This window comes from Trifolium pratense, linkage group LG2 (assembly GCF_020283565.1).
Source record: "Trifolium pratense cultivar HEN17-A07 linkage group LG2, ARS_RC_1.1, whole genome shotgun sequence".
Lineage (NCBI taxonomy): Eukaryota > Viridiplantae > Streptophyta > Magnoliopsida > Fabales > Fabaceae > Trifolium > Trifolium pratense.
This window is the reverse complement of record NC_060060.1, coordinates 24,157,972-24,282,246: the sequence shown is the minus strand read 5'-3', so window position 1 is coordinate 24,282,246 and position 124,275 is coordinate 24,157,972. Positions and strand designations below refer to the sequence as shown.

Sequence of the window (124,275 nt, the reverse complement as noted above, 5' to 3'; positions counted from 1 at the left end):
AGCCTATCTCCCCGTTTGAAACTTTAGATAGTTTATTTTAAGATCCGGGGAGCCTATCTCCCCGTTTGAAACTTCGGATAGTTTGTTTAGGTGACGGGGAGCATATCTCCCCGTTTTAAACCTTAGATAGTTTTACTTCGTGACGGGGAGTTTATCCCCCTCCTTTTTAACTTAGAAAATTTTGCATGAAAGTTGCTGTTTAAACTTCATGCCGGGGAGCTTACCTCCCCGTTTTTACCTTAGAAATTTTGCATGAAATTTGTTGTTTTAAATTTCATGCCGGGGAGCTTATCTCCCCGTCTTTCACCTGGGCTACCCTCCTCGGTTCAATTTTAAATGCCATTTGAAAAGGGCTTTGGTCGGGGACAGCGTCCTCGTCCTATCCTGCGCCCTTTCACTTGAATTGCGGTGAAAGGGTGGATTTGATCATCGAATTCACTTTGTTTTTGCTGCATTTCAGGTTGTAAAAATGTCAGAAGCCGAGGAGGTCGTGGAGACGCATGTTGTGGAGAAGCATGCTCTGGTTGACTGTATAACCGATCCTGCATTGGATTGGGTTGCTCCTGAGCCCCGGGGAATAGCCTCGACGCTCAACTCCCGGGATCCAAGAGTGTTCCTGACTGTCGAGCAGGAGAGGGGGGACGGGCACCAAAATTGGTCGACCCGTATACCCGGGGAGGATGAACGGGTGTGCTCGTCCTTTGGTGGACTTGACTTCGCAATGTACGAGTTTGTTTTTAAAGAGATGGGGCTCAGGTTGCCGTTCAGCTCCTTTGCGGCCAGCGTGCTTAAAGCGTTGCAGGTGGCTCCGTCGCAGCTGCATCCAAATTCTTGGTCGTTCATCATGGGGTTCGAGCACCTCTGCTCGTATAGGGATGTTCGTCCCACTCTTCCCCTTTTCTTCAGAATATTTAAAATCCAACGTAAGCCGACGAGGGATGCCGGGCAAGAACCTCGCCAGAATTGGGTTTCTCTAAAGCATCACGAGGATGTTAAACTTTTCAAGATGTTCGTGGACTCCATCAAAGACTTCAAAGGGAGGTACTTTGTGGTCCGTCCGGAATCGGAATCTGCCCGGGAGAGTTTGTTAGAATGGGCAGAAGATAGGGACGAGCAGGGTGTTGCTCGGAAGGATGACAACGGGCAACCTATACTCCGAGCAGTCCCTAAGTTCCCATTAAGTTGGTCGTATGACCATTTTCAAAAGGAACCAAAGGAGTATACTTCCGGGGACGCGGATTTGTCTCCCGAGGAGATGGCTGCTTTTGAGGATTTAAAGGCGTTTGTGGCCGGTTTTACTCCGGGCATCTGGACGACTCGTAGGGGAGTCATAATAAGAGACGAGCATGGGAAGGCGAAGGTGTCTCCCCGCTTTATAAATACTAGAACCCTCCTTAAGTGTAAGAATGCCGGGGAGGTTAGGCTGTGCTTGGGTATTGCTTCTTTTCTATTTTTAACTTAGAAAAATTTTTCGCTTTTGTATGCATTCTTCGTTTTTATTAACCTGCTCGTTGTTTATTTGCAGACGAAATGGAGAGCATTGCTGAGCGCATGTTGAAGGCCAAGCAAGATGAAAGGGCGAGCAAGGCTGCTCGGGGAAAGAAGAAGGTTGTTGCTAGAGCTTCCCAGGAAGTGAGGCCGGGGACCCCTTCCGTGCAGGTTATTGGGTCCTCGGGTGTTGGTACGGGCACCCCTACCTCAGCTCCCCGGCCTCCTCCAGCGAAGAGGACAAGAGAAGAAGATCCCCCGGTTCAGGATGCGGGCATGGGAGGATGCAGCAAGTTTCCGGTTCCTCGGTGCTTTACCGTGGACAGATTTTTTGAGAAGTATCCCCCGGAGGTCTTTGAAACTGAAAGGGCTGCCATTCTTAACCAGGAACCAGAGGCCCGTAGGGAGCAGCATGCTCGAGACATGGCTGCTATGGTGCGGATGGTCTCGAGCTCCCTTGTCCTCGGTGACGAGCGGGAGTCTTTAGTCGAGCAGCTGAACACTGCCGAGGCCCGGCACGAGCGGTCCAAAAGTCGGATCAACCAACTCAAAATTGTTGTGGAAGATCTCCGGGAGAAGCAAAAACATTGGGGTGACCAGCTGGACGAGCACCGTAAAAGGGGAGAGGATTTGGATGCTGCTCGGGCTGAAATTGAAAGGCTTAATGCTGCCATGGCGCCGGGCGAGAACGAGCACAAGGCTGCCGAGGGGTTGACCACCCGAGCAGACTTGGTCAAGGTGATTGCTCAGCTGTCTCATGATTTTGTAGAGGGCACTGAGTACGCCTTTGAGAATGCCGTGCAGCAAATCAAGTGCCTCAATCCTGACGTGGAGCTGGTGACCCGGGGAATGCATGTGAACGGGCAGGTCAAGGATGGCCAAATTGTTATCCCGGCTGGCCTGGCCGACTCTGATGAAGAGGGGGAAGATGCTGAGGGGGTGTTCGAGGAGGGTCATGAAGACGAGCAGGATGATGTGACTGAGCAGGAAGATAGGTGCGAGGAGTAGATGTCCCCGGCCTTTCTAATGTAATTTATTTTTGTCTCTTTGATTTTTGGGGCCTTTGAGCCATGGTTTGTAATTTTGGAACAAGTGGGCTTTTGTCCCCGTTTGATATTTATGACAATTCCGGGCAGGTGCCCGTTTTATTTATCTATGCTTGTTTATAACTGCTCGTCCATATCTGCTCGCATGTATGTTGCCTCCTTTTTTAACTTAGAAAATTTTACAAAATTTCGTTGTTTAAAATTTCAACCGGGGAGCCTCCCCGTCCAAATAACTTAGAAATTTTTTACTTGAAATTTTGTTTAAAAATTTCAACCGGGGAGCTTGGTCCCAATTTTTAATTTAATAATAATTAGGGCCGGGGAACTAGTCCCCTTTTCAACTTAATGAACATTCAAGCCAGGGGGTTGGTCCCCTTTTCTCAATTTAATGAAAATTAGTTGTTTAAACTTTGAGCTGGGGAGCTTATCTCCCCAGTATTAAGGTGCTCGTCTGGAATTCGAGCAGGTTGGTGTGCTAAGTTTTGCCTGTTTATTTATGCCTGTTTTGTACAATTGTTATTCTTTTTGCATGTATGAATGCTGTGCTCGTTGTTATTTTGCTGGGGAGGTTTCCCCTGCTTGACTTTGAGCATGTTCTATTGAGGGTAGTCTCCTCTGATTTGACTTAAACAGTTTAGGGAACTGTATAAGCACTTAGAGTTGTTTCTAAGTTACGCGAATACAGGCACGCTAGTGTACCCTTTTTCGCAACCTGAACTTCCCATCGCGAGCTGGGTGCTAGGTCGTGGCACTGGTGCGAAGAGCTCGTTTCAAGAGTTATCCTCGTCTAGCAGAAGTTCTATTTCCCTTAGGTGAATTAGTTCTCCTGCCATGGTTTTAGATGAGCACGTGTGCCATGGTGCCCTCCGTTGTTTAAGGTGCTCGACTCGTTGTGTTATGAAGTGCGAGCAGCCTTTTTTGGCGTGGCAATAACTTAGCTGTAATATTGTTTCAATTTTTGAGCATTCCAAGGTCGAGGAAGTTTCTTTCCTCGAAGGTCCTCGAGATAGTATGCACCATTTTCTGTTTTGCTAATGACGCGATATGGTCCTTCCCAATTTGGGGCAAGTTTGCCATCCTGGGAGTCTGCGTTGCGTCTTAGGACGAGGCTGCCCACCTCAAATTCTCTTTTGATGACTTTGGTGTCATGCCGGGCAGCTATTTTTTGTTTCAAGGTGGCTTCCTTTAATGAAGCTCCCGTTCGAATTTCTTCGACGAGGTCCAGCTCCTCTCGAAGTGCTTCGTCATTCTGCTCCTCGTCTAGAGGTTGCTCAGTCCGACGAGATGGTTCCCCAATCTCTACGGGGATGACTGCCTCCGTTCCGTATACCATTCGGAAGGGGGTTTCTCCAGTTGTGGAGTGTGGAGTTGTTCGATAGGCCCAAAGTACGTTGTCAAGTTCTTCGACCCATTTCTTTTTGTTTTGATCGAGCCTTCTTCGTAGTCCTCTCAGGATTACTCTGTTGGCTGCCTCAGCCTGCCCATTAGTTTGGGGGTGCTCAACTGAGGTGAAGTGCTGCTTGGTGCCCAGGGCAACGAGAAATGCTTGAAACTCTTTGTCTGTAAATTGCGTTCCGTTGTCTGTGACTACCACCTGTGGTATTCCGAATCTTGCTAGCACGTTTCTTTTGAAGAAGCGCAGGACTCTGAACGACGTTATGTCGGAGAGGGGTTCGGCTTCAACCCACTTTGTGAAGTAGTCTACCGCTACTATTAAGTAACGGTTTTGGTAAAGTCCTTTGGTGAAAGGACCAAGTAGGTCCATGCCCCACCAGGCGAAGGGCCAGGGGGAAGACAAAGATTTTAGCTCTCGAGGGGGAGCTAAGTGCATGTCCCCATGCCTTTGGCATTTGTCGCATTTTTTCACATGGTCTTTGGCGTCCTGTTGCATGGTTGGCCAATAGTACCCTGCTCTTAGAGCTTTCCTGGCAAGTGATCTACCTCCCAGGTGCTGGGCATTGATGCCCTCGTGAACTTCGCGTAGGATGTAATCTGCTGTGTCCTCGTCCGCACATTTTAGGAGGGGAATGGAGAATCCTCTCCTGTATAATTTTCCATCTAGTATGACATAAGAGCAGGCTCTTCGTCTGATTACAGCTGCTTGTTTCTGGTCGTCCGGGAGAGTTCCGTGCTTGAGGAAATTGTATACTGGAGTCATCCAGCAGTTCTTGTCGCCTATGACGTTTATGTCCATGCCCTTGGTTGGTTTTTCTATGCTTGGACGAGGGAGTATCTCTTGGATGACGGATTTGTTTCCGCCTTTCCTTTTTGTGCTTGCAAGTTTGGACAGGATATCTGCCCTTTTGTTGTGTTCGCGGGGAACATGTAGTATTTCAACAGAGTTGAACTTAGTGATTTTTTCCTTTACTAGCAGCAGGTATTCAGAGAGGTTATCATTCTTGGTTTGATATTCTCCTAGCACCTGTGAGGCTACCAACTGTGAATCTGTATAGATTTTTACCTCCTTGGCTTCCAAGTCCTCGGCCAAACGTAGTCCGGCGAGGAATGCTTCGTATTCTGCTTGATTGTTCGAAGTTGGGAAAGATAGTGCTAAGGATACCTCGATTAGCAAGCCATTCTCATTTTCAAGAATGATGCCCGCACCTGCTCCTGTAGCGCTAGATGCTCCATCCACAAAGATTGTCCACTTATCTGCTCCGTCCACTGTTGGAAAGGAGCTGGTCATCTCTGCGACGAAGTCAGCTAGGACTTGGGCTTTTAAAGCTTTTCTGCTCTCGTAACGAATGTCGAATTCAGAGAGTTCGAGGGACCATTTGAGCATCCTGCCCGCCATATCTGGTCGGCCAAGCAGGGACTTGATTGGCTGGTCTGTTCGGACCACAATAGTATGAGCCAAGAAATAGTGTCTGAGTCTCCTTGCAGCATAAACTAATGCAAGGGCTATCTTTTCAATTTGTTGGTATCTTAGTTCAGGGCCTTGTAAGGCTTTGCTAGTAAAGTATACCGGTTTCTGCCCTTCGTTTGTTTCACGAATAAGGGCTGCACTTACCGCCTCTGAAGCGACGGAAAGGTACAAGTATAGTATCTCCTCGTCACTTGGTCGTGAGAGGACTGGTGGCTCTGACAAAGCCTTTTTTAGATGCTGGAGAGCTTGCTCGCATTCATCTGTCCATTCGAAGACTGCTTCTTTCTTTAGCAGTTTGAAAAAGGGAAGTGCGTGCTGTGCTGATTTGGATACAAACCTGGAAAGCGATGTTAGCATTCCATTGAGGGTTTGTATGGACTTCTTATCATTTGGAGTGGGGAGCTCGGCGAAAGCTCTGCACTTGTCGGGATTGGCTTCGATTCCTCGTTCGGTTAGGTAAAACCCCAGGAATTTACCTGCTCGGACCCCGAAGGTGCACTTTTCTGGATTGAACCTCATGTTGTATTTTCTGGCCTGCTCGAACACCTTTCGAAGGTGCACTACATGGTCTAGTTCCTCGGGGGACTTGACGATCATGTCGTCCATGTAGACTTCAAGCATGTCTCCTATTTGTGTTTGGAAGACTTTGTTCATCATCCTCTGATACGTAGCTCCTGCGTTTTTGAGACCGAAGGGCATTACGTTGTAGTAATAGTTGCCCGACTCAGTCATGAAGGCTGTTTTTGTTCTATCTGCTACGGCCATTGGAATTTGGTTATAACCTGAATAAGCATCCATGAAAGACAATAATTTAAAGCCAGAAGAATTATCAACTAGTCTATCTATGCTAGGTAAAGGATAAGAGTCTTTAGGGCAAGCCCTGTTAAGATCGGTATAGTCGCAACACATCCTCCATTTTCCATTAGATTTTTTCACTAATACAACATTGGACAGCCAGGTTGTATACCTGGCCTCCGAGATAAAATTTGCCTCTAGGAGGTCTTTTACACATTTTTCTGCAGCCTCCGATTTCTCGGGGGACTGCCTACGCCTACGCTGAACTACAGGAAGTACAGTGGGGTCGATGGTCAGCTGGTGACATGCGACGTTGGGGTCCAGGCCAGGCATTTCAGAAGCGTGCCATGCAAACAGATCTGCGTTTTCTTTCAGGCAGGCCTCCAGTTGCTTCCTTGCCAGCTCGGGGAGCCCAGTCCCAATCTTGATTGCCCTGCTCGGGTCTTCACCGAAGGGCATGAGCTCGAACTCTCCATCCGGCACTGGGCGACGGTGTTCCTGACTTGCCTCGTCGTCCTCTTTCTTGTCCTTTCGGAGCTTCTTTTCGTCCTTGTTCTCTTGCTTGGAGAACCTGCTGTCCAGGTCAATAGAGCTAATCTCTGGCAATGGTAGAGAAGCTGCTGCCTTGGATTTTTTTGATTCGGGGAGCTGCCCGATGTACTCGTTTCCTTTTGAGGAGGCATTGAAGACTCTTCTGGCCGCTTCAATATCTCCGTGCAAAGTTGCCACTTGCCCCTTATGAGTGTAGTACTTCATTTTGAGATGAGCAGTGGAGGGGACGGCCATTAGGTCTGCAATGGCTGGCCGGCCCAATATGCATTGATAAAGAGATGGGCAATCCACCACCAAGAACTTGACTTTGATTGTTTTTGCTGTTTCTTCGGAGCCTACGGTGACGAGCAGGTCCACGTAGCCCCAAGGTTTTGTTGTTGCCCCATTGAACCCAGAGAGATCGGATCCGAAATAGGGAGTAAGGTATGTTTCATCCAATTGCAGAGTGTTAAAAAGCTGAGAATACATGATGTCGCAAGAGCTGCCCTGGTCGACCAGTACCCTTCTGACGTCCATGTTGGCCATGTCTACTCTAATGAGCAGGGGTATCTGGGAATTAGCTGCTCCTCCGGGCAGTTCTTCCATATAGAAAGATATGGGCTTTGACTGCCCTTTTGGTTTGTCTATACTTGCACTTCTGTTGGAGGAGCCATCTAATAGCTCTTCGAATTTCCTTTTGATTGATCCCACAGTCTGCTTGTCGAACCCACCACCGGAGATCACCATTGCTTGGGCGAGAGTGTCCCATTTGTTTAATGTAGGGGCAATGTAGGTGTCATCCAGATGGTCTGGGATGAGGAAATCTTCTGGTCGGGAGATAGCCAGGGCAACTGGCTTGTGCCCTGAGCTCTCTGGTGCAGCTTCCTCTGAATTGCTGGTTTCAACAGCATCTGTCCGGGGAGCACGGTCCCGCTTCACGTATTGCTTAATCTGTCCGTTCCTTATCAGAATCTCAATAGCATCCTTCAACTGGACACAGTCATCAGTGTAGTGGCCATAACCTTTATGGTACTTGCAGAACCTGGTCTTATCCTGGCCTGGCTTGGCAGGTTGTTGTCTTGGGAATTTAATCCCTGCCTTGCTAAACTCTGCTGAATTAACTTCCTTCCAAATTTCATCCCTTGTCCTGTTAAGGGGAGTGTAATTGCTAAAAGTGCTGGGGGGTCCTCGGGTTTCCCTAGGCCTTTCGCCTCTTCCTGGTCTTTCACTTCTTGGTCTTCCTCCTCCTCTACTGGACTGCTCAGCGTTAGAACGAGGGGCAGGTTGATTGTTTCCTGCTCGTCCGTAACGGGCAGCGTCTGCAGCTTGCTGCTCTTCGTACTGGATGTATGCCTGGGACTTGAGGAGAAGGTCACTGAATGTGCGTGGTTTTTCGATTCCCACGGCTTTTGCGAAATCGCTGTTTGGTCTGAGGCCCCTCTGGAGCAAGTATTTCTTCATATCATCTGTTGTCTCAACCTGGACGGCCTCCCTGTTGAACCTTTCTATAAAGCTGCGAAGAGGTTCATTTTCTGCCTGGAAGATGGCGTCCAGGACTGCCTCGGTCTTCGGCTGCTTGCGGGAAGCAGTGAAGTGTCTACGGAACTGGTCGGATAGGTCCATCCAGGATACTATGGAACGAGGGGGTAGGCTGTGGTACCAAGCCATTCCTCCTTTTCTGAGAGTAGTTGGAAAAATCCTGCACCTGATTGCTCCGCTAACCCTTAAGAAGTTAAGGGTAGCGTTAACTGAAGCAATGTGCTCGTCTGGGTCTGTCAGTCCATCGTATACAGGGAGAGCAGGTGGTCGCTCGAATCCCTTTGGCACAGGAGCCTGGAGAATATCATGAGATAGGGGGCAGCGAGGATCCTCCTCGTCACTCTCATGGGAGTTTAGGGGAGGTGAGTCCTCACGGTCCGGAGTTGGACTTCTGGAGAATTGATTGCGGCTTACAGGTTGCGCTTGCTTGGTCATCAAACTAAGTCCTTGAGGAGAATGACGACGGGGTGGTGTTCGGTCCACCGTTTTTCCTTTCTTTGAAACAGGGGAAGATACACCCTCGCGGGGAGGGGAGACGTGGTCTCTTTTCTTGTTTGGCTGCTCAATCCGCTCAAGTGCAGGTCGTCGTTGTTTGACAACCTCTTGACGAGGAGGGGATTGAGAGACAGGAGTCCTCCTCGGGGGAGAATTGTTCCTTGAAAATCGTTGGTTTCTCTCCAAGCGATCAAGTCTGGTGTTCTGCTCGTCCAAGCGGCGATTCTGGCCTTGGAGAGCCTCAGTGGTTTGCTTCAAAGCAGCTATGAGCGAAGCAAGCTCAGCGTTGGTAACTGATGCAGCGGACAAATCTGTCTCTGCTGACTTACCCTGCTCGGACTGGGGGCGCTTCCCAGCCTGCTTCTCCGTCAGGACGCCCAGGTCGCCGTCCTCCGAAGTCCAGGAAACTTCCTGCCCGTCTCTTGGGTCAGACTCGGGGAGGGCCTGGTGGTCTGGTACGAGAGCAGGAGACAGGCGGGGAGAAACGGGAGGAGCAGCGTCCTCGATGTCATTGTTAAAATGAGTTGAACTGGCCATGACAGAAGTGTGAATGATTGGTTTTGTTCTTTGTTTACTTGGTCGGCAATAAAGAAGGGGAGAACTCAGATCCCCACAGTCGGCGCCACTGATCTTAACTGTTGATCAGAACAGGTAGAAGGCCAGCTGGAAGTCCGTTGAGCAGGTGGTAGGCAGCAATCCGAGCAGATGGTCCACGGAGGGGGGGGTTGTACCTGCAGGTGCTCCGATGCCAAAGTCAGACAAGGAATATAGAGAGCAAAGAGGTACTTAGAGAGAAGTTAGATAGAGAGAGTAATTGTAATAATGAATAGTGTCTACCTTGCTCTCCCAAGAGGGAGAGTATTTATAGCCCCCAGCTCTGGGCCAAAGGTCCTCTTAGTGGGCTGGACTAGCCAAGGCCCATTAAGAGGGACTGCCAAGATATCACCCTTAGATGGTGGGTAGAGTAGTAATTTTACCCTATCTTGGTGGAGAGGTTGTGCCATGCTGACATGGAGGTGATTGGGCAAGCCATGTGGACTTTGTGAGGGTCTAGGTGGACTAGCATTAGTCTAGTCCAGAACAGTCTCTTAAAGAAAAAAAGTTTGAATAGGTCCCTTAAAAAAAAAATTCGAATAGGTCCCTTAAAGACATTTTCGTGAATCAGTTTGGTCCCTAAAAAAAGGTCTGAATAGGATCAAACTGATTAACGGATTGTTCTCAAAAAGACTAAAAAGAATTTTATCATCTCTAAATCTAAATTACTCAATTTTATCATCTAGTATAAAAGAATTTTGAAAGAGTCAAATGTAACAAATATTTTCATAAGGGGAATAGTTGTATCATGTATGGTATGGACTAACATTGCCTCATAAAGTTATGAACCATTTTGATGATTTACTCCTTAGTGAATGTACTACCCTTTGAGTTGCATCCATCAATGAAAGGGTAAAATGGGATTCACCAAAGTGATTGTCTTTTTTGTAGTTTCCAAACTGTCTTTGACATTAATACCATCTATTTTATGGTCCTTGACACACTGCCAAAAACTTTTCCTTTTACTTTGAAAAAGCAATAAGAAGTCAAATTAAGTGAAAAAGACCAAACAAACCCTCCATTCTGTTTATTGGAACTTACATTTATTTATGCTTATGGGGATTTGGATTTCATCAATGAATTTGGGTTAGATTTTGTCTTTCTTTAGCAGTATTTTCAGTTCACTATGCTCTAAAACAACATCATCATCCCTTTGTTATGTCACTATAGTTGCAGGCTTTAATCAATTTTTACACATTCAATTTCTTCCACCTTGTCATCAAGGAACTGCTCTTGTTGCGTCATCAATGCTCTGATTTTTCCAAATCTCTGTTCCCCTGCAAAAAAATTAAAATAAACATTTTAAAAAATGAAATCACGTTTTAATTTAAATTTTAAATTCTAAGGCTGTGTTTGGAAAAACACGTATGGTTTGTTTGGCAAGCCAAAATAGTTGGCTTTTAGCTTTTGTATTATAGCTTATAAGCTAAAAGATCTGTTTGATAACGGTCTTTTTCAGAAAGAGCTTTTAGCTTATTTTACTGACTTATCGCTTCTTTTTCAGAAGCTATTTCAAGTAGTTTATGAGCTTATAGTATAGCTTCTATCCTTATTATTTTAACTAAAATCCACATTTACCCTTTATAATTTATTATCATTAGAATTTAAAATAAAATAAATAAATATATGTTTTAACGCTGCTTTTTTTAAAATCTCATGTATATAGTATGTTTTAAGTTTTAACGTTGCCTTATTATTTATTTTTGAATATGAAGGCTAAAACATTATTATTTTTTTTATCAATTTATAGGTACGTACCTTACTATAACTTTTTTTGAAACAACGTACCTTACTATAATTAACCATAATATTATACTGTGAATACATTTGTTATTTTTTTAAATAAAGTATATCAACCGAAATGAAAATAAATTTTTTTAAAAAATTATGCATATAAAAATTACTTTAATAATATTTGAAAGATATATTTATTGAATTAATAAACTTAAAATATAAGTATCTCTTTTATTTGACACAAAAATTATAAGTATCTTGAATAGTATTAATTTGATAAAATCATTTATTGAATTAAAGATGTCCTTTTATATCATTTTATATTTATCAATCGGTTGAACCGCTAATTTTACCAAACACTTCAATCAACTTATCAGCTAGAAGCTATCAGCCATCAGTCATCAGCCATAAGCTATCAGCTACCTTATCAGCCATAAACTATTTTTGCCAAACAGAGCCATAATGGAAAAACACATAAGCTTGCATAGTTTATAAATTTATTTATTAAAAAAGACCTACTTGATAACAGTTTTTCAAAAAGAACTTATAGGCTTTGTTTGGTAAAAAATAGCGGATAACTGATAAGTTATCTTATAGCGGATGAACTTATAAGCTAGCTTTTAGCTTATAGCGAATAAGCTAGATTGAATTGGTAGTGTTTGGTAAAATTAACGGTTGAGCTAGCTTATAAGTATGAAATGAGATAAAAAAAATATAGGTTTAATTAATATTTAATTTTTTCAAGTAAGATGATAGGGGTAAAATTGGAAGAAAATATGATAAGCTATAAGCTCATAAGCTACTTGAAATAACATTTGAAAAATAAGCTATAAGCTAGTAAAATAAGCTATAAGCTCTTTTTTTAAAATTGTTACCAAACAGAGCTTATAGCTTATAAGCTCAATATTTGGTCTTACCAAACGGAGCCATAGTTTATTTTACTATGAGCTTATAGTGAATAGCTTATAAGCTAGCTTTTACCTTATAGCGAATAAGCTAGCTGATTGAATTTGTAGTGTTTAGTAAAATTATCGGTTGAACTACCTTATAAGTATTAAATAACATAAAAAAAATATGTTTAATTAATATTTTATTTAATTTTTTTAAAGTAAGATGATTGGGGTAATATTGGAAGAAAAAATGATAAGTTATTAGCTCATAAGCTACTTGAAATAGCGTTTGAAAAATAAGCTATAAACTAGTATCTATAAGCTCTTTTTTTAAAATTGTTACGAAACAGAGCTTTAGCTTATAAGCTATAAGGCTAGCTTATCAACTTTCTGCTATTTTTTACCAAATAGAGACATAATAGTTTATTATTCAAACACTATTTCAAGTAGCTTATGAACTTATAACTTATAGCTTATCATTTTTCTTCCAATTTTACCCTTGTCATCTTACTTTAAAAAATTAAATATTAATAAACATACTTTTTTTTATGTCAGCTATTTATTATTTTTTACCAAATATAGTCTAACACTAGTATAGACTACCTTCAAAGTGGTCTATCATAAATCAATATTTAATAATCTATTAGTAATATATTAAAATCAAAATACCACCAAAGTTACTAATTTATCCTTATTACTTTTAACCACATTGCAAGTTTTATATCCTTCTTTGTAATTTCATTAACAAAAATATAAATATTAAAAAATATAGCAAAATTATATGCTTAATAATATGAACAAAACAGATTATAGATAGAAACAAAATAGAACAATCTATACATAAAAATAGAAATAAAAATAATAATAAAAAAAATTATAGAAAATTTAGTTAATAAAAAAATTATAGAAAAAATAAGAAGAAACCGCATTAAAATAAAAATATCTATATCTATTCTATACTATATATAAAGAGAATACATGATTTTTGGTGTGGATTTTTCATAATACCAACAATACCCTTGAATTTTTTTTAATGGCAACAAAAATCTTTTATTAACAAACTCACCAAAATATAAGACACATTTTTTTTTTAGTAGCAAAAATCTTTTATTAACAAACTCATCATAATATAAGTCATATATTTTTTTTATTGGACATAAAGCTAGACACAGACACGCGTCTGCCTGGCCTGCTAGTAGAAATTGTCTCAAAAAAAAAAATAATAAAAAAATTTTATAAATAAAAGAAACATAAACAATATTTTTTATAAAAAAAGAAAAGAAAAGAAACATAAAGAATTTTTTTTTTTTTTATAAATGAAACATAAACAATATTACTACAAAGTTTACTAGTAACCATTAATAATAATATAATGAAGTTAATTACTATCAAACTTTTTAAATTACACTAAATATTCATAATAAAATTTCTAATTTTTTATTAAGAATATACACGGACGAGACTATTATTTGTCACTGAAACATAAAAAATTGAATAAATAAGTTTACAAGAAATAATTAACATAATAATTCTATTTATATTTTAACAATATTATATAACAAATTTTTAAATATTTAATTTTAAATAAATTTTCTATATTAATATAGTTTTTTTTTTTAAAAAAAAAAAGAGGAGTACCAAACAACTACTACCTCAAAATATATATAACCATGAAAGACAAGAGATATACAAAAAAAAGAGGAGGACTAGACCAAAAACCTCCTTACATGTGGACAAACCTAAAATAAGGTTTACACGATCTATTGCCAATAAATAAAAGAAGAAATTAGAGGGGGAAGCTCATTCCAAAAAGTAAAGTTATTCAAGTCTAAACCAATGGTAGCCGATCTATCTGCGCATTGGTTTCCCTCCTTATAAACATGAGACACCACAAAATTCATATTTCTAGTGATTCTAGTACAATTCAACCATATATTGCTTAACTCCCAAGGCACTAAAGAAGCATTAGTGAAAGCTTGAACAACAAGAGTAATCTGACTCTAGCCAAAGATTGGTCAATTCCTATTATGAGCTAATTCAATGGCTCTCGTAGCTCCACATAATTCAGCCATGTTGAAAGCAGACTTCAGGCTAGTATTTTCAGCAAAACCACCTAAAAAATCAGCATTGTGATTTCTAAAACTGTCAGCACAAGAAGAAGTGAGATTATTTTCAGCTCCATCTGTGTTGCACTTAACTCAATGTTCCAAAGGAGGATGCCATATCACTTCTTTAATAACTGGAGGCAGTGAAGGATGAATGAATGTCAATTGACCCATGCGAATGCGTGAGTCTTTAAACTAGTTATTAAAAATTTTAACGACGATATACTTAAATTGTTTCAAAGTATAAATTAATGGTTATCTTAATTTTATAATTGAGATAATGACTTAATTGATATTGGTAGAATGAAAACAACGGAAAATAAGAATGTACCGTAACTTTTATTAAAATGAAGTAAATTATGACACTGTTTTAATCGTAGAGACGATGAGAGTCGTAATTTACTTTTAAATAATATTATCGACAATTATTAGAATTTTTAATAATTTTAGACGCTAGTTCACAATGGTTTTTCTTATTTTTTTTGTGAATGGCAAAATATATAGATATATATTAATAAAGAAGAAAAGGACAATTCAGTACACTAGTTCACGATGAACTATTCATAAAGATGATCTACCGTAGCATTAATCACCATTTTTCAAACATAAAAGTTGTTGATGGACTAAGAAAATGACGAGGTTGAATCCTCTCATTCCATCCTTCACTTTCTTTCAAACAAAACAAGTGTATGAGAGGGAGAAAATCAAATAAAAGTTTTGGCTAACAAAGATCACATGATAAAGGAGAAAAAACTAACATAACATTGTAATACTAATGACTAACATTGTTTATAAAAAAAAAAATAGTAATTAATTTATTGAAATTTAAAATAGATGAATTTTTATCCACCATACAATTCTTAAAAAAAAAAAAAAAAAATCGAGAGTCACTTCAGGTAGCACTTTGGAAAGCAAATTTATTCTCAATCGATTTAACTCCTTCCTAATCTAATCCAGATAGGTGTACATAGGGTTGCTCGCGGTTCGGTTTGGATCGGTTTTGAGGCAAAAAGTAATCCGATCCAAAAATAAATTTATTTGCAGTCTGGTTCGGTTTTGCATGACAAATAAAAAATATCCGATCTAATCCGATCCAATTTTATGCGGTTTAATTTGGATCGATTTTTGGATATCCAAATTATAAATTGTAAATTTTTTTATTAAATATTAATATTATAAAAACACTACTATAAAACAATACTTTGACTTTTTTGACGAAATAAATATTAAGTTTGATATAAAATATAACATATTAAAAATTAATATTTTACAACCAAAATTATCAATTATATTTGAAGCATATCAAAAAGTAAAAAATAGATTAAATTAAACTGACAAATAGTATTAATAAAATTTAAATGAATAAAAAATATATTAACGCAATACATATATATACTAATAAAAAGATAGACAAGTATTAAAATAGATGTATGCGGTTTGCTTCGGTTTGGATCGGTTGTGAAAATCAATCCGAAATCTGATCCGATCCAGCGATTTTCACAAAAGGACATTCAAACACATCCAAAAATATTCGATTTTTTCAGTTTTCGATTTTTTTGGATCGGTTTGCAATTTTTATTTGGATTGGTTTGGATTTGAGCATCCCTAGATGTACATGCATATTTTCTTAATGGCTGCTTATTAAAACTGAGGAAAAAACAAAGAAACTATTTTATGCTCATCACTTATTCCTAGCTAGTTTTCCTTTATATTATTAATTCTATCTTTAATCCTAACTTTTGCCTCATCTTTTGTTTACATGATTTTTGTGTGGTGGGATGAGAAAGGTTGATTCATGCACTTAGGAAGGTTTGTGTCTCTTTAGATAAACATAAGTTGAATGTGATGATGGGACAAAGTGGAGAGCCTTAAAATATGTTTTGTTTTGATTGCATATAGTAACTCCACTAATCATATTTGGCTTTAATACTGTTTACTCTATCTTTTTGCCGTATATTTTGTTATGCGTAGAATTCGTCATATAATTTGGCTGGCGACGACATAGAATATTTGGTGTACGCGTAATAACATTATTTTTAGAGGAGACTGTGTCAATATATCATTTTTAGTGGAGCAAATTGTTTATTTTTCTTGGTTTTGGTTTATAGGCCGAACAGGGAACAATGTTAATTTAGTTTTTTCTGAATGGCGTAATAATCCTTTAGATTGTTTTCAACGCATCTAAAGTGATCTATTATGAATTGTAAGGGTTGAGTATCCCTTGTACTCCTTATAATTCATTTTTTGCTTATCAAAAAAAAAAAACCTAAAAATTTGAGTGTTTTAGACGAAGTAATAAAATGGTGTTTTTGTATTTGCAAATTCAATTTCAATTGTTATTAAATTTTTCTAAGTAGCTTATCAATTTGTTTTATTATAGTTTTATAGTTATATCAATAAGTATTTTTGGTTTTGTTTTCTGTTTTATTTTTTATTCTATTTTTCCTATGGGTAAGATTTAGCCCCCACTTTATATAGTGTATATATATATATATATATGTGTGTGTGTGAGTAAATAGGCATAAGATTAGTGCTACTAGATGTTCTTATGATGTCCAATAGTCATTTTGATGTCTTAAAACTCTTAATTTACCTAAAAAATTAAAAATACTAATAAAATAATTATTAACTAAGTAATTACGCTCAAGTGGTTAATGAGTCATCCTAGGACGAATCGTTTGGAAGAAACCGAGTTGAATTTCTGATGGAAACAATTCTTAATTAGACTTTACTAACCTTACGATCAAACTATGAATTTTTAGGACCTCTTCCTCTAGATATCAGAGAATTAATATATTATAAGAAAAAATTATTCGGTGCCCTAAAAAAGAGGGCCATGGGCGATCACCCATTCCACCCACTCTATTTATTATTGAACTCAAAGTGTACTTTCAAATTGGATCATTTCCTTCACAAATTAGCCGCATCTATCTCATTTTTTATTCCTCTCTCATTCACAAATTCTCAAGTTGGATTCCTCTCTCATTCACAAATTTCATTCTCATTCTTGATTTGTTTATTATTTTTTATCGATGATAGAGGTTTAAAATAAAATTAAGAGAGATAGAGAGAAATGAAATACTCAATTTGACCTTAATTATAAATAAATGTCACTTTTTTTATACATTAAATATCTAATGTATTTAATCTAAAAAACAGACTAAATATATTTAGTTATTCAATGTATTACATTTGTGACCCAAAATTTCTAACAATACAACTATTGATCACAAGTTTGAATTCAGGTAAAGAGAATACAACCACATTAAACATTTTGAAGCACGTATATCTATAGTTTTATTCTATAGACTATAGATAATATATCTACCCATGAACCAAACCCTTACCTACATTTCATTTTTTAAAGCGTCATACTAAACAGTATCCCCAGACATTTGTTAAACATATTAAAAAATGAAAATTAATGATAGAAAAATGATTTTTTACATTTTTAAGGTATTAAATTCACAAGTTTTTAAGATAAAATTTTCTTATATCCCTAACCAGTGCCACAGAAATACTATTTAGCATTTTCCTTAATTTATTTTCTAAATCACCGCAAAGTAAGAGTAGTAGTATGGCATTACTCTAAAACTGATTTTCTATATATACGCTGACTTCATTTACTTGCTGAACTGTGTCAGTCATTACTTCATTTACTACTCAATCTGCTGTACATTCGAGGAATATGGATATAAGATATGGTTGTATGAAAGGTGAAATCATTATTGACATTACAGAACAACATTAATTTTAAAACTTTAATTAATTGCTAGTATTGTACTCGTGACTTGCCTGCCATGAAAGATACATACTGCATGAAGAATCCCAACCTTTTCAGCATTTTGTGCTGCTAGTTATTGCTAATTCCCATAATCACCATACCACATACAAGAAAGAATCTCCTTCCTAGTTTCCAAGTTTAAACTACTCTATCAACTCGGAGTATATGAACTTTTTTATGATAGCCAAGTTGATACGAGTAGAAAGCTAAAACTATTCTGTTGAAAAGATAAAAGAAAGCATAAAAAGCACATAAATAAATAAATATTAATTAAATTAAAGAAAATAAAATAAAATATTTCAATTCATTTTGAGTGTCTTGCATAGTGGTTCAAGAGACACTATATATAGGCTAATACTAAAAGATAATAACTAATTAAATGGGCATAAGGCCAAAAAATCCCAACTATAGAAGATTGTTCCTGATGACTTATGGTCATTACATGTTATTCTAGGTGAATTCAAGGTAAAAATAGGGAATAATGTAAGATTTTAGCTCTAAACTAGTGAGGAATTACATCAAGTTTGAGATATCTTGTTTCCAAGAAAGTGAAGAGATTGAAGGTTTTTAGGCAAAATGAACATGTGGCGCGCATGCAAGGTGTGGCGTGCCACGCAATGGAGAAGATTTCTGGGTATTTTATTCTGACGATGGCATGTCACGCCAGGTATGAATGTGTGGCGCGTAATGTAGGAGGAAAGAAGGCCTCTCAAGTCTGTTAATGGCGTGTTAAGCAGGGGTTTTGGTGGCGTGACGCTTACAGATATAAAGTTGGTGCTTGGCGTGTGGTGCGGAGTGCATGGCGTGTGGCGCAGGCTCAGATACAGAAATTGGCTTATAAAAGGCAAACTCGAAGACTGTTAGGAGGTTTCGAAATTTTGAAGAAGATTGCTATTCTGAAGCTCTATTCAAGATCCAAACACAAGATTAGGGATGACTGGAAAACCCAAACCCGTGAGACCCACCCGAACTCAAACCCAAGTCAACGAGCGAAACCCGAGTTAACTAGGTTGGAGTTCGAGTGACACCCGAAACCCGAACACCTACCCGAATATATATTAAATAATTACCTATATTTTGCATTTTCAATTGGCAGACCTTGTTTTGCTTTAATTCTCGTCAATCACAATATATTTTGCTTAAATTTACAATATATATTTTTGCTAACTGATTGACAATGTTTAAATTCCCTTGTTTTTGCTTAAATTTACAATATGTTTTGCTAACTGATTGGCTTGACAGACCTTGTTTTGCTTAAATTTGCAAAGTAGTACAAAATGTGTTGCGGGTTTGGGTGGAAAAATCCGAACCCAATGGGTGTGGATTTTGTTTTGTCACCTGAACAACATTTGAATTTGGGTGGTGATTTCGAGTGTGGGTTTGAGTAGCGTAAAACTCACACCCATGGCCACCCATTTTGATCCCTACACAAGATTGAAGTGAAGATTCATCAAGATCTTCATTATAGATAAATCCTTTCCAAATTCTTTGTGTAATTTTCATCTCTAGTATGGGTAACTAAACCTTCTATGGATTGGATCTTCTAGGTGAATTCAATTACTCTACGGCTTTGTAGTTTTGGCTTGTTTGTGAATGAATTGTGAAATGAGTCTTAATCAATTGTTCCTTGTTATTAATGTTTTGCATATTATGGCTAGTTATGTGTTGAATTAAATTGTTAATTTTACTATGAAGATAGTAATTGATGGTGGATTCAGGAACAATTGGACAATTGATAATTGGTTTAGAGATTTAGGATTATTAATTGTGATACCAAGGATTAAAGTTTTAAAAACCTCAATTAATCACAAATTAGCTTAAGAGATTAGAGATTTATGATTAAGAGAGGATTGTGATCCAAGAGATTGGACACAATCATTTGATTAATCCTATCTTAAGATGAGTGAAATGATTCATTGACATACAAAAATTACTAAGCATAGTGTGATTGAAGGGTCCGAAGGAGTTCCAATCCAAATTTCTCCAATTGGAACAAAATCTTATATTCACCTTTAGTTTGAATTTTAGTGGAAGCACTTTGATATGCAAAATCCCCCCTTATTTTACTTGTACACCTAAGTCATGATTCAATTATTTGTTGTGATTCGAAAACAATCCTCATGTTCGATATTCTTACTACTTGACGATAACTAGTATACTTGCTAGAAATTCATCAGTTTCCATCAAGAATCGAATTCATGTTCTCCTGAACGATTCATTAAGGGGAACTCATTAACCACTTGAGCTCAATGTCTTGGTTAATGTTATTTTAAATTTTTTCAATGTAGCATTAGTTGATTTTTTTTTTCCTTTCTCTCTTACTATTCTTTTTTTTTCACTCTCTTACTATTCTATAATAACTTAATTAATTAATATTATGTGTTTACTATTAAGTCATTATTATTTTTTTTTGTTACATTAAGTTATTATTATTATTATTATTATTATTATTTTCATTTATAATGCACTAATAATTAAGTAAAATCATAATTTGTTTTCATTAACTTATCATTGTTATTTTTTTATGGTTATTTAATATGAGTGAAATGAACAATTAATTATAATAATTAATGTGAAACAAATGGAGTTTTTTTTTTTTTTTTTATCCTTTTCAAAACAGCCAGCCATGATAGGCCCCTCAAGCTGAATTATAAGGTGATTCTCATATTCTATTTCACTGTTATAATTATAAAATATTCTTGGAATGAAATAGCTAAAATCATAAACCAAACAGTTTTCTATTATTGTAGAGCAAACATAAAATACTATGCATGGTAAGACATTTGATGAGATTTAAAATGTCATGATGTGTATTTTTAGATAAGAACAAAGTATTTGCAGATTGACAACAAAGTGATTGAGAGCTCAATTTTGTTTTTACTTATCACCCTCTTGTTCATTGCTCATGACATGTTTGAATTCATTGCAAATAATTTTGCTTTGAAAAGGAGTCTTTGGGAACCATAAACCCACCTTGTATTTTTTGTCGGATAAGGGATTACAAAGAGGGCCAATTGTACAAAAATCGATGTCAATAATTGATGGTAAAATATGTAGTGGTTGTCATAACTTCACTTGCATGCATTTTTTAGTGCTCTTTAGGTGTTGCAGATTAGTAATAAAAAATGGTTCTTTTTTTGGTACAGGGAGGGAATAAAAAGAAGAAGAAAAAACAAAAACTATCTAGTAAATAAAGTCACAACTAGCATCGGATAGTAAGAGGAGACTCATTCCAACAGGCGGGGTGGTTATAGGAGAAAAACTTCAAGGTTGCGACTTGCGAGCACCAAAGTTTAGCTAGATAATCTGTACAAACATTTCTTTCTCTAAGGATATGAACAACTTGAACCCTCCAATCTTTAGCGAGTATATCCTAATTTTATGGATGATAGATGCATAGTGGTGTCATGCATTAACGGGTTCAGCTAGTAACTTAATAACTGTCTTAAAATTCGAATAGCACCAAGACTCCTTAATATCCAACCCCCAAACCAAAATTAAACCATGCTATACTGCCGATAATTCTGCACGAAGGATGTTCGAAAATACGTGACAGTTCAGAAAAAGATTTCAGGCAAAAAATGTGTCAATTATCAATTGAGTATGATTTTTGGTTCTGACTTATTACATTCACAATTAAATAAACTCAAGATGTAGAAGCAAATTAAAGAGTGAAAAGCAAAAGATAACTTACTTGACTCCTACATGTAGTTCTCCATCTAAGAAAGAATGGCCACAATGTTGGAACTATTTCTCTATTTTCACAGGCAGGCATACAATACAATGCAATATACAAACATCTTTTGTGTTCCATTGCTCTTGAGATATGAATGTTCAATCACATACAATTAAGAGCAAAAACAAAAAACTTGATTATCGAATACATTGTGTCTCAGCATTAAGCTGAAGATATAAGGGGACTGGAAAGACTGTTGGTGTTTGATGAGTATTGAATTGGAACCAAAGCAGGATCTTTGTAAACATCTACCAAATTGTTGTAAAACTCGGTCATTGTAGGATCATTTTGGTTTTCCCTGTCCTTTTTTATCAAAGTCTGAAAAACAAACAAGAATCAAAATTAGATCTAACAGATCAATATCAAATGGAAAATGCTACAACTCTATGATTTTCAGAGAGAAGAGAATTGTTTCATTTTATTTTATGTTATAGGGGTTTGATATTGGGAAAATATTTGAGCCTTGTTTGAATAAAAGCAGCTTAATTAAGCGCTTATAGCATAAGTGCTTGTATATATGTCAATCTGTTTTCATATAAGCTATAAGTTGTTTTCATAAGCTATGAATCTGATGGAGAGCTTATAGAAATAAGCTGAAAATGGCTTATGAACATGTCATAAGCTGTTTCATAAGCTCTGCCAAACAGTCTCACAAGTGTAAGTTCAAATAAGTCAATCGAAACAAACTGCTGAACATTTAGGTTATAGTTGCTTTCTTGATTTGAAATGTACCTCTGCAGAGTATCCAACAAATATCGGTAGGAATCTTTTGCGGCAGTACTCATTAAATAAAAGCGTGAGGATTGGTAGAGGAACCGTCATGCTAGATGCTAGGGAGAGTTTTTTCAATGCAAAAAATCCCACCGCAATGATGTGCATGAGTACTAGAGAAAATATCATTGAATTGTGCACAGTAGGCCAAAATTTTCCTGCAGTTTCATACCTTGGTGCATATACATTCATAAACTGCATAATACATAGGCAGAGTATCAGTGAAACTCATATAGACAGAAGTTCGTGGATAAAATTACTATATATGGTACTTCATTATAGTTTGGAATTTCCTCAAGGCAATCAAAATTTATTACTTTTTACACTTTATCCTCGTCGCACAAGCACAACCAATGGTTGTTGAAAAATATTTCATTTACGCAAAATTTAAATCAAATTTCTGATCTTAGACATCTCTCATTTATCTTCAATCAAATCCATTCAATTTCTGAGTGAAAGTAATGTCTTCTATCTTGTGTTATCACTCAACTATCCAAAAGTATACATCAATATTATTAATTTTAAACTGTATACTCCAACATTTCACTATATAGCATGAATTGACAAAGCATGAGAAAGAAGCTTGACCATTATTTTAGTGCTTAATATTGTAGTTCAAGGTTGTCCTTTTGATCAGATGACAACCAAATTTATTTTTCAAATTTTCAGTCGACTGGGTTCATAATAAATGTTATCAAATTTCTTCACTCATTCTGGATAGATATAAGTTACTCAACTCTACAAAATTACTTCGTAAGGTGAGATGCCTCCCCACTTATAAACACATTTTCAGGTCATATTTCATCCAATATGGAAATCTCAACACACAGCCATGTCATGCCTAGGCCTAAACATTTGGAGCATGACCCAAGTAGCCCAAAAGCTGGTGGCCCAACGGATCTTGAATAGGCTCTCTGAGAGCTGCTCTCATACTATTTTAAATTTTAAATTTGACTTAACTCAACCCTACAAAACCAACTTGTAAGGTCAGGGATGTCTCTCACTTATAAGTATATTTTCAAGCCATATTTCACCAACTGAGACTCTGAACAGTAATTAAGAAGGATCTCCATTCACTCTAAGACAGACCACATTGTTGGGTTTTTGCCAAATCATCATGCAGGTCTACCCAAGAATATCAACTACACAAAATACCAACCCACACTAAAATTTAGCTATTAGGAGTACACGGATAAATGATTGTAATACCAACACCCATCTTCACCTAGATCCCTTTTTATTGAAGCATGGATGATATTCCCACTTTATTTGGAGACTAAATTTATTGAAGCATGGATGATATTCCCACTTTACTTGGAGACTAAATTTTTAATTAATTATAAAGAACAAATGCAACAACGATAGAATTCATATATTTGGCCATAGAAGCATTCACACCGTATTAAGAAATAATTTAACCCAAAAGCTTAAACCAATAGGTGGAGGCTCAGAAAATATTGTACAACTTGAACACTTTCTATATTGGAGATATGGTTTTAAGGATTTCCAACATATTTCTCCCTTATTTTTATTGGCAGAAGAAGGGTACAAACTCAACATTGGCATAAAATAAGCTCATCAAAATCAGAGACCCTTCAAGAAATAGATAGATATTAAAAAACCTCAAATAAATGCTTACCTGGTTTTTGTAAATGATGTATGCCAGACAAAAGTAGGCCAAGACGAACGGTAAAATTAGTGGAGCTAGGAAGAAATATGTAATACCAAGAAGTCCAAAGAAAAGGACCCTTGGAATATCCTTGTGGTATGGCATATATGGAAGTTCAAATTCATCATCCGGACTTTTGAATAGCCTTGTTATCAAATTCAAAATATAAGGAAATATACGAAACAGTTCTGATGACACACTTGTCCATCCTGACGTTACAACATAAGTAATAAAGAATGATGCCTACAATCAAACAAAATTTAATTGCATAAAAAAGACAGAAATGAGAAAATACTATTATTATGAATTGGCGTTTAGATTTTTCAAATCCTATCTTACCTCTACTAAATTCTAATGTATTCATCAAAAGAATATTGTTTACATTGTTAGAATATTCAGATTAATTTGTTGTTGGAGAGAAACATTGTGTCTAACCTGTGCGGGAACCACAATTGCCAACTTTCCAGGAATGACCTTAGGATTAAGGATGACAGACGTCATAGAAAGAATTGACCCAGAAAATGCAGTCGCAAAAAAAACATTCCATACTGTGAACCACAACACTTTAGTAGTTGCACTCATTTCTATATCACTATGTGAGATGTATCCTTGAATAGTGGACAGGAACTCCATGGCAGGTGGCACCAGTTGCAGAAACAACTGAAGAATTAGACTGGGAAGATATCCGGTAATTATCTGACTGACAAATTTTCTGTAAGCATATTCACAAAAGGGTCAGAGATTTTGCATTGACAACTTGAAAAACAGAACAACAAGCCAAAGCTATCATGTGAACAATGTTAGGTAACACCAAAATGATAGTTAGAACGAATTTCACTACCTAGATTGACATGTTCATTTGCTCTATGCTTAATAGGGTGCATTTTTTTCCTTCTAAATAATAAAGAATTGGATAACACAAAACTATTAACAATAGTGATTGGAAAGAAATAAACAAACGATGAAGCACATGACATCAAAGAATTTGGCTCCTCCAAAGTGAGCAAAGTGTAAAGTAAGAAAATCAACTGTTATTTCAACAGATTCATGATTTGTTTTGATGTAATTATAATATATGCCTTTCATTTGTCAATCAATGGTTGAGAATACTCACTTTACACTTCTAAAGTGAGTTGCTCACTTTAGAGGACGTGGATCCCATGACAAAGGTCTTAAAATTTGTTACACTATAAACAATGAGTCAAATATTTGTTTGAAGAAAAACATCCAAAAGTCTAAAATATCCCACACTTTTTTTCCTCTCCTTATAGCCCGATCCCTGCGATCTCATCTCGTACTCCTCTTCTCTTCACTAAATCAATTTCTCTCCTTCAACCCTCCTCCTACAATATGCACTTTCATTTCTTTCCCTCAAAACTACTAATGCTGTGCATCACCAAATAGAAGACAGGATAAAAAACTATGTTGTAATTCAATTATTATTTGTACTGTATTATTCCCCAATGTGCATCAATTATTACTTATTGGAACTAACTGATATTCGAATTTCCATAATGTACTACACATGTAATCATTGAAATATAAAACCTACGATCACCAACTTGTCTCCTAATCAATGATTGACCTAATTCTCATGCAACTCTAAATGTTTTTCTTTTTGTGCATAAGATCCCAATCAAGATCATGAGACCATGAATGGAGGGGAGAGAAGAGAGGCAAGATATGAGTTATGAATTAACAAATAAGAAACAAATAAATCAAGTTAACTTACATGGTTAGAATACTTGTCAAGAAGGGAAACAAAGTTTTCAATTGACTCAAGTTGGTAAGCCCTTGTACGAATACTACCGGTACAAGGAACGAAATAGTGAAAACAGTAGACACAAGCAAAATCACCAACTTAGAAATCCATCTTCGTATGAACGATTCCGAGAAGAAAGGCCAGTAAACATCACGAGGTTCTGGAGCCAACTCAGTAGTCCACTGTGTTGGATTGACTGATTGCTGCAAATGGAAAGCAGCTGCAGCAGCAAAACGAGTCCTGAAGAATACAAATGCAGCTCGAGCCTACTTGTATATTAGTAGCATGCACTTTATGCCAAGACATGAAAAATTCAAATAGTTAAAAGGAAGCTGGTATACTAATTTTAAAATTTTCTTTTAAAATTCAAAGATTACCACATACTTCTCCTGTCAATGAAGCCTCTGACTGTCTCAATCTTACATTCTCCTCAATTTCCTCTAACATCTTTTCGTAGCGCTCTATGTGATTAGTTTTTCGGCCAAAAAGTCGAGAAATGGCTCCATTCTTAATCTTTTGCTTATTGGGATCCGGTTGTAATTGTGCAACCCTTTTATACATATTGTTCGCATCATTCTAGAATGAGGAAATTAAAAGATAGGAAATGAGCTGCATAATTCTTCAAATTAAAACAGAAATAGTATACTAAAGCACTTAAATTTGATCAACATCTCACCCACCGTATACATATCATTGAAAAGATGATTGAACGAACACAGATGTCAAAATTACTATGTGTGTTGCTTGAGTAGTGGGTACTAGATAGACTTTGATTATTAGAATTGTCTCAAGGAATTTTCATTTAGGAACAAAATTTTCTCATGAAATAGCCCAATCACATTTCATACCCTCTTCAACAGTGATCCGTAATCACACCTTAACAACACAATGATGTTTTCCTTGTTTGGATAATCACCTTAATTAAGCGTTTATCACATAACTGGCTATGTAAAAGCTATTTCTATAACAAAAAAGTTAAACTGTTATCATAAGTTATCCTAGAGAGCTTATGGAAATAAGCTAAAAACAGCTTATGGATATTCATAAGTTGCTTCCATAAGCTCTCCCAAACAGTCTCTCTCTCTCAAGTGATTATGTCAGTATATAAATTCAAGTAGGATAATCCAAATGGAACCTAAATATCAAAATTCAAAAGTGATTCAAAAGGAAACAAAAAATAGTAACATTAGGTGGAAAGCAAATAGGTAGATTGTTTTACAACAATTCAGATTAAGAGAAAGACTGATGCAGAAAATACAAGCACCAATCAAGCTGAATTTTGAGAGACCAAACGACTTCAATATTCTTGTATATATCTATGATTATCACAGGGCTGATTGGAATAATCTATCATAAATCCAAATAGAATGTGATTATTTAGAGTTTCTGCTTACTAGGATTAGGAAGTTGTCAATTAATAGTAATTTTTTTATAAACTCAACTTAGGGGTACCTCAGTAATTCCATATTTCCTGGTCATGATTGGAAATCAGGCATGAATTATGTTATTTATGTGTAATGGAATGAGTTAAATGTACAATCTGGTTTTCTCAAATGTGTAAACAACTTCACAAATCCATCCTATCTCACAAATTCTTCCTTTCATCAACCATTCTTAATAAGGTGTTATGCAATAAAAGTAAGGTTTCCAAGAAAAAGTAAAATATAGAGGAGAAAATTGTTTATCAGGAAATGAAATTAAAATTCAACATAATCCTTACCAGGAGACTTCGGATTTTGCTTGTACGACGAACAACCACATGTGACAAATAATCAGAAGGATAAAGCTCTTTAAAGAAGCTGTCAACACTGTCACTAATGCTGCTAGAAGAAGTGGGAATGCTGTTAACTAAAATGGTGAAGTGATGAGGCTGGGGTTTGGCTGAATAAAAGTAAGAAATTCTTCTAGAAGATACATGTTTATATTCCTGAAGATTGAAATAATATTGAGAAATGAGTAAGTTGTTCAATGTTAGTTTATTGCATGAGCTATATCTAATATATTTCAATTAATAAAGAAACTTGAGAAGAACTGTATATACTAGAACTGTGTCTAAATATAGGAGACTGTCGACTAAATCACAGGAATTAAGATAATTGGTAGTGGTATTAAGTTTGTTAACAACTGATATTGTTTTACTAGTTTACTCTTCAGGAGAGAGATGTAACATCATAGTAGTTATTACAAGATGTACAAGACAAAAATGTAACATAATTCGGGGTATGTTGGTAAAGAAATAATTAATAAAAATGTGAAAGGAATCCTATAAAAAGGAACAAGGAAAAATCTCAAAAAGGTCTTATTCTTAGGGACTTACATAAAAAAGGAGTACGCATATGAATCCAGTGACAACATATACAGCACAGAAGTGTACCCATAACCTGAAAAGTAAACAATAAAGGATAACAATCTCGTAAAGATTTTGATCCCATAATGAGCCAACAACAAAAGATAAATGTTGAATTGAGAATCTCTTATGATTAAAGCAAGTTCCCTAAGCACAGTTCAATTTAAAACAAATAAAATCTTGAGGTAGTATTACCATTTAGAGCCACTGTTTACATTTGATATAGTGAACACATCCAATGAGTTACTGGTAAAGTTAGCAACATCAAAATCTTCTAGCTGATTTCCCCAGCAATTGACTGGAAGAAGCACAAAGATTCCTATAACCCCAGCAAAAGTAAATATTCTCACGCTGCATCCAAAAGTATATAATTTATAAGAACTCAATCTAAACAAGATAAGCTTAAACGAAGTTACCCCTTTTTATGTTTTAAAAGGAGTCCATATTGAAAGGGACTGTGCACACAATTACAAAAACCATGAGAGTCATGGTTGTATGGTTGTAAATTGCAGTTGCGGTTACGCTATAAAAACTTCAATACTGCGAGAAAAGGCGGCTGATCCAACCGCAATTGTGGCTGTCTTGCCGTTGCAGAAACATCTAAAACATTTATATTGTGGCCACAATTGTGGTTTCATACTGCAATTTAGAACTGATATATCCTAATGAAAGTTATAGTACCTGAAGGTTATGATACGCATAAAGACAACACCATCTAACCCTGATAATGAGTACAGCTCCTCCTCGGAAAGTCTCCAGGCTTTAGCAACCCAACCTGCTGAAGGTATAAGTCTTTCTAAATTGAAATGACTTCTCCTCTTAGAAGTTCCTTTAACCAACAAGCGAGGAACATAAACTTCATAATTGCTTGGTTGTTTCCTCAATATAGAATACAGTGTGATGAATAACACACACAACGCTGTGTTGATCCCAACAGATGTCAAAAGAGCTGACACAATCATGTTTCCAAGGAAATCTCAGAAACACCGAAAAGCAAGACTCGGAGCTACTGCAACAAAACAAAACAAGCAGTGGAGAAAAACATAATCAAATATTCTTCAAATTTGAGTTGATCATCATGCGTGCAAAAAACACAATTGATGTCCATTATCTACTTATCACAAGATGAATATTCCATAACCTAGTAAGATCTACAAAGCACTACCACAGACACAAACCACAACATTGATAATAATTTGAAAAAAAAAAATGGAATAATTTAATGTAGCAAAATTTCAAACCGAAGTGTCGATGCTACATAGTTCAAGATATCATTCAACCAATGTTTTATAAACCAATGGATAAAATAAAATTTTCTAACAGCAAGAAGAAAAGTTCTTAAAATCAATCAACTACTCAAGAGATTATTCGACAATAAATTAAGTTATTTTATTATATAATTGTAGGTTGACTTTCCTGCTATGTGTGTTTGGTTTAGCAGTGACAAAAATTGATTTTGTAAATTTATTCCGACTAAAATTGAGTTGAAGGTAAAGTGATTTATGTTTGAACACATTCATACAAAAGTGAATTCAACAATAAATTTGAGTATAAAAATCAATTCTAGAATCCAAATATCCAATTTGTAGCTTTAAGTTAGAATCAATTCTACTTGAGAACATTCAAACATGTAAAAAACAGTTCTAAACCTCTAAAATCAATTTCGACTCCTCCAAAAGTGGATCCAATCATCAAAATATACTTCTAGTTTCAAGTTAGTATCAATTTTACACCTAATTTCAATTCTAGTCCATTCAAAATTGAAACTAAACATATATTTAGTGAAATATGCAACTAACCAATTTAAGTGGAAAAAGTGTTGAAATAGATGTTAACAAGTGCAATACAAGTGAAATGAAAAACCTAGATTGAGAAACTTACAAAATATAGAAAATTTTCCACAGTATGATTGTTTGTTGCGCTAACCAACTAACTAACTAACTAACTCAAATGGCAAAGTTGAGTAGAAAGTAAGAAGGCACAGAAGAAGCTGAAAAGTATTGAAAGATAATCGCTTAATGAATGAATGAATGAACAGAGATTACCCGTTTTCTTTCTTACGTGTGTCTGTGTGTATGGAGTAGTAGCTCTGACGAGAAAGGAAAGTATATGTATATGAGTCCATGTGAAATAACTGAATCAGAATCTCCCATTCTTCAAGTCTTTTTCTAATTTATCAAGTCCAAAACAAAAAGTCTTTTTTCTAATTTATATTTTTTATTCTTATTAATTAATATATGTAATTCTTTTATTACTCGCTCCACTCTTAAATATAAGGAAAAGTCAAAATATATTTGGCTCAAATTTAAACTAAAAATATTTTGACTTTTGCTTATATTTAAGACGGAAGGTAGTATTTTTTTAGTGGCATTGTAGATGTGTCCTTAATTAGATAATTATATTGGTTTTGTCAACAAAAAAAAAAAAATTAATTAGCCAAATTACATTTGTTGTTTCTTTATTTCATTTCAACTAACATTTAAGTATTTTATTTTTTTAATTACATTTTATCATTTCTCCTCATATATGAATTTTAAGTTTTAAATTTATAATTTTATTTTCTATGTGTTCTTAATGATAAATATATGTTATGCCGCAAAATAATAATAATATATATTAGGATCTGGATTTGATGTGGTAGAAAAAACATACAGTTATACGATGTAATCGATCTCAATCATTAATTTTATATAAGACAGTTTAAATTACACGTACACGAAATAGTTCTAGTCATTGATTAAAATTGGACGGTTAATATTGTATGTGTGTTAACGCAATTACAACATGAAATATGTTTTCTATATGTTATTTATTTTAAGGCTACCGCATGCTCAAGGCAAGGATCGAATCAACGACCTTCATTAAATTATAAGAGACTTGTGTCATCTCATCTAAGTGCTCTTGAGATATTTTCTATAGTATCTCACAAAAGAAACAACTATAAGTTTCAAATATGTTATAAAAAAAAAATAGACAGATTTAAAATTCTAATAAAAAAGTAAGATTTTTATATTGAAAACAACATCATAATACATTACGAATTTTACTTTTACTATTTTTACTTCTTAAAATTCTAGTTTAGCATATTTTTTTTTTGTGTACAAAGTCAGCATTTTCTTTATATATTTTACTAAAAATAAACATAAGAAAAAGTTAAGCGTATGAGCTAATTAAGTTCGATAGAGATGGAGGTTTTATTTTTGTGTGTGACTGACAGGTGATAGCTTGCGATTGGTGATAAACTTATTTAAGTTTTGAATATCATGTCGGTAAGTTTAATTGATTTATTATTGGCATCTTTATTAAAGAAAAAAAAATTGTTTTTGTTATGAATAATATGTAATGAATGTCCATTATTGTGTAGGTTTTCTTGTCCCCTAATTGTGTCCTATAAATAGGACCTCTTTGTTACAATGTAATACACACATTGAATAGAACAATACAATAGTCTATTCTCTCTTCTCTTTCTCTCCTTCATCTATTCTTCCATATTATTGTTCATGCTTAGAAATTGTTCATAACACGTTATCAGCACGATAGTCTCTCCCCTTTCAAGAAAGGTATATCAACAAAGGGAAGTGACAATTTTATTTTATGCATGATTTTTTTATTCTATTCTTTCGGATAATTTTTTGTCTTCTTGTTTTTTTTTATATTGATTCACAAACCTTCGATCCAGAAGTATCGTAGTGAAATTTTTGAATTATGAATCCTGAAGATTCATAGTATGATGAAATTTTAAAATATGAATCCTGAAGATTCATAAGCATACGCTTCTAAAAATACCGTAAAATATCTTTTAAAATATGAATCCTGAAGATTCATAAGCATACGCTTCTAAAAGTACCGTAAAATATCTTTTAAAATATGAATCCTGAAGATTCATAGATATAAGTAAAATGAACATCAATCCCTGAAGGATTGGATAAATAACTGATTTGATCTGTTATATAGTTCTTGAACAATATAAAACCAATTATACTCCACGAATTCTTGAAGAATTCATTATGGATACATCTATGAAGGATTGTAAAATTAGATATATTATAATATAACGAAGAATATGGATTATTCTTATGAGGATTGCATAAAGGATTATTCTTACATTATAACGATATTATATAGTTCCTGAAGAACTTAAAAGAAAAATCAAATTATTTCTTAAGAATTCCAGAAGAATTCAATATACATATGCATCCCTAAAGGATAGTTTTACCAATTTTTATAAAATTTTGGCAATTTACAATTTTCAATGGATTTATTTATTTATTTCTATATTGTACAAAACATAAAAAATGTATATCATATGCCAATTTTGTTATCAATACGTTATATGCCAATTTATTTTTATTTTTTCAATAAGTTACTAATTAATCTTATTCATAACATAGGTTACATTATAATTATTATTAAGTTACTATTTAATTTGCATTATAAATTTTCAGTATGTTACATTACATTAGTATTAATAAAAAATAATTGGAATTAATTTTTTTATTTGACTATGTTTATTATGCTTATCTAAGTATTTGCTTAATTTTATTATTTGATGATAGTATATATCAATGATAAATGAATGAAAAATCATTCCCAGAAGTGAATGAAGTCCAACCCATTGATGTTACTCCATTCCCGGAAGTGAATGTAGCAACACACGATTACCATGGACAAAATTGTGGCCATCGTTGAGGTAATAGTCATGGCCGTGTTAATTTTAAAAGTTCGGCTTCTCGCTAGAATTGAAAGAAAAAAAAGGAAAAGTAGACAAATTAGCAAAACTAATGAAAATATATGTGATATTAGCTAGTTCCCGAAGAACTAATTAAAGAAGAAAAAGGGAAAACCTTAATATTGAAGCATCTTTGAATGATTGCTCAAAGAATAAAATTTTCTTGAAGAAATTATGAAGATTATTATAATCATCATATGAAGATCACTTGTGATATAGTTCTTGAAAAGCTAAAGCTTTAATATTAGCGCATCTTTGATGGATTGCTCAAAGAATATGGATTTTCTTAACCAATATTATGAAAGATTGTAAAATTGTGTTTTTCTCTAGCCATTCTGAATAGAGATTTGTTGTTGAGTTCCTGAAGAACTAATTTTTTTTTACATGATTAAAGTCCATATGATCTATTTGATCTTAGTATAAATTGGACCAAAATTAAAAGAACAATTATGTATGTCTCTTGAATATGCTCCTGAAGTAGCAAACTTACGAAAATAATTTCAAAAATATTTGATTAATCATATTTTAGATTGGTACAATTTCAATAATTATCAATTGAAATGTGAAAGTTTTTACATGATAATTCGACTTTATTTCTCGATGTACAACTTAGTAAGATCTCTATCTATCTATTTTATATTTTACTATGAGGTAGACGATTATTATTCCCTATGAAATATATGCCTAAGAAAAAAGTTACATTTAGCTTTTTATACATTAAACTTTGAATTTATTTTATGGTGATTATGTTTTCTTAAGCTTTGAATACAATTATTTTCTTAATTACTTATAATTATAATTCGGTTACAGTTTGTAAATATAAACTGATTTTAATTATTCCGGTTACATATTTAAATCAATTGATTGATTTTAATTTTAAAATCTTTTAATTGTTACTATATTTTAATTTCTAATTCTACTAAAATCCACATAAATTTTTTTTTGTTATACTTTATTTTTACTCGTTTAATTCTCATACAAATAAATTATTACTATTTTTTATTGTGTTCCACCGAAAAGATTTTTTTTGTAGAAACATATTTGTTTAGCTTGAAAATATTCATAAATACTACTATTAATGAAAAATTAAATTTTATATTTGGTAGTACGAAAATTATTGAAGACTCCAGAAGAGTCAATGCATTGTTATATCGAGAAACAAAGTTGCACTTTGCTAATGTTTTTTATATTTTAAGTCTTAAAGAAATTTGTTACCGAAGGATATTCACATAAATGAATATCATATTGAAACAAGAAACGACGGAGATATTTTATCTCTATATTACGAGACATATTATCAACTTTTATCTCTAGTTTGTGGTGTACATATGATATTAGTGTAACTTAAGCACATGTTTAAGTAAACCAGAAGTTTACAATTTAAATTATATTAAGTTTGTAATTGGCAAGATCGGATGGGTCATCCCGTATCTATTATGATGTGAAATATAAAATAATTTTATATGAATTGAAGGGCCTGAAGTTTCTTCAATCTAATAATTTTTATGTGTTACTAGTTCCCGAAGGAAGTTGATAAATTAAGTAAATGCGCATCTTTTATTTTTTAGAATATATATAAGGTGATATTTGTAAATCAATACACCGATCATGTGGACCGATTAGATTCCTAAAATTTTAATTGATGCATCAACTAAATGGTCACATGTATGTTTGTTATAAACTCACAACCAGATGTTTGTGAGATTATTTTTAAGAGATCGTTTTATATATATTATTCTAGAAAATATTTGATAAATATCATATGTTAATTGAAATTTATACCAAACATCTTGTGAAATATGTTCATACAAACAAAAAATAATGGACCTGAAGATTCATTCTAAGTTATAGTTGGGAACACTCAAACATGTATGTTGAGATATTGAATAGCATCATGCCAACAAATTATTATATACATAAGCTCTCCCCTAATTTATTTGAATTTTAGTTTATAAACCTATTTTCCCATATAAACATTTTTGGATGTGTTGGGTACGTTTCAATTGCTCCAATATAATGCATTTAAATGGGTAGTAAAAGAATATTGGGAAAATAATTTTTATATGAATCTCCAAAGTGAGCCAATAATTGGAGATTTTTTTACAGCTTTATGTGCTGATTATCAATTGGTGAATTAGTTTTCCCAATATTAGGGGGAGATAATAAGCAGCTAAAAATATGAACTAGAAGTTCAATTGAAATGTTTTGAAATAAATTAATAATTGTTATTTTGATCCTCTTAGAAATCAATATGAACCAGAAGTTCAAAAGATAACTCATTTGCAAAGTTTATGAAATCAATCAACAGCTGCTAATGCTCCAATAAAAATGAATGTCCCTGTTGGACAATCTAATATTGCAAATGATTCCTAACCACGCGTGAAGCATGGTAAGAAAATCGGTTCCAAAGATAAAAATCCTCAAATAAGAAAAGGAGCTAAAAACAAAGATGACCCGAGTGAGGATATGAAAATAGTATTTGACATAATTAATTTTCCAGTTCCATAAGAACTTATCAGGTACCTGTAATTTACGAAAATATAGAGATCTCGACAAACTATGTCATGAATGGAATACGATGGAACCGAGATGAAGTCAACGTTGACAATATTTTTGCACATAATAAAGCGCTATATATGTGATAAATGACAATGAGGATCATAAATCAAAGTCTATTAAGGATTATAGACAATGAAATGATTGACTAAATAAGATAGACGCAATTGATACAAAATTAAACTAGCTTTGCAAAGCGAAATGTTTTTGGACCAGTAGTCCATTTCATCTGCAGATGGAGATAAATCGATATGAATAAGTTTTCAAGAGAAAAATAATAAAAACAAAATGTTTAGAGTTTGAATTGTTATTCAAGTATATTGATAAATGTCAATCATTGATTTTCAAGAAGCATATTCACCTGAAGTGAATTCAAAAAATTAATTAAGTTGAGTAGCATCTGAAATACTCAATTCATGTGAAATATGTGTTTTAACGTATTTTACTGGCTCACTTGATAATGATGATCCCTGAAGGATTTAGTTATATTTTACAATGAATTATTTATATCCGAGACTTATATTAATGACAAAATATCATCTAGACTCCCGAAGAGCTTATGAGATATTCTCATTTAAATTTATAATTTAAATAAGATTATATAGCAAAAGTATTAAAACAGTTTGACATTGACAAATCTAATTTGTTGTATACTAAAAATGGTTGCAATGTCATTTGATGTGCCATGCCTCAAGAAAATGATGAACAATTTGAATTGGTCCTGAAGTACCATATCTTAATTCAATTAAGCTCACTAATATATTTGCTATAATTTCGTAGTATTTTATTTTTGCCTATTCATCCAACCCAAATATTGAAGTAAAGCAAAACATAGAATTATTTATACTTTAAAGAAACAACAATATCATCTAATCATGTGAAGATTTTAGCACTACATCAAGCAAGTTGAGAAGATGTTTTTGTTGAGGATTGTAATTCAACACATACAAGAAATTCGTTGTTTTATTACAAAATGATGGTTCCTGCAACAACTCAACATGAAGATAATATCAGACGCAGTGCTAATTTAGAGAAGAGTATAATAAAGAAGATATGACAGAATTTTCTACAGAGTCAACTTTTAGTAAAACTTTGGAGCAGCTAGTACAGAAGATTATTTGATTTTTCATCTCATGTATAATAATTGTCTTTATGAGGGGGAGATATAAATATGTTCTGCACTCTTTTTCCCTTCACCGTGGTTTTGTCCCACTGGGTTTTCCTGGTAAGGTTTTTAATGAGGCAGTTCACACACAAATGATGATGTACTCTTTTTCCTTCACTAGGGTTTTTTTTTTAGAGAAAGAATATCCTTCATGGACATTCAAGGGGGAGTGTTATGAATAATATGTAATGAATGTCCATTATTGTGTAGGTTTTCTTGTCCCCTAATTGTGTCCTATAAATAGGACCTCTTTGTTACAATGTAATACACACATTGAATAGAACAATACAATAGTCTATTCTCTCTTCTCTTTCTCTCCTTCATCTATTCTTCCATATTATTGTTCATGCTTAGAAATTGTTCATAACAGTTTTCAATATTTGTACTCATATTACTTGTTAGCTCCCAGGTCCCAACTATCGGTCAATGACAGTTGCAGCCGTTGCTTCCAACGAATGGCTTGTTTAAATTATTGAAAAATTTTAAGCTTTTTAAATCGTAAGTTTTGTGGATGTGTTGAGGCTTTATCACATTTGTTTTTTTGTTTATGAGGGCTTTTATAGGGTGTGTTGTGCGGGACTAGTTGAGTATTCAAGGTGTTCTTTCCAACAATGCTAATTCTCATGTTCGTATTTTTAGTGGCCTTCAGTTGCGTTTTTTGAAGATCAAAGATAACTGGTTAGCGACAATTTGAATGCTTTGGAAAGCTAGAAATGTTCGAGTTTTTAATCAGAAGGTTTTTTATGCTGATTCTGTGATTCATAATATTAAATTATAGGTGTGGTGGTGGTTTAAAACATGTTTCAAGATTTTTTATTGTTCTTTTTTCATTTCATGTTGGATATGAATCCCTTAATTTGTTTAGGAGCAACATGACATGCTTTTTTAAGGCACCGCCTCTTTTCTTTTTTGGGTGCTCTCGTTGTAATTGAACTTTTGTATAACCTCTTCATTGTGAACGCCTTGTACTAATAGGGAGTATCTTTTATATTAATATATGTGACTCTTTGGTTGATTCAAAAAAAAAAAAATTGTAAGTTTTATCAACATTATATAGACTCGTGTGAGGTCAATTTATTAGAATTTAAAATGTTTTACTTTTTAAATAAATATAATGCTTAAAGAGTACTTCAAAGACACTCTTTGATTGATTCACAAGTGAAATCCACGAAACAGAGCACCTAGTATGCTTAATTCAAAATACTAAAAATCTAATTAAAAATATCATATTAATGATGATCACCGTATTGACCGGAAAAATTCATATGCCAAGGGTCTAAATATCTCACAAAAATTGAGTCATCAATAATGTTTTTACTACCTTATATATAAGCTAATTCAACTACCTTATAGCTTAAAGTTTATAATTTTTTTTTTCATTTTTACCCCATCATTTTATTGGAAAAAAAATTATATATAAGTGAATAACTATTTTTGTTCCTAGTAATTTTCTGACGATCAAATTTAGTCCCCGACAAAAATAAAATCTAAATTAATCTCTAATATTTTCATATTGATGGCAAATTAGTCCCTCTATTTTATCAAATCAGAGACTAGTTTGTCTTTGCTTTAAAAATGTCAGGGACTAAATTGGTCCGACAAAAAACTACAAGGGACTAAAATGTATCTTCACTAATCATATATCCCTTCGGTCATTTTTATATGGAACACTTTGAAATATCACATAAACCAATGAAATTACTTTCTTATTAATAATTCTAAAATTTAATGTTTTATTCCAAAACTAATAACATCTATTTCAAAATTTATGATAAATAATACTCTCTCTAGTAACTATTACAAGTAGAAAATCAATTTTTAATGTCCGTACTTTTGAATTTCTCTTTACGGGCCCAATCTTCAGATTCATGGCGATGACAGCTAGACCCTGACACATGTTACTCATCTCGTGGTGCCTACCACCTTTTGACGTTACAAGATCCAGTTACTTTAGATGCAGTTGCAAATCTTATTTTGCACAAACAGGCTCCCTGAAGGTGTCAATTTGTGCTTGGAGACTCCTACGAGACAAGTTGCCACCGAAAGAAAATTTGGTAACGCGAGACATTATCTCTTCGGAAGCTCATTTTTGCATGTCTGGTTGCGGAGGCATTGAGTTTGAGTCAGCTCAACATCTTTTCTTCACATGTGGTACTTTTGACTCTTTATGATCGCCTGTTCGGCTCTGGGTTGGCTTTATGCCGATGAACCCTCCAAATCGATTTGACCATCTTATTCAGTTCGTTGACGCAACAGGTGGTTGTCGAGCACGACGATCTTTTTTGCAGCTCATATAACTTGTTTGTGTGTGGGTTTTGTGGAATTAGAGAAATCATCTTTTTTCAAGAATTCAGCACAAACGTTATCTCAACCGTTGGACAAAGTCAAAATTTATTCTTTTTGGTGGTTGAAGACGACAAATGTAACCTTAGTTGCAAACTTATACAATTGGTGGTCGAACCCTTTGTTTTGTCTGGGAATCGACTAATGTTGTGTTATGTTGCTCTTCTGATTGATATTTTGTATAACTCTTTGTAATCTCTCTCGAGACACATGTGCCGAAGGCTATGTTTGGATTGGTGGTACAAAATGGAATCGAGCTGAATGAAACATAATGGAATGGAGTGGAACAGAGCGGAATGGAGTAAATATACCATTCCATTGTTTGGATATATTTTATAAATATTCATTCCATTGCATACACCCCAATTTGGAGGGGAAAGAAAATTAGAAGATTGGATGGTATGGGATGGAATGAGTTCCATTGTGTTCCATTCCACTCCATTCATTTTTTGCAAATCCAAACAATGGAACTTAGTTAGTTACTACTTCATTCCATTTCATTCTATCCTTTACCACCAATCCAAACATAGCCGAAAAGTCTTGTTTGTTCAATACTCCCTCTATTCCAAAATGTAAGTCACTTTGAGAAAAATAATTGTACCAAATTATAAGTCACTTTACATTACAAATGAAACATTTAATGCTCTTTTTCCTATTATACCCTTAACTATTTATTTCTTCTTCTTCTTTCAATTCTTCAATTTATTTTTCCTATACAATTAATGAAAAACAATTTTGTAAAGTAACTCATAATTTCTCTTTTCCACACAACATTAATGACATTTCTTAATTTGTATAATATAGTCGAAAAGAAAAAATAAAAAAGGAAAAGTAAAAAATTGACTGGTGACTTGTATACAACCTAACGTAACGCCATCATCAACCGGCAACCGCCAAAGCGACATCATCAAGACTAAAGTCCAAACTCTCCGAACCGCACTCGATCCTTTCCTCCCTCTTTTCTTTCAGATCCCTCAGCTCACACTATCATTCGATCTAATCTAACTTAAGGTAAAATACTAAAATCGAATTAATCAATAAGTTTGTTTCATTGATTTTCAATTATTTTTCTAATTTCATACTTGGTGTTGTTTTCCCCAGAAAGAAAATTAGCAAGATGAGTGAAGTTTTCGAAGGTTACGAGCGTCAATACTGTGAACTCTCTGCTAATCTCGCTCGCAAATGCAGTTCCACTTCTCTTCTTTCTGCTCAAGGTAACTTCCCCTCATTCTTCTCAATCTGATTCGTATTGAATTGTGTAATTGATTTTGTTTATTGCTCTTGCTGCATTGTAATAGGAATTATCATTATTATTGTTGTTTAAATTTTGATGTGCAGAAATTATTTGAATTAGAATTCATTATTTTGTTTTGTTGAATGATTTTGTGATATTGTTATATATGATTTGATCAAGTGTTCTATGTCAACAGTGTTTGATTATTTGAGTTTATTATATTTTACAAGGTTACTAAATTTTGATTTAATTGTAATATTATTATATCAGTAGTATATCTCCAAACTGTGATTTGGGACACTCGTTATGGTTCCTGGTTGTTAATGCACTTAATGTCCAAAATAAGTTTAGATGTTAGCCGGAATTTAGGGGAATCGATTAAGCTTAGTCGAGGTGATGAGATAGCCGAGTGATCTGCTGATGGGTGAAATGCTAAAGAGCGTCGAAGGGGTAATTCTAACTCTTTGGGGCTATGAGATGTGTTATCAGATTATTTTTTAAGCTCATTAGTGGGAACGTCATTAACTTTATGGGTTTTTTAGACACTTTGTGTTGGCGCCTTGTTTTTAGGGAAACAGTTGATGCTGTATTTTACAGCTTGGAGATGAAGTAATGTGCACTCCAAGCAGTGCATAACTTGGCCATGAAGCGGAAAAATAAGAAATGGGGAAGACCACCTTAAAATTTGGTTGTGGCTAGTGGAAATATGTTTGGAAGCTGAATAACCATTAAACAGAGCATGTGCACTGTCAGCTATGTTAGTGGATAGGAATCTTAGTAGGCCGAGGCCAAACTTAGTTTAATTAAAAATACTAGTTGTACAAAATTATCAGACATGCATCAATCAATACAACTCTATTTTTCATTTGCAGTTGACCTTTAGTTAGTTGCAAGTCTTTACTATTTTATCACGGTTTCCTAGTTTATCTAGCTTTGTTCACCTCACTTAACACTCTTAGAGTAGGTAGTTAACGGACTCACAGTTGAGGGACCTAGTTCAGTCCTCAACGCAATCATCTGAAGAAAAGGAAATCACTGTTGATAGAAATTAGTCAACCCCTCAGCTAAATCATCATCAGTGCTTTTTTTTGTTTTTTTTGTTTGAGTTCTCTGGGGAAGCACATGCTGGGAACAGATGTAAGCTATAACACAAAGAGGAAAAGAGTAGGATGAGAGATCTTGTTGGTTGTTACAACTAAATGTGGAAAAAAAGGGGAGGGGGAGAACCACTATTCTCTGCAATTACTGATTTTATGACTGGCTGGAAGAACATGTGACTTTTTAGTCACACTCACAGCAACTTTAACTCATTATCATGGATCCTCTTCTCATAAAAGAAAACAAAACAAAATACTTACACATCATTCTTTTCAAAAGATATTGAGATAGTACCAATTAATCAATTAGCATACCAACCAACCAAATATATCCATGTGCCATATATTTGGCTAACTAACATATTTTGAAGAGTATTGTGTATTTGATAACTTTGGACTTGACTTATGTTTGACTAATGACTGTTGCTCTAATGTGATCTAATGGTCCCTAGTGTTGTTGTTTTGGTCATAATGTTTCTTTTGTTAGCACTGTTTACTCATTGGATATTAAGTCTCAAAACAATTTTCTGTAGAAGCTGGATGATATTTACCGTGCTGGGCCTGGGTGTCAAATATTTTCATGAGCATGCTTCTTTGACTTTGACATGAACATATATTAATATCATTTGCTGTCACAATGAATATTGTTGCTAAATTTTCGCTGCAATCAATACTAATTTCAGAAGAGAAGCTGCAAAAGTTTTCTGAGATCAAAACTGGACTTGATGACGCAGATGTTCTGGTACAGTGTTGAAGTGTTTTCATACATCTTACGTCTTACTTTTATACTTATTATCTTCTATTTGTTTTTAATTTCCCTCTTCTCTCTCTAGATCCGGAAGATGGACCTTGAGGCAAGAAGTCTGCAGCCAAGTGCAAAAGCAATGCTTCTTGCGAAATTGAGGGAATACAAATCTGATCTAAACAACTTGAAAAAAGAATTTAAAAGGTTAACATCTCCCAGTGCTGATCAGGCTGCCCGGGACGATTTGTTAGAGACCGGAAGGGCGGATGCACATTTGGTATATCTGGAACTCTAGAATATATTACTTCATAGCGTATATTTCTTGAAAATAAAAGAGGGAACCTTGTGGCGCTCTTGTTATTGGTTAGAGTCTTACAGAGCTCCAAAGTGGTTTATTCTCTTCTAGTTACGATTATTTCACATTTTTTATTCGTTTGTCAGATATGGTTTATTCTCTTCTATCTCTCCTTAATGGGATCATGAATGAAAGTATTTCCACCTCTTAATCAAATTAACGACCACAAAGGATCTTCAAAACGTAATCTTGTAATTTGACTGAATGTTTCCTTAGTTACTAGGATAGAAACTTGAGTAGAAGTAACTATCATAAATTTGGTAGTTGGTGTAGCTACTGCAATATGGGTGTGAAAAGAATTGAGGCTAGAACTAGAAGTAAACACTTATTTAAAAGAATTAAAGATAGAAACTTGAGTTGAGATTTACGGAGTCATATTTCATAGTAGAGCTTAAATTGGGAATCATCATTCCTAAACATGAGAAGCTTAGGAACTCATAGGAAGAGAAGATAGGAGATGGATACATGATGATTTGGATGAACAAGCTTCTTGCTCCCAGAAGGTTGAGCTTCCAAGAAAGAAATTTGCAGATTATTTCTCTAATTTCACGCCAAAAGTTCTGAGAATCTGTCAGGAACGTCAAGTTATAGGTGAGGTCTGACATTGAGCATAGTCATGCTCTATTCTGGGCATATAAGTTGGACTCTAGGTCTCAAAATAGAGTTTACTCACTTACAAAATCAAGTGTCAACTAAGCTAGACTTGCATAGACCCGTATACTGTAGAATAGTTTGAGGGTTATTGAACGAGTCTGCAAAATTATGGTTATTTCCCCCCTAGATAAGCATAAACTGACAATGGTTCAATGTTATCTTATTTTTAAAAACCTATAATGCAACAACTAAATGATAGGGCTCTACACAGGGCACAAAACATTGATCTTTAAGTTATAGCACTCAACTCAGCATTGTGATCCTATCAGAAAAAGAGGTGAACAATGTTTTATTGAGTCTCAATCCCATCCCATAGTTCCTAGCATAAACAAAGTCATGAATCTGGAAACATGAACAAACCCATCATTGCAAGTTTGCAATGAACCCAATAGGCCAATGAGTTAAATGAATTACTCAACTCGGATGAGCTAAAACCCAGTTCCAAGTTCCAATGAGGGGAACTTAGAGCATCTACAATGGAGATACTCATTTTTGAGTACTTAACTGGACCCCATGTGTACACATCACTTATGTATAATTTTTTAATAATAGTACCTAATAAGAGCAACATTAGTGCAGTGAACTAACAGCCCAATTCCTTATAGTCAACGCAAGTTATAAGAAACTAGCATTATATGTAGTGTGACATGGCAGGTGGGTGCACTAAACCTTTGTGCACATCAACTAATTAAGCAACGGCAACAAACATATTGTAATGCCAAAAAATTATTATTTTATTCAATCAAATCATAGTTAAATAGTCTACTACCAATGGTTGTGTGCCAACGCCAAAGATTACAAACTATGTGGGGTCATGTTTTAGTTCTTTATAAACAACCACCATTAAAGTAAAAATCACTTAAATCAACTATAAATTTTTTAAATCCTACATATCACTTTGGGCCCACAAAAAGTAACTTAGTTTACCCACTTAGTTTACTTCCACTAAAGATGCTCTAAGTACTCAATCTCTCCAACCCAAATCTCTTAAAAAGTTCTAAATGGGTCCCACCAATAACACATTCCACCAATAACTATACATCATTATAAATGGGACCCACAAAAACAAAATAAGTACCACTTCTTATTATAGAACCAGTACCTATTAGGTACTCTTTGTGTTTTGCTCCAATGGGAGTACCTATTAGGTACTAGTACTTAAAAAAATTGTGAACCTCGTTGATTTTGAACTTGTAATGCTCTTTTTGTGTGCTCAGTTTTGAAACTATTTTTTATTTTAACTTTATATAACAGTTTTGAACCTATCTGGTCTAGAGGGTTAACCACATGACTTTAGGAAATTAATTGACCCAATGATCATAATTGAATCTTCTATTTCAGGCATCAAGCACAATTGCGCTCACTTTTGGCCATCTTTACAGTTTACACTTAACACTCTATTCCTGTTATTCTTCTCAAACTGGCTCTCATTTCCTTGAGTTATTCCAATAAACAAATATCTATTAAATTTAGATCACAAAAAATTGAAATGATGTGCGATTCTGTCTGAAATATTATTGAAGCTATGCATGCAAGAGTGTTGAATGAAACGGTTATGTAGCTCCTATGAATCTCACCTATACGAGACAAATGTAGAGAAAATACAACTAAAATGATTATCATTACTTGCAAATATCTGCACAAGAATATCTTGGGTTTTGTTTAGCTTATCCACATATCTTGTATTTTGAACTACAAATTGATTGCACATAGTAATGAAAATATCACAGTTCTAAATGCGTATCCAGTTCTCTGATTGTCCTGTCCCCATATATTTGTTGAATTTTGAAATTTGTATTTTTAAAAATATGATAGCTGTTAAGGAAATTAGTCTAGCTAGTGGATCAAATGCTGTTAATATATTATCTATCATTTGGTTGTGAAGTACGGATAATGTTGCAGGCATCTGCTGATCAGAGAGAACGATTAACTATGTCAGTGGAGAGATTAAATCAGTCAAGTGATAGAATCCGGGAGAGCCACAGAACCGTGCTGGAGACCGAAGAGCTTGGCATCTCAATCATCCAAGATTTACACCAGCAGCGCGAGACTCTCCTGAGCTCCCATAAAAGGGTACTTGATATGTGCATGCTATTTTTTTCAAATGGTGTTTTTTATGTCAACTTTAGATAGCTAGCTCTTCTCCTTCCTTTTACTATGAAAGAATCATGCAATGATCTTCTTAGGATCTGTGTTAAAACAAATCAATCGCTTCAGTTATCCCCTTAGAATAAGTTTGTTAGCCTTCAATTTAACAAATGCAATGTAGAAGCAGTGATGATTGCCGGTTGATGATGATTTTTCTATGCCTTGCAGCTTCATGGGGTAGATAATGCTATTGACAAGAGTAAGAAGGTTTTAACCGCAATGTCACGGAGAATAACAAGAAACAAATGGATCCTTTCATCTGTGATCGGAGCTCTTGTTTTAGCTATAGTTATTATTCTATTTTACAAGCTATCTCATTAGCTAATTAATATTCACAAGGTACAACAGGGTGCAATTCAAGTGATTTTTATATATACTTTGTATGTGCTTGATTGTATATAGGAACCACATATGATGTTTGTCACATCCCTTCAGTTGTTTCTCTTCATGATTGGTGATGTTGTTAATGGTGTCTTGATTTTGATGCTCTATATTATGTTGTCTTTTGAAATGAAAGAATGTTGTTAATTTGATGCAAGTAAATTTGATCATGTGTACTCATTTTATGATATGTTGCTTTTGCTTGCAAGATAGCATTTATGAAAGTGTATGAATTGAGTGAATTTCAAGTTCTTGTGCTAATAATTTCAATTTTCAAGTAAATTTGATTATGTGTAGACTGTATATTATGGACAAGTAATTCGAAATTATGATTAAAGGACATCAAGGGGGGTAATGAATAATGATACAATGTTTGGTTGGTGGAGACTTTGTGAGGGGTGTGGTATTGTGGTATAAGTAAATCAAGTACGAGATGATCACGGAGTTGGGATGATGCCAAAACCAGTTGAGTTACGTTGCGGACGTGAATATATAACACAACGAGTCACGTGTCTTCATTGGTCAACTACCATCAAGATTCAAGACCATAGATGATAGAACAAGGAATCTCACCAAAATCGGTTTTATTTTTCAATTTTTTATTTAAATTTTTCAATTAAAAATCATATTTCACTAAAATCAGAAATATATCTAATCATATTTCACAAATATACTATTTTAATCTTAGAGGCTTTTAGTTTTGGCTTAAGATCCCTTATATTTATTTTAAATTTTTATTTGATCTTTTATATTTAATTTTTTTAAGTTGGTTACTATGTTATTAATGTTATAATAAGTTAGTCCTTTTAGAAAAATTTTCTGTTAAAATTAAGGCTTTGTCTAATATGGACAAGTGAAACAAGTCTTTCGCAATGAATAAATTTGTTTTAATTGTTGGATCAATAAGTCTTACCATTAAATCAACATATCATATATTACATTTCATTTGATCCAATAATAATAATAAAAGCAAATTTTTTCGTGGTGAAACTTGTGCACCATAAATTTAGCGTAAGATTAATATTTGTAACTTTAAAATTTAATATAAAATTTTTACATTTTCATGAACCTTACTTCTAAACTTTTTAAGAAACAACCTTGCAACCCCTTTTCTCCCTTTAACCCTATAATTTTTTCATCTTATTCATCAACCAAAGAGGGATGATTTATGATCAATTTTTGATCCGAAATCATCCCTATATATCGTTTTTTTTAAATAAGTATTTTTCACATAGATTTTGCTTTTCTTTTCCCGTGATTTCGCAATCTTAGTGCGACGTTGTATTGTTCATCGTCTTGATGCGACATTGTTTTTCTTTCCCGTCTCAGTGTGATGATTGTTCAATTCAGGTTGACTAATTAAATTCAATCTAGTGCATATTCAAACGATAATTTTAACATTATCAACATTACAGATCTGAATGCATAAATAATTCGAACACTTTAATTTCGTCATATTTATAGGTATTTTATCATTTTATGCTATTAGAAATAATGTTTGTATGTCCACGTGAACTTAACTCAGTTGGTAGGAACATCAACATTTTATATGCAGGAGTCGGAGTTCAACCCCGAACACTCCACTTATCCATATTTAAAGGTGAAATTTTAAGCGACTAAAGAAATTGATGCTTTCTCTAGAATAAGTGTTGTGAGTTCTTTTACTTTACATATTCACATTTTTCAATCTTTGCAATTAACTTCAACACCATGGATTCTCTTCCTTCAGTATCTCCTTCCATGGTTTTACCTCCAACCAATCCTTTCCGTCGCAATACTCGACGCCTTTCTCTCTTCTCTCGCCATCCTCGTCTTCCTCCAAGACTCTTCTCTGCTCCTCGCTTCCGAACAAGGAGGAGAAAGGATGTCTCGTGCAACGTCGGTAGCGTAGGAGGAACCGCAGGAGAAGATGATGAGGTGGAGAAGGCGCTTCATATGGACGGTACAATTCCTGGAAGCTCCAATGAGTTCCTGAAACGCGTTTCCTCCCGCGCTTATGATATGCGTAGGAATCTCCATCAGTCTTTTGATTCTAGCAGCTATGATGGTATTTGATCCTTCGTTTCTTTTTATTTTCTTGTGATTATTAATTGAACTTGAATTTTTTGTTTGTTTTCACAAGTTGATCCTTATGATTTTAATTTATGGATAAAAGTCAAATTGCTTAGGTTAAGGGTCTGTTTGGATTAGTTTATTTGAGCTTGAAGAGTTTATAGAAACACTTATTATGATATGCTTATGTTATGAAATGTCTGTCCTTCAATTGTTTCTGGCTTATTTTCATAAATTCAAGTGGATAGCTTATGAAATCGGTTTATAGCTTATATAGTTGATAGCTTATGAAAACTGTTTATAGCATATATGTAAACATGTTGATTTTATTTTATCTTTTGTTATTGAAATATATCATACACAAGCACTTATTTTAACTTTTTATCTAAAAAGGGCCTAATTTGATAAATTTTCTCGATAAAATGCGAAAATACTAAAGAAAGAAATGTTCAAAAGATACATCCCTAAAAATAGTTGGTGGTTGTTTTAGTGAAAAAAACATGATCAATTTGACCTATGCCACTTGACCTAAGTAAGTTTTATCCTCGATTTGAATTTAAATTCATTTTTATGATTATCATCATAACCATTATTGTTGGCTGATGCCGTTTGTGCTTTTTGGTTAAAAGAAGATAATTTTGTTAGATGAGAGAAACAAAGATGTGAAATAGTGCATGTAATAAAGAAAGGAAGTGGAATTTGGAAGAGACAATCATCAACTTAGTTAAGCTTGCCAAACTCTTCCCCTGTACGACGAAAATTCCAATTTTTTAGTATCCAGTTACGAGCAACATAAAGAGGCTAAGAAAACTACTTCAATGTTTAAAGAGATCGGCCTCTCAAATGGTTCTTAGTAGCATCAGTGTTTAGCCTCTCGCTCAAGATTGAGGATACCCTCAGTTCACAAAATATGCTTAGAAAAGGCCGAAGCTAAGATTGAGGATACCCTCCTTTCTAACAATAATGTCCAAAACAACTATGCTTTACTTGTCTCTATTGTTTTTGATCTACCCTGACTTCCCAATGTGAATACATCTTCAAGGAGGTGAAGATGTTGTATTTGAATCTCAATCCAATAGCTATATGCATAAACGAAATGACTAACTATAATACATGAACAAACCCTTTGTTGCAAGTGTGTAGTGAACCGAACAGGTCAACAACGTGAGTGAACCCTACTCAGATGAGCTAAAGCCTAGCTCTACTGAGTTGAATCTAGCTCCAACCTGGGGAACCCAGTCCCTCCATCCTCACTCTTTGGTAATTTTAAACCTTGTGATTTGTCAATTTATCCATCAAGTTTGATCTTATTATGCTCTTTATGTGTGCCGAGTTGAGAACCTATCATCTGATTTATGAGTTTGTTTGAGCTGTGCTGCCATGTTTGTGTATTCTGTTCTAGTTTCGCTGGATCAAGTCTGGTATTGTCGTGTGAGTTGGATTGGGTCCAGTCTGGATATGGATCCATCTTAGTTTAAGTTATTATTTCTTACAGGAAATTTAAATTTTGTTATTGTGCTATGCAAACGGTATTTGTTAGAATATATGAAATATTTCAGAATATCTTAGTTTATATCCTTGGATCAATTTATAATCTTGCAGTATCTCCTAGGATTAGTTTCCATATTACTTCCTAATTTTTCTTTTTATTCAGGATTTGGAGTCTTATAACTTGTATCCTTAGAAATAGGGGTTAGTGTTTAGTCTTTTTGTATCAAGTCAGTAATAAGTTTTTAATTTATCAATCACATCAAAGTTAACCTCAATTTCAACCACATTCAATTGTGTTTAGATATATTGTAGTGTTTCGACTTTCGAACATTATCTCTGTATTAAATAAATTGCTATAATCTTACCAGTCGAGTCTACGGAGATTCCACAAGATAACTCTTGAGTTTTGACAACCCTGTTCTCAGAATTTATGTCCACCTTTGCATATATAGTTGTGCCACGTATATAATGAAGTGTTACTGACGAGAGAGAATATATTTTAAACTACCTTGCCGATGTTTGAATTTGATGTTTGAGATCTGTATATGTTAATATCGGTATAGACAGGGAGTGTTTTGTTACTTGTATTAATTGAAGGCTGTCCTTTCGTCAGTTTATTGTTTATTCTTTCTTGTATATTATTTCTAATTTATTGTTTCATGTTTTCCTTTCATTAGTTTTGGATGACAACCCTTGGAGAGAAGCTTCAAAGCCTGTGTATGTACTTACTCAGAAGGAAAACCAATTGTGCACGATGAAAACACGAAGAAATATAAGGTGTGATTCACCTTTTTTCTGTTCTTTTTTCTCAAGTAATATTTGGAATTTTCCGAATCCTGACTTTACTTTTTATGTTACAGCGAAGTTGAAAGAGAGCTTGGTTTATTGTTTTCTAAAGGAAGCAACAGGAGAGCTGCAATAGGAAATCAGTCTAAACAAGCAAAGGGAGGGACAAAATTTCCAATGCAGGTTGAAGATATTAGAGAGGGAGTTCTGGTATGCATCTATTACAAGGCACATAAAATTTTATGGCATAAGTTTTTATGTTTACCCTGTCATTCAAATATTTTATAGTGTGAAATGCATCAGAAAATATCCAAGAACATAATATAGTGACTCCATTTTGTTGTAATATTTTGAGCCATTGACACAATTTAATTACTTACAATTTGACAATGTTGGTGCAGGTTTTTGAAGATGAAAATGAGGCAGCGAAATATTGTGACTTGCTTCAAGGAGGTTGTGAGGGTGTTGCCGAGATAGACGCTTCATCGGTATAAATAACCAAGCAATTATAATTTGCCTCTTATCTCTGTTGTCTAAAAACTTTAAACAACAATGTTTGCATGATGTTTTGCAGATATTTGATCTTTGCAAGAAAATGAGGGCTCTTGCAGTTCTATTCCGCAGAGGCAGGACACCTCCTGTACCTGAAAACCTTAAGCTCAATCTGCGAGCTCGAAAACGGTCCCTTGAAGACCAAGATGATTTGATATGAAATGCAGCTCCCTTGTGATGGGAGAGATGTCACTGCATACTAAATAGTAAATAATTTTAACACCCAAAACAGACAAAAGAACAAAATTGTGTATAATGATAACAAATTCATTCATCAGTATATAAAAAAGAATATAGCATGTATATTGTTGCTCAAGGCACATGTATAATTAACCAATGAAACTTTGAAGCTCCCTATGAAAAGTTTGAGCTTGACGAAATTCATTCATCAGTATATAAAAAAGAATGCTTAGTGATGGTAAAGTTAACAACAACCCAGAACTCTGAATTATATCTTTAAATAAATAACAAATCTTATCCATCTCTCTATTAATACAGTTAATATCACGTCTCCATACTATTTATTTAATCTTCAGTATTCATAATTTTATTATACTCGCCATTTGGTAAAAAAAGAAATAAATCATATTATACCATGATCAAATCTTAGTCGAATTGGAATACCAACAAAAAAAAAAAAAAATCTTTGTCGAATTGAGGAGACCAAAAAAGAGGTAAACATAAAGACCTATATTTTTCATTCACAAGACTGGAACTCAATTTTTTGTTTTGGTATACTCGGTAATTCGGAGTAGATGTGAGGTTATTAAAGTTTGACAAAAAAAATGTTCCCAACAATTTGTTTTAGGGGAGTTCATTAAAAATTTGAGCTTAATGTCTTGGTCGAATAAAACTCATTTTTTTAGAAGAAATATACGGAATTGGATTCTGTGCAGTCAAACTGCATGCAGTCAGGATATTTGAACCGTGCCATCAATATCAGGCGGTCCAAATTTCAAGATAAAATTTTAACTGTTTTAAAATATAAAATTCAAGCTAAACAATTGGAACATCTGATTTTAATCAAACGATCCGGATATGATCGATTGCAGTGCTATCACCTCTCCAAATCCGAAATACACCACTCATTTATTGGATGCATCGATGTTGATTTCAACTTTGTAAACCCAACATGAAGAGAATAAACAATACCCAACATATCATTTTCCATGAAACTATTACTCCATTAAAAATATGTGTATGTTGTAAATAGATTTAAGTTGGTTTTACATGGCTCATAAGAAAATTCAGTTGTATAATTAACTAATAAGAAAAATATTATATGAGTTTCTTTTTCTGAAAAAATGTCTTCAAGTGCCATAGTTGTAACCCTGCTACTGAGAAGCAAATAAAGTATGAAACGAAAATAAACAATAACATTCTATTGTCTGTCATCCAATTGAGCTCTAGCATTTCTGTATTTCTGGAGAAAAAAATGGTAAATTGAAGTAAGATACATATGTACCTGAAGATTGAATTAATAATTATGACAAATAAATTGAATTAAAAATAGCTTACCGTTGAAGAAGATAAGACATCTCCTCCTTAATGGCCAAGGCAGTTTCTTGCATAATTTGTACTTCATATGTCATATACTGTCCGTATAAAATTGATTCATATTAGAATAGATACTTGTAATATATTGTACATGAACATTTTATTCAATTTTTTTAAACATGAATATAGAGCTAAAACAAAACACCAAAGACTAAAACTAAAGATAGTATATTTGCGAGTATAACTTAGTTGATAGAAACTCTAAATTCTCTATTTTTCGCACTTACAATATATGATTTTAGCCACTAGACTATTTGACAAAAAAATATAATATTAGGGTGCCACTAAGCTAAAAATAGTACTCCCTTGTCCCAAAATATAAGGGAAAATTGTTCAAAGAAAGTTGATGTATTTGGTTAAAAATTTGGACTAAATACATCAACTTTTGTTGACCAATTTTCCCTTATGCAATACCCGAAAACAAAAATATATTTTTAGAAGAACTAGAACAAAAAGTGATTTTTTTTTTGTGTCAACCCTCTGATTCCTAGGAAAATTGGGCTTTAGTAATTCGGAGTTCTGCTGCGTGGTAAGTTTGACCAAAAAATTGTTCCACCCAAAAATCCAACTCGAATTCTGCCGAACGATCGTCCTTTGGTGAGACTCATAACCACGTAAGCTCAATGTCTTGGTTATTGGATGATATTTTTACTGGGACTAAAAACTTTTTATTTTTTACTAACAAAATTGAGAAACTTACATCAATGTTGCTTTTCTTTACAATATTAGGGCGACCTTTAGCTGTAACTCCAGTTTTCCAATCAAAATCGACAGAGAATGTTAATTGAGGATCATCATCTGTAAGCATGAAACATACAAGATAATCACCAGTTTGATATGCCGTAAATGCAAATTGCCCTGCTTGAACACGCTCTGCTAAATGATATTTGCCTCCGTCTTCTGCATGTGTAACCTAAAACAACATCAACAACTAAATCATATTTCTACCTTATCTAATATATATGAACAATTTTTTAAATAGATAAATGAAATTACAATAGCTATTCAAAACTCAAACATATGTGGAGGAATCGGAATTCAAACGTCAGTTATTATGACATTGTCCGACCTAATACTTTCATCATTTTTGTCGGTAGAACTTGAGTTTATGAACAAATAAACATTTTATTTTATAAAATGAAATGAAATAATTTTTTTGTTTATCTAGTATATAATTTTTTTTGGTTTTTTTGGTTTTCACAGTATCTGGTCCACTGGATCGCCTAATCTAGTTTGTGAGTCAGTGCTGACATCAAGTACTTCCAGCCTCTTCCGATTGTTGTTGCGGGGATCAAACCATAATCCTCCATATCTAGTATATTTTGCAATATCACCAAATTCTACTGGTATGTAAGTGTATTTAAGGATTAATACATCATATATCATTAAAAAAATATGTGGTGAGGTGAGTAGCTCAACTAATTTGATTTAAGAGTTAAAAATGAGTTAAGGAGTTAAAGGTTTAGGTTCAAGTCCCGGTGAAGGTGAGAAATACTAACATTAAAAACTCATTACAAATTTTGGTCGGTTTCTAAAAACTATAATAAAGCACAAAACCGCTAATTACTAACTTTTTCTGTTTAAATAGAAAGCTACGATAAAACACCAAACAACTTATTATTATAATTTTGAGTTGGGACCTAATCCAACCTTTCAACAAAATTGATTTGTTAGATGAGAATTGCCCCTACTTATAAAAATATAGTGAGGTAACACACCATTTATGTTTAGGACTGACCGACAGAACATTTGAACCTGAGTGGTCCAATAGTGAAAATTTGACAATAGATATGTCCGATAAATCTTAGTGGAGGCTTCAAACATATATTTTTTTTCCTGTTACAATGGAGTTAGAGAGGATCGAATCCAGGACCTTCTGCTAATTACCCAAATCTCTCTTATTAGACCAAACCTAGTGGCTTGCTTCAAACATATATTTATATGTCGAAACAATTACAATTTTATAAGGTTGAATTAGGTTCATCGCAGTTTTAAAAATTGTACATATCAATTTGGTAAAATAAATAATCTCAACAGGAAAAAATCAACGACTAATACATTATTTCTGATGTGCTTATAAAATCAATAGTAGATGTTCTCATCAACTACCTTAATTTCAACAATATGTACCAAAGAAAAATTAGATACAAATATATAAATTAATACCTGAACAGTAATAGTGTGGTTAGGGTGCAAAGGGTGACCCTTATTAGGATTGACAATGGAATAATTGCCATATACCATTGTACTAATCTTTTGTATGTCTTCAAAGAAGCATCTTGCTGATTTACCATGTGACAAATCAAATCTCATGGATTGAACTGAATATGAAAACAATCCCAAAGATAAAAGTAGAAGAAAAAACAAATAGGATTGTTGTGTGTTTAATCCAAACGTATTCATGATTGTTGGTGCAATGAGAAGAAGAAATTGGGGAGGAATTCAAAACACTTAAGTGGAGGGGGGTTACAAATTACTATAATTACCATTAATCTATTTTATTATGTGGTTGTACAAATTTGGTTATTAATTAATTATGTGGTTTTTTTTTGACGAAAATTAATTATTTGGTTGACTTTTATTGGTTCATACTTCTGATTATGATTTTTGTACCTTTTATTACTATAAAGAGATCAAATATGCTTGTATAAAAAAAACAGAGAGATCAAATATGCTAATTCAATGTAAATTAATTTTTGTCGCATCTATTTAGTGAGAATATTTTGCAATTGATGGATGTGACTTTTTTTTTAACTAAATAACATGCGATACAAATTCAAAATCGCTAAAAAAAAAGAAGAATAAATCTGTTAACAAACCCCCACCTACACTGGAGAATCCATCTACCTCAACATGCGTTTTTACTCCCTTTTTTCGTGGATATTATTGAACTCACATTGTAATACTAAATCATTGAGGGTCCGTTTGGTGCACAGGATAAGAGACAGGATAGGATAACTGTATCATATCCTGTCTCAATTCCAGTGTTTGGTGACACAGCAGGATATGATAAGTTAATCCTGAAGCTTATTCTATCCTATTTCTCTAGTTAAAATTCTTATCCTGAATTTGAGTTGGGTTACCAGCAGAATAGGATAAGAAAAAAAATCATTGATTTATATTTTAAAATAAAAAACTGAAAATTAATAAAATAATTTGATGGTAAATTAATAATAAAATAATTAATTTTTAAATATATATATCTATATATATATATATATATGTGATTTTCTCACAAGGTAATTTTGTAATTTATATAATCTAAAAAATCAAAATTCTCCTAAAAAGTCAATATTTTAAAGTAAAATAATTATTAAAAAATTGCAAATTAGGAATATTAATTTAAATTTAATAACAACTTAAATATAATTCTTTTGCAATGGTAATTTTATTATTTATATATGAGATATATCATATATTTATTTAGTTTATCTAACATGTATAATTGAGTTATTTATTTGATCATGATTCATATAAAACACTTAATTTGTTTATTTTCTCGTGATTTGTATTTAAAATTTAAAGTTATTTGATTACTTATTTATATTTTTATTTATAAAATTCAAAGTATTACAATGTAATTTTTAAAAAATAACAATTGTTTTACAAGGGTAATTTTGTCATTTAAATATGTTATGTATCTTATCATATTGGTATGAACAAGTATGTATTAAAAATATGATATAATAGTTATCATGTATGTTATCCTGTGTGCACCAAACACAGGATAGGATAATTGAGGATAACTGTTATCCTGCTGATATCCTATCCTATTGCTATCCTGTTGTATATCCTATCCTGTCACTATCCTATCCTGCGCACCAAACGGACCCTGAGTCTCTTGACCCACGAGTAGAAATTTGGGAAAATGGTAAGATTATGATTGAAGATTAATTCTTGTAATTATTTTTGGAATGGGGGGTTGTTTTCTCCCTATCGTACATAGGGACCGAACTGGTTAAATAAATATCGTGTGTTCTTTCTCCTCCTCCTTTATCTTATTGATTGTTCGTGATTATTATTGTGTTATTTGGTTATTGTTAATTTTGCTACAGGCAGAGACGGAGGCACATAGTCGGGTGTGTGGGCACATGCCTCCACAAATTTTTTAAGATTTTTTTTTATATAGAGAGCATATATATTGTCATGCTAATATATGTTGACACTTTAACCAAAACACAACAATATAAAGTTGTTATGAGAGTCCAAAAAAGTTAAACTCATTAGCACAAATGTTGATTTGATGTTGTTTATACATAGCATATGGTTTTTTGAGAGCTAGAATTAGGGTATTTATTCAACAACCAATGAGAACAAGTCACGTAAATTTTCATGTGGTATCCACAACTAATTTTTAACCAAAATTTTATTTCACATGCATATATGGTTTGTTCTCCTGGTTAATACCTCCAAATTATCAAAGGATAGTGTAGAAAGAAAAAATCATATTTAATGCTACAAATTTAAATTATATATGGTGCCCCTATTGTTCAAAATCTCTGGCTCCGTCACTGACTACAGGTACACATCAACAAATTCACAACAATTGACGTCCACCGTAAGACAAACTGAACAATCTTAATGTGGCCCCCATGGATACCAAGGGACTTTCTTGGGATAATTTCGAGTTGTGAAAAGTGACTATGGAAACAATTTTGATTCAAGTGTGCAGAAGCTTTGATTGATCCTAATGTTTCAAGGCAGGCAGGGTGTTGATCCTAATGTTTCAAAATAAGAAAAAATGGAGGATGAAATTTGTTATCATTTCATTAGGCAAAAGGTAGATTTGGATCATGTGATATGTGAACATATTCATTAGTTACATCAAGCATATATGTGTATCCCCTTCAGTCTGATACAAGTTGCATTATGTGTATCCTAGAAACTGACACAAGTTTATTTTACAAAGCACATAAGAAAATTAAGGTGTACAATTAAACAATAACAAAAAAAAAATTATAAGATTTTATTTTTTTGAAAAAAGCTCTTCAAGTGCCATAGTTGTAACCCTGCTACTGAGAAGCTAACAAAAAATGAGACGAAAATCAACATGAACATTCTATTGTCGATTACCCAGTTGATCTCTAACATTTCTCTATTTCTGAAGAAAAAAAAATTAAAAAAAAAATTAAAATAAGAACCATATATATGAACCTGAAAATTGAATTAGGGGATAGAGAAACAAATGTTTATGTGCTTACCGTTGAAGAAGATAAGACATCTCCTCCTTAATGGCCAAGGCAATTTCATGCATAATTTGTACCTCTTGTACCATTTTCTGTCACATGTTAGAGAAATAGTTCATAAAAATAAAATCGAGAAAGTCTTGGATGGATATAAAATATACATAATTTTTGTACCTCTTATAACAACTCACATGAAAAGAAAAAAAGTAAATTTTTTTTTAAATAATTAAATGATGTATAATTTTATATGTATGCCTAAACAATTTATATTTGGGGTTGAAAAAAATTTGGTCCAACAAGAATTAAGATATAAGGTAGAAAATATCATAACCAAGGCTTATCTAATATGCATATAAGTGAAACAAGTTGATGAATATGTCTCATCATTTGATCTAATGATGAGACCTTTTTTTTATAGCATCCAATAGTGACACTTACCGATTTAATTTGTCTCATTTGTGCATCATAGAATTGCTCATAATAAAATTACAACGCAAAAACAATCCATAAGAGATCCAATAGTCAGCTATTGTGATGGATTCTTCTCTTCAAAAAACAAATTTAATATCGTGTATACTACTAGCCCACATATCGGATATTAAATTGATAAGAACATATATATACTACACTTAATCTTAGCAAAAAGCCGTAATACTATTAAATTTATTATATGTCAAATTTAATTAAATTGGGTTAATGAGTCAATGACAACACACGTCCTTTGAGCACTAAATATGCATAAAAACTTTAAGATATTTTTTTGCATGTCAATTTTAAACTAAAAAAAAAATAGAAAAACTTACATCAACGTGGCTTTTCTTTGCAATATTGGAGCGATCTACGGCTGGCAATCCAGTTCTCCAATCAAAATCAATAGAGAGTGTTACTTGTCGATCTTCAGTTGTATCAATGAAACATATTTGGTAGTCACCACTTTCATATGCCACAAATGCAAATTGCCCTGCTTGAACACGTTCTGCAACATGATATTTGGCCCTACCTCCATGTGTCGACACCTAATTCACATTAACCGTCTCTTATAAAAAATGATCGAAAGTAATATATAAATCAACAAATAACTTCACAAGTTTTTTATTACCATGTTATAGGTATGAAGTTTTCACATCATTTAATGGTGATTATTCATTATTGAAAAAATTTATAAAAGACTCAAATCCCCTTACTACTTAGACCAACTTATTCATCGTACGAGAGTTTTACGAATCCAGTTTATCCAAAATTACAAAACATTTTATATTTCATAAAATGAAATAAATGTTCATTGTGTATATTTCACGTGTAATCACATAAATTAATGCACACAAATTTAGCCGATATCCTACTCGCGATCCACACCGTCGTAAATACTCCTTCCGTTCCAAAATATATGGAAAAATTGGTCAAAGAAAATTGATATATTTAATTAAGAATTTGGACTAAATACATCGACTAAATACAAGAGGGAGGGAGCTTGCCCGCAATCCGAGAGGAATTTTATTTAAAAAAGATAAAAGTCGTACCCCATACTATATAAATGTGTTGTCGAGTGTTTAAATCTATATTTACAAATCATTTTCTTAACGATTTATTTATCTTTTATCTTAAAAGGTAGTAAATTTTCGTACATTTGAACTAAGATCGAACACCAGACCACATGTATGTGGTTCGGACACTTGACCACATCAATTTCGTAAAATAAATAATATCAATTGAAAAGAAAATCAACAATTAGGAACAAAAATAAGATTAGATACAAAATGGTGAATACATCAATACCTGAGCAATAATAGTGTGGTTTGCTGGCAAAGGGTGACCTTCATTTGGATTGACAATGGAGTAATTGCCAACTACCATTGTACTCTTTTTTATGTGTTCGGAGAAGCATCTTCCAGCTAATTTACCTTTACCATATGGTAAATCAAATCTCATAGATTGAACTGAATATGAAAACAGTTCCAAAGATAAAAGTAGAAGAAAAAACAAGTTGAATAGTTGTGTATTTAATCCAAACATGTTTATGATAATTATATTGGTAGTGAAATAACAAGAAGCAAGAAGAATTAGAACACACACGTTACTTATAAGTAAAGGGTGTGGTGATGAGCACAATTACTATTAATCTATCCTACCCGTGTAGCGCGGGTTTTATCTACTACTCCATCCGTTTCAAATAATTTGACTTTTTAGGAAATAAAACAAGAAATTAAGAAATTGTATTTTTGCACTTTATTTTCCTATTATACTCTTATTTTAATTCACCAATATTTTTTTTTTTCACACACTTTCTCTTTTCAATAAATTTAATATGTTATGTATCAATTTTTTTTTTAAAATTATACAAAGAAGATTAGTAAAAAAAAAATACAATAAAAAGATTTAAAGTAAGGAGGGTATAATAGACAAAATATAACATAAATTATCAAAAAGACAAGTAATTTGAAAAAAATAAAATTTTCTAAAAAGTCAAGTAATTTAAAACGGAGGGAGTATCATATATTGATATTAAATGTACTATAATAATTTTAAAATAAAATTAGAGTTCGAGTCTTATTAAACTATTTTGTTAAAAATTATTTTAACATATATTAGGGTTAATTAATTAGGTTTAGTCGCAGATTTTGTTGTTAAACATGTGGTTGGATTTTTTCTTTTGACAGAAAATATGTGGTTGGATTTATTTTTCATATTTTTGTAAATGGACAATATTAGTCGTTAATTAGTTTGTCGTGTTAATATTTAATTTTTTTCTTGTCTACGATTGAACCAAGACCTCCGACACCTTTTAACCATATTGAACCATTCACTCCACGAAAATATGTGGTTGGGTTTAATTGATTCTTATTTTGAATTTTACGTTTGATTGTCTTAAGCTCTATTTATATATGTTAAAAAGAACATAGGAGAGCAGAATGAAACATAATGAAAATGGAGGGGATCAGATTGAAATGGAACATAATATCATTTTCATTGTTTGAGTATTTTATGACGGAATGAAAAAAGTTTTGTTTTTCCACTTCATTGTTTGAAAAGAGAATGAAATGAAGCGAATTATAACTTTTTAATTTATTCATTTTTAACTCTTAATTTAAAAAATTACTATTACTATTATGTAAAATATATTATACTTTATAAAAATACTTAAATTTTTATTGCTTAAAATTTTAACCAAGAATGGAAGCAACAATGACCTGAAATTTTAATTGTACAAAATTAAATCCATTAGATGACATAGAAATAGCATTACGTACACCAACACGAAAAATATAATGGAATAAAATAAAAAATTGGAACCATATTCCCCCTTATATCCATCCGAGGACACCAACAATGAACTGATCAAAATAATAAGAGTTTTGATCATCTTAAATATGTAGTTATGTTCGATTCCTGACTCATGATGCCTTTGTAGAAAATTTGATTGAGAGAAGAAAACCTACATTGTCCACCACACATGTTATTTGATGGAAATTAATCATCGACAACGATGGTGAAAATTTCCTACCAATTTATAATAACCGGAAAAAATAAATTTGTTGAAGGACTGCTCACTTTATTTTATTTTTTTATTTTATAAATAAAATATAGCATATTAAAATGACCGCTCACTTTTGACACTATCAAAGCATTCTATAAAACTTAACATATGGGTCGATGATAAAATAAAACTATACATAGGGCTGGGTAAAAAACCGAGGCTCGTCTGAACCCAATAAAACCCGCCCAAAAATTGGAGATTTGGGCGGTTTATAATGGGCCGCGGGTTAACGGGTTGAAAAATCCGGTTTAGATTGGGTTGGTACGGGTGAGTTCGGGTAGAGGAAACTAGACCGACGGTGGCCGAAACCCGCCCGCATGAGTAAATCAAAACGCCGAATCTAAGTTCTTCTAACGTCTCCTCTTCACCTCAAATCCACGGAGACTAAAACATTTTGAAACCCATAACTTCGTTGAAATCAAAGGTTATATTTTAATTTAATTTATTTGAGATTTTAATTTTTTTCTTACTTTTTATGTCAATTTAGGGTTTTAAAGACTTTCCTTTTGTGTTTGTTTCATAATTATCTCATATCTCGTTGCATATTTTCTAGATCTAAACTCCAAATTTTTGGTTTTTTTAGGTTTTCACCACCAATTTAATTTGGTTCGGGGGTCAGTTCTGGCATCAAGTAGTTTCAGCCCCCTCCCAAATTTTGGGTTTGTTACCGCTTCAAACCGCCTGACAACCCGCATAAACCGCAAACCCGAATCCTTGAAAACTGATGACATGCGTCATTACATGAAAATAAAGACCAATTGCAAGTGTTTTTAGAAGAATTTTGACCTATTTCATGGAGGAACAATGCACTAGTTTGAGAATATTTGCAAAGGAAGAAAGTAGCTGAAGATTGGTAAAAAAAGAGCCAAAGTTTCTGTTTTTCCGCCTGGGGCGAAATTCTTCGTGCCTGGGGCGAAAAGTGTATCAAAAATCTGGCCAAGTTACTGTTTTTCCGCCCGGGGCGAAATTTTCTATGCCTGGGGCGAAATTTCTGTGCCTGGGGCGAAAATCTCATTTATTGGTCTCAGCTATAAAAGGAAGTAGTAGATATGAAATCGGGGATCGAAAATTGACTAGAAAAACATCATTTTGAAGGGAATTGAGAGATCTAGGAGCTTTGGAAGCAATGATTGAAGAGCCACACATCAAGATCAACTTGTAATCATGCTTTCTCTTACTCTTTTGATTGTAATTTCTCTTTTCACTATATATGTGTAACTAAATTTCCATGATTGGTCCTTAGGGGATTCTAATTGTTATTTTTCTTGAAGAATGTGATTATCATATGATATGATCAATGAATTTCGAAGTTAGTTTCTTTGATTATTTCTTGTGTTTAATGCTTTGTATGAATTCACAACTTATATGATGATTTCAATGATTTGTTTACTATGACGATAAAAATGAATCATCGATCTAGGGATAAATAATCAATTAATTTTCACTTAAGACATTTCGGATTGTTAATTGAGATTTTAAGGATTAGGGTTTTTATTCCTCAATTGATCATCGAGTCACCTAAGACATTAAGGATTGATGATCAAGGGAGATGATTATGTTACCAAGACATTGAGCATAATCAATTGAGATTTAATCTAATCATGAAACTACATGGAGTAATTTGTAATCATACATAAAATTACCAAGAAAAATAGTAATTAGATGAACCAATAAGGACCGATCGCTTCTCTTAATTTGAATTCTAAGTCATTTTTAAGTTTATGATAAAAATCCAAACCAAGTTAAACTCCCCCCTGCATTTTAATTATTAATCCTAAATTAATTTAATTGTTTTGTCGAGATTGAAACAATTCATGTGAATACGAACTTTGATTTTATTACTTGACGACAATTTAGTACACTTGCTAAATTTTTATCAAAAACCGTTCTTCATTTTTCGAGTCGATTGGACCTTATTTTTCGACTCTGCAATTTAGACCGGATGACAACTTTAGGCCTGAACCCGCCCATATCCGCCTACTGTGCACCCCTATACATATGCCTATACATATGGATTATATGGTTGTCAAGCATATCGATCAAGTCATTAACAATTGATTGATAAAACGGTTCAATGGGAACATTTACTATTTTTAGTAAAATAATGGTTTTCACATTAAAAAATGGAAAAATTTAATATTTTATTAAAGTTTACTAATAAAATACAAGTGTCCACCTTTTAATCTTTTTTGAGGTTCATATAAGTTACACCTAAAGTTTTGTCAATCCTAAAACTAAAACAAAGCCAAAAAAAATTAAAATTGGTTAAACGTAAATTGTAATTTTTTTTTTAAGAAATTGGCTTAAATGCAAGTTTGGTTAAACATAAATCTTACTTTGTAGGAAATTTGGAGTGCTCGTAATAAGGCTATTGTTTTGAATCTCAATCAAGTATCATAAAAAGTAGTTGACAAAATAAAAAAAATACTTCCTAGCATTAGTTTTTGGGGAAATCTTCTGGCTCTGCATGTTATTCTACAATTTTATTTTATTTTTGACTAAATTTTGTTAGGGACACAATTGTCAAACTTTTTACTTCAACTCGTTTTGACCGGGAAGAATCGACTTGTAAACCCGTATACGTTTATCTTATCTCATATTAAAATAATAGTATTAAAATTATTATATACATGGTGGGAGCTTTCTGCCACCTTTAATTGGCTATATAGATTATTCTTGTTGGTCTCTCACAAATTATGGTGTTTTCTCAATCAAATATGATTGTGAATTTTTAAGCTATACTGCCAACTCAGGTAGCTTTTCTTTCTTGCTTGGAATTGGAATGGTCCTAAAAAAATCTGAGCCTTTCTTTGACAGTTGAGTCATGCTAAATTACTTACTAATGAGGAGAGAAAACATAGAAATATGACTCATGATGCAGCTTGAATTAGGTTTGATACCAATGACGAGACTAGTATGCATGTTCTTCGTGATTGTGAAAACGTTCGTGATTATTGAAACCCCTATATGACTAGCGACAATTGAAGTGAATTTTTTAGTCTTGGCTTGTATGAATGACTTCATTGGAATCTCACTACCTCTATTGGCAATTTTAAATTGGTCTCTTTTCGTTAACCATTTGGAGTATGTGGAAGAATAGAAACTCTCATTTTTTTTTATAGTAAATCTAGTCTTGGTATTGTCCTTCATCTTCAGTCCATAGTCACGTTAATATATCATGAAGATAATTCTTGCGCCGATGCTCTTATTCGTTTTTGCATCAACATATAATTCAAAACTTTAACTTAATTATAAAACAAAAATCAAGTTTATCTCGATTTCCCTATGAGTTAACTTGTTTAAAACCATTTTATTTACGAATTCACCACCAATTTAACTCAATTTCATACCTAAAAAGGTAACATCCCTCAATTTTACATGTTTAATACACAATAACCATAGTCTGAGAAAGTACCACTTATACTACTGTTTTCTAAGATACTACTTGTACTTTTTTCAAATAATCTACAATATATTAAAAGAAGATACATATGAAATCACCAATTTGCCCTTATTTCATTTTTTGACACATAATCATTTTCAAGGGTATTTTGTGTCTTTATTAAAAAAAGTTAGTAGAAAAATGCTAAAAAATTTCTAACATTTCTCAGCAGGATTTGAGCCCTTAACCTTTTAGTTACACTCCTTATTATATTTACCACTATGCCATATGAATTAATTTGTTATATTTTTGGAACCATCTACAATATATTAAAAGAAGATACATATAAAATCACCAATTTTCCCCTATTTCATTTTTTGACACATAATCATTTTCAAGGGTATTTTGTGTCTTTATTAAAAAAAAATTAGTAGAAAAATGCTAAAACATTTCTAACATTTCTCAGCAGAATTTGAACCATTAACCTTTTAGTTACACTTCTTATTATATTTACTACTAAGCCATATGAATTAATTTGTTATATTTTTGGAACCAATATGAGTTAAATACCCAATTATAACCATAAAACTCCACTTTATTTGTTACTTCTCCCATGATTTTTTTTTTTTTATCTAAAACTCCAATTTTTTGTATGTAACCCAAATTCAAATTACCTCATTTTATACAAATTCAATATTTTTATTAAACAAAAATCAATTAACTGGGCATCGATAAATCCTATACAATCTACTATATAGGCGAATTAATATATGCGGTATTAATTTTCTTTTACTTACTCAATTTAAAATGTTTCTTTACCTTAAAAAATAAAATAAATAACATATAGAAATCCACATAAAATTAATAATTATGACCGATGAATGAATATAATGACACATCTACAATATATGAAAAGAAGATACATATTTTTTTGAAGGAAAAAAGAAGATACATATCAATTAACTGGGCATCGATAAATCCTATACAATCTACTATATAGGCGAATTAATATATGCAGTATTAATTTTGTTTTGCTTACTCAATTTAAAACGTTTCTTTACCTTAAAAAAAATAAAATAAATAACATATAGAAATCCGCATAAAATTAATAATTATGACCGATGAATGAATATAATGACACATCTACAATATATGAAAAGAAGATACATTTTTTTTTGAAGGAAAAAAGAAGATACATATGAAATCACAAATTTTCCCCTTTTCATTTTTTGACACATAATCATTTTCAAGGGTATTTTGTGTCATATTTGAAAGTTAATAACTAATTTCAATATTTTAATAATACAAGGATCTAATTTTTTGTGGGATTTCTGCAAGGCATATGTTTTTACTCTTATTAATGAAGTTTTCAGTTTTTTACTATTTTTTGTGAGACATATATTTATACTCATATATTAATACGAAAATCTACTATTTTTTGTGATTCTCAAAGAACTTGTGTTTTTACAAATATATTATGTTGTCTATTTTTTTTAATAATTTTACGGGCTATATTTATATTAATACGGGAACCTCTTTTTTTTTTGTTATATCTACGAGCCTTATATTTTTACTCCTATATTAATAAAGTTGTTTGTTTTTTTTATTTATAATTTTACGAGTTATACTCATATATTTATACGGAGACTTAATCTTTTGTGTGAATTATGCGGGACCTATATCTATCCTCTTATTAATAAGGTTTCCTGATCTTTAATAATTTATGTATAACCTAAATTTATACTCATATTTAATACGGTGACATAATTATTTTGATGATTGTTGCGAGACCTATATTTTTACTAGCATATTAATAAGATTGCTTATTTTTTAATAATTTTTACGGAACTATATTCATACTATATATATATATATATATATATATATATATATATATATATATATATATATATATATATATATATATATATATATATATATATATATATATATATATATATATATATATGGGGGGCTGCTAACTTAGACCTAGTTGGGTCTAAGTTAGCAAGGTGCACCTTTTCAGTTGGACCAAAATACCCATTCTTTTTAATTAATTAACCAAATTACCATCAATGGACGCGGATCCAGTGTCGCGCGCGTACCGCAGTACCATGGTTTCAGGCTGTTGATTTCCATCAGACAGCCAAGATCTGATCTCATCAAGACTGTCTGATCAATCAGACAGCCCAGATCATCCGAATCCATCAGATTCCAGCGCGTGCACCACACTGGATTACACCCTGGAGAGAGAAGAATCTACTTTTAAAAGCAGGACACGTGTCGCTGTCTGATTGGCTGGGCGTGATTTTTTTCCATTTAATACTTTGAACTCAATTATTTCGTTGTAAATTAATTTTTTATTTATTTTTTTTATACCAAAATTCATAATTTTTTTTCTCTACAAATAGAGACTTGGTTCGTTTGATTTGGACACAGAAAAAAAAACCCAATTTTTCACTACCTTAATCTCATTTTTCACTACCTTACATCAACTCACTGAAACCATTCTACCAGCAAAATGATTTCAGATTACAACTCTCTGAAACCATTGTACCAGATAAATGGTTTCAGAAGCAAACACAATTAATAAATTACTCACTGAAACCATTCTACCAGTAAAATGGTTTCAGAATACAACTATGTGCAACCATTCTACAAGCTAAATGGTTTCAGAAGCAAATAACTAATAATCAACTTACTGAAACCATTCTACCAGCAAAATGGTTTCAGATTACAACTCTCTGAAACCATTGTACCAGATAAATGGTTTCAGAAGCAAACACAATTAATAAATTACTCATTGAAACCATTCTACCATTAAAATGGTTTCAGAATATAACTATGTGCAACCATTCTACCAGTAAAATGGTTTCAGAAGCAAACATTAGTTTTTAATTACCGTTTTATCTCATTTAATTAACTAAAAATAGTTTCAGGTCTCCAAAAATTTCATAAAATATACCAAAAGTTCCAGAATATTATCTACTATTTTCCTGGTATAATGGTTTCAGTGAGTTGGTTGAGTGGTGCGTGTTAAATTACAACACACAAGTAACGTATTTAGTAGACAAAAAATGAGATTAAGGTAGTGAAAAATTGCGTTTTTTTTTCGGTGTCCAAATCAAACGAACCAAGTCTCTATTTGTAGACAAAAAAAATTATGAATTTTGGTATAAAAATAAAAAAATAAAAATTAATTTACAACGAAATAATTGAGTTCAAAGTATTAAATGAACAAAAATCACGCCCAGCCAACCATTGTGTGACACGTGTCCTACTTTTAAAAAGCAAATTTTTCTCTCTCCAGGTTGTAATCCAGTGTGGCGCAGGCACTGGAATCTGATGGATCAGGATGATCTGGGCTGTCTGCTTGATCAGACAGTCTGGATGAGATCAGATCTTGGCTGTCTAATGGAAATCAACGGTCTATAACCATGGTCCTTCGGTACGCGCGCGACACTGGATCTGCGTCTATTAATGGGTATTTTGGTTAATTAATTAAAAAGAATGGGTATTTTGGTCCAATTGAAAAGGTGCACCTTGCTAACTTAGACCTAACTAGGGTCTAAGTTAGAAAACCCCTATATATATATATATATATATTACAAGGACCTAAGAAAATAAGATACATGTGAAGATCTCATGTTACCCCTACTTAATAATTTGACACATCATCACTTTCATGAATATTTTGTGTCATATTTGAAAGTTAGTAAATAATTTCAATATTTTAAAAATTTTCTTGAGGTGGTTAATTCCATCTTAATATTTTACTCCTTCCGTTTTTTTATAAGTGTTCAGTTAGAATGATAACACTTAATTAATAAAGTGGATTTTTGCACATTATCTTCCTATTATACCCTCATCTTAATCCAAGAATAAATTCCTATTTTTTTGCACTTTTTCAAATAAATATTTGTTTTCAATTTTTTACTATTTTTTTTAGAGCTATATTTATAATCATATATTAATACGAGAACCTAATTTTTTGTGTGATTTTTGGGGACCTAAGTGTTTTTTTTTTGTACACGGGGACCTATGTGTTTTACTCATATTAATAAGCTTGCCCATCTTTTATAATATTTGCGGGACCTATATTTATACTCATATATTTATATGGAAACTTTTTTGTTTGTGGTTTCTACGGGACTTATACTTTTAATTATATATTAATTAAGTTGTTTGTAACAAAAATAAAATAAAAATTAAGTTGTCTATTTTTATTTTTTTTTTACAATTTTACAGGTTATACTCATATTTAATACGGTGACCTAATTATTTTTATGATTATTGTGAGACCTATATTTTCACATATGATTGCCTATTTTTTAATAATTTTTAGTGACTATATTTATACTCATATATTAATACATTGACATAAGTTTTTTGGTGATTTTTTCAAGACCTATGTTTTTACTAATATATTAATAAGATAGCCTATTTTTTTTCATAATTTTTACATTATCCTTATTTATATTTCTATATTAATATGGAGACCTAAGGTTTTTTGGTAATGATTTTACCATTGTTCTTTTTTCTATTTTTTTACCAAATATTATATCCCTTCTATTTTTTTATATTTTAAACTTTCCAATAAATTTCATCTTACCAAATGAGGAGCGGCAACGCCGCGACTCCCGTGCGGACGCACGGGTGTCATGCTAGTAGTAATATAATAATATTTGCCATTAAAAAAACAATCTAGACAACACACCTCCATTATAATGTTGAAACTCAATACTTTTTTTTTTTTTTTTTTTTTTCATTCACAAGAATGAAACTCAAAATATTATTTATATTTTCCAAGAATAAAACTATTTTTCCATTAAAAAAAAAACTCTAATATACAATTAATTTAGATATTTCATTATGCTTATCCAATAAACTAACACATGTATATATTTCATGGTATACATAAGAAAACTAAGGTGTGCAGCTAGCAATAACACAAAATTATATGAGTTTCTTTTTCTGAAAAAACCTCTTCAAGTGCCATAGTTGCAACCCTGTAACTGAGAAGCTGACAAAAAGTGAAACGAAAATCAACAAGAACATTCTATTGTCGGTTATCCAATTGACTTCAGTCATTTCTTCATTTCTGAAAAATTAAAAATAAGTTGATAAATTAAAATGTGAATCCTTGCACCTAAATATTGAAAAATAAAAATAAGTTGATAAATCAATTAAAATGTGAATCCTGCGTTGAATTAAGAATAGACAAAAAAATGTGCATGTATTGCTTACCGTCGAAGAAGATAAGTCATCTCTTCCCCAATGGACAAAACAGTTTCATGCAAATTTTGTACCTCATGTACCATTCTCTGTCACATGTTTGAGAAATCAAATCAGTCAGTACAATATTTTTAGTCCGATACCATTTTAAAGATGAAAGTTTCACCTTTTCAATAAAAACTTTGACATAAAAAATCCCTCTCGCAAAGATGACATCATTCTAAGAGTCAGGGACGGATCCAGAAACTAATTAAACAGGGGGCTGACCATTTTTTTATAAGAAATATTACATAAAATTTAATTATAATTTATATGAATATGGATCAAATTATACCGATATAAAATTATTTTACACTGATTTATTTATCGGAATTAATTTACATTATAAGAATACATACAAATTAATAATAATTATATATAAAAAACAATTTTGAAAATATAATATATACACCATTGGGGGTGGGAGGGAGGGGCCGAAGCCCACCCTTGCCACCCCTTAAATCCGTCCCTGCTAAGAGTTCTAAATATATCACATAATAGCATGTCAAATTAACAACCACCCTAAATTATACTTATTCCTAGACCCATCAAATCACGGAAAGGATTACTAATATACTTGGGGTGACACAAACTAGAAACCCAACCGCCTAAAAAGATTATACCAAATGGGATAAATAAGGTCACAAGTAATGAACAAATTATCTACCGACTCTACTAACACCCACAAAACACACATAAAGTATCACCGGGATCTTATCACCCTATGCCTAAGGAGGTTTTGGTTGGTCAGCTCCCTATCTCTGAATTGATTGCCATGAAAAAATAATCACTTTTGAAGGAGCCCGAGACTTCCACACGCCTTATACCAAGAGAGAATTAAACTCATTCTCTACCCTACCACCCGTGAGCATGAAAGTAAGTCGATTTAATCGAATAGCTCCCACTAGAATTATGTCTCCAAGACCAAGAACCGTCAACTCATGAAATTGGAAAGTATGGCTCTACTCCGACAGTTCAAACAACCTTTGATACTGAACTTTAGGCGGATAGAATATTTAAGTGGTAATGATGGTTCCCTCCATTTTTTATTTCTTTGTATTTTTCATTCAAATGATGGATAGAATGTGGGTGGAGTGGCAATATAATTGTGATATTTCTTTCAATTTTTTGAATGTGAATTTTATAGTGAAAAATTGATAAACTTACATCAATGTTGCTTCTCTTTGCAATAAAGGGATGACCCAAGGTGACACTTACTCCAGTTTTCCATTCAAAATCAATAGAGAGTATTACTTGGTGATCATCAGATTCAGATGTATCCAAAAAACATATCAAATAATCTTCATTTTCATATGTTGTAAATGAAAACTGCCCTGCTTGAACACGCTCTGCAAGATGAATTGAGTTCTTGCCTCCATTCGTAGACACCTAAATCAACCATAACAATTAAATAATCTCATAATTAACTTCACATATCTAGTAGGGGTGTACATGGGTTGGGCAAATCCGGTCGACCCGGTCAAACCCACCCAACCCAACCCAAAAAAGTGGGTTGGGTCGGGCAAGTGGGTGGATATGGATTTCAAAAATGAAAAACCCATTAAAAAAATCGGGTTTCGGGTAAAACCGGACACAACCCAAAAAACTCACTAACCCACTAGTGCTATGTTTCTTGAAATTTTTTTATCAAAATACTAAAGATTTTTTCATTTGATTATTAAATATTTTTATATTGAAAATGAGTTATACTATTTTTTACGAAAATAAAAAAGATTGAATAATTTTTATAAACAAATATGATAACTTTTCGCATTATTTTTTTAAAATTTTAAAAAATTGAATAATTTTCATAAACAAATATAGTGATTCATGGTTTAGTTATTTGATATTAATGTTGAGACAAAATCCTATTTTGATGTTTTAAAGATAACAACCCTTAATTAAATTTTAATTTGATTCTGATCATTTTGTGATCTAACAAGTGCTCTTGAGTGATTTAATTTAAGAACAGATGCAATGGATTAAATTAACCTTGTTTCACTCATAAGAAAAGAATCAAGCATGTTTTAGACAAATCTGCCTCAAGAGAATGATCTCAGATTGGTCTCCAGACTTATGTGTTCTAAAGCATAAGCACTTATTCAAGTCAACTGGTACAAAACAAGAAAGAACTTTTAAGTTGGACTTATTAAAGGATCATAACAGTGCAAATAAGTCATTTAAGGCAAGGAATTGATTTTGGTTCTTGAGCTTACTCAAATAAGCTTCTTTAAGGAATAATAACTTCACATCTTGCAACAAGGCTCTATGTTCTCCAAGAACATCATTAAAGAAGTTAATCTAGACCAATGAGAACTCAGCAACAAGTACATACAGCTTGCAATGAAGTTTCATATCTGATCCAAGTACAAGTTTATGACATGGGTGACTACATTCTCCCATAAAAGAGTACTCATCTCACTATTCATGTGTCCTTTGAAGGACAAGTGAACAGTGGCTACTCTATGCCTTTGATGAAGAGTTTACAGCTGTTTGACAACTTTCAACAACTTGCAACAGCTATATTTTCGTTGGACCTTATCCACACCATCTCAGAGAATGGTCTCCAACGTCCTGGAGAATGATCTCCCAGTTTCTGCACTTAGGTGGCAATCTTATCCAAATGAATTCAAATTTTATTTTCCCACATGGGAAATACATTTGCAAAGGATATACACTCAGAGACAACTCATTGACAGTTGGTGGAAGAATATTTCTGACCAACAAGTACAATGTGACAGTCAGAGACCATTAGAAGAATGATCTCCTGAAGCATCTCAAAGACAAAATCACATGGGCTGTTTTGTTTCTCTCACAACGGCTAGTTCCTCACTCACAACGTATATGTGTGATGTCCAAGCAACAAAGGAGCATCTCCATCTATAAATAGCACGTTGGTTTAATTGGAAGAGCAAGAACTTCAAGCATACAAAGCAATCTAATACATTCAAACAAGCTCTCCTTTTCACTCTTACTCTAAAGCTCTTTAGAAATCTAGGATCATATATTTGTAGAGTACTTTGAGTGTATCAATTTGTAAGCTTCACATCCGGTTAGGTGCATAAGCTTAGATCCAAAGAAATCATTGATAAACTTAGGATTCTCTCAAGTCAATTGGGTATAATTGATTGAGGTAGAGCAGCTGGTTATAGCTGGATACTTTGTGATCTTGGTTTAAGATCATAAAGGGTCTTTGATCTGGGCTTAGATCAAAGGGAAGTTTTTCTGTAATCTTGGTCTAGATTATAGTGGATAATCTCACGCAAGTGGGGACTGGAGTAGCCCATACTATTAAGGGGTGAACCAGGATAAATTCTTTGTGTGATCTTCTCTTCCCTTACTCTTTTATTTGTGCAAACACTAACTCACACAAATCACTATATTGCACTTACATTTGAGGAGAACGTTCTCCAGTTAATCTAACCATTTACTATCACAGTGTGTTATTGTGCTTGAATCGTTTTTGCAGTTAAATTTTTAAAGGGTCACAATTCAAACCCCCCTTTCTTGTGACAAACATTGTTACTTCAATTGGCATCAGAGCCTGGTTCTAAAAGCTAAGCATCTAACAAGTGCTAGAGGAAAAGATTCAGGAAGGAAGTAATGTCTAAACCTGCAAAATTCATCTCAGAAGGAGGATCATCAAATAGACCACCTCTTTTTGAAGGAAATGACTACTACTACTGGAAAGACAAGATGGAATTGTTTCTTAGGTCACAAGATATCAATATGTGGGCTGTAGTAGAAGTTGGAGACTATGCTCCACTGGTCAAAGACTCATTCACACCAAAACCACAGCTTGAGTGGACAACTCAAGAATCTGACAGGGTACTACTAAACACTAAAGCTCAATTATTTATTAAAAGTGCTTTGTGCAGGGAAGAATATGACAGGATCATGGAATGCAAGACGGCCAAAGATATGTGGACCACTCTTCAAACACACCATGAAGGAACCAGCCACATAAAAGAAACAAGGATTGACATAGGAGTAAGAAAGTTTGAACTATTTGAAATGAGTAACAGTGAAACTATAGATCAAATGTATGGAAGGTTTACAGTTATCATAAATGAGCTAAATTCTCTTGGTAAAAAATATACCACACATGAGAGAATAAGAAAGCTACTAAGATGTCTACCAGAAGAATGGAGACACATAGTAACTGCAATAACTGTAGCAAAAGATCTCAAAACAATGGATCTGGAAGATTTCATTGGATCCTTAAAAGCTCATGAAGCAATACTTCAAGAAAAGAAACCAGCAAAAAACAAAATGATTGCTCTAGAATCACAAGTAGAAGAGAACTTAAAAAGAGAAATAAGATGTGATGAAGAGAATCATCTTCAACAAGACGATGAAGAAGAAATAGCTTTTCTTTCGAGAAGAATCCAAAAGCTAATGATGAGAAGAAATCAAAACAAAAGATCATTCCCACCAAGAAGAAATGAAGCTGACCTAAGCCAAGTAAAATGCTACGGATGCAATCAAACTGGACATTACAAAAATGAATGTCCAAATCTAAAGCAAAGAAAACCTCCCTACAAATCTATGATGGCTACATGGGACGATCTAGAAGAAATACCAGAAGAAGAAGCAAATGTTTGCCTAATGGCAAGAACTGACTTTGATGAGGTAAACCTTGAACCTTGTTCATCATGCATGAAAACTGAAAAATTATTTGATAATCTCTTATATGATTCACAAATTACTGCTCAAAAATATGATCAACTTAAAATTGAACTTACTAGAGTAATTCAAGAAAAAGATGAATATAAAACTAAAAATAAAATTTTAGAAGAAACTTTGGAAAAAGCTCAGCATGATCTAGATAAAGTTTATAAGTTAAAAGAAAACTTAGAACTAAAACAAAGTGTTTCAGTTTTAGAAAAAGACATAACCAAATGTGTGAAAACTACTGAAACTTTTGAAAATATTATAGGAGTTCAACAAAGAGTTGTTGATAAAGATGAAATAGGTTCTAAAACGTATCAAACAATTTATGATAAAAATTTCTTACCTAAAAAGGATCAAAAAATAAAAAGACTATTTTGTTCCTTCTGTCATAAACATGGACATATAAGATACTTTTGCTTTAAGAAAAGATCTACACACCATGTAAAAGATCATTCTCCAGATAATCTCCAAAACTATTTTCAAAAGAAATCATACAAAAGATCACCTCATAAGAAAATACCATTTAAAAACACTAACCATCAAGGACCCAAAACACTATGGGTACCAAAAGTCTTACTAAACTCAAATGCAGGAATGTCTGCTAGCAGTCAAGAAAAAGCCATGGTACTTGGACAGTGGCTGCTCGAGGCACATGACTGGAGACAGACACAGCTTCCTTTCCCTTGAGGAAAAGGAAGGAGGAACCGTTACCTTTGGTAATAATGAAAAAGCTAGTATCAAAGGTAAAGGTATAATAGGTAAAATTAATTCTGCTAAATTAGAAAATGTTCATTATGTAGAGGGTCTAGAACATAACTTAATAAGTATTAGTCAACTGTGTGATAATGGTCTTGAAGTAATTTTTAAAACTCATACATGTGAAATTAAGCAAATATCTACTGGAAAAACTCTTTTTAATGGATCAAGAAAAAAGAATGTATATGTCATATATCTAGATGAACTGCCTGTTGAGTCATGTTTTGTATCTCTTGAAAAGGATAAATGGATTTGGCACAAAAGGGCAGGACATGTAAATATGAGGACAATTGCAAAACTTTCTCAACTTGATCTAGTAAGAGGATTACCAAAGATAAGTTTTGACAAAGATAAATTATGTGAAAGTTGTACAAAAGGAAAACAAATCAAAAGTAGCTTTAAACCTAAAGACTTTATTTCAACTAAAAGACCTCTTGAATTACTTCACATAGATTTGTTTGGACCTGTCAAAACTACTAGTCTAGGTGGTAAAAATTATGGCTTTGTTATTGTTGATGACTACTCTAGATACACATGGGTTTTGTTTTTAAAAAGTAAAGATGAATCTTTTGAATCTTTTAAAATCTTTTGTAAAAAGGTTCAAAATGAAAAAGGTTCAAATATCATTTCCATAAGAAGTGATCATGGTGGAGAATTTGAAAACTCCTATTTTGAATCATTTTTCAATGAAAATGGTATTTCTCACAACTTTTCTTGTCCAAGAACTCCTCAACAAAATGGAGTTGTTGAAAGGAAAAATAGAACCTTACAAGAAATGGCAAGAACTATGATAGATGAATCCAATGTTGAAAAATATTTTTGGGCTGAAGCTATCAATACTGCTTGCTATATCTTGAATAGAATGTCTATAAGAAAAGTTTTAAACAAAACACCTTATGAACTTTGGAAAGATAAAAAACCAAATGTCTCTTATTTTCACATTTTTGGGTGTTATTGTTACATCTTAAATATTAAAGATAATCTAGGAAAATTTGACTCTAAATCTGATAAAGGAATTTTCTTAGGATACTCTCTAACCTCTAAAGCATATAGAGTTTATAATCTAACATCAAAATCCTTAGAAGAAAGTATGCATGTAAAATTTGATGAATTTGATGATATATCATGTGTAAGAGAAATAGATGATGAAGATGAGCAAAACTCATCAAAAGAACAAGTTATAGAACAGGAATCACCACCACAAGAACCTCCTAGAACTTGGAAGGTTGTAAGTAATCACCCTCAAGAACAAATAATAGGTGACACTGCAGAAGGTGTAAGAACCAGAAGATCATTTCAAGTTGATGAGAACAATCTAGCTATGATCTCTCAAATTGAGCCAAAATCCATAGAAGAAGCAATCACTGATGAATCATGGATAATTGCTATGAAAGAAGAACTTTCACAATTTGAGAAAAATGAAGTTTGGAAGCTAGTACCAGATCCTTTAGACCATTCTATCATTGGAACTAGATGGGTCTTCAGAAACAAAATGGATGAAAATGGTAAGGTAATTCGCAACAAAGCAAGACTTGTTGCTCAAGGTTACAATCAACAAGAAGGTATAGACTATGATGAAACATTTGCACCAGTAGCAAGGTTAGAAGCAATAAGAATCTTACTTGCATATGCATCTCATAAATGTTTTAAACTTTTTCAAATGGACGTAAAAAGTGCTTTTCTAAATGGATTTTTAAATGAAGAGGTTTATGTCCATCAACCTCCTGGTTTTAAAGATGAGCAAAAACCTAATCATGTTTATAAACTTACCAAAGCTCTATATGGACTTAAACAAGCACCAAGAGCATGGTATGATAGACTAAGCTCTTTTCTAATTGAAAATGGTTTTTCTAGAGGAAAAATTGATACAACACTCTTTAGAAAAACAAATGAAAATGATTTGTTAATTGTACAAGTATATGTTGATGATATTATATTTGGTGCTACTAATGAAAAAATGTGCGAGGATTTTTCAAACCTTATGCAAAGTGAATTTGAGATGAGCATGATGGGAGAGCTCAGATTCTTTCTTGGCTTGCAAATCAAGCAACAAGATGATGGAATTTTCATTAGTCAAGAAAAATACATCAAAGATCTTCTCAAAAAATACAACATGAATGAAGCAAAGATCATGACTACTCCAATGCATCCATCAACAAATTTAGATAAAGATGAAAATGGTAAAACTGTGTCTGAGAAGGAATATAGAGGAATGATTGGATCACTTCTATATTTAACTGCAAGTAGACCAGACATTGTATTCTCAGTTGGTCTTTGTGCAAGATTTCAAACATCTCCAAGAGAATCTCATCTTACAGCAGTCAAAAGGATTTTTAGATATTTGGTGGGAACACCAGATGTTGGTCTATGGTATAAAAAGGGATCTCATTTTGACCTAAAAGCCTATTGTGATGCTGACTATGCTGGTGACAAGCTTGAAAGAAAAAGCACAAGTGGTGCTTGTCAATTTCTTGGTGAAGCTCTTGTAAGTTGGTGCTGTAGAAAGCAAAACACCATAGCACTCTCAACAACTGAAGCAGAATATGTATCAGCTGCAAATTGTTGTTCACAAGTGATATGGATCAAAAACCAGCTTGAGGACTTTTCTCTAAGGTACACAAATATTAAAATTCTGTGTGATAATACTAGTGCCATTAATTTATCAAAGAATCCCATTCAGCATTCTAGATCTAAACATATTGAAATTAAACATCATTTCATACGTGATCATGTTTGCAAAAAGGATATTGAATTAATATTTATTGACACTGAGTCTCAACTAGCTGATATTTTTACAAAACCTCTAGTTGAAGATCGTTTTAATTTTATTAAAGAAAATTTAAGAATTATAAAAATTCCAGCTGAACATTGTTGAACAAAATTCCTCTTCCTAGAGAACGTCAGGAGAACATTCTTTCCCTGAACGAAAAAGATCATGTCTTAAAAATGATATAAGCCATGTCTGAAAACTCTTAAGTGTTTATTTCTCCAATTAATTATTACTTTTAAATCTTTTACTCTTCCCATGACATTTGTCTCTCTCTTTCTCACGCCTTAACTCTCTCTCTCTCTCTCCTTTTAGTTTTCCTAAGTACAATTTACAACTATTCATAATTGTACTAAGCTACACCTAACCTATCTATCAAATCCTTTCCTATTCTCTATACACTCTCTCATTAGTGGTTTATTTAATCCAAACAAACTCTACACTCTTTCATCATCACTTCCGTAATCCTCATCTCTTCTCCACTATTCATCAAACCCTCACTGTTCATCTTCCCAAAATCAATTTGATTTCAATGGCTCGATTGAAGAGACCAGCCAACAAGAACAAAATGGAAAGTTGTTCATCCTCTTCTCAAAAGTCAGGTACCAAATCATCTTCCTCTACCTCGTCTAAATCCCTTTCAAATCGTGAAAATGAGATTGAAGTTCAATCAAATCCCTCAAATACTCCTCAAACAAACCAACCCACTTTAGAAACCACACCTGCATCACCACCACCATCAATGGTTCAAATCTCTGAAGTTTTAATTGGAGCCATTCCAATTACTTGTAAAACCGTCATTGAACCCATTCAATGTTCTCAAACCGCTGCTGAAATCAAAACCACCACTCCAAAAATCAAAACTAACCCTATCTCTAAAAAGACTTCAACTTCGAACAAAACCAAAAAATCCAAATCACTTGATGTTTCAAAAGTCAGAAAATCAAGTAGATTAGCCTCAGGTGCTGGGAGAAGACCAGCAATAGATAAAACTGTGTATTCTCTCTCTGATGATGATTCAGAAAATACACACTCAGGCTCTCCAAAAGCCAAATCCGTTCCTGAAATTAAAACCTACTCAAAAAGACCTTCATCATCCAAACACCACTCCAAACCCTCAAAATCTGAATCTTCTGAAGAAGATATCATGATTAGAAAACTCAAAAAACCTGCTCCTCTTATTCATGAGGATTGTCAACAAAGCTTCGAAATCTTTTCAAAGAAAAAACCTGTTCTTCCTGGTAGAGTGTATAACTTTGATGATCTTATCAACACAGATCATGACCTAACTCAATATACCAACCCTCTTGGATGGACAAACTTGTTCAACATTAGAGAAACTCATTATCCTAACCTTATCTCAGCTTTTTACTTCAATGCTGTTATTTCCTCTGAACAAACCTACATTGCCTCTGAACTCAAAGGAATCAAATTCAAGGTCACTGAACAACTCCTCAGTGAACTCTTAGATGTACCCTCATCTGGTCACAAACTGTATGGAGAAAGCTGGTTCTCCATGGCAGGAGTAAACAAGGAAACATTCATGTCTGAAATCTATGAACCCGGAACCTCTCTCAAAAATCCATCCTCTTCCAAACTTAAACTTGTGTTCAAAATGTTCCACAACATGTGTCTTCATGCCATCTTTCCCAGAAAAGGTAGCAAGGATAAAGTCACTGACAATGATATGTTGATAATGTATCATATGTTCAACAAAATTCCTCTCAACCTACCCTATGTCATGCTCAAACATATGGTTTCTGTCATTGAAAATGAATCCAGAAAAGTCACTCTTCCTTATGGTATGTTTCTAACAAGAGTCTTCAACAAGTTCAAAGTAAGCTTTGAAGGAGAAGAAGGAAAGAATTCATCTACCACATTCTCTCTAAAGAATATTGGAAGAATGAAGTTCATAGGAGATATTGAAGACCACACCATTAGTGAACAAGGCCAGAAAAGGAAAAGAGAAGAATTTGAAAAGGACAACAATCTGGACCTTCTAGCTGAAGTCATGACTACACAACAGGAAGACCATCCAGAGACCGTTCTCCCTGTGTCAGTCAGTGAAAAAAGCAAGGAAAGTGTAAGTGAGAAAACCACCTCCATTCAGTTTAATCCCTTTGTATCCTTAGAATTTGATAACTTAGGACATAACTCTGAAAATCAATTCACCACTGTCTTAACTGATGGTTTTTCAAACAATCCAGTGAATACATCAATTTTCTCACCTTTGATGACATCACCTCAAACCTCTTTCAACACCACCACTTCAGATTTTCTGAGAAATTTCATTCAAACCCCTCCTGAGTATGCTCAGATGCATCAACCTGTGTTTACTAATGCTGGACCATCACTACCTTCTTTTCCTCCAAATTTTGCTTCACTTAGCTCTTTTTGCACAAATATCCCACATGATTCCGCTGCATATCAAAGTTCTGCCAACATCCATTCCTTCACTAACAAGTCTTCCAAAAAATCAAAAGTTGAAAAAGATATGACTAAGATCTTCCAAGCCATCAAAATCAACAACACTCTGATGAACTACACCATCCATGAACACCAATTCTTCAGAACTTGGCTCACAGAAGAATTTTGCCCAGCAATGCGTATCAATCCACCTCCATACAATCCTCCTCCACAAGTTCCTGATTTTCCAGAACTTGACAAGGATTCAAGCCCTGATAACTCTCCACCAGCTGATCCTTAGACGCGTTTTCTAATGCCTCCCACCTCTTTTTGCTGTTGACAAAAGGGGGAGAATGAACTCTGTAGTAATTAGGGGGAGATTGTGAAGTTTTTAGACTCTTTTGAAGTGTTATGTTTGTTTCTAATTAAGTATTATCAGTCTTAGAATTTGTAGATATAGTTGGAAGTTGTTTTGGTTTCAACTTCTAATTGTATGTTGTTTGAATTCTAAGAATTAGATTATGTTTTAAATTACTTTTATGTTTTGAATCACTTTGTTTTGATCATTAATCATGTACCTGAACAATGTCATATTCTCTGATTATGAGTTTGATTAATGAATGTTATGTTTGATTCAAATTTATGTCTTTACATACTTTTACTCAATTTGCATTTGCATATTTTATAAATTGATAAAGAATGCTAAAATTGAGGGGGAGCTTTATATGATTAAATCACAAGTATTATTACTGAATATGGTTTAATCAGAATCACAATCAAAAATTAATTAAAGGTTTTGTCATCATCAAAAAGGGGGAGATTGTTGAGACAAAATCCTATTTTGATGTTTTAAAGATAACAACCCTTAATTAAATTTTAATTTGATTCTGATCATTTTGTGATCTAACAAGTGCTCTTGAGTGATTTAATTTAAGAACAGATGCAATGGATTAAATTAACCTTGTTTCACTCATAAGAAAAGAATCAAGCATGTTTTAGACAAATCTGCCTCAAGAGAATGATCTCAGATTGGTCTCCAGACTTATGTGTTCTAAAGCATAAGCACTTATTCAAGTCAACTGGTACAAAACAAGAAAGAACTTTTAAGTTGGACTTATTAAAGGATCATAACAGTGCAAATAAGTCATTTAAGGCAAGGAATTGATTTTGGTTCTTGAGCTTACTCAAATAAGCTTCTTTAAGGAATAATAACTTCACATCTTGCAACAAGGCTCTATGTTCTCCAAGAACATCATTAAAGAAGTTAATCTAGACCAATGAGAACTCAGCAACAAGTACATACAGCTTGCAATGAAGTTTCATATCTGATCCAAGTACAAGTTTATGACATGGGTGACTACATTCTCCCATAAAAGAGTACTCATCTCACTATTCATGTGTCCTTTGAAGGACAAGTGAACAGTGGCTACTCTATGCCTTTGATGAAGAGTTTACAGCTGTTTGACAACTTTCAACAACTTGCAACAGCTATATTTTCGTTGGACCTTATCCACACCATCTCAGAGAATGGTCTCCAACGTCCTGGAGAATGATCTCCCAGTTTCTGCACTTAGGTGGCAATCTTATCCAAATGAATTCAAATTTTATTTTCCCACATGGGAAATACATTTGCAAAGGATATACACTCAGAGACAACTCATTGACAGTTGGTGGAAGAATATTTCTGACCAACAAGTACAATGTGACAGTCAGAGACCATTAGAAGAATGATCTCCTGAAGCATCTCAAAGACAAAATCACATGGGCTGTTTTGTTTCTCTCACAACGGCTAGTTCCTCACTCACAACGTATATGTGTGATGTCCAAGCAACAAAGGAGCATCTCCATCTATAAATAGCACGTTGGTTTAATTGGAAGAGCAAGAACTTCAAGCATACAAAGCAATCTAATACATTCAAACAAGCTCTCCTTTTCACTCTTACTCTAAAGCTCTTTAGAAATCTAGGATCATATATTTGTAGAGTACTTTGAGTGTATCAATTTGTAAGCTTCACATCCGGTTAGGTGTATAAGCTTAGATCCAAAGAAATCATTGATAAACTTAGGATTCTCTCAAGTCAATTGGGTATAATTGATTGAGGTAGAGCAGCTGGTTATAGCTGGATACTTTGTGATCTTGGTTTAAGATCATAAAGGGTCTTTGATCTGGGCTTAGATCAAAGGGAAGTTTTTCTGTAATCTTGGTCTAGATTATAGTGGATAATCTCACGCAAGTGGGGACTGGAGTAGCCCATACTATTAAGGGGTGAACCAGGATAAATTCTTTGTGTGATCTTCTCTTCCCTTACTCTTTTATTTGTGCAAACACTAACTCACACAAATCACTATATTGCACTTACATTTGAGGAGAACGTTCTCCAGTTAATCTAACCATTTACTATCACAGTGTGTTATTGTGCTTGAATCGTTTTTGCAGTTAAATTTTTAAAGGGTCACAATTCAAACCCCCCTTTCTTGTGACAAACATTGTTACTTCAATTAAAAAAAGCAAAAAAATCATTTGGATAACACGCTATCCAGCCCGTAAATTAGTAGATTTACACAAAAAAATGGGTGATTATTTTTTATAGTGAAAAAAAGTTACCCTATTTTTCAAAAAGATACATTGATTGAGTTATTTTTTATGAGAAACTATGAAGATTCAATATTTAGATATTTAATAAAAAAAAAAAGAAAAATAATTTGGGTAACCCACGACCCAACCCAATCCAACCCGGAAATTAGTGGATTTACCCAACCCAGCCCAATGTTATAACGGGTGGTTATTTTACTAAACCCAACTCGGAGTACCATATGTGGTTTGGGTTTTGGTTTTGGCCAAACCCAACCCAATCCGGCCCACGTACACCCCTAATATCTAGTTTGGATAAGTTGAACTTTGTATTCTTCGACTAGACTAGACTAGCTAGTGACTAAAATTCTGCTCTTAAAATGAATAAGTGAAGTGTTTAAAGTTCAAACTCCGACTCTGCGTATAATGTGATGTATATCTACCGGTGGTAGGGCTAGAAAATTTATAAAGCCCGGGTAAAATCTCAATTTTGAACAAAAATTCTTAGTTGTGCACCGAAAAATCTCACTTTTGAACAAAAAAAATCACAGTTTTGCCTTAAACTAATTAACCCCTAAAAATCTTAGATTTGTCCTAAACTAACATCTAAAAATTAAAACGAAATTTTTTGAGAAAGCATGAGCAAGTGTCCGAGCATGCTGGGCGATGGAATTGCACATTCACACCTAGTTTTCTTCCAAATAGTTCATATATATCACACTACTAAAATTCAGACACAATGTTATATATTTTTACACGGATTTCAAATGAATTACACCCAATTCAAAACATCCTCATTGTAAATTTTATATTTCGTCTCAACTTTTTGAAACAAATTTCGATTGAAATGCAAACAAATATAATGATTTTTAAAAATTTAAAAAAAATACTAAATACTCTTTTTTGAAATAAAATGAACAATTACATTAAGCAAAAAAAAAAACTTAGCAAATACATAAATTAGGTATACATATGAGGAAGATCAGTATACCTAATTGTTCTAAGGTATACATATGAGGAAGATGGTGTAGTATACCTGATAAATAGGTATACATAAGGTTTTACATAAATTCATTTTTATCATTGGATCAATAAATCTTATTATTAGATTAAAAATATATAATATAACTTATTCATCTAAGGTCGAAAAAAATACACGTGATGTAATACTATTTTACTTGTGCACGGCAGAATTAATCCGAAAATCACAACAAAAACAACAAAAAGCAAAAAAGAATTAGTCCAAAAATCATACCTGAACAGTCATTGTGTGATGAGGGGGCAAAGGGTGAGCTTGGTTGGAATTGACAATGGAGTAATTGCCAACCACCATTGTATTCTTCCTTACTTCTTCAGCGAAGCATCTACCAGCTTTATCATATGGCAAATCAAACCTCATGGATTGAACTGAAATTAGTCCTAAGAATAAAAGTAGAAGAAAAAACAAATAAGATTGTTGTGTTTTTAATACAAACATATTCATGATTGGTATGAAATGAGAAGAATAAAGTGAGAGGGTGGTGAGTACTATTACAATTAATCTACAAGATATATGTGCAAAATTAATATGGACTTCTAAGGTATATGTTAAAAAATTGTAATAACAATATAAAAAATGTATAAAGGTGGATGGGAGGCAAAGGGTGGTTAATAATACTGAATGTTGACTATTTTTTAAGGAAAAAATATAAAAAGTTTGCATAATGACTATATATGTAGACTATAAGATAATTTGTCTAAGAGTTTACAAGTAATAGTATAACCAACCTTTTAAAACTGTAAAAAAAAAACTTTTAAAAACCAGGAGGGGGAGGCTGCAATTTTGATTAGGGGGACCGAGTTTAAAAATATAATTTATTAAAAAAAATTAAATTTTGAAAGCATAACATATACAAGAAATTATGAGATAAATCTCAAATTAATAGTATGAATCTACATTTTATGGATTTTTTTTAAGTCGAACTATTTTGCCTCTCTATTTTCACATTTATTGTAATTTTGATCTTAATTAATGCACTTTGCTGTAAAAATTATGACTTTTAAGTCACTGAGTTTGGTCTAGTGGTGAGAAATTTATGTAGTATTCTAGAGGTCCTGAGTTCGATCCCCAGCTCATTGTAAACAATTTTTTTTTGTGTGACTTTTTGCATAAAAATGTGATTTCTAGTTTCAAAAGAAATATTTTGTCATTAAATTCAATTTTGGGCTAGTAAATCACCTTTTTGGTATAAAATAATACCAATTTTAGTTGAAAAAACATATGTTGGGAACAAATTTACACCAAATGTAAAATTAGAGCCAAAATGTTGAATTAAAAAATGGGACAATTTTCATGAGTTTAATAAAAATAGGAGGATCAAAAGTAAAATTAAGCCAATAATATAATATCATACTAATATAAAAAAATTAAAAAATTAAACCAAGCTATTTTTTAACTTACATCTTAAAAAACACACATGATCAATTTTTAAAAACACAAGATTCTATCTTTCAATACACATATTGCATGTTTCGAAACACACAAAATTTACCCCCTATTTTTTCTATTTACAAGAATCAAACTCAATTTTTTTTTTTGGTATTCTAAACTCAATTTTTTTTTTAATATCTCAACATTCGACACATCTATTTCTAAAACCCAATCAAAGAGAATCAACAATTGCTTTGCATAGTAGAATTCATTAAACTGTTTTAAGTTCCTGCTAAGAATGGAGGGGGCATACACTTAACTAGATGATGATCTAGGTATAAGTCTTAGTTTTAATGAGTGTATAAAATGTGATGATCTGGGAAGAGAAGTAGAGGTCTATATATAAGCGCTAGCCATATGACTACTAAGGAGTGGGCGAGCTATCCCACGTTCTGGCTTCACTGGTTCTTATTTTTAGGGAAGCTTACAAGCCATATGTAGGGATGACAATGGGTAGGGTAGAGGTATGGTACTATAGTACCCATCTTCATACTCGCGGTTCGAAAAAATACCGGTACCCATCCCCATACCCGCGTGGGTAACAATCTTTGTATTCGTCCCCATATCCTATGGGTACTTAAGTACTCATACCCGTACCCGTTACCTGCATTTTTGCTAAAAATAAATTGATCAATTATAAAATATCATATCGTTTTAATAAAATATCATATCATATCATACCCGTACTCCTATGGGTACTAAGGTACCCGTACCCGCACCCATACCCGTTCATTTTTGCAGGTAATTACCCATACCCATGCCCAAAATGCAGGTTTTTACCCTACTCGTTATGGATATTTTTTGCGAATCCCCACTGGGTATGGGTCAAATTGTCATCCCTATCCATATGTGGCTATATTTTCTGAGAAATTTGGTCCATATTGATAAATGGGCCTAGTCGGGCATTATTGGGCCAGGCGAATAGGCCCTGAATAAATCACCTAGTACATTTTCCAAAATGAAAAAAAAAAGGGAATGATCTCACTAAATTTAGACACCCCATTTTGCTTATCCTATAAGTTGAAACAAGTATAACTTACGGATAATAACTTAAAGAGTACATAAGAAAAAAAATATTATAAGTACACTATAAATTAATTTATAGAAGTTTATTTTTCTTGAAAAAGCTCTTCAAGTGCCATAGTTGTAACCCAGCCATTGAGAAGCTAACAAAAGATGAAACGAAAATCAACAAGAACATTCTATTGTCGGTTATCCAATTGACATTGGTCATTTCTTCATTTCTGAAAAAATTAAAATAAAATTGGTAAATTAAAATATGAATCTTACACCTAAAAATTGGATTAAGAATAAACAAACAAATGTGCATGTTGTTACCGTTGAAGAAGATAAGACATTTCCTCCTTAATGGACTTGGCAGTTTCTTGCATAAGTTGTACTTCATATGTCATTTTCTGTCGCATGTTAGAGAAATCAAATTAGTCTGTAACTCATAGGCATATAAACAGAACTCAAAATTAGTTGGTTTATATTTAATTAAATCATGCCATGAAATCTTTTATTTTAAGAGAATTTTTATTTCAAGTTTACTAAATTTATTCTTAGAAATAATATTTTTGAGAATATAAGGATGAAATTTTTTTTCTAAGTGTTTAAATATTGTCAGAAACTTATATAATAGAGATGTTAATTGGCAGTAGACAGTAGTGACATTTGAATTTATTCATATCTTTACGGATACTTTTTTCTAATTTCTTTTTCCAAAAATCTGTTATTGTCAGAATTATTTTTTTGGACAAACTTGTAACCAATATCAGAATACATGTATCATTTATTCCCAAAATCTAGAAAAATAATTTGAAACTATTACACCCTAAGAAACATGAAGTTCATGCAAAGATTGCCCTTTTGGTAACAATAGTAAAATACAATAGTTAGTTACATATACAAGGCCAAATCTATTGTGCATAAGGAGCAAGAGACTTGGCGGCAATAACCATAATAAAATATTATTTAATCGTGGAAATACCATGTCAGGTGCACCTATAAGAATCGAAACAGACCAATTAATAGATTCAGGTACCTATTAAGTTAAGACCGCTCAAGTTCTTGAGACCGAGGAGCCTCAGTCAGGACCAATTTCAGCCAAACTTACTGCTAGCCTATCGCCTAGAGTCAAAGTTTGACTGCGACTGCTCGTCACTTCTGGGCACCTTTCCATCACTCGAGATCCAAGTCAGCACATTAAGTGAGATAAGTCTTTCATTATGTGCAAATTTATTTTCATCATTTGATCAATAAATCTCACCATTAGATAAAAAAATATGATGTGATGTGATATATTAACTCAATTGTGCGACTTATTAAACAAACTTGTACATAATGAAAAACTTGTCTCACTTGTACACATGCGGTATTAAGGCCCAGTAAGCCTGAGCAGTTGCCCGAACTTTGGCCATAATTATATATTATATGACATGTATAAAATTTTGTTCACGCTCTTTAATAGTCCTAGCTCCACCATCGCTCATACATATTAAACAAAGTCCCATATACATACATATATACTACACACTCAAAATGATCACTTACCTCGATTTTGCTTCTCTTTGCAATGTTAAATGAATCCTTGCCTGCCACACCAGTTTTCCACTCAAAATCAATAGAGAGTGTTGCTTGTGGATTGTTTGATGCATCTGCCCAGAAACATACCAAATAGTCACCACTGTCATGTGACACAAATGCAAATTGTCCTGCTTGAACATGATCTGCCAAATGATGTGAGGAAGAACCTCCTTGTGTAGTCACCTAATCATCAACAACAAATATTCAACTTTATATATCTTGTAGCTAGCTAATTAAAATGAACAATTTATTTCATAAATAAAATTTCTTTTTTATTAACAAGACTTCACAAATAATTGCAAAGACTAATTCCTACGAGTATCTACGTGTGTTTAAGAGGTGTTTCTCTTAAATTGTGTATTTTCTATTAAAATAAAAGAGTTATGTAATTTTTTTTTACAAATAACAAATTGAATTTATTTCATTAATTAATAAAGTTTCGATGCAAGAAGGTAGTAATCCAAAGCCATTGCGACTATACCATGAAATGGTCAAGAAATGGCTAGTCCAACAAACATATGAACAACCATGCATGTTCTTTTGTGCTTGATAAAATTTCACCTTAAATTTTAAATCTAAAGACTACACTTTTTTTTTTTTACTCAAAAGACAATACACTTTTGATGTTGAAAAACTAAAGTCAGAGAAACCGACACTTAAACATTGGGTCACATCCATTACACTTTTAGAGTTGATTTCAAAGATGTGTGTGTTATCATGATTCCAAAATAAAATATAAGAGATATGATATGTATACAATATTTACATAAAAATATAACAAGTATTTACATATTCTAATATGCATAAATCATAATCGAATACCAAATCACATATCGTTAATTAAGCTTATAAAATCAACATTGAATTTCTCATCAACAGCTAACTTTGCCATAATTTGAACAATTGGTACCAAAAAAAAATTGTTTTTTCACGCTATCAAATGAAATATTAAAGAAAAAATCAAATGTGTTTGATATAAATTTGAGATATAATACATTTGAATTTTTGTTTATATTCATTTCTAAAGAGTATAAGTTATTTAGCATACCAAAACAATGATGGTGTGGTTATCAAAGAACAATAAAATGAAACATAGCAAAGAAAGATTAAAATCGTCAAATATATTTAGTCTATATTTTAGATAAAATACATTTGGCTTGTTGTTATTTATATTTTTTTATAAGCAAAATTTGAATTATAAACGAGAAAAGATTAATCAACATACCCGAACAGTGATGGTGTGATTTTCGTGCACAGGGTGACCCTCGTTGGGACTAACAATAGAGTACTTGCCAAATATAATTGCATATTTCTTGACGTCTTCACTAAAGCATCTAGCCCCTCCAGATGACAAATCAAACTTAATGGATTGAACTGAACATGAAAACAATCCAATAGCTAGAACAAGAAGAAACAACAAATAGGGTTTGTGTTTTATTTCAACCATATTGATGAAAATAATTTGTAAAGTGAAAAATGAGAAGAAGAAATTAAGTTGATGTAGCAAAATGCACGTAGTATGTTTCCTGGTGTGTGTTGCTTTCAAAGCTCAATCTTCAAACATTGAATAGTGGTTTTTTTTTTTTTGGTAGAAAACATTGAATAGTGGTTATTACTAGAAAAATGCGATTTGGATTTCCCACAGTTATAGCATAGTATTGTAATTGATATGAGCCGTCTGATTTCTGATTGGTGGTTGAAATCGATTTACTTTATAAATCTATGTTTATTATCTAGACCGTTCAATTTCAAATAAACGATCGAAATTTATTACAACGTGTAACTGCATGATAATGTTACAACAGTGAATCTGTATCCAAAAAAGTATAATATCTTATGATGATGTGTTTTCCAAATTTATTTGTTACGTGGTTAAATTTCATTTGTAAATGCACGTATTTTTTCATTTTTCTTCAATCCCATTGGTCGCTTTATATTCTTACCATTCCTTCTTTGCCATTACCTTATATAAATAACCATTTTTTCTTCTTCTTCTTTTTATGGTAAATAGGCATTTAATAAATATCTATAAGTATCACTCTGGTCAAAATATAAGTATCACTCGTTTAGAAATAATAAATAAATCTAGGGATGGCAATTTGACCCATACCCAAAGGGTACCCGCAAAAATTATCCACGACGGGTAGGGTAAAAACCCGCATTTTGGGTACGGGCACGGGTATGGGTAATTACCCGCAAAAATGAACGGGTATGGGTGCGGGTACGGGTACCTTAGTACCCACCCCGCCCCATACCCGCATAATATATATTTATTTATTTTATTTATATTATTATATTATAATATATGTAAATCAATTTAAAACAATACAACTCTACTAAACTATTACATATTTTTAATAAAAATGTTTATTTATAACATAATATAAAAATAATGTGAATGTTTAACATAAATATGAACTTTAACATAAGGTTAGTAATAATTTTGTTTATAATTTTCATTAGTCAATATTAAAATCTTTGAAATTTTTTTAATTCTATTAAAATTATATGATATTTTATAATTGATCAATTTATTTTTAGTAAAAATGCGGGTAACGGGTACGGGTATGGGGACCTAGGTACCCATAGGGTATGGGGACGGGGGCAAAAGTTGATACCCACGCGGGTATGAGGATGGGTACGGGTATTTTTTCAATCCGCGGGTACGGGGATGGGTACTATAGTACCCTACCCATACCCTACCCATTGCCATCCCTAAATAAATCAACAACAACAACAAAATAATAATAATAATAATAATAATAATAATAATAATAAAAGTGATGTAAATATAAGATAAATATTAAATATGTATTTATACATTTCGAAAAGATTATAATGGATCATATTACATGTACCAAAATAAGTTGGTAATCCATAAATTGTCATGTCACAATGAAAACGGTTTGTGGTCATACTCATACATTGTGGTTAGATTAGTGGTTGCACAACTATCTATGAATTATATATGGGGAGGGATCAAATTACACCGGTGTAACATTTGAGTAATGTTACACCGCTCAATAACGCTTTAACGAATTCAAATTTTACAAAATCCACCGTTGGATTGAAAGTTTATATCGTATAGATCATATATGTTGAATTGTATAAAAATCTAAAATCGTTTGATATGTTTTTGAGATAGATCAAGATTATATATATAGATGTTTATACATTTAAAAAACTTATTTATACATCACATTTGAAGTTACTTTGGTATATTCTTCATTAACATTGATTAGCAATATCTTTAATTCATTCTTCAAAATAACTATGGAAATGACAACATATAATTAACCATAGAAAACAATCAATGTTGAAACATAAGTTTTTATTTATATTATAAATCTCATTGAAGAATTCTGAGTTGGATAAACAACTTTATTATCTCTTACAAAAAAACTACTGTATTATCGAATTTGACATTTATATTAATTTGAAACTTATTGGAGCAAAGATAAACCAACTTAACTCATACTCAAATATCGAATATGATAAAAATCATACGGGGCATAACAACCATTAGTAAATTTTATTTTATCTATTTTTTTTACTAACATTAGAAAGTAGTCCTGACAATCGACCAACTCCTTATATTTACAAAGATTAGACAAAAGATTATTAGCAAAAACATTAACTTTTTTGAAAAAAAAACAATAAAATACACAAAATAATAAAATGAACAAAAAAATTTAAAATGAATAATAACCCAAAATAATAATAATAATAATAATAATAATAATAATAATTACAATTAGTACTCCACATTAAATGGATGTAAGTGAATGATGTGGCTAAATGAAAGGTTTTCATTGGTTTGTGGATTAGAGTTTAGATAAGCAATTTCACAACTATCTAGGATTTATATATATAGATTTGTATGTTTTCTATGTATAGATATTTTAACAAACTAGTCCCACACCCGTGCGATGCACGAGTGTTATGCGGTATTTTATATTATAATGTTGAAAAATCATTCGTATAACTTGAAATAATAAGTATTATGAAAATTATAATAACTAGTGGCCAAACGGGCACGTTTCGTGCCTGTTTGTGTGATCCACAATTTCTATTTTGTTAACGTATATAAATTGCAAACAGTGGTTTATTATAAATTTGATTTTTATTTAAATTAATTTGTGTATTTTTAGTTTCCGACAAAATAAAAATTGTAATTTATGTGCATTGGTCCACCATAGGTGAAGAATTACACATAAAATAGAAAAATAAAAAGAATTACACATAAAATAAAAAATAAAAATAACATCTATGTATGCACATAAAAAATAAAAAGAATTACACATAAAATAGAAAAATAAAAAGAATTACACATAAAATAGAAAAATAAAAAGAATTACACATAAAATAGAAAAATTGCACCTAAATTTGTAAATAATAATATATATGATTGGAACCATGAGAGAAAAAAATTAAAAGGACTTTTAATCAAATTCATATTTCATTGACAAATGTTAAAGATGTTGTATGTAACCTTCAAACAAGATTAAGTACATATACATGATAAGATGCATGGAAGAAAATGACACATTTAATGAAAAAGTATAAACACCGGCAAATAATAATAATAATAATAATAATAATAATAATAATAATAATAATAATAATAATAAAAGTGATGTAAATATAAGATAAATATTAAAGATGTGTTTATACATTTCGAAAAGATTACAATGGATCCTATTACATGTACCAAAATAAGTTGGTAATCCATAAATTGTCATGTCACTATGAAAACGGTTTGTGGTCATAGTCATACATTGTGGTTAGATTAGTGGTTGCACAACTATTTAGGAATTATATATATATATATATATATATATATATATATATATATATATATATATATATATATATATATATATATATATATATATAGGGTCTTGCTAACGAGTGCCCCCGGGGCACTCTTTAAGCATTCCATTTAAAGAAACTTTTTATTCAAAAAGTTAAACACTACAATTTTCAATGCGTTGACTTTACGCATTCCGATAAAAATTCTATAAAAAACTTACTATTTAAGGGCTTAAAGAGTGTCCGGGGGCACTATTTAGCATTTGCCATATATATATATATATGGGGAGAGATCAAATTACACCAGTGTAACATTTGAGTAACGTTAACGAATACAAATTTTACAAAATTCACCGTTGGATTGAAAATTTATATCGTATAGATCATATATGTTGAATTGTATTAAAATCTAAAATCGTTTGATATGTTTTTGAGATAGATCAAGATTATATATATAGATGTTTATACATTTAAAAAACTTATTTATACATCACATTTGAAGTTACTTTGGTATATTCTTCATTAACATTGATTAACCATGGAAAATAACTATGGAAATGACAACATATAATTAACCATGGAAAACAATCGATGTTGAAACATAAGTTTTTATTTATATTATAAATCTCATTAAAGGATTCTGAGTTGGATAAACTACTTTATTATCTCTTACAAAAAAACTACTGTATTATCGAATTTGACATTTATATTAATTTGAAACTTATTGGAGCAAAGATAAACCAACTTAACTCATACTCAAATATCGAATATGATAAAAATCATACGGGGCATAACAACCATTAGTAAATTTTATTTTATCTATTTTTTTACTAACATTAGATAGTAGTCCTGACAATCGACCAACTCCTTATATTTACAAAGATTAGACAAAAGATTATTAGCAAAAACATTAACTTTTTTGAAGGAAAAAAACAATAAAATACACAAAATAATAAAATGAACAAAAAAATTTAAAATGAATAATAACCCAAAATAATAATAATAATAATAATAATAATAATAATAATAATTACAATTAGTACCCCACATTAAATGGATGTAAGTGGATGATGTGGCTAAATGAAAGGTTTTCATTGGTTTGTGGATTAGAGTTTAGATAAGCAATTCCACAACTATCTAGGATTTATATATATAGATTTGTATGTTTTCTATGTATAGATATTTTAACAAACTAGTCCCACACCCGTGCGATGCACGGGTGTTATGCGGTATTTTATATTATAATGTTGAAAAATCATTCGTATAACTTGAAATAATAAGTATTATGAAAATTATAATAACTAGTGGCCAAACGGGCACGTTTCGTGCCTGTTTGTGTGATCCACAATTTCTATTTTGTTAACGTATATAAATTGCAAACAGTGGTTTATTATAAATTTGATTTTTATTTAAATTAATTTGTGTATTTTTAGTTTCCGACAAAATAAAAATTGTAATTTATGTGCATTGGTCCACCATAGGTGAAGAATTACACATAAAATAGAAAAATAAAAAGAATTACACATAAAATAAAAAATAAAAATAACATCTATGTATGCACATAAAAAATAAAAAGAATTTCACATAAAATAGAAAAATAAAAAGAATTACACATAAAATAGAAAAATAAAAAGAATTACACATAAAATAGAAAAATTGCACCTAAATTTGTAAATAATAATATATATGATTGGAACCATGAGAGAAAAAAATTAAAAGGACTTTTAATCAAATTCATATTTCATTGACAAATGTTAAAGATGTTGTATGTAACCTTCAAACAAGATTAAGTACATATACATGATAAGATGCATGGAAGAAAATGACACATTTAATGAAAAAGTATAAACACCGGCAAATAATAATAATAATAATAATAATAATAATAATAATAAAAGTGATGTAAATATAAGATAAATATTAAAGATGTGTTTATACATTTCGAAAAGATTACAATGGATCCTATTACATGTACCAAAATAAGTTGGTAATCCATAAATTGTCATGTCACTATGAAAACGGTTTGTGGTCATAGTCATACATTGTGGTTAGATTAGTGGTTGCACAACTATTTAGGAATTATATATATATATATATATATATATATATATATATATATATATATATATATATATATATATATATATATATATAGGGTCTTGCTAACGAGTGCCCCCGGGGCACTCTTTAAGCATTCCATTTAAAGAAACTTTTTATTCAAAAAGTTAAACACTACAATTTTCAATGCGTTGACTTTACGCATTCCGATAAAAATTCTATAAAAAACTTACTATTTAAGGGCTTAAAGAGTGTCCGGGGGCACTATTTAGCATTTGCCATATATATATATATATATATATATATATATATATATATATATATATATATATATATATATATATATATGGGGAGAGATCAAATTACACCAGTGTAACATTTGAGTAACGTTAACGAATACAAATTTTACAAAATTCACCGTTGGATTGAAAATTTATATCGTATAGATCATATATGTTGAATTGTATTAAAATCTAAAATCGTTTGATATGTTTTTGAGATAGATCAAGATTATATATATAGATGTTTATACATTTAAAAAACTTATTTATACATCACATTTGAAGTTACTTTGGTATATTCTTCATTAACATTGATTAACCATGGAAAATAACTATGGAAATGACAACATATAATTAACCATGGAAAACAATCGATGTTGAAACATAAGTTTTTATTTATATTATAAATCTCATTAAAGGATTCTGAGTTGGATAAACTACTTTATTATCTCTTACAAAAAAACTACTGTATTATCGAATTTGACATTTATATTAATTTGAAACTTATTGGAGCAAAGATAAACCAACTTAACTCATACTCAAATATCGAATATGATAAAAATCATACGGGGCATAACAACCATTAGTAAATTTTATTTTATCTATTTTTTTACTAACATTAGATAGTAGTCCTGACAATCGACCAACTCCTTATATTTACAAAGATTAGACAAAAGATTATTAGCAAAAACATTAACTTTTTTGAAGGAAAAAAACAATAAAATACACAAAATAATAAAATGAACAAAAAAATTAAAATGAATAATAACCCAAAATAATAATAATAATAATAATAATAATAATAATAATAATAATAATTACAATTAGTACCCCACATTAAATGGATGTAAGGGGATGATGTGGCTAAATGAAAGATTTTCAATGGTTTGTGGATTAGGGTTTAGATAAGCAATTCCACAACTATATAGTATTTATATATATATATTATATATAGGATTTATATATATAGATTATGTGTATATATATTCTCAACAAGTAAGTCATCCACTATATATCTTTATCTTTTTAAGTATATATATGAATGTTATTCTATTTTCAATATCCATTTTTCACCTTTTTAAGGACTGAAGTTTAAAGATTGCTTTATGGAATAAATGTGGTCATTGTAGTGTGATGATTGTGGAGCACGTCAATTTGATCGGAAGTTTTCCTTCTATTTAAACCATATATTTTGTATGTTTTGTAAAAATATAAATGTATGTCTCAACTACATTAGAAATAATTTGAATGTATATGACCTATGCAAAAGTTTAGAAGTTAAAGGTTATAATTTATTTTACGACATCTTTATAAGTGAACTCTAAATTGCTCTTATGTCTCGATTTTGTTGATGTGCCGCCTCTAAAAAGGCTTCATACAAATATATGCAATAATAATAATAATGCATAAAATTCTAAATTAGAAAACTTCTCATGTTTTCTTATTCTTTTTTGACCAATAATACATTGAAGAGAAGTTAAATAAGCTATTTTAATATCTATCATTTAACTATATGATATTATTATATTTATAACAATTATTATTTTTTATTTATAAAAATATTTTAATTATAACGCACGGGTTTACCCCTAGTATATATAAAAATAAGGTTAAATATATATATATATATATAAAGTTCATACAAATATTTCAATATTAATCTTTATTTAAATTTTAATAAAGTTTACCGGACATAATTGAGATAAGCTCATCCGAAATTAGCGCTGAAAACGCCTCATTTCATTCCCGTTCTTCATTTCCTTCTTATCGAATCCAAGGGGGACTTCTCATATTTAGAATCTTTCTGCGGTCGCCATGTGTTTGCCGTTATATCAAGTTTGGTCTCTGATGTGAACTTCTTGTTGAGTGGGCAGACGGAATTATGACATGGATGTGTCATTGAAATGTCACATAGACTCATTTAATGATGTGGCATGCATGTCATATGTCATTAGCATTTTAAAAAATATTATTTAAATAAAAAATCAGATATTTGTCAAAAAAAAAATCAGATATTTATCTTATTTATGGAAACAATTTTAAAAAAGTGTAATTCGTAATCGACATTCATCAAATACAACCCAGATGATTGCTCTAATCTTCATCTCATTAATTTTCATTCACCACACCTCAATTACAACAAAAAATCAGAATTCTCATGGTAACTCAACCTACCCATTCTACCTTTCACACAATATGTCCCGATTCAATATTTTTCAACGGAACAACAATCATCAAAAGTATTTTTGTGTGTTGGATAAGGGATACTCCTAAAATTAACAAGCCAATAGTTTTTTTTTTTTGAACAGCAAATATATTATATATAATATAAAGGATGAAAATAAGTACAAGATATACTCTACGCATAGATAAAGTATAAGTACATGTAGTACTCACCGATATAAATGATGGAAACAAGCCAATAGTAGTTGTTTCTTTTCTCTTGCTCATTCATTAAAGAGAAGGTTAAATTAATGAATTTTCTTTACATTTTTAGTGGCATGACTATGAGCTTAGCCTTACGATCCTCTCCGGACCTGAAATTTGGATAATATATATGGCGATGAAAGTCTCTTTGGTAGGACTTTGGTTAGTGATATAGTTGATCGATTGTTTTAGGTTGTTGAACTATGTTGTGAAGGAGGGACTGATATCTGCACACAATCTAACGATTAAGTCAGTAAGCATCGTAGAGTTGGAGGTATTTAGGGTTATATATTGCATACCTGAAGTCTACTGGTATATTTGGAGTTCTTTGTTGGGGAGAACCTAAATTGTTTCGGAATTTACATGTTATAGAATGGAGGTCCTACTAAGCATTTTCGAAACCTTGGTTATCTTTCTATGTTATGCTAAGTGTTTCTGAAACCTTGGTTCGAGAGGCGACATCAATCTTCGCCAGGCCCAAAAGTCTTTTGGAATTAGCCTGTTGAGAGGATGAGGGTCATGCTAAGCGTTTCCGAACTTATGGGTTGACTTCGTTGATTAGAGCTGCCCTTGGAATATGGGACGATTATCTCCTTTGTCTGTATTATGATTCGTTTGGTATAGGCTTGCGTTTGTTATGCTTGGGACTATTTGTTGTGCGAAGATGTTAACCTTGTAATGTGGTCACTGGATGCACTTTAAATGTTCCTTCGGCTATTGTGATGTTGTGGGATGTTGATAAAAAATTAGCAAGTGTACTAAATCGCCGTCAAGTAGTATAAAATCGTTTTTTCCTCATGGATTATTGTGATTCAAACACGTTTCGAGCCCATACTTAAACAAATAAATATAACTGTAAAAAGGGGAAATTTGCTTGGTTCAAATTTTTGATAATAAACTTAAAAATGACTTAGAATTCAAATTGATGAAGAGAAGCGATTGTTCCTTGTTTGTTCATCTAATTACTATTTTTCTTGGTAATTTCATTTATGATTACAAATTATTCAATTTAGTTTCATGATTAGATTATATCTCAATTGATTATGCCCAATGTCTTGGTAACATAATCCTCTCCCTTGATCATCAATCCCTAATGTCTTAGGATAATCGATGATCAATTGAGGAATAAAAACCTTAATCCGTTAAATCTCAATTAACAATCCGAAATGTCTTAAGTGAAAGTTAATTGATCAATTATTCCTAGATCGATGATTCATTCCTATCGTCATAGTAAAACAAATCATTGAAATCATCATATAAGTCGGGAATTCATACAAAACATTAAGCATAAGGAATAATCTAATAAACTAACTTCGTAATTCATTGATCATATAAAATGATAATCACATTGTTCAAGAGAAATAAAAATCAGAATCCTTTAAGGCCATTCATGGAAATTTAGTGACACATAGTGAAAAGATAAATTACAATCAAAAGAGTAAGAGAAAGCATGATTACAAGTTGATCTTGACGTGTTTCCACACTTCAATCCTTGCCTCCAAGCTCCTAGATCTCTCAATTCTCCTCAAAATGATGTTTTTCCGGTGAATTTTTTATCCCCGGCTTCAGATCTCCAACTGCCTTTTATAGATAAGGCAAGTCATTAAGATTTTCGCCTGAGACACAAGGAATTTCGTCTCAGGCTGCAGCATTTCCGCTTGAGGCACCAGATTTCTGCCTGAGGCGCAAAAACAGTAAGTTGGCCTGATTTTGATGAAATTTTCGCCCTAGGCTGCTGAATTTTCGCCTCGGGCGTGAAAACAGTAAGTTGGCCTCTTTTTTATCAAACTTCAGTTGCTTTATTCTTTTGCATATATTCTCAAATTAGTGCATTATTCTTCCATGAAATAGGTCAAAAATCTTCTAAAAACGCTTGCAATTGGTCTTTATTTCCATGTAATGACACAAGTCATAAGCTATTCAACTTGTTGGTATGTCGGTCACTTGAAGTTTTTTTATAGTGGATACCTTTCTTCGTGGAGAAGTTTGTTTGTGGATTTATGATCTCTTCTAGGATTTATATACTCTTGGAGTCCGCAGATTTAGTCAGGATCACAATTTACAATTGATGATTTTCCAGTTGGTTGCCAATTTTAGTGATATTTCTTTGATTTGATGCGTCTTTCCAGATTTCCTCTCTTGACACGTGTCATATTTACTTGTTTCAATGTTTGAGCTCAACGACGATTTGCGTACAAGGAAAAGTGTTTTTTAGCTATTATTTACTTCTGACGTTGCTTCATTTCATTGGTTTGAGGCAACTTTTGGGATGTTCTCTTTAAACGACAAGTAAACTTTATTTAACTATTGGGTTAAACATCGGTTGGTTTTCCCTACTTCTTTCGGTTCATGTATCTTGACTTTTTGCAACCTTACTTAGTCTTTACTGGCACGTCTTGTGCTGGGAGGATGATTTGTTCATATATATATATAGGGGGCTGCTAATTTAGACCCAGTTGGGTCTAAATTAGCAAGGTGCACCTTTTGAGTTGGACAAAAATACCCTTTCTTTTTTTAAAAAAAAACAAAAAAAAACATATTGGCGCTGATCCAGTGTCGCGCGCCTACCGCAGGACCACCGCTACAGACCGTTGATTTCCATCAGACGGCCAAGAGATGATCTCATCATGGCTGTCGGATCAATCAGACAGTCCAGATCATCCATCTCCATGATAAGCCAGCGCGTGCACCACACTAGATCTGCGCCTGGAGAGAGAAAATTTCATTTTAAAAAAGCAGGACACGTGTCAACTGCTGGGTGGTTGGCGTGTTTTTTTTTTCATTTAATACTTTAAACTCAATTATTTCGTTGTAAATTAATTTTTTATTTTTTTATTTTTATACCAAAATTCATAATTTTTTTTTTGTCTACAAATAGAGACTTGGTTCGTTTGATTTGGACACAAAAAAAAAACTCAATTTTTCACTACCTTTAATTATCTTTATATAATACTGTGAAACCATTTAGCTGGTAGAATGGTTTCATAGTATAACTCTCTGAAACCATTTTACTGGTAGAATGGTTTCAGTGAGTAATTTCTTAATTGTTTGCTTCTGAAACCATTCTGAAACCATTTAGCTGGTACAATGGTTTCAGAGCGTTGTACTTTGAAACCATTTCACTGATAGAATGGTTTCAGGGGAGTTGATTTTTAATTGTTTGCTTCTGAAACCATTTTACTGCTAGAATGGTTTCACAGTATAACTCTCTGAAACCATTCTTCCAGCTAAATGGTTTCAGAAGCAAACAATAGTTTTTAATTACCGTTTTATCTCATTTAATTAACGAAAAATAGTTTCAGGTCTCAAAAAATTTCATAAAATATACCAAAAGTTCCAGAATATTATATAATATTTTATTATAAACAAATAAAAAAACAATTGGTTTCAGAGTACAAATCTATGAAATTATTATTATTATTTGTTAAATGGTTTTAAATAATCAGCGGAATTTGTGAAAATAATTTCATGACTTGAACTAGGGAGAGTGAGGTACACAAGAGGGTTCTAAATAATTCATAGTACTTTACATAAAATTTTGGAAATTTTTTATGGAATTATAATATTTTTAATTACCTTTTTACTCATTTAATTAACTAAAAATAGTTTCGGATCTCCAAAAATTTCATACAATATACCAAAATTTCCAGAATATTATCTACTATTTTATTATGAAAAAATAAAAAAAAATAGAGCCTCCCTGAGGCCGCACGCGCCCCCACGCGCCGCCGGTGAGAGTGGGCGTGGGCGACGCGCACTGTTCATCGTCCCTCCCACCCGTTTTATGCAGAAACGGGTCGTGCGACCCGGTTTTTGACCCGGTTCGATCTCCCTCAATACTCAACGAAACTCGACGTTCCTTATATGGATTTTGATCGTTTTTCAATTTTACAAAGGTTTCCGGTATTAGTTTTTGAAATCGGCGTTCGATTCGCACGTAAAATGAGGTCGAAATTTGGAAGAAATTTAAAAAATGTAATAGTTGTTCTATTGTTTCAAAAAAAAAAAAGGGTATTTTTATGATGCAAATTACATACATGCCCCAGTTGCTCTATTGTTTCAAAAAAAAAAAAATGGGTATTTTTGTCCAACTCAAAAGGTGCACCTTGCTAACTTAGACCTAACTAGGGTCTAAGTTAGAAAACCCCATATATATATATATATAGGGTTTTGCTATAACACACCCATTCATTTTCATGAAGGTGTGTTATAGCATGATACACCTTCTCAATTATACACTAAAATTCATTTTCTCTCTCATCAAATACTTCATAAAGTATTTTTCATATCCAAGAGACCAAAACTCATTTTCTCTCTCCGGGTCCCAGCAATCCTTTTAGTAGGCTTTCTTTGTTACTGTATACTGACACCAATATCACTTCCTGAGTGTCTTCTTCAATTCTTTTTTATCGCTGTTGTCTCAATTTTTTTCTTTCTAATACATAGAAATTAAATTACTTTCACACTAATAATAGTAACAATTAGCAATTGTTGATACATGAGTTTACTAAATTGTAATCAGTCTCAATACTGTTAACTTATACAAAATATAGTGACTATACAACTTGATCATCAAAAAAATCTACCTGAACCATCAAGTTTCTATTAATTTCACATTAAAAAGTACTATCAAAATTCAAAACAACTTAATCGATCACTTTCTTCTATCAATCCACTCTCCATTTCTAGATGACTATTTCCAACCCTTAGTGATCCTACCAAAGCACAAGAAGAAAAACAATGTCAATATAGCATTCAATAAATCCAGACAACAACAGAACAAAGCTTACAAGTTAAATTACTTACTTATTAGGAGATTGAGAAGGCAATTCGAGATTTTTCTTTTTGTTTGGACAATTTCGTGTGTCATGATTAAATTCACCACAATTTGGAACATGGCAACGACGTGGCTTCTTTGCAACTTCAACTCCACCTTTTGGTCTTGATCCTTTTGGCCGACCTTTGGATTTTGAGGGAATGGGATTTTCAACATCACAACCATCATGATTTGGAACATCAGGTTCCAAATGCATCTCATGTTCTTGATTTTCAGGCATACTTTTTAGCTCTCGGATGACTTTTTCTAGTTTTGTGGCTGCTACTTGCTCTCGTTCTTTTGTCTTTAAGGATTCAACTAACAAACATTGAATTAGAGATTGAAACTTTCCAGAGGAGCCACTATTGTTGTTGACTACATGACTAGAATTTGGGATCAATGAACTTTCTCGTCTCCATCGAAAAGGAAGATACTTTGACGGAAGGGAAAAATAATTTTTCACCATTAACACTCGAATAGCATGTCTGCACAATATTCCTGAAAACTGAAATTCTTTGCAAGAGCAATTAATTAACTCTTCTTCTACTGTCCAACTTACTAGACGACCACCATCAACTTTGGTATGATGTTGCACAATATAATTGCCATTATCAGTTTCAGTTGCTGCATATTTTGTAGCTAATTCAATCTCATGTTGCAGCAACCCAAAGGCATATGGTGTGAGAATAGATGCAGCATGTTCCTCAATAGGAAAGCATGTTCTAATTTCAAGATTGTGATACTTTTGACGCATTCTTGCCTCTTCTCCAGCTTGATTTCTAATTTTGACTGCAACACCAACCTACACATACAAAAAATTGATTAACAAAATACAAGCTAATTTAAAAATTATAAGTTGATTAAAAGTTATAAGATAAGTTCATACTTGATTTACAAAATCTGTCAAACTTGTTTTTGCATCTAAGAATCTTTTAATATACGAGTTTATTGATTCTGAGCGTCCTGTTGTCGTCATCCCGGCAAAAAAAAAGTCTTTCAAATAAGCTACGGCCCAACATTCACGATGAGAAAAAACACTCCAAGTCAAGGGTTCATGTTGAGGGTCTTGAAGTAAATACTCATCATCTTCAACTATAGAAGCATAATCGTTAAGAAGCTCCAAGTGCCAATCACTAACACGATTTGTTTCTTCAGATATCATACTGACCTCTAAATCTTCCATATTTAGAAAATAAATTTCGTTATTAAAAAATAAAAATAAATTTGGAATTTGAATGAAAATATGTACCCATTCATGAAGAAATTGGAACTTGGAAGATAGCTATGAAATATGTACCCATTCATGAAAATATGTATTCATGGATAAATAAAAAGAGGAATATTGGAATAAAAACAGAGATTAAAATGAAATTATAAATAAAAAGGAGATAAAAAAAAATACCTTTTGAATAAGATAGCTTCATTGCATTTTACACATCAAGCAAGTCAAAGATGAAGAGTGTGGAGGGAATAGAGAAAGTCCATTCACGTTGGCAGAGAGAAAGGGGAAAATAGAGCTAGTTTAGGAAGTTGTACAGTGTTGGAGGGAATTTTGGTGAGAAGAAGCGGGAAGAAAATAAGAGATTTATGGGTTTTTTTTATTGATTAAATGCAATTTACAATCATGCCCTTTTGTTTTCACTAATTTTAAAGTGAGAATAGGGACTTTTAGAGTCTAATTGAAAAGGTGTACCATGCTATAACACACCTTCATGAAAATGAATGGGTGTGTTATAGCAAAACCCATATATATATATATATATATATATATCATTTTGGTTTGTTCAAAAAAAAAATTGAGATAAAGATGAATCTAATAAATCATATCGTTGCATTAAAAAAATAAAAATCATATCGTGTTATTTTTATAAGTTTGTTCCTAAAATATATCCTCAAATATTCACATGTCATCATTCAATTGAACGTATCTGCAAAACATATTTATATATCCATTTTATATATACTTTTCTTTGATTGATTTTTTTTTTCTTATGAAATTTGACTTGTATTTTATTTGTAGTAAATTTATACAGTATATAATCATAAGAAATTGTCATTAGTCAAAAAAACATAAAAAACCATCACAAACTGTATTATTTTTTTATTTCCACTTTTATAATATTCGCTTATTTTTAGTATTAATTAATTTATCCTTTTCTTAAACAAAGGTAGGTAACTAACTGTCCTAATCATATCAAAATCCAAGACAGAAAAAACCGAATATTTCATTTTTCCTTCACTGAAAAGAAAAGGAAAAAAAGAGATAGAATTTTCCAATCGAAGAGGGAAAAGAGAAGAAAAAGAAACAAAATTTTCCCGGAAAAAGAAAACCAAAAAAGATCAATAATTCACAACCCATGTGTCATTTTGTTTGATGTTTCAGATTTACTCTTGGATCTTTGCTGCTTCTTGCTCTTCTCATCTTTCTCTTTAATCACATTCTTTTCTTTCTTTCTTTTTTCTTTTTTCTTTTTCTTTCTATTCTTGAACAACTTCAAATTCTGTTGAGTAAACCAAAAGAAAAATCTGATTTTGAGCATTGCCCACAATTATTTGCTACAAATTAGATTCTGGGTTGGTTTCAATTTCTTCAAATTTGCATTGTTTGTGTCAGAGGTAGGGTTCTGAATTTTACAATGTAATGTGTAAAAATGAGATTTTTAGATTTTGTGATACTGATTTGGTGTTGTTTGTTTGTGTGAAGGTTTTAAGGTTTTCAATGAAGAGGCAATGAGGATAAGAAATGGAGGTTAGATCAGAGGGTATACGTTTGAGGTTTTGGTTTGTTCGTTTGTGTTCAAGCATTGTGCTTTGGATTTGTTTTGTTCAGTTAGTGACAGTGAGTGAACTATGGCATTCACATTTGTTTTCTGGGATTACTAGTGGTATATATAACATTGCTCAAATTCAACTTCCTAAACAATTGGATTATGGTGATGTTGATCAGTTGCCTCCTACTGTTTTTCTTCCTCCAAGTTAGTTTCTTGACTCAAATTCTTGTATGTATCAGATATGTTTTTTGTATTTTTTGTTCAAATTATTGATTTGATTCTGTAATGCTATCTTTGAGCAGTGAAGTTTATGTGTATTGTTGATCTTGTGTTATGTGACTTATATTTGGTATTAGATTGTTATGGTTGTGATTCAATGAATGCAGATGCAAACTGTATTTGTTTTGGTAAATTTTGTTAGAATTTTTTTCTTCTGGTTATGTGCTTGTTTTAATGTCGAATTGTGGATTGTGGAATCTTTAGGGATCATGAGTGATATATGCATTGATGAACAATGATCGTTAAGACGTTAACCGATGTTCATTACTGGTTTTTCAAACAGTACAGGGATTATTATAATTAGAAATGTTGATTCTAGGGTGTTACATTTATAGATAACCGTCATTTTATAATTAAATAATCATGGATATGGTTATAAATAAGATTTAGTGAAATAAGTCTCTATCATTTATTTAGTTTTAAATCAATGTTCAATAAAAGGGATCTCTGGATAAACCATTTTTAATGAGGTACACATATGATGAGAACATTAGTATTAATTTTGTGGATTTCCTGCTAAAAATGAGTTGCGATTATGTAAAGAAATATGTATCGATATATGGTCAGATGGATAGATATGCAGCAATACTTATTTTCTCACTCATTTTGGTAAATACTAAAGCTTTTTGACCAAACAAATTACAGGAAATTATACAAGTAATGGTTTTCTAAGAGTTTCTTGCAATGGTGGCTTGAACCAAATGCGTGCTGCGGTATGTACTCCGTATTCTAACATTTCACTATCTGTATCATATAATAAGCTTTTTTTGTTCTTTTTTTTTTGTTGATAACATATCATAAGCTTAAATACTCATTTTGAGGTATGGTATTTCAGATATGTGACATGGTGACAGTTGCTCGATTTTTGAATCTCACATTGGTCGTGCCAGAGCTTGATAAGACATCATTTTGGGCAGACCCGAGGTAAATACTTTTTGGTCTGATTTGTTTTGTTAGTATTCTCTAATTTAATCGTCTTGTCATTTTAAAGTGTTGTGCTTTTCATTTTGCAGTAATTTCGAGGATATTTTTGATGTGAAGCATTTCATTGATTCTTTACGAGATCAAGTTCGAATAGTGAAAAGAGTTCCTAAAAGGTTTAGTAGTAAATATGGATATTCTTCGCTAGAGATGCCTCCTGTTAGCTGGTCAAATGAAAAATATTACTTGGAGCAGGTGTGTTTCTTTATGAGTTGCATTCGAGAATATAGCCAAAAATGATTTATTGTGCATGATTGTACTTCTTAACATGCCAGTCTTAGAGACGGTCACATTATATCTTGCTTATAGATTGCTTATAAAGGGTGGTTTCCTCTAAGTTGCTTCTTTCTCAGTGCTTTTCAGCACTGTTGTCAAATAGAAGCGATAGCGGTGCTACAATGCTATAGCATAATTGATGTAATGCCAATAGTGTAAAATGGAGAATTATAGGATTTTTTTGAAGAATATGCGTGTGTGCTGACCTATTTTCCAAATAGAGAACAGAAGACTCTGTATTGCTCATATATTCACCATATATGTAAAAATTTCAATATATAAGCTGTGTTCTGCCTCCATTCCCTTTTTATTTGTATGCCGCATGCTTTTCTTATGCAATTGACTTCAATCGCTATGCGGTTTCTGCTATTTTCCCGCAACACTATCTACTATTTCACATAGCTGATTTAATTTTTGGCATTCCTCTATTTTCCACATTCTGCTATTGATAACACTGTTTTCAGAGAATTTCTAGGAGTTATTCTTAATTTTTATGATTGTACATGAGTAACAATTTGTGTGTCAGTAATTATGTCATTTCCAAATTTATTGTGACTTTGGAATTATATTATTGTGACTAGTCTACTATTATGAATCAGTCACATGAAGAGATTTCAAGTTACGGTGAGTGACTACTAGTATTGGATTTTTAGTAACTAAAATGAGTTGCTTCTGGTGTAGCATAGTCAACATAGGTTCCAAAAAGTAGCACTTAATGAGTGTATGTGTATTGAAGTATGAAAAATATAACGATTTTCTCTAACTTTGAAGTATAAACATTTTGTTTAATCCAATGCTATCTGACTCCAAACTGCAGATTCTGCCACTTTTTGGAAAGCATAAGGTGTTACACTTCAATAAAACTGATACACGTCTAGCAAATAACGGTCTCCCACTTGATCTACAGAAGCTCAGGTGTCGTGTCAATTACCAGGCTATTAAATTCACTCCACAAATTGAGAATTTGGGGCGCAAATTGATTCAGATGCTTCGTGAGAAGGGACCTTTTGTGGCACTGCATCTTAGATACGAGATGGATATGTTGGCTTTCTCAGGTTGTACTCAGGGTTGCACAGATAAAGAAGCCGAGGAGCTAAAAAATATGAGGTCTTTTTATTATGTTTCTTGTTTTGCTCTGTATTCATTCTTGCTTCTGTCACAAATAGTGGTTAAAAGGGATTTTGATCCTCTCCGGTTACTGAATAACAGGATATGTTCCTCATGACTTTTAAAGTATTTTTTCAATATCAGAGGACCTTTTACTTTTAGGAAACGTTTCTGTTTTATCTAAGATTCTGTGATACCCTTATAAAAATGAGATATCTAATGACATAAAATGTTGATTCCACTTGGTGTAATTCAGGTATGCATTCCCTTGGTGGAGAGAAAAGGAGATAATTTCTGAAGAGAGAAGATCACAGGGTCTATGTCCTTTGACACCAGAGGAGGCAGCCTTAGTTCTTCGAGCCTTAGGTTTTGGTAGGGAGACACAGATCTATATTGCAGCTGGTGAGATTTATGGCGGTGAACGTAGACTTGCACAACTCAGAGCAGTGTTTCCGCAAATTGTGAGTTTGTCAACAATTTAACCCCGTCCAATTTTCTGTTTATCGTGTGTGGATCATCGCACCATGGTTGAAAAATGTTCTTTGTCTTATTAACGATTGGACCGGATCTTAATGATGCATTTTTTTTCCTTGTTCCTCATTTCTTGCTCTTTAAAATTATTCTGAACGGCCACATCTGACTTTCCGCGTTTGCAAATTCAGGTTAAAAAGGAAACATTGCTGGAACGTGATGATTTGCAGCATTTCCAGAACCATTCATCTCAGATGGCAGCCTTGGATTTTATGGTTTCAGTTGCCAGTAACACCTTTATCCCTACCTATGATGGGAACATGGCAAGACTCGTGGAAGGCCATCGCAGGTATGTATTTTTACCCTAAGGATCTTAACTCCCTGCATTAATAAATACACACATTTACATGAAGTAATTAATTGGGCCATTGATTTGAGATCGGTCAGCTCACATTACACCTTAAAAAATCATCTCTAAATAATTTACACCTTCGATTTGAGATCGGGCTACCAAATCATATCCAAGTCTTTACCCTAGCAGGCTGCAATTAGACTTTGAGAAATGTTCCTAACATTATTTTCAATACATTATTATTGAACAAATTTAGAGGGACTAAAGTGAAATTTGCGCAATAACAGTGTTTCTCTTAAATTTTTAAGCAATCTGTTTGTTTGCAGGCATGCAAATTTTAGAAAAACGATCTTGCTGGATCGAAAAAAGCTTGTGGAATTGGTTGACATGCATCAGAATGGAACACTAAAATGGAACGAGTTTGCAGATGCTGTAAAACAGGTTCATGAAACGAGAATTGTACAGCCAACTCGGCGAAAAGTTATAACGGACAGACCGAAGGAGGAGGACTATTTCTATGCCAACCCTTATGAGTGTCTGTGTGAGGAAGAAACAAATTGTGATGACTTGCTAGGTCATCACAATACTAGTCAAGTAGCATGAGTTTATGAGGAGCAATCCCAAACTCTATTTCTTTGCACCTTTCATACAAGAATTTTGTAGGTAGTATAAAAAAGTGTAAAAAAAAAAAAGAAGAAATATTTGTTATAGGCTTGCAAAACATGCCCCTTCATTTACATTTTATTAGGTACTAATTTTTCTTACCTTAATAGTTCATTCAATAAGTATTGGCTAGTTTTCTTTGGGCACAACATAAAAGAATATGTATAGACTAAATCACCATTTTGGTGCTTTAATAGTTTGTGTAAATCATTGTCATTTTAGTACCTAAAATTAACCAAGCTAATAAAATAGAATTTAGTTTCTGTTGGTGAAGTTAGTTCCATTAATGATATTGTTTGACTCGTCCTATGAGTTTAACTCAGCTGGTAGGAACAACGCATTATATATGCAGAGGTTGGAGTTCCAATCCCATACACTCCACTTATTCATCTTAAAAACGTAGGTCAATACTATTACTTATGACCACTTGTTACAACTTATTTAAAAATAATAATATTTTTTAATAAAAGGTTAACCACTTGTTACAACTTATTTAAAAATAATATATATTTTTTAATAAAAGGTTAACCACTTTAGAAACAATGTTAGTAATGCATCCAAAGAGGGCCAAGTGATCATAACAGTGCTCAAATACAAGAAGTATTGAGGCACTAAACTGTACAAAGAAAAATGGCACCATAAGCAGAACTGTTACGAGATTACAGCATCAAAACAATCTCAACTTACAAATGCAATATGTTTATTAACCTCAACAAGTGACAATCATATTGCAGTAGAATAAAACCCTACTATCTGTTATTGAGGATATAGAAAGAATTCTAAACACATTTTGGTGGGGAGGAGAATATCAGAATAAGGGGATCCGGTGGTTGGGTTGGGAATGGATTTCTTGTTCAAAATCCAATGGAGGGTTGGACTTTCGTGACAGGAAGATGTTCAAACCTAGCTAGGTTAGCCAAGCAAGGTTATGGTGGCATATAATGAAGAACCAAATTTGGTTCTTTAAAGAGAGTTTAGTGGCAAGATTACTCAAGGCAAGGTATTTTCCCCATTTGACCTTTTTTTATTCTAAGTTTGGTCATAATGCTAGTTATGCATGACGTAGCATTTGGTCATCTCGTCATATTTTAATTCAAGGGTGCAGGCTGCTACTACTTGGGTTCACTCACATGGTTGTAAGTGATTTAATGATGGAAGGAAGGAGTATGTGGGATATAGGAAAGATTAATATGCTGTTCTACAACACCATGGCTAATGCAACTATACCAGTTCCTCTTATAAATCAGGAACAACATGATGAAATGATTTGGAATGAAGAGCGTGATTAAATTTACTCAGTGAGATAGGGGTGTGCGAAAGTCCCTCCCAAAATTTGTAATCTCAGGTGGTGGGGATCTGTCGAAATGGTCTACCTACCGGCCACAAACTTCAGGAACGTCGAGTACCTTGTCCAGCAAATTGTGTGTTTTGTGAGAACCAAATCGAAGATGATTGGCACATTTTGTTTAGCTACAAAGTTAGTGAAGAATGTTGAAATTTCACAGGGTTGCACGCGTTGGTTTGTTTAAAACGTTTGTGTAATAGAATTTATTTGAACAGTTCATGTGAGTTTAACTCAATTGATAGGGATATCAACATTTTATATGTAGGAGCCGGGGTTCGAACCCCGGACACTCTACTTATCCATCTTTAAAGGTGAAAGTTCAAGCCAGTAGGCTACCTAACCAAAAAAAATAATTTTTTTTTACTTGAACCGGCCAACAACAAATTGATTCAAGTGTTAAGAGTCTTGATCTCTTAAGCATGTGGTTAGAGGTTCGATTCCTAACTAATACATATGAAAAAATTCGGTTGGGATAAAGAACCCACTGTGTGTACTCTCCGACGTGGATTAATTATTATCAACGACACTGAAAACTTAATATCAATATTATGATAATTAAAACAAACAAATAATTCTTGGAAGCACTGTGCATCGCACGGGCACCCAGACTAGTAATATGACATGGAACAATAAGGCTCAACTGTGTAGCAAATTTTCAAGATGTTTTCTCTCCCGACCTCCCGCCTTTCTTTTCTACCTCTGAGTTTCCGTTTTTGCTCTTGGGGTACTTCGGTTTGTACGAACTGAAGTAATTTTACGTTTAAGCAATTCGGTTTATACAAACCGAATTCCTGTTAGGGCCTGCTGCTGTTTTGGCCTGCTGCTGTGTTTGAAAAATCACCACACCCCTGCAAACACCATGAATTGAACTAGTTCATGATTTCTTCACCATGAATTGAACTAGTTTTCTTCCTTGCTGCGCTTTCCTCTTTGTATATGACCTTGCCTCCTTGTAATGACCTATATAGTACTCCTTGTACTAGTTTCTAATAAAATTTTTGCCATATTAGAAAAATCATGAACTTCCATGAATTCAATTCATGGTGAAGAAATCATGAATTGCTTCCATAAATTCAATTCATGGTGAAGAAATTTTGTGCTCCAATTTATTCCCAACCCCGCAAGAGGCAAAATGAGATTTTTGGGGTATAAAAGAAAGGCGGGGGTCGGGAGAGAAATCATCAATTTTCAAGGCTAATAACTGACGTAAATTCATGGAAGAATATCGTCGATGCTCAAGGCTAATATTGTCTATACGTGCCAACGAGACGCATAACCCTAAACCAAATAAACCCAAGTATCATTGTAAAATGATTTCAATTTTCAAATATTAAAGAAAATAAAAAATAATGATATTGAGGTATAAAAATTAATAATTCTTTTTTAACACTAAAATAATTCTTGGCTTAATTAGTAAAATGGTCCTTAAAGACATTTTTGGTTTCACATTGATCACTTAAAAAAAAAAAGACTGAATAGGTCCTTAAAGAAAAAAAGGTCCGAATAGGTCCCTTAAAGACATCTCCGTTAATCAGTTTGATCCCTTAAAAATATCTCCGTTAATTAGTTTGGTCCTTGAAAAAAAATGGACGGAAATGACCAAACTGATTAACGAAGATGTCTTTAAGGGACCTATTCAGACATTTTTTTTTCTTTAAGGATCTATTCAGACATTTTTTTCTTTAAGAGACCAATGTAAAACTAAAAATATCTTTAAAAGACTATTTTACTAATTAAGTCGTAATTCTTTTTATAGTGAAAATTGGTCCTCACAATTTTCTAACAAACCATTTCAACCTAGACAAAAATAAAATTTTAAATTTTTTAAAATTTCCATACTAGGAACAATTTCTATCAGTAGAGAGACTAATTTGTGAAAAATTTTATGGCCCGTTAGAGAATTGTGAAAGAGTATTTTTACTTTTATTTATAATTTAAATTTATAATCTAAAAGGGAGAATTTGAGTTCGATTTCCGATGAAAATAATTATTAATGAAACTTTACTTAACTCGTAGTTGAATTCTATATTACTGATCCATTCTCTCCGGAACAAACAGAGGATTGATAATTTTTTTTTTGATATATAGTCATTTTTTTGATATATAGTCATAATTTTAAATTAAATAAATCAATCTTGTTGACTCAAATAACTTTTCTTGACCCAAACAGTTTATTATATTAACGACGATGGGAGAATTTGCAACTATTTTTTGGGAATAAATTGCAACATTGATCCTTGATTTGTAACTTTTCTTAAACATCAACTTTAGAGTCCTATTGATTAAGAAAAGTGAAACCAAAAATCAAATAATTTGGAAACATCGACAAACATGTATCATCCAACTCGAGGTGGCGTCCGTGGCGGTCGAGATCGTAAGTTTCATCATTTCTCGCCAATTTCAATTTCTCCAACTATTCAATCGTTTCCAATTTTATCAATTTCTTATTCAATTCGATGTTATGGATAGTTTCTGCTAATTAGGGTTTTGTTTAATTTCACCATACAACCCTAATGTTCACAAAATTAATCCATATGATTTTGAATTATTTATGTATGATATTGTTACTTAGTATAAATAAATCTTGAATAATTCTTTTATTTTTTGTATTTATGGATCAGAGTTTACTTTTGATGTGCAGAGTTTACTTGGGATGATGTAAAAGCTGATAAACACAGGGAGAATTATTTAGGTCATAGTATCAAGGCCCCTGTTGGTAGATGGCAGAAAGGTAAATTTATTCTTTATTTGTTTTATTATACATTTGCATTATCGCGAGGACAAGCCATTAGTTGATTACATTAGCTGAAATTGGATAGCAGAGTCGGATGAGGATAGGATATGTTTGTCCTAAATGTGTTTCATTTTGGGTTTACTGCCTTTTGTTGATATATGTTGTTGGAAAATGCTAATGATCTAAACAACATAGATATGCTGATATGGCACCGGACATTGATAGGATACGAACCTACAAACGCAAATTGTGAACCCAAAGAGAGGATTAGTATTTTAGAAGTGAGCATGCGTTTTCCATCTATGTTGGTATAGAAGTTCAAAAAATTGAAGGAAATTTCCTGCGAATATGGAAGTCTTCATCAAGTGTCGAATACTAATGTGTTTGATATGGGTCCAATGTAAGATGGCTAGTGTTTTGAAATGTCAGTGATTCCTTGTCATTGTCAATGAGTACTTTAAGAACACTTTAGTTGTTAGTAATTTAGAAATGGAAGTATTAAACGAAAAAAGAATAGCTTTCTAAAAATTCAGTGTATCAAGTGCTGTACCTTACAGTGAATATACTTTGTATTTCACGATTCCTTAATAAAACAGGTGCCCTTAAGGAACTTGTTACTTGTTAGCAATATCCTTTGTGATTTTATGTTCTGAATGACTATGTTAGGATTAAAAAAGTGATACCCTTTATGAAACTCTGTTTTCTGCACTAGAACAGTTAACCTTCATTTAAAGAGCTTATATCACACTCTTCAATTTTTACTATGCTGTCAAACTAAACTGTCAGTGGCGTTCGGAGGTTATCCACTTGTTTTGTTATTCAAATGTTGTTTTTCATATAGCCTCTTGAAGTATATTATGCAATCTGAAGGCCTTTGCTTTTACAATGTATATGTTTGTACTAATACAAAATGGAAAAAAATAAGATATATTTCTACTGTATCTGACTACCAAAACTTCCTCATACTATTTTATCTTTCTTCAACCTAGTTATTTAAACTATCTGTTGTTTATAGTCTTGTACATGCATTTCAAATGTTTGAAGTTTTTTGTCCTGTTCTAGGTTTTTGATTGGCCAGTCTTTGGTTTAGTATAATAAATCACACTATAGTAGTAAAAAGGTTGTTTAAATTTTTGACATATGATTTGAATTTGATGCTATGGATAAAATCTATGCTCGAGTCTATAGCTAAATTACAACCTTTTAATTCAAAGCTCATATGGGTGCTCTAATCCATCACCTAAGTTTCTCCTTAGTGCTGCCTATATCCTAATCTTATCCCCAGGCTACAGTTGTACAACTTTTGTTTTCTTTATTTTGGTATTTTAGTATAGGTTATGGAATAATTTTTCTGTTAACTTGAGACATAACTACAAAAGCATAGCGTATGTCAAGTTGGTTGGGTATGTTTCCGAAAAAAGATTATGATGTTTAGAGATGAATGTCATTCAATGTAAGTTTAGATCTTCTATATTTTTTTTATTTACTTGAACTAAAATATAAGAAGCTAGGAAGGCTCAAGTGGGTTAAAGAGACATATACAAGTTAATTTAGCCACCCTCTTTCCTGTTCCTTGGATGCTTAAAAAGGGATAGAAGGTCACTTACATATGTTGTTGGCTGTTCACATCTTATAAGGGCACATCTTTAAGTTTTCTCTTCTATTTCAACAGGGAAAGACCTTTTTTGGTATACCAGGGACAAAAAGTCCCAAAATGCAGAAATGGAGGCTGCAAAAGAAGAGATAAAAAGAATCAAGGAAGAGGAGGAGCAGGCAATGAGGGAAGCTCTCGGCTTAGCTCCTAAGCGTGCTAACCGTCCTCAAGGTAACCGTCTAGATAAACATGAATTTTCAGAACTAGTGAAGAGAGGGTCTACAGCAGAAGACTTAGGTGAAGGTCATGCTGAAGCAGCAAGGGTTCAAGGTGTTGGTTTTGCCAGGTAAATTGACTACAAAACATTTTTATTTTTCAAAAGTAATGGATTGGATTATTTTCTTCAATAATTTTTGCTATTTCCTGTTTCAGTTATTTATATTTTTTTAGTACATCATATAAAATATTTGGATTAAGAACAACTTCTTGGTTTGCATGTATGTGGTGTCACGGGAAAAATAAGATTATTATTCTTTTATTATTTTGGGAGTCTGATGTTTGGATTAAGAACAACTTCTTGATTTTGTGCCAGTCTCCATAGGCTGCAACACTTGTTATATCGCCCATGTTTCTGCCATTGAAAGCAACACCACAGTTATTTCGTGGATTTTTGGGTGGCAGCCATAGTCCGTCCACCATCTGCCATTGATCACGATATTGGTACTATAGGCCAGTCATTCTTTAGCTTGAGGCGAGTGTCATAAGATGTGAAAAATATCATTTAATATCTTGATATTATCTTAGTGTCTCTTAGATTGGGATTAGGATTTTTTTTATCTTCAAAGTATCTTAGACTACCTCTTAAGAATAGTTTTCATATTTCTTTGTTATTACCCTGATTAACATGTTTCTCTGTTTCATTGGTATTTAGAGTCTTGTATTGATATAAATAAGGGTTAGTGTTTGGTAGAATTACGGAATGAAAATGAGCTGTGGTTAAGTCTTTTTTATTTTTAATTTCCTAACAAATCATAATAATTTTGTCAAAAAAAAAAAAAAATTCATAATAATCAATCAACCATATCAAACGATATTTATAATTCTGTCTTTATTTTCTCTTTTCCCTCTTTATATTATAACATCCTATGACTTCAACACTCAACAGTGTTTTCTTATATTTAGGTTTTTCTCATGGGTGTGTCCCCAATCTTTCAGAAGATCTATATGTTGATTTGAGTCTGATTTGCCAAAATTCAGATTTGTTGAATGTTAGGACCTTAGGATACTGGTTTGGGCTTAAGCAGGCCAATAAAGGGGCCGAGCAGGGAAATTTGGAGAGTATTGTTTATGAGATATTTAGTTTGGCAATAGGCAACAAAAATAGGGGAGAGAAAATGGAAATGAGAGCATTGAGTGTGTTCCAATCAGAACCTGAGAGGTTTGGGTAGAGGAATCAGAGTAGCTTTTTGTCTGGGGTTACTGCTCGACAGGGTTTCCTTTTATAATACTTATATTTTGAATAAAAAATACAGTTTCAACACTTCTTTGAATTCGGATTCCTATCATTGAATATGTGATGGTCCAAAAAGCAGTCTAGTCAATAAGGATGGATGACAATGTGTAGATCTGGGTAGGGTACCATATCAATCTCCATACCCATCAAATTTTTGCAGGTACACTACACATATCTATGTTCATGCCCATTTAGTGGATAATTACTCTACTTGTCATGAGTAATTTTTGTGGGTATTCATTGGGTCAATTACTCGTTGTCATTCCTCCCTACTACTAAGTAGCAAGCCTCCCTGTAATTTGTAAGCTATATTAGGATGTGGTCTTGGTGATGCAGCCCCTGTTTGGTGCTTAAAAAAAATTTACAACACAAATGTTTCTTAGAGATTTTTTTCAAAAGCGATATTTTTAGCTTGTACAAATAGCCCTAATCAGGTTTTTATTTTTATACTTTCACTTTATTTTATTCCAAAAATTGCAAGGTTGTTAAAACGTGTCCCTTCATTGAAATAACCCTTTGTGTAAAAGGAGTGCGCACAAACTGGCCCTTTATTTAGTATATGACCAAAAAGTGTTGCCCCTTATGAAGTTACCACAAATATTATTTGGTTGAACTGGCATAGAACATTGTAAATTTGATTTGACTTGGGATCTTTTCTTTTTATTGTTGTCTTTCTTTTCAATCTTTATAGTATATAAACTCATAATTTTGACCAACCATGTCCATGATACTGGTGGTTTCAAGGGAGGGAAGAGGGAAATGGTGGGTAGAAAGCTGCTTTTTAACATTGTGACCTCTTATTTGGTAGAGGAAGGTTATATGCTGTAACTGACCACATCCCTTATTTGTTATGCTGGTGCAACACTGAATGTGAAAATTACTTAACATGGGTCAATGAGGTGTATAAAATATGAACACAAACTGTGGCCAATAATCTAATAAGGCAGTTAGCATTACTGATCCAATCTCCAAGTTTGTCAATCTTCCTTTGGTAATTGCAATTTGAAATAATGGTAGTCGGTAGATGATAATTTCACTTTTAAATGCTGATTGTTTATTGAAAATTTTGAATCTTTTTTCTTGAATGTATGGTCTGCGTTGCTTACTAAACAAAACTATTATGCCATCTCAGGTTTATTGTCTAGAAATTCTATGCCAAATTTTGTTACTTATTTCCTACAATATGCAGGGAAATCCGCCCTTGGGAAGAACCCAGTTCCTCAAAGCTCTCACCGACACCAGCTGAGGTAGAAAATGTATCTATGCCTAATCAATCACCAAGAAAGACCGAAGATGATTCTGAGGATGAAAATAGACGCAAGAGAAGACGAGAAGAAAGGAAGGAAGAGAAACGTGAAAAGCGTGAGAAGAAACATTCCCATGAGGAAAGAAAGCAAGAGAAGCATGACAAGCGGCATTCTCGTGATTCAGATGTCAAGAAGAGACACAAAAAAGATAAAGAAAGGAGGAGACATGATTCGGATTGAAAATACTTGCTCCTATTGGGTTTTCTAACCATCCAATGTGAAATAAAATAACTTTTAGTCGTGTTTCACAACTTATTTTCGGTATAAACAACATTCCAGAAGCCTGCATATACTGTTGTCACTTATCTGTACATTGGTACTACCATACCATTCTGGCATTATTATGTGGTGTATCAAGTTGGAATTCTTTTGAAAAACATATACTGCACAGCACCATTCTAAAATACTACTCCAGCATTAATTATAAGCAAAAGTGAACTTTTCAGATTCTTTGAATAATTGATGTATCTGGTCTAAAATATTAGACCAGATAGAACAATTATTCAATGAATCTGAAAAGTGAACTTTTGCTTATAATAAGGCTGGAGGGAGTATCTGTTTTTGCGTCCAAGAGGCAATAGATGTCATAAAGGCAAGGCTGGCGAAACAGTCCAACCCGTCCCGTTACTAACCCGTCTAGGAAGGGGTGGAGCGAGGTGGGTTAACTAGTGGTGGTGGTTTGAAAATCTCACCCCCGCCCCTTTTCATGGCGCAGGTTGGCGGGAGTTCCCCGCTAATAATTGTTTTATAAAAAAAAAACAATAAATTCATAAAAAATCTAATACAAATTTGTACAAAAAAATAAAAAATAAAAACAATCAAGGATATCAAAATATAAACCAACAAGATGGTCTAAAAATAAAATTATCATTCAAAACCTTGCCTTTCTTTGTTTGTTTGGACAATCCCTTTACTTCTTCTTTAAAACAAACCATTATAATTTACACATTATACTACTTTCGTACGTGAAATAGTACAAAATATGTGAATTAGTATAAAATATACAATAAGTATTTTAAAAAACAAGTAATACAAACTTATGTAAAAAAAAAAAGTATAAGTAACAAACAGTATAATAATTAATTAATAAGTATACATACCAGCGCACATGACACATCTATCGTGCATTTTTGACGACTCGCCTGTCGTGCCATATAGCATTCCTGAAATATAAAATAAATTTAATTTACCAAAAAAAAAGAAAGAAAAATAAATAAAATTATTGAAAATACACATTAAAAATATGTATTTTAAGAATAGTCTCGTGTAGCTGGCACTTATAAATAACCGTTAAGTTTTTTTTTGTCTACAAATTAGATTATAGGTTAATGTTTCATTTGTCATTTGAATTTGAAGTGAATGAAACACTTGACTTTGTTTTTGGGTTTTGAGGGATGGAATTCTCTCCGATCACCACCATCTCAATCCCTATCCACCGTTCTCATTCCAAATCCACAACCTTCCACTTTCCAATTCTTCCTTATTCCATTTTACCTCCAATCAAAATTCAGTTCCGATGCTCTCTTTCTCTTCGTCGCTGCAGTTATGGCTTTCGTCGGAATCACAATTCAAAACGGAGAAAGTTCCGTCGAACGGTTACGGTTGAATTGATATCGGAGAAACTAAATCGATCCGATTTCGTCGAAGTCATTGCCATTGGCGGCAGGAAGGATGCGGTTTTTGATTTCTGCTTAAACTCGCACTTTTGGTAATCATCTAGTTTCTTTCTTTTATACTTCAGGATTCGTGTTTGCAAGAAAATTAAAATGAGATTTCTTTTTCTCCATCTCAATTTGAAGAATCTTCAAACCCTAAAAATGTGTTTTGAATTCATGCGGATAAAATACAAACAAAAGAAATAGACAGTTTCTTGATTCGACATTCAACGAATCTACTGCGGTCTCTCAAGGTAACCTTTGTAACTCTTCTGAATTTGATTTTGGTTAATTCCTCTCTTTTTCCATTTGTTATTCATCATATAGCTTTAGTTTTGTGCAATATCTACTGTTCTAGAAAATTGGATTCTTCTTATGGTGTTGAGGTTTTAGTAGAGAAAGTATGTATGGGAATAGGAATCAAACTATTAGAGAAACTGTAAACTGTTTTCTCCAATGTCATTGTTTGCTTTTAAATTTAATAAACTGAATTGACCGTACCGTGTTTTGGAATGATGCTTGCCTGACTTTGATTTATTTAATCAATTGTTCAACTCTCTTTTTTTCGGTTGTTTGATATATTCTCCTTCAAATGGGAAATACAAATAAAAGAGAGACATGTAGTTGGAGTAAAATAAAGGTTAAACAATTTTTTCCACTTTTGACCCGTTGTCCTTGAGATTTTTTGATTTATAAAGTTTTGTCTTTGGTTGACAAACATACTCTGTTTTAATTGGACCTTCAATGACGACCCTTAATGGAATAACAATAGAAATACATTTATCTATGCTGACAAATTGAGATAAATAATTTTGGATGCGAAATTTGACATTTTGTTGACATTTCATAGTACGAGGTTTTAATTTGATAAATTAAAATGATTGTGTTGTGCCTTGTTGGAAATATGATATTTGAGGCTATGTGATTCAAAATTCGATAAACTGGATAGATGATGATGGTGTTGTGCCCGAATGGTATTGGGTACGAAATTTGATATTTAGATTTTGTGGTCCTAAATTTGATAAGCTGAATTGACGGAGAATGACAATGGATGCGGAATTTGATATTTCGATTATGTGGTTTGAAATTTGATTAATTGAATTGACGGAGAAGGACATTGGATGCGAAATTTGATATTTGGATTATGTGGTTCGAAATTTGATAAACTGAATTGACGGCGAATTAATTGGATACGAAATTTGATATTTGGATTGTGTGGTCTAAATTTGGTAAACTGAATTGACGGAGATGGATTATGTGGCCCTAAATTTGATATACTGAATCGACGGAGAATGACATTAGATACGGAATTTGATATTTAGATCATGTGGTTTGAAAGTTGATAAACTGAATTGACATTGAATGACAATGGATACAAAATTTGATATTTGGATCATACTGAATTGACAGTACCGTCTCTTATAATGATTGTCTTTTGAATTTAATGTATTTGATCATTGTTCATCTCTATTTTTTTAGTGTTCAATATTCTACTTCAGATGTGAAATATTCATAAAAGGAGAGATATCTTTTGAGTAAAAGAAATATAAAAAGTTTTTGATTGAACTTTCAATAAGTCTGCAGTCCCTTAAAGGTATGCTTTATAACTATATGGTTAAAAATTTGATAAATTGGAAAGATGATGGTATTGTGCCCGAATGATATTTGATACGAAATTTGATATTTAGATTATGTGGTCCTAAGTGTGATAAACGGAATTGAAGGAGAATTACAATGGATGCGGAATTTGATATTTGAATTATGTGGTTCAGAATTTGAAAAATGAATTGACGGCGAATTACATTGGATACAAAATTTGATATTTGGATTATGTGGTCTAAATTTGATAAACTGATTTGACGGAGATGGATTATGTGGTCCTAAATTTGATTTACTGAATTGACGGAGAATGACATTAGACACAGAATTTATATTTGGATTATGTGGTTCGGAATTTGATAAATTGAATCGACCGAGAATGACATGGGATACAAAATTTGATATTTGGGTCATACAGAATTGACAGTATTGTTTCTTATAATGATTTTTATCTGAAAGATATGCTTTGATATTTGGGTCATCTCTATAATTTTCAGTGTTTGATATTCTCCTTCAGATGCGAAATATTAATAAAAAGGAGAGATGGAGTTTCAGTAACAAAAATATAAAACGGTTTGATTGAACTTTCAATAAGTCTGCTCTCCCTTAAAGGTATGTTTGTAACTATTATGAATTTGATTTCTTTCCATCTTTTGGACTTATCTAGTTTTGTATACATTGTTTTTTGATTAGGTCTTCAATGAATCTGAAGTCCTTTTAAGTTTACCTGGCAGTTTGTCTGAATTTGATTTCTTAGTCTGTTGTTCGTGTATCTCTTTTTCCATTGTTGATTATTTGTGGCTAAGTAGCACATTTATAGTTGAACAAATGCAATCTTTAAGATAAGTGGGAAGTTATGATATGATGTCACTAAATTTAATAAATCAATTGGATTTTTTTTTTTCCATTTTTGACCCGTTGTCCTTGGGATTTTTTGATTTATCAGGTTTTATCTTTGGTTGACAAACATACTATGTTTTGGTTGGACTTTCATGAATCTACGGTGCTCTCAAACATATTTATAACATGAAATGCATGTTATGACACCACATTTAATGGAATTACAATAGAAACACATTTATCTATGGTGATAAATTAAGATAAATAATTTTTGGTGCGAAATTTGACATTTAATCCTACATGGTTTTAATTCGATAAATTAAATACCTTGTTAGAAATACGATATTTGAGGCCATATGGTTAAAAATTCGATAAATTGGAAAGATGATGGTATTGTGCCCGAATGATATTTGATGCGAAATTGAAATTTAGATTATGTGGTCCTAAGTTTGATAAACGGAATTGACGGAGAATTACAATGGATGCAGAATTTGATATTTGGATTATGTGATTCGGAATTTGAAAAAATAAATTGACGGAGAAAGACATTGGATGCGAAATTTGATATTTGGCTTATGTGGTTCGAAATTTGATAAACTGAATTGACGGCTAATTACATTGGATACGGAATTTGATATTTGGATTGTGCAGTCTAAATTTGATAAACTGAATTGACGGAGATGGATTATGTGGCCCTAAATTTGATATACTGATTTGACGGAGAATGACATTAGATACGGAATTTGATATTTAGATCATGTGATTTGAAAGTTGATAAATTGAATTGACATTGAATGACATTGGATACAAAATTTGATATTTGGATCATACTGAATTGACAGTACTGCCTCTTATAATGATTGTCTTTTGAATTTGATGTATTTGATCATTGTTGATATCTATTTTTTTAGTGTTCAATATTCTCCTTCAGATGCGAAATGTTAATAAAAGGAGAGATATCTTTTGAGTAAAAGAAATATAAAACGTTTGGATTGAACTTTCAATAAGTCTGCAGTCCCTTAAAGGTATGCTTTGTAACTATTCTAAATTTGATTTCTTTCCATCTTTTGGGCTTATCTAGTTTTGTATACATTGTTTTTTGATTAGGTCTTAAATGAATCTGAAGTCCTATTAAGTTTACCTGATAGTTTGTCTTAATTTGATTTCTTAGTCTGTTGTTCGTCTATCTCTTTTTCGATTGTTGATTATTTGTGCCTAAGTAGCACTTTAATAGTTGAACAAATGCAATCTTCAAGATAAGTGGGAAGTTATGATATGATGTCACTAAATTTAATAAATCAATTGGAATTTTTTCCATTTTTGACCCGTTGTCCTTGGGATTTTTTGATTTATCAAGTTTTGTCTTTGGTTGACACACATACTCGGTTTTGGTTGGACATTCAATGAATCTGAAGTCCTCTCAAACATATTTATAACATGAAATGCATGTTATGACACGACATTTAATGGAATTACAATAGAAACACATTTATCTATGGTGATAAATTAAGATAAATAATTTTTGGTGCGAAATTTGACATTTAATCCTACATGGTTTTAATTCGATAAATTAAAATGATTGCATTGTGTTGTGCTTTGTTGGAAATATGATATTTGGGGCTATATGGTTAAAAATTCGATAAAGTGGAAAGATGATATTGGGCCCAAATGATATTGGATACAAAATTTGATATTTAGATTATGTGGTCCTCGGTCTGATAAACGGAATTGATGGAGAATGATAATGTATGCGGAATTTGATATTTGGATTATGTGGTTCGGAATTTTAAAAAATGAATTTACGGCGATTTACATTGGATACATAATTTGATATTTGGATTATGTGATCTAAATTTGATAAACTGAATTGACGGAGATGGATTATGTGGTCCTAAATTTGATTTACTGAATTGACGGAGAATGACATTAGACACAGAATTTATATTTGGATTATGTGGTTCAGAATTTGATAAATTGAATTGATGGCGAATGCCATGGGATACAAAATTTGATATTTGGGTCATACGGAGTTGACAGTACTGTGTCTTATAATGATTGTCATCTGAAAGGTATGCTTTGATATTCGGGTTATCTTTATAATTTTCAGTGTTTGATATTCTCCTTCAGATGCGAAATATTAATAAAAGGAGAGATATAGTTTGAGTAACAGAAATATAAAACGTTTTGATTGAACTTTCAATAAGTCTGCTGTCCCTTAAAGGTATGCTTTGTAAGTATTCTGAATTGGATTTCTTTCCATCTTTTGGAATTATCTAGTTTTTTGGTTTTGTTTAGCAAACATACATTGTTTTTTAATTGGGTCTTCAATGAATTTGAAGTTGTGTTGCATAAGTACGGGTACGGTACCTGATACGGGTATGGAATACAACATTTTTCAAAAAACTACGGTACGGGTACGTTACCATAAAAAAAATTAATTAAAATATATTGTTGTGCTATTTTCTACTCAACTATTTTTGTTTTTTTGTGAGGTCATCTTCAAAAAAATTAGCCTATTCCACTATTCTAAATATTACTACTCCTTTGATTTAAAATAAAAGTACAATATGACATTAGAGTAGCACAACAAACAAGACAGAATTAGTAAGTTAAGTAGAATACAATATGAATAATTAACTACTATTCGTCTATGAGTATAGGTAGTACATTAGAATGAATAAAGAATTAGCAGTACCTTTTTTTTTGAATAAAGTAGTATAGTGATTAGCAGCAAACAAGACAGAAAAGCACCTGATGGGACACTGAGTGGGTGAAGAAAACGCGTAAAA

General features: G+C 32.5%; 9 protein-coding genes and 1 non-coding gene across 16 annotated transcripts; 4 read left to right on the top strand and 6 right to left on the bottom strand.

The window, feature by feature from the left end:
- Positions 1–21,435: 21,435 nt before the first annotated feature.
- Positions 21,436–30,322, bottom strand: LOC123905066 (CSC1-like protein At1g69450). 5 transcript variants are annotated; one of them, XM_045954690.1, is made up of 11 exons: positions 30,214–30,322; positions 28,834–29,161; positions 28,348–28,503; positions 28,123–28,186; positions 27,526–27,732; positions 26,190–26,381; positions 25,776–26,071; positions 24,479–24,755; positions 24,014–24,286; positions 22,336–22,569; positions 21,436–21,921 (listed from the first exon to the last, which is right to left on the bottom strand). In XM_045954690.1, the coding sequence occupies exons 2-11, from the start codon at positions 29,112–29,114 to the stop codon at positions 21,766–21,768; spliced, it is 2,136 nt and encodes a 711-aa protein (XP_045810646.1). In that variant the 5' UTR covers positions 29,115–29,161; positions 30,214–30,322; the 3' UTR covers positions 21,436–21,765. The 5 variants fall into 5 exon arrangements, with proteins under 5 accessions (XP_045810646.1, XP_045810645.1, XP_045810647.1 ...); XM_045954689.1 differs by having other exon boundaries at positions 30,198–30,304; XM_045954691.1 differs by having other exon boundaries at positions 28,834–29,158; positions 30,198–30,284.
- A 9,469-nt stretch (positions 30,323–39,791) lies between these two features.
- On the top strand, positions 39,792–45,749 carry LOC123905065 (vesicle transport v-SNARE 12). 3 transcript variants are annotated; one of them, XM_045954686.1, is made up of 6 exons: positions 39,792–39,953; positions 40,045–40,159; positions 41,960–42,018; positions 42,110–42,298; positions 44,933–45,103; positions 45,347–45,749. In XM_045954686.1, the coding sequence occupies exons 2-6, from the start codon at positions 40,063–40,065 to the stop codon at positions 45,497–45,499; spliced, it is 669 nt and encodes a 222-aa protein (XP_045810642.1). In that variant the 5' UTR covers positions 39,792–39,953; positions 40,045–40,062; the 3' UTR covers positions 45,500–45,749. The 3 variants fall into 3 exon arrangements, with proteins under 3 accessions (XP_045810642.1, XP_045810641.1, XP_045810639.1); XM_045954685.1 differs by having other exon boundaries at positions 39,792–39,956; positions 40,051–40,159; XM_045954683.1 differs by having other exon boundaries at positions 39,793–39,956; positions 40,047–40,159.
- A 1,480-nt stretch (positions 45,750–47,229) lies between these two features.
- On the top strand, positions 47,230–50,756 carry LOC123905064. The gene is made up of 5 exons (XM_045954682.1): positions 47,230–47,606; positions 49,780–49,879; positions 49,963–50,098; positions 50,290–50,376; positions 50,463–50,756. The coding sequence occupies exons 1-5, from the start codon at positions 47,270–47,272 to the stop codon at positions 50,598–50,600; spliced, it is 798 nt and encodes a 265-aa protein (XP_045810638.1). The 5' UTR covers positions 47,230–47,269; the 3' UTR covers positions 50,601–50,756.
- An 892-nt stretch (positions 50,757–51,648) lies between these two features.
- Positions 51,649–54,569, bottom strand: LOC123905063 (transmembrane emp24 domain-containing protein p24delta9-like). Its single transcript, XM_045954681.1, has 4 exons — positions 54,164–54,569; positions 52,698–52,910; positions 51,959–52,035; positions 51,649–51,863 (listed from the first exon to the last, which is right to left on the bottom strand). Exons 1-4 carry the CDS (start codon positions 54,398–54,400, stop codon positions 51,719–51,721), a joined length of 672 nt encoding a protein of 223 aa, XP_045810637.1. The 5' UTR covers positions 54,401–54,569; the 3' UTR covers positions 51,649–51,718.
- Positions 54,570–56,739: 2,170 nt separating this feature from the next.
- On the bottom strand, positions 56,740–59,265 carry LOC123905062 (transmembrane emp24 domain-containing protein p24delta9-like). The gene is made up of 4 exons (XM_045954680.1): positions 58,960–59,265; positions 57,987–58,199; positions 57,199–57,275; positions 56,740–57,098 (listed from the first exon to the last, which is right to left on the bottom strand). The coding sequence occupies exons 1-4, from the start codon at positions 59,194–59,196 to the stop codon at positions 56,954–56,956; spliced, it is 672 nt and encodes a 223-aa protein (XP_045810636.1). The 5' UTR covers positions 59,197–59,265; the 3' UTR covers positions 56,740–56,953.
- LOC123911917 lies at positions 57,645–57,841 on the bottom strand. Its single transcript, XR_006810787.1, has one exon. It is a non-coding gene; the product is annotated as a U2 spliceosomal RNA (small nuclear RNA).
- Positions 59,266–69,056: 9,791 nt separating the features above from the next.
- On the bottom strand, positions 69,057–84,032 carry LOC123905061 (transmembrane emp24 domain-containing protein p24delta8-like). The gene is made up of 4 exons (XM_045954679.1): positions 83,805–84,032; positions 70,542–70,763; positions 69,348–69,424; positions 69,057–69,201 (listed from the first exon to the last, which is right to left on the bottom strand). The coding sequence occupies exons 1-4, from the start codon at positions 84,030–84,032 to the stop codon at positions 69,057–69,059; spliced, it is 672 nt and encodes a 223-aa protein (XP_045810635.1).
- Positions 84,033–86,071: 2,039 nt separating this feature from the next.
- LOC123904434 (transmembrane emp24 domain-containing protein p24delta9-like) lies at positions 86,072–102,465 on the bottom strand. The gene is made up of 5 exons (XM_045954102.1): positions 101,990–102,465; positions 88,831–89,131; positions 87,573–87,788; positions 86,358–86,434; positions 86,072–86,263 (listed from the first exon to the last, which is right to left on the bottom strand). Exons 1-5 carry the CDS (start codon positions 102,463–102,465, stop codon positions 86,119–86,121), a joined length of 1,215 nt encoding a protein of 404 aa, XP_045810058.1. The 3' UTR covers positions 86,072–86,118.
- A 1,749-nt stretch (positions 102,466–104,214) lies between these two features.
- Positions 104,215–109,159, top strand: LOC123905060 (rhamnogalacturonan I rhamnosyltransferase 1-like). The gene is made up of 9 exons (XM_045954678.1): positions 104,215–104,615; positions 104,704–104,974; positions 105,695–105,762; positions 105,885–105,973; positions 106,063–106,225; positions 107,124–107,413; positions 107,670–107,874; positions 108,076–108,233; positions 108,563–109,159. The coding sequence occupies exons 2-9, from the start codon at positions 104,743–104,745 to the stop codon at positions 108,837–108,839; spliced, it is 1,482 nt and encodes a 493-aa protein (XP_045810634.1). The 5' UTR covers positions 104,215–104,615; positions 104,704–104,742; the 3' UTR covers positions 108,840–109,159.
- A 3,221-nt stretch (positions 109,160–112,380) lies between these two features.
- LOC123905059 (multiple myeloma tumor-associated protein 2 homolog) lies at positions 112,381–117,771 on the top strand. Its single transcript, XM_045954677.1, has 4 exons — positions 112,381–112,618; positions 112,886–112,975; positions 114,651–114,918; positions 117,275–117,771. Exons 1-4 carry the CDS (start codon positions 112,576–112,578, stop codon positions 117,570–117,572), a joined length of 699 nt encoding a protein of 232 aa, XP_045810633.1. The 5' UTR covers positions 112,381–112,575; the 3' UTR covers positions 117,573–117,771.
- The last annotated feature ends 6,504 nt before the right edge of the window (positions 117,772–124,275 follow it).

Excerpts from the sequence above, each read along its gene's own strand:
- LOC123905065 (XM_045954686.1), top strand. The coding sequence starts at position 40,063 with ATGAGTGAAGTTTTCGAAGGTTACGAGCGTCAATACTGTGAACTCTCT. Across the intron at positions 40,160-41,959 it reads TTCTCTTCTTTCTGCTCAAG|AAGAGAAGCTGCAAAAGTTT; the intron begins GTAACTTCCCCT and ends TACTAATTTCAG. Across the intron at positions 42,299-44,932 it reads GAAGGGCGGATGCACATTTG|GCATCTGCTGATCAGAGAGA; the intron begins GTATATCTGGAA and ends ATAATGTTGCAG.
- LOC123905062 (XM_045954680.1), bottom strand. The coding sequence starts at position 59,196 with ATGTTTGGATTAAATACACAACTATTCAACTTGTTTTTTCTTCTACTT. Across the intron at positions 58,200-58,959 it reads ACCACACTATTATTGCTCAG|GTGTCGACACATGGAGGTAG; the intron begins GTATTGATGTAT and ends AATGTGAATTAG. Across the intron at positions 57,276-57,986 it reads CAAAGAAAAGCCACGTTGAT|AAAATGGTACAAGAGGTACA; the intron begins GTAAGTTTTTCT and ends AACATGTGACAG.
- LOC123905060 (XM_045954678.1), top strand. The coding sequence starts at position 104,743 with ATGGAGGTTAGATCAGAGGGTATACGTTTGAGGTTTTGGTTTGTTCGT. Across the intron at positions 104,975-105,694 it reads TACTGTTTTTCTTCCTCCAA|GAAATTATACAAGTAATGGT; the intron begins GTTAGTTTCTTG and ends AACAAATTACAG. Across the intron at positions 108,234-108,562 it reads CTCGTGGAAGGCCATCGCAG|GCATGCAAATTTTAGAAAAA; the intron begins GTATGTATTTTT and ends GTTTGTTTGCAG.
- LOC123905059 (XM_045954677.1), top strand. The coding sequence starts at position 112,576 with ATGTATCATCCAACTCGAGGTGGCGTCCGTGGCGGTCGAGATC. Across the intron at positions 112,619-112,885 it reads CGTCCGTGGCGGTCGAGATC|AGTTTACTTGGGATGATGTA; the intron begins GTAAGTTTCATC and ends TTTGATGTGCAG. Across the intron at positions 112,976-114,650 it reads TGTTGGTAGATGGCAGAAAG|GGAAAGACCTTTTTTGGTAT; the intron begins GTAAATTTATTC and ends CTATTTCAACAG.
- LOC123905064 (XM_045954682.1), top strand. The coding sequence starts at position 47,270 with ATGGATTCTCTTCCTTCAGTATCTCCTTCCATGGTTTTACCTCCAACC. Across the intron at positions 47,607-49,779 it reads TGATTCTAGCAGCTATGATG|TTTTGGATGACAACCCTTGG; the intron begins GTATTTGATCCT and ends TCCTTTCATTAG. Across the intron at positions 49,880-49,962 it reads AAAACACGAAGAAATATAAG|CGAAGTTGAAAGAGAGCTTG; the intron begins GTGTGATTCACC and ends TTTATGTTACAG.
- LOC123905066 (XM_045954690.1), bottom strand. The coding sequence starts at position 29,114 with ATGATTGTGTCAGCTCTTTTGACATCTGTTGGGATCAACACAGCGTTG. Across the intron at positions 26,382-27,525 it reads GCAAAATCCGAAGTCTCCTG|AATGATGCGAACAATATGTA; the intron begins GTAAGGATTATG and ends TCCTCATTCTAG. Across the intron at positions 22,570-24,013 it reads ACATCATTTACAAAAACCAG|TTTATGAATGTATATGCACC; the intron begins GTAAGCATTTAT and ends TGTATTATGCAG.
- LOC123905061 (XM_045954679.1), bottom strand. The coding sequence starts at position 84,032 with ATGAATATGTTTGTATTAAAAACACAACAATCTTATTTGTTTTTTCTT. Across the intron at positions 69,425-70,541 it reads CAAAGAGAAGCAACATTGAT|AGAATGGTACATGAGGTACA; the intron begins GTAAGTTTATCA and ends AACATGTGACAG. Across the intron at positions 69,202-69,347 it reads ATGACTTATCTTCTTCGACG|AAATGAAGAAATGACTGAAG; the intron begins GTAAGCAATACA and ends TTAATTTTTCAG.
- LOC123905063 (XM_045954681.1), bottom strand. The coding sequence starts at position 54,400 with ATGAATACGTTTGGATTAAACACACAACAATCCTATTTGTTTTTTCTT. Across the intron at positions 52,036-52,697 it reads TAAAGAAAAGCAACATTGAT|TATATGACATATGAAGTACA; the intron begins GTAAGTTTCTCA and ends TTATACGGACAG. Across the intron at positions 51,864-51,958 it reads ATGTCTTATCTTCTTCAACG|AAATACAGAAATGCTAGAGC; the intron begins GTAAGCTATTTT and ends TTTTTTCTCCAG.
- LOC123904434 (XM_045954102.1), bottom strand. The coding sequence starts at position 102,465 with ATGGTGAAAAATTATTTTTCCCTTCCGTCAAAGTATCTTCCTTTTCGA. Across the intron at positions 87,789-88,830 it reads ATCACACCATCACTGTTCGG|GTGACTACACAAGGAGGTTC; the intron begins GTATGTTGATTA and ends GTTGATGATTAG. Across the intron at positions 86,264-86,357 it reads ATGTCTTATCTTCTTCAACG|AAATGAAGAAATGACCAATG; the intron begins GTAACAACATGC and ends TAATTTTTTCAG.